The sequence below is a fragment of the Canis lupus genome, chromosome 20 (genome assembly GCF_011100685.1).
Source record: "Canis lupus familiaris isolate Mischka breed German Shepherd chromosome 20, alternate assembly UU_Cfam_GSD_1.0, whole genome shotgun sequence".
Taxonomy (NCBI): Eukaryota; Metazoa; Chordata; class Mammalia; order Carnivora; family Canidae; genus Canis; species Canis lupus.
The window spans coordinates 47,515,234-47,659,412 of NC_049241.1; the positions used below are offsets into that span (position 1 = coordinate 47,515,234).

The following is a 144,179-nucleotide window of genomic DNA, read 5'->3' on the forward strand; positions in this document are numbered from 1 at the left end:
AAAAAGAAGTTAACTCAGTGACTGCATAGGGTTCAGCAGGGGTGTTCATTGTTATTTTGGGGTTCACTCCATCTGTCAAAGCCTCAGTTTCTCTACTGCACCAAATGGAAATATAGTGAGTGTCAGGGCAGAGTGGGTAGGGGTATGGGTTGAGGGATTACTGTGGCTACAGTCCCAAATGTCAGAGTGGTCTGCTAATTCAGATTCGCCTCCAGCCCTCCTCACTTGGCCCTAGGTGTTCCCAACCTTGAGCAGGGCCTCTGATTTTTCCATATCTTTTTCCATCTTCCTCTTCATGCTCTGTAGCTCCTCCCTCTCCCAGGTGAGCATGCTGTCAGCTTTGTCAGGGACCTAGAACAGAAGGAAAGAATCTCTCACACTTTCCAAAGGGGGCTGGAGGGAGATTTCTCCTTTCAGGGTAGTAGAGGTTTGCCAATTTCATAGACTCTAGGCTTGGAGAATGGAGTTGGGGGTGCTGTCACCCTTTGGGAATCTCACTCTGAGAAGGCTTTATTCTTTCAGAGGCTTTCACTTGGTGGGGGAGGCCTTACCCTTTAGAGAGTGGGGCTGGGGGCTTCTCCATTTTATAGGTAGGAGTCCAATGAGATGGGATGAAGTGACTTAACTTGGGGGAAGGCTGTTCTCATACCCTGGGCCTCGGGGGAGTTCACCTTCATTCATGATGGTCTTATCCTCACTCCTTGGCTATATAGGGATGATGAGGGGGTTGCCTTTTTGGGTTCTTACTATCTGGATTTCGGGGCTGGGCGTAAGAATTCCACCTGGTGTATGTATAGTGTGTGTATTGTAGTGTGTGTGTGCGTGTGCCTGTGTGTGTGTGTGTGTGTGTGTGTGATTTCTTCCTAGGGAGGCTAGAATGTTCCTCACTTTTGCAGTTGTGGTCTGCAGTTTCACTTTAGGGGAAGGATCTCACCAGGGCTGAGACTAGGGGTCTTATTCTTTTCTTTGACTGGGGACCTAGCTCTCAAGTGCAGTGGCTTGGAGTCTGAGGGTCTCAACTTGTTGGCAGGACCTGTTTCTTTCTCCTGAGAGGACGTCTGGGGAGGGGTTCACACTGTCTGAGACTATGGGGCAGGATTTGGGTTTAGTAAAACATTTTGAGGAGGGGCGCCTGGATGGCTCAGTTGGTTAAGTCCCACTCTTGATTTCAGCTCAGGTCATGATTTCAGGGTCCTGAGATTGAGCCCCGCATGGGGCTTTTCTGCTCGGTGCAGATTCTGCTTATCCCTCTCAGTTCCCCTGCTTGCTCTCTTTTTCTCAAGTAAATAAAGACTTTAAAAAACAAAACAAAACAAACTCACAAAAATTTTGAGGAGCGTTTCATGTATTGGGACCAGGACATCACCCACTTTCCGGGGAGGGGGGTTGGGTGTGTTTTCACTGGGGCCATTGAGGGTTTCCTGCCCATGGACAGGTCTCACTCTCTGGGCCTGGGGGCTGGGTGGGTGATTTCATACCTGGGCTGGGATCTGTGATTACTCTTTGGGAAGAGTTTCATCTAGTGTGATTCAGAGTCCCACCTTCTCTCCTTGGCTGGGGGACTGGAATAGCTTCTCTGGGGCAAGGGGGCTTGGGGATCCTGTCCCCTGGGCTCAGAAGGAGGGAGCGTCATCTTGTGCCCTCACTCTGTGGGGGCTGGGGCCTGGGGTGGAGGTGGGTGGTCTCTCTACCGTCCCGGAGCTGAGAGGCCTGGGTCTCCGCGAGGGTGGGGGGATGGTCCCACCTTCTCAGACTTGGGCCTGTAGCCCCGAAGCTTGCAGCTCTGCTGGTTAATGAGCAGGCCTTTGCGCACCTCGCTGAGCCTGCGGTCCGTAGCTTCCCGCTGGCGAAGCAGCAGCCGCAGCTGCCCATTGATCCGGTGCTGCGCGCGGCACAGGCGGGCGGCTGCGAGGCGGGCCCCTCGCGCGTGCGCGTGCACCACCTCTGCGGTCTGCAGGGCGCGAGCGTCGCGGTGCATGGGCAGCGGCAGGCGGGCGTGCCAGGCGGGGGGCTTCATCTTGCCTTTCCACAGCGTGACGCCCTCGCCCGGCGGCGGCTTCTCCACGGTGCTGCCGCCCTTGAGCATCTCCACGCGGAAGCGCCAGGGCAGGATGTAGGCAGCGCGGCAGAGGTGGCGCGCCACGTGCGGGTCCCTCACGCTGTCCTTGGGTTGCCACATGGTCACTGCCTCCTGCCCGCAGCGGTCGGTCAGGTGGTGCGCCTTCTGCGTCATGGCTTTGGCCACCTCGCGCCATGCGGGAGCCCCTACGCGCGTGTCCTGGCGGCGCTCCGCTGGGGGTATCAACACGGGCATGGTCCCTGCTGGCTCTCGCGGGGTGGCCCGGGGCCCCCACGAGGAGGGGCAGGGACTCCCGAAGACGCGCCAACTCCTTCCTGGCTTGAGCAGTGAGTGCAAACGGAGTGCCCATCACCATGACGACGGTGGCAACAGCGCAGAGTTCCATGGGTGGGGGAGGGGAAAGGCTACAGAGAGGGTGCACTGTGTTAATGCTTTGGGACTTGGCCACGTTGGCTTGGAATTCTGGCTTCTTAAGAAGGCAACCTCATCTAGCACATCTCTCACTAATGCTCTTTTTTTTTTTTTTTAAGATTTTATTTATTATGAGAGACACAGAGAGAGGCAGAGAGACACAGGCAGAGGGAGGAGCAGGCTCCCTGCGGGGAGCCCGATGCGGGACTCGATCCCAGGACCCCGGGATCACGACCTGAGCGGAAGGCAGATGCTCAACCACTGAGCCACCCAGGCGCCCCTCACTATTGCTTCTTACCCCCAGCAAGACAGTCCTTCTTCCAGCTCTTGGGAGAGGCTAAGCTCTTTCCCGCCTCAGAGGCTCACAGTCACTGTTCCTTCTGGGTAGCATACTCCCTTCCAGTCCTTTCCATGGCTGGTTCTTCTCCAGTCTTCAGAACCCAGCTTAAATACCACTATGTCAAAAGACTCTTAGTACTATATCTAACTCCAACTCTTCTTTCCCATTATTCGGGATTTTTTTGTGCAAGACACAGAGACAGAAAAGATGGCCTCACAGTCAGAATCATACCCCTTGAATATAAAAAATAGTGAAAGGGAATAAAGGGGAAAGGAGAAAAAATGAGTGGGAAATATCAGAAAAGGAGACAGAACATGAAAGACTCCTAACTCTGGGAAACTTACTAGGGGTGGTGGAAAGGGAGGTGGGCGAGGTGTGGGGGTGACTGGGTGATGGGCACTGAGGGGGGCACTTGACGTGATGAGCACTGGGTGTTATTCTGTATGTTGGCAAATTGAACACCAATAATAATAATAAAAAAGAATCATACCCTTTCCCCCAAAAAGGCATGCAGTGGCTCTTGAGAACATCATGGCTACTATTGCAGAACTCCTAGCTGTATTGTCTCTCTTGGAGGCTGCCACTTTAGCCACCCATGGAATGTGTTCTCTGTGGCATCTGCTTCTTTGCCTTTCTGGTTCCTGGGGTCTTAACTGGGCTGCATCTAATTGGTTGCGTCTGTGACACATGACCATGCCTTAGCTTCCAAGGGAAGCTGGGAAAGTGAGTCATTTCTGAACTTCCTGTTTCTTTTTAAAGATTTTATTTATTTGTTAGTGAGAGACACACAGAGAGAGGCAGAGACATAGGCAGAGGGAGAAGCAGGCTCCCTGTGGGGAGCCCAATGCGGGACTTAATCCCAGAACCCCAGAATCACCACTTGAGCCAAAGGCTGACTCTCAACCACTGAGCCACCCAGGTGCCCCAGAACTCCCTGTTTCTTTGGCAGGAATGAGAACTTTATTTTCTACTGAGACTCATCTGATGTGGATTTCCCTCAACATAGGAAGCAGATTAGAGTCTGGGGAAGACAAAAGAGATCTGCCCACCATCCCTCCTCCATGATTCTCCATCACATCACCTTGTTTGTTTCTTTCTAACAGTGGCATTTTTATGTGAGCATTTGGTGGGCACCTCTAACTCAATAGGTCCCAAACCAAACCTTTGATTAATCTCCCTGATCTTTTCCTCCACTAGTATTGCTTGACTTGATAGTTGGCCCACCATCCCCGCCACCCCCCTCCCAGCTGCTTTTATTAAAAACTTAGAAGCTTCTTTAATCTTTCATGTCTGCATCCAACCCATCAACAAGTTCTGCCAGCCTTACTTTTAAAATGTATCCCAGGAGATCCCTGGGTGGCTCAGCAGTTTAGCGCCTGCCTTTGGCCCAGGGCGTGATCCTGGAGTCTCGGGATCGAGTCCCACATCAGGTTCCTTGCACGGAGCCTGCTTCTCCCTCTGCTTCTCTCTCTCATTCTGTGTCTCTCATGAATAAATAAATAAAATCTTAAAAAAAAAGAAAAAATGTATCCCCCAAATATTCATCCTTTTTTCCATTGTTACCACTATTATTTTTTTGGAAAGATTTTACTTATTTATTTAGAGAGAGACAATGTGAGTGTGGGGAGGGGCAGAGGGAGAGGGAGAGACAGATTCTCAAGAGACACCATGCTGAGTGCAGAGCCAGATGCAGGGCTCGATCTCACAACCCTGAGATCATGACCTGAACCGAAATCAAGAGTTCTGCTGAGCCACCCAGGCGCCCCCATGGCCAACATTCATATTCTTGCTCCCATCACCATGTTGCATTCATATGATCTCTCTGCCTATTCCTGCCCCTGCCCCACTTGCCTCCTTCAGTCCATTCTCCACACCACAGCCAGCACTATGTTTTAAACTAGAGCACATCTTTTTTTTTTTTTTTAACTTAAAACACTTCAGTGAATCCCATTGTATTTAGAATAAAATCCAAACTCTTTACTCATAAGGCTCTGCATGATCTGACTTTTCTTACTTCCCTGAACTAACTCATCTTCTACCTCCCACCCCCAGGCCCACTCATTATGCTTCAGCTTCCCTGGCTATCTTTGAATTCCTCTAACACATCATGTTAGTTCCTACCCCAGGGCCCTTGCATTTGCTATTATCTTTTGGTCAGATCTCTTTCCCTGAAGATTTTTGCCTGGGTGGCTGCTTGGTGTCCCTCAAGGAGGCCTTCCTTGACTACTTACTCAAAAGTAGCTCTCTTAGTCTTAAAGTTCCTTCATATAGTGTCTTCACAGCACTAATCACTACCTGGAAGTCTTTTATCTATTTGTTTACTTTTTAATTTTTGATCTCCCCCCGTCTCCTGGAAGAAACCGTGCTCTTATTTTTTTTAATAATAAATTTATTTTTTATTGGTGTTCAATTTGCCAACATACAGAATAATACCCAGTGCTCATCCCATCAAGTGCCCACTTCAGTGCCCGCCACCCAGTCACCCCTACCCCCCGCCCTCCTCCCCTTCCACCACCCCTAGTTCGTTTCCCAGAGTTAGGAGTCTTCCATGTTCTGTCTCCCTTTCTGATATTTCCCACTTATTTTTCCTTCTTTCCCCTTTATTCCCTTTATATTTCCCAAATGAATGAGACCATATAATGCTTGTCCTTCTCCGATTGGCTTATTTCACTCAGCATAATACCCTCCAGTTCCATCCACATTGAGGCAAATGGTGTGTATTTGTCGTTTCTAATGGCTGAGTAATATTCCATTGTACACATAGACCACAGCTCCTTTATCCATTCATCTTTCAATGGACACCGAGGCTCCTTCCACAGTTTGGTTATTGTGGCCATTGCTGCTAGAAACATCGGGGTGCAGGTGTCCCGGCGTTTCATTGCATCTGTATCTTTGGGGTAAATCCCCAACAGTGCAATTGCTGAGTCGTAGGGCAGGTCTATTTTTAACTCTTTGAGGAACCTCCACACAATTTTCCAGAGTGGCTGCACCAGTTCACATTCCCACGAACAGTGTAAGAGGGTTCCCTTTTCTCCACATCCTCTCCAACATTTGTTGTTTCCTGCCTTGTTAATTTTCCCCATTCTCACTAGTGTGAGGTGGTATCTCATTGTGGTTTTGATTTGTATTTGTATTTAAGAGCCTAGCATAGCTCATGGCATACAGTAGGTTCTCAGTACGCATGTGATGAAGGAATGCTGTGATCGTGTTATTTGTTTCCTTTTATTTTTTAAAGATTTATTTATGAGAGAGAGAGGGAGAGGGAGAGAGAGAGAGAGAGAGTGCATGAGTGGGGGGAAGGACAGAAGAAGAAGGAGAGAGATAATCCTCAAGCGGACTCCCAGCTAAGCATAGAGCCTGACATGGGGCTCAATCCCATGACTCCGAGATCATGACCTGAGCCAAAACCAAGGGTCAGATGAGATGCTTAACCAACATCAAGCATCTAGGCACCCCTCCTTTTTTATTTTTTGAGGTGAAATTCTCATAATAGAATTAATATTGTTAAAGCACACAATTCCGAGGCATTTAGTATATTTACGATGTTGTGTAACCATCAGCTCTATATAGGCCCAAAACATTTTCATCATCCTCACATAAAACCCCGTACCCATCAGCAGTCACTCCCCCTACACCCACTCCCTACCCCACTCCTGACAACCACTAGTCTACTTTCTGTCCCCATGGATTTGCTTGTTCTCATATTTCATGTAAATTAATCATACATTGTGACCCTTTGTTCTCTTCCTCTTAGCATAATGATTTCAAGGTTTGTTCATGCTGTATCATGTAGCAGTTTTTCATTCCTTTTTTTTTTATGACCAATTTCTACTATACTTATATACCACAACTTCGTTTATCCATTGATGGACATTTAATTTTTTTTAAAAGATTTTATTTATTTGGATAGCCCCGGTGGCTCAGCCGTTTAGCGCCACCTACAGCTCAGGGCGTGATCCTGGAGACCCAGGATAGAGTCCCACATCAGGCTCCCTGCTGGATCCTGCTTCTCCCTCTGCCTGTGTCTCTGCCTCTCTCTTTCTCTCCTCTCTGTGTATTCTCATGAATAAATAAAGTTAGCATACAATATTAAAAAAAAGATTAAAAAAAGATTTTATTTATTTATTCATGAGAGAGAGAGAGACAGAGACAGAGACATGTATTTATTACATGATATATGAGTATGTGCTTTCTTGTTGAGTGTTTGAATGGTGCAAGGATGAAGAGGGAATGAGTGACCCTGGATTTGGAAACCAAAGGATCATTCAGTAATGGGGAGGGATAAGATGGCCCATGGAAGCTTCCCAGGCCAGCCATGCTGGAAACCTACCAGGGTCACCAGGAAGTGATGGAGGCAAGTAATCTTTGGTGATGGAGACGTATTTCCAGGATTTACAAGAATGTGGATTTAGCATAGTCATGGGGCCCAGTGGTATATGGTGCAACAGACCTTCACTAGAGTCAGGATGGTGCTATGGTCAAGATTCTGGAGCTGGATGAGTTGAGTGCACATTATGACTCTGACATAATGTTTGTGTGATCTTGGGCAAGTCTCTGGCTTCTCTCTCCCTCTGTTTCCTCATCTGTGAACTAGGATAATAGGAGCATGGCATGGATTAAATGTATTAATATGAGGAAAGAGCTTAAAATGATGGCTCACATAGAATAAGCATGATTCAAGTGCTTACTTTTCATTTTTACTACTTGAATGAATGGATGCACTACTCTAACAGCAGGAGAGGCAGAAAGGGTTTCCCAAAGAACCAGGGAGACCGCTCACTTGGGACAACATTCTGTGCTTAGTCCATTTAGTGCTCCTATTTTCCCAACCAGAGGATTATACTGGGTTGCTGCTGCCTGGTGTACAGAGCACTGTGCCTGCCAACCTACCCGAGGGACACCTGAGAAGGCTTTTTTGTGCCAGACCAATATGAAGGATTGCTCTAACAAGCATCTGAAGGATTGCTCTAATAAGCATCTGTGGTGAAATTCATTAGGGTTATGAGTGAAGGTGTGGTCAGTTCTGTTCTGGCTTTTTATTGGCTCAATCCATTAACTTCAAAACACTCTCAATGTCTACCACCATTTTTGAACATTGAAATTGGTGCATACTACTGCCCAGTGCTTAATCCACCAACTTCTAATTTTCATCTTCAGACCCAAATTTGACTGTATCAACTTCTAAAACTCACCTCTGGTTCCTGGCTCTGATGGCCTGTTTTAGATACCTTTCTCTAGCCTGACACATATAAGCGTGTGTTTGGGGGAATGAGTGAACTGTCTTCTGCACTGTTTTCAAAGCCTAATGGTCATAGCCTGGATTGACATCTGCTAGAAACTGAATGTTTGTGTCCTCCCAAACATTTTATATGTTAAATCCTAACGCCCAGTGTGATGGTATTAAGAAGTGGGGCCTTTGAGAGATGGTTAGGTAATGAGGGTGAAACCCTTATAAATGAAATTAGTGCCTTACAAAAGAGACCCCAGAGAGCTCTCTTGGCTCTTTTTCCATGTAAAGTCATAGTGAGTAGATGGCTGCTTATAAACCAAGAAGTCCTCTCGAGATGATGAATCTATTGGCATCTTGATCTCATATGTTCCAGCCTCCAGAACTGTGAGAAATACATTTCTGTTGTTTTTAAGCCACCCTGCCTATGATACTCTGTTATAGCAGCCCTAACACTCTAAGACAGCAGGTGTCTGGAAAAGAACCATAGAAGCGCTGGAATTAGTTTACAGTCTCCAAGAGATTCAACTACGTGTGGCTCGGCAGCAATTATGAGATTCAGAAAATGCCGCAGAAACATTTATATACATGAGCAGAGGGCTAGGAAAATTTTTCATTACTCTTCAAATACAAATATTCTCTTAAGCTAACAAATAAGCCCGTTTTTACGCCACAAAAGTAACAGATAGGCATTGTGTAAAACGTGTAAAATACAGAAAGTCAGAATGAAGAGAATGAGAATCATCTGTAATTTTATCATCCAGAGACACCTATTATGAACATGTTTGATTTTACTCCAGCTATTTCCCTATATTCCTTCCTCCCTATCTATAGTTATGGTTATACACATCTCCCTCCTCCCATCATACCAATGTTCAAATATTTCTAACGCAGCCCAATAGGGAATAATGTTTGTGAAATTAGCTCTCTGGTTTTTGTTATGAAGAAGGCTTTACAGCAACTCCTTTTTGTAGCCATCTCTGCTGGACCACCTGTTCTGCCTAACAAGTACTGCAAAGTGGGGAGCAGAATTTTGCCCTTGGATTTAATAGTGTGAAATTGCAGGATGTATGAAGAAGGAGAGCCTTCTAAAACTTCTAGCTTTTCTTTCTTTTTTTTTCCTTTGGTATTACATGGAGATGCCCTTCACTCTGAAATTTTGGCAGGTAATTATCAGAGACTCCTTTTTAGGTTCCCCAATGTCTTTCCTTCTGGGGCACCAGGTTCTACTTTTAGCAGGTGCCCCCCTTTCTCTTGGAGATAATCACATCAGTTGGTCTCTTGTTCCAGGGGGATATGACCTAGAATCAATTTTGTCTTTGAGAAATGAGGCCACTCTCCTGGGGGAGGTGTCAGGAGACAGTGGGAAGCCCCAGGCTGGGAGAGGAGGTTCTTCCCAGTCACCTCCTGCAAAGGTGGTGACCATGCTTGGTGAGGGATAAGGACTGGTCCCTATAACTCTAGTCCCCACCACTCCCCTGAAATGGTTCAGGCAAAAGGTCATCAATGTTATCTTACAATTGACAAATTCTGTAGTTTCTTTTCTGTCCCATTCAATTTGACCTCTAGGTAGCATTTGAAATTATCAACCACCTGGAACTTGGGTCTCCTCTCCTAAAACTCATTCACACCTTTCTCCTTTTGCCTCTAGTCTTGGTCTTTCATGGGCTCGTTGTCTGCCACCCACCCATCAAGTGCAGTGTTCTTCAGGTTCTTCTTAATTAGGTGGCCTTGAAGTTGGCCCCCAGTGGTCTGTACCTTTTGGTCTTCATACCTTGTGTAATCTCCTCCCTTTGTGGGCTAGAGTTAATGATTCACTTCTAACCACTACAATATGGCAAAAGTGATAAGATGCCACTTCTGAATTAAGTTATAAAGACATCGTGGCTTTTGTCTTGCTCACTCTTTTAGCAATGGGGAAGTCCACATGGCAAAGAATTGAGGAAGCCTCTGGCTATCAGCCAGCAATGACCTGAAGCCCTCAGTCCAATATTCCATGAGGAACTGAATCCTGCCAACAACCATACAAGTGAGCCTAGAATCACATTCTTTCCTAGTCTAGCCTGGAGAAGACATAGCAGCCCCAGCTGACATCATGTCTGCAGATTGGTTAGAGCTTGAGCTAGTAGGCCCAGCTAAGCCATGCCCTGACCCACAAGAACCCATTTAATTAATATGTGTTGTTTTAAGCTGTTGAGTTTTGGGATAATTTGTTATACAGCAAGAGCTAACTAATATATGAGGTTTCCATCCCCCATTCGCTTCTCATTTCTCACCTTCTCCTTAGAAAAGCTCATCCATGCTAGTGGATTCAGGTATTACTGGTTAGGTGAGGACAACTGTGGCTTCAGTCCAATGGGTAGATTCAGTGAGGTGAGCCTTAAGTTTAGAAGAGCACCCAAATTTCTTACCATGATCTCCAAGTTGCTTGTTCCATGCCACTTTGCTTCTGTCTACCTTTCCTTCTCCATTTCCTGCCACTCTGTCCTCTAATCATAAAGGGTCAGCTATGCTAGTGCTCAGACTCCCCTCTTTGGAATGTTCTTCCCTCTCTGAGATGTTCTCCTGCATCTTTTTTTTTTTAAAGATTTATTTATTTATTTATGATATATATATATATATATATATATATATATATATATATATATAGAGAGAGAGAGAGAGAGAGAGAGAGAGGCAGAGATACAGGAGGAGGGAGAAGCAGGCTCCATGCCGGGAGCCTGACGTGGGACTTGATCCTGGGACTCCAGGATCGTGCCCTGGGCCAAAGGCAGGCACCAAACCTCTGAGCCACCCAGGGATCCCTCTCCTGCATCTTTATATGGTTTACTCTCTCTTTCATACCTTATGTCTCTGCTCAAATATTATCTCCTAATGGATACCTGTTTGATTATCTGATCGGAAATCATGCCACTTACCAGTTTGTGATTGTTACCACCCTCTCTAGATGTCAGCTCTTTGAGGAGGATCTCCTCTGTCTTAGTCATCACTGAATCCACAGTACCTAGGCCAGTTCTTGGCACAGAGCAGGCCCTTAATACCTATTTGTTGAATGACTGAATGACAGTGGCCTTGCCACACTTGGACATAATCCATGTGTAGAGCAACAGAAAAGACTTTGAACTGCTTCTGCTATGGACATTCCTGTTCTGGCCACTCATCCATCCTCCAAACACCCTTTTCATTTATGGGAGAGTCCAAATTAGGGGGGAGGCAAGACTGCTGAAGGGTCTTATCTATTGTCGTAGTTTGAATTGTCCCCTGCTCCACAAAAGATATGTTGAAGTCCTGACTTCTGGCACCTGTGAATGTGAACTTGGCAATAGGGTTTTGCGGTTGTAATGAGTTAAGTTACCATGAGGCTATGCTGGAACAAGATGGGTCCTTGATCCAATGACTGACGTCTTTATAAAAAGGCTATGTAAAGACACTAGGCCATGTAAGGAAGGAGGCAGAGACTGGTGTGATGCATCTACAAGCTGAGGAACACCAAGGTTGTTGGTAACTCCTAGAAAGTGGAAGAGGCAAAGAAGGATCCTCTCCTGGGGCCTTTGGGGGAAGCATAGCACTGCCAACACCAACACCTTGTTTTCTGGGCTCTGGGAGAGTAAGAGAATATTGCTGTTGTTTTAAGCCTCCCAGTTTGTGATAATTTGTTAAAGCATTGTAGGAAACTAAGATAATGGTGTCTGCCCCTTTAGTCTGGGGTCCCCTGTATACTCCTGGTCTATCTCTATGTGGTGTTCCCTGTCACTTGGGCATATTGCAGACACCTTTTCAGTGCTCAGAGTGCAGAACCACAGCCATTTCCTCTCCTGGCTACCTGAGCTCACCTTCTAATTGCCAGATTTCCCATCATAATCCTCTCTGGAGCTTTCATCTCTTGCTGGAGCCTTCTTTATTTTGTTTTATTTTTATTTTTATTTTTAATTTTTATTTATTTATGATAGTCACAGAGAGAGAGAGAGAGAGGCAGAGACACAGGCAGAGGGAGAAGCAGGCTCCATGCACCGGGAGCCTGATGTGGGATTCGATCCTGGGTCTCCAGGATCACGCCCTGGGCCAAAGGCAGGCGCCAAACCGCTGCGCCACCCAGGGATCCCTGTTTTATTTTTAAAAAAGATTTTATTTATTTATTCATGGGGCGGGAAGAGAGAGAGAGAGAGGCAGAGACACAGGCAGAGGGAGAAGCAGGCTCCACACAGGGAGCCCCACGCGGGACCCGATCCTGGGACCCCAGGATCATGCCCTGGGCCAAAGGCAGGCGCCAAACTGCTGAGCCACCCAGGGATCCCTGGAGCCTTCTTTAAATGGAGCCTTACAGATTTCCCAAAGCAGGGAGTCTATTGATTGATACGGTCCACAAAGATCTGCCTCCTGCAGTGCAGAGCAGGTTGGAAATAGATAGTGGACTCAGGGGTCCACTAGAAAATCTCTTTCCTAATGGGCTAATTGATTTGACAACTATTTACTGAGCACCTGCTCTGCGTCAGGCACTGGGCTGAGAAGAGAGCGACAAGACAAAGCCCTTTCTCTTATGGAGGTTCTTGTCCAGTGGTGGAGACAGAACATGAAGAACTAAAGTAAACTACCAAGATCATGGCAGATAGAGGTGATTGCTTAAGGCGTGTGACGAATAATAATAATACTGTGATCATCATGATAAACTGCCAAAATGACGTGATTCTAATTCTTTTTATTGTAGCAAAACATACATGGCATAAACTTTATTATTATAACCATTTTTTTAAGTGTATAGTTTAGGGGCATTGGGTACATTCACATTGTTGTGCAACACTCACCGCCATCCTTCTGCAGAACTTTTCCATCTTGCAAGCTGGAACTTTGTCCCTGCTAAACATTAACTCCATTCCTCCCTCCCCTCCACCCCCAGTCTCTGACAACCACCATTCTATTGTCTGTCTCTATGAATTTGATTACTCTAAATACTTCATAGAAGTGGATTCACACAGCACTTGTGCTTTTGTGACTGGTTTATTTCACTTAGCAAAATGTCCTCAAGGTTCACTCATGTCATAGCATTATCAGCAGAATTCTAATTTTGAACTAGGAAAAGTATCCCCGCCTGGAAACGAATCCACCAACATTTTAATGGTAATTAGTAATAGGATTAAGATTCTACATTTTCGGCATTTGAAATTTTTTCTACAAGGGACACGAATTACCTTGATCATAAAAGAAAGTCTTTAAAATGTCTGCTTTCTGGTCTTTCTCTCATGTCAATGGTGCTGCTTTTCAATGTTTCCCCAGCTTTTCCATGTTCCACCAAGGATACTTCTGCTACTACTATTTCCATAGCCTGTTTATTTATGTTTTATTTTCTTGAGTTGAGATGGCTAATTTTATTAATTTGTTTTTTATTGAGATAGAATTGACACACACAGTAGTTCCCCCTTGCCCTTGGTTCTGCTTTTGATGGTTTCAGTTACCCTCAGTCAGCTGAGTTCTGGAAGCAAATGACCCTCCTCCTGACGTATTGTCAGAAATGCCTAATGATATATCACAATGCCCCAGTCATTCCCCTCACTTCATCTCGTCATGTAGGCATTTTATCATCTCACATCATCACAAGAAGAAGGATGAGCACAGAACACTAAGATATTTTTTTTTAATTTATTTTTTATTGGTGTTCAATTTACTAACATACAGAATAACACCCAGTGCCGGTCACCCATTCACTCCCACCCCCCGCCCTCCTCCCCTTCTACCACCCCTAGTTCGTTTCCCAGAGTTAGCAGTCTTTACGTTCTGTCTCCCTTTCTGATATTTCCCACACATTTCTTCTCCATTCCCTTATATTCCCTTTCACTATTATTTATATTCCCCAAATGAATGAGAACATATAATGTTTGTCCTTCTCCGACTGACTTACTTCACTCAGCATAATACCCTCCAGTTCCATCCACGTTGAAGCAAATGGTGGGTATTTGTCATTTCTAATAGCTGAGTAATATTCCATTGTATACATAAACCACATCTTCTTTATCCATTCATCTTTCGTTGGACACCGAGGCTCCTTCCACAGTTTGGCTATCGTGGCCATTGCTGCTAGAAACATCGGGGTGCAGGTGTCCCGGCGTTTCATTGCATTTGTATCTTTGGGGTAAATCCCCAACAGTGCAATTGCTGGGTCGTAGGGCAGGTATATTTTTAACTGTTTGAGGAACCTCCACACAGTTTTCCAGAGTGGCTGCACCAGTTCACATTCCCACCAACAGTGTAAGAGGGTTCCCTTTTCTCAGCATCCTCTCCAACATTTGTTGTTTCCTGCCTTGTTAATTTTCCCCATTCTCACTGGTGTGAGGTGGTATCTCATTGTAGTTTTGATTTGTATTTCCCTGATGGCAAGTGATGCAGAACATTTTCTCATATGCATGTTGGCCATGTCTATGTCTTCCTCTGTGAGATTTCTGTTCATGTCTTTTGCCCATTTCATGATTGGATTGTTTGTTTCTTTGGTGTTGAGTTTAATAAGTTCTTTATAGATCTTGGAAACTAGCCCTTTATCTGATATGTCCTTTGCAAATATCTTCTCCCATTCTGTAGGTTGTCTTTGAGTTTTGTTGACTGTATCCTTTGCTGTGCAAAAGCTTCTTATCTTGATGAAGTCCCAATAGTTCATTTTTGCTTTTGTTTCTTTTGCCTTCGTGGATGTATCTTGCAAGAAGTTACTATGGCCGAGTTCAAAAAGGGTGTTGCCTGTGTTCTTCTCTAGGATTTTGATGGAATCTTGTCTCACATTTAGATCTTTCATCCATTTTGAGTTTATCTTTGTGTATGGTGAAAGAGAGTGGTCTAGTTTCATTCTTCTGCATGTGGCTGTCCAATTTTCCCAGCACCATTTATTGAAGAGACTGTCTTTCTTCCAATGGATAGTCTTTCCTCCTTTATCGAATATTAGTTGCCCATAAAGTTCAGGGTCCACTTCTGGATTCTCTATTCTGTTCCACTGATCTATGTGTCTGTTTTTGTGCCAGTACCACACTGTCTTGATGACCACAGCTTTGTAGTACAACCTGAAATCTGGCATTGTGATGCCCCCAGATATGGTTTTCTTTTTTAAAATTCCCCTGGCTATTCGGGGTCTTTTCTGATTCCACACAAATCTTAAAATAATTTGTTCTAACTCTCTGAAGAAAGTCCATGGTATTTTGATAGGGATTGCATTAAACGTGTATATTGCCCTGGGTAACATTGACATTTTCACAATATTAATTCTGCCAATCCATGAGCATGGAATATTTTTCCATCTCTTTGAGAACACTAAGATATTTTGAAAGGGGGAGGAGAAAGAGTAAGCACGTTCACACAAATATTGCAGTATATTGTTATAGTTGTTCTATTTCAGTATTATTGTTAATCTCCTACTATGCCTAAATTATAAATTAAACTTTATCACAGAGGTGTATGCATAGGAAAAAAAAACATACTATATATAAGGTTGTGTGCTATTTGGGATTCAGTCATACAGTGGGGAGTCTTGGAACTTCCCCCACAGATAAGGGGGGGCTACTACAACATTGTGTAAGTTTAAAATGTACAGTATGTTGGTTTGATACATTTATATATTGCAATATGCTTGCTACCATAGCATTAGCTAACACCTCTCTCTTATCACATACTTATCATTTCTTTTTTGTGGTGGCAACAATTAAGATCTAGGCTCAGCAACTTGGAAGTTTATGGTACAGTATTGTCATCCGTAATCCCTATGCCATGCGTTACATATCCTGGACTTATTTATCTATGCCTATGTATTTTGCTACTGCTTTTTCTAAATGCCTTTCTAGTCGAGAGTCTCAGCAGGAAGCAGATGCACACTCAAACTGGGTAGTGTGGTGACAGTTTGGTGAAGAGGTGGTGGGGAGGGGGTGAGGAAACCATACGGGATGGTGCAGGAGCCTGGAGCTAGTGGTGCCTGGGCAGAACCAGAGAGGGAAGAGGGAGTATTTAGTGCCAGGACTGGGAGAGGGTCGCAGTCTACGGTCTAGGGGCACAGTGAATTTGTGAGGAGGAACCTGAGGGAAAAATACCCTGACCTCAAGTTCCTGCATCCCTCTTACTTCCTGCAAAAGTCTCCCTTTGCCTGAACCCAGGGAGTGAGGGAGCCTGTTGGCATGATCCATGACAATCAGAGTCCTAGGACACAGAAGAAGGGGAGGACAGAGAGTCTCAGGAAGCCATATGAAAGTTATGCAGTGCTGTTTCTCAGTCAGACAGAGCTCTGAGGGCAGGGCCATGCCTCCCCACTCAGTATAATGCTGGGCACAAAACAGATGTCCTTAAATGCTGAATAAGTATTCATGAACTGGAAAGAGACTAATTTTTTTTTAAAAGATTTTATTTATTTATTTGAGAGACAGAGTGAGTGAGAGAGAACACACGGGCAGGGGCAGAGGCAGAAGGAGAAACAGACTCCTTGTTGGGCAAGGAGCCCAGCAGGATGCAGGGATGGGGTGGGGGGTTCAATCCCAGGATCCTGGGATCATGACCTAAGCCGAAGGCAGACACTTAACCAATTGAGCCACCCAGACACCCTGAAGCTAATTTTTAAAATTGTAAACTATACATAATGTAAAATTTTTTTTTAATAATGTAAAATGTTACCATTGCAACCATTTTATCAGCTTGATGGAGATACCATTGATATATAGCATTGTGTAAGTTTAAGGTGCATGATGCACTGATTTGATACATTTATATATTGCAAAAGGATTATCACCACAGCCCTTGCAACCGCTTTGAGGTCACAACTTGATGGTTTTAAGTTCATTCACCATGTTGTACAACCACTACCATCATCTAGCTCCAGAACATTTCCATCACCCCCAAAAGAAAACTTTACACACGTTAGCCGAAGCTCTCCATTCCCCATGCCAGCCAGTACTGCCCGGGCCCCATCGCCCCCACAATTACCTATTCTGAATATCTCATATAAATATAAATGCAGACTGAATTGGGAGGTAGGAAGGAAACTAATCCCCTCATCTCTTTCTTCTTCTTCCCCACCCTGAAATTCTGCTTGTGGTTTCAGGCACTTGCATATCAGGCCACTCTGGTAGTAGGAAGGGTGGGTTTCAGAGAAGGAGGACCTGACCTTCCTCTCCCTTTTCCTAGGCTCCCTATGGGGCCCCAGGAATGATGGGGAAGCTTAGCTGATAATGAGACCCCCTCTCCCTTAATGACTCTGGGGGCTGCGGGGATGCCGCAGGCTAGCTCTGCCCTAATTAATTAATAGGGAGCGCTTCCCACAGAGGAATTAGCCTCAATTCTTACATTTCAGGCTCCTCTTGGCTCATGCCCTGCACAGGCCCCACTCCACAGCAGGGACAGTCTGGGGATGCTCCACCAGCTGGCTTACCTTCCTCATGCTAGAACCAGAGTTGGAACCACTGGTCAGAGGGGTCTACGGAGGGGGCTCAAACCCTGGCCCCACCACTTATTAACCATGTGGACTGCAACTCAACCTCTTTGAGACCCTTTTACATGTATAAAAGGGAACCAACAGCCTTTCCCTTATTAAGAGATTGAGAGAGAGAATCCTGGGGCCAGGAATAGGGTGAGGAGAGTGAGGCATTTGCTGGAGGCATGAAACATAAGGGAGGGCCCAAACACTCTGCAATTAAGAGAAATAATACCAGAATATTCTTATTGGAATATTGTTGGTATGGTAACTTTGAGAGGTGATGAATATGTTTATGGCCTTGATGATGGTGATGGTTTCATGGGTGTATATTTATTCCCAAACTCATCAAGTTGTATACATTAAAGACATTTAGCTTTAGAGGTGCCTGGGTGGCGCAGTCAGTTAGGCATCCAACTCTTGGTTTCCACTTCGATTGTGATCTTGGGGTTGTGGGATGAAGCCCCACATCGGGCTCTGCACTCAGCATGGAGCCTGCTTGGGATTTTCTCCCCATCTTGCTTGTTCTCTCTCTCTTTCTTGGATAATCTTTTAAAAAAATTAAAAAAAAAAGACATTCAGCTTTTTACGTGTCAATTATATTTCAATAAAATGGTTTAAAAAAGGAAATGAAAAAGGCATTGAGATAGTGACTCTAATTACCTACTTTCAAAACAGTGAAATATATCAGGTTTTTTTTCCCTTTATTGGTTATTCTTTGGAGATATATTACATTTTCCCAATTCAGAGATAATAAAGGTATTCTCCTATAAAAAGAATAAATCATATTTTAATGTGAATAATTCAGCCCTTCCCCCTCAAAAAATTAGTGCAAAAATCCATAGTGAGCAAAGTATAAAAAAAAGCATCGGTAAGAGTATTGAGCCAAGCCATATGGGAGCCTGAGCAAGAGAAAAAAATCAGGAATTCTGATCCTGTCTTTATTTGGAAAGTTGATATTTTCTTCATTGTGAATTTTGCATTCACTTTGGTTTTTAAAAAATTTGGGTTGAAATGTTCCTTATCTGAAATACTGAGTTTTGGGCACCACTTTTCTTTTTATTAAGGTGGAATTCATACCACATAAAATTAACCATCTCAAAGAGTACAATTCAGTGGCCCTTAGCACATTCACAATGTGGTGCAATCATCATCTCTATCCTATCTAGTTCGAGAACGTTTTCATCACCCCAAAAGACATCAGTACCCAGCATCAGTCACCCCCCAGTTCCCCCACTCCCTCCAGCATCATTAGCTTATGCTCCACTGGTGCAAAAGCAATGGTGAGTAACAGTTGCTATCACCTCAGCATGAATGAAGTTAGCCGCACCAAACTGTACTGAGTCCTTATATCCTTCACCACCATGCTCACAGCCAAAAAGAAGAAAAGCCAATTTTATTTTAGTATGTCTTTGACGAAGCAATAGCAACTACATTTATTTTATTAAACCTCAACTCTTGAGTGCACGTCTTTATTTTTTCTGATTTTAATGGAGTGTTTTTTAAAACTTTATTATGTATGTATGTATGTATGTATTTATTTATATTTCTTAGAGATTTATTTATTTTAAAAAGAGAGAGACAGTTGGTGGGGGGTGGGTAGGGGCCAAGGGAGAAAGAGTCTGAAGCAGACTCCATGCTCAGCATGGAGCCCAAGGTGGGGGGCTTGATCTCATGATCCCAAGATCATGACCATGAAATCACGCTGAGCAGAAATTCAGTCTGATGCTCAACCGATTGTGCCACCCAGGTGCCCCAAGACTTTTGTTTTAGCTTCATAGTCAAATGGAACAGAAGGTACAGAGGTTTCTCATATGCTCCCTGTCCTGGCACATGCACAGCTTCCCCATCATCAACATCCATCCCCCACCAGAGCAGTGCATTCGCCATAACTGATGAACCCACATGAACACATCATTATCACTCGGAGTCCACAGTTTACATTAGGGGTCACCCTTGGTGTTGTGTGTTTTATGGGTTTGGACAGATGTACAATGACATGTATCCACCATTATAGTCTCAGACAGAGTAGTTTCACTGCTCTCTCCTTCACTTACTCTTTTCTCTCTTTCCCCTAACCAAACACTGATCTTCTCACGGACTCTGCAGTCTTGCTTTTTCCACAATGTCATAGCTGGAATTACACAGTATGCAGCTTTTTCAGATTGGCTTCTCTTATTTAGTAATATGCTTTTAAGTTTTCTCTCTGCCTTTTCATGACTTGAGAGCTCATTTCTTTTAAGTGTTGAATAATATATCATTGTCTAGATGTCCTACAGTTTATCCATCCATTTGCCTACCAAAGGACATTTTGGTTGTTCCTGAGTTTTGGCAATTATGAATAAAGCTGCTATACCTATCTATATGCAAGTTTTTGTGTAGATAGAAGCTTTCAACTGCTTTGGGTAAATATCATGGAGGGTCATTTCTGGATTATACAATGAGGATGTTTAGTTTTGTAAGAAACTGCCAAACTGTTTACTAAATGGCTGTATCAGATGATGTCTTTTTAATATTCTGTAGGATAAAATGGAAAGTGTGCATAAAGCATTTTTGCTGCATGCTGAACTACTATGGTAGCTGTCTCCAGGAAAAAACACCTGCATTGTTGTTTGATTTGCAAGCTGAACCAGCCACTTTTTAAATGGGATACCATTTTTGGATATGCAAACCTCAGTTCTGAAATGGATATTATTTGACAGACATTCTTCACACGAGTGAAAGAGAGGGGCCTCTCACTTCAAGAAAAACAACTGACAGTATTTTTTTTTTTTACCAGTGATAATATTTGAATTTTTAGGTGAAAACTAGAATTTTGAAAAATCTGTATTTACCACAGTGATCTTAACAGCTTCCCAATGTTTAAAGGCTTTTCTCAGAAGATTGGGGGTCATACTAACAACTGTGACTTTTGGGTAATAAATAATGAAATGTGTTCATATTTGGAAGATCTGTGTAATTCAGTGAACTAATATTTTTCAAATGACTAGTGCATGATGTTTCAAAATCATGCACTGCTAAAAGATGCACTCAATGGATTTTAATGTTAGTAGAATACAAAAGATTCACTGGCAGTCTCAGATCCCACACTGCTACTATTCTTTAAGAAATTAAGACGTATCAAGGGGCTCCTGAGTAGCACTGCTGGTTAAGCCTCGGACTCTTGGTTTCTGCTCAGGTCGTGATCTCAGGGTCATGAGATTGAGTCCTGCATTGGGCTCTGCACTCTTTGCAGAGTCTGCTTAAGATTCTCTTTCCCTCTCCCCCTGTCCCTCCCCACCTCCCCCTCTCTCTCAAATACATAAATAAATCGTAAAAAAAAAAACAAAAAACTAAAACATACTGAGTTTTGGTATAATCTCAAAGAATAGCCACAAGTATCTGAAAAGCTGATTAAAATATTCTCCTTTTTCCAATTACCTGTCCATGTGAGGTTGAGTTTTCTTCATACGGGCTTTAACCAAAAACAACACATCATGAGCGATTCAGTGCAGAAGGTACACTTGATTCTTATTATGCAAGGTAGTTTTGTTCTCTCAAGTTGCCTTAAGTACTGAATACTGAGCCACTGCCCTTAGGGAGAAATACAGGGTTAGGTTCCTGCAAGCCTCTGCCCACAACATTTTTTTACAAGCAATCATTCACCAACCAATACTTTACTTTGTTTTATGTGTGTTTCTGTTTAAAGATACCTTATTCAATAAATTATTAAATATATTATTATTTATTATATTTAATATATACTGTTGGCTTGTTAACATTGAATTCACAAACAGCAGCACTGTAATTATTGCCTTAGTGAAGCTCATCTAGCACATGAATTTTCTCAGTGAGGCACATGGCAGCCTTCTTATGCTAACCGACCTTAGCAGTACTCAGCGCTATGCCTGAGGCCATTTTAAACATCAAAAGAGCACAGAGATGTGAAGAGCACACACATGTGAAAAATATGGCACTAAATAGACCGGGAAAATGACATCTTTTATAGCATGGTATCTGAAACAGGAAGGCAGAGCACAGCCTTGTTCAGCGTCAGCTGGGAAAGTGCATGCCAGCTAGTTCAGATTTCATATCACTCAGCATGTCTGCTAATGGCCACAAAGTGCCAAAGGTATTGATTTTGGAGTCATACATAAGTTTAAATTGAGTGGGTGAACTTGTAAATATGGAATCCTCACATAATAAGGATTGACTGTGTAAGAACCCCGATTTCTTTCTATTAAGTGAGACACGAAAGCAATTTGCAAAAGCGTAAAACGTTGCTTTTCTCATAATTTTTTCTTTTGGAAAATATAGTTATTTTTCATAGAACATGCTATTTATATTAACATATAATGAGCTTATTTTTAGGTTACGATGAGTAAATAAATATTTTAAAAGCTTTCTCAGTCTTAACTTCTAACACAGTAAATAAAGATGGATAAGTATAATCCACAGATGAAAACTTTTCAGTGTCCCATGATCTTTTAAATCAACAGACACAACGTCTTTGAACAGTTTTGGATTTACAGAAAAATTGAAAAGATAATACAGAGACTTCCCATATCCACTGCCCCCCCACCCCACCCCGCCATAATTTCCCTTGTCTTCCATCTGTATGATATGTTTGTTTCAGTTAAGGAGCCAATATTGATACATTATTACTAAAGACCACAGTCTATGGATATGTCCTCAGTTTTTTCCCTAATACCCTTTTCTGTTCTGGGATCCCCTGTGGGATCTTACATTACATGAGGCTACTCTTTGCTGTGATAGTTTCTCAGACTTTCCTTGTGTTTGATGGCTTGACAGTTTTGAGGAGTCCAGTATATTGTAGGATACCTCTCTATTGGAATTTGATTTTTTAAAATAATGATTAGGGTACTTGGGTGGCCCAGTGGTTAAGCATTCAGCTCAGCTCGTGATTGAGGGTCCTGGGATGGAGTCGTGCATCAGGTTCCCTGTGGGGAGCCTGTTTCTCCCTCTGCCTCTCTCTCTATGTCTCTCATGAATGAATGAGTGAATGAATGAATGAATAAATAAATAAATAAATAAATAAATAAATAAATAATTATGATTAGGCTGGGGTTTTGGAGGATCTACTCTAATTGTTAAAAGTGTAAAAGAGGGGGGCACCTGAAGACAGTTGGTTAAATGAACAACTCTTCATTTTGGCTCAGGTCATGATCTCAGGGTTGTGAGATGTAGCCCCAAGCTGGGCTCCACACTGAGCATGGAGCCTGCTTAAGATTCTCTCTCCCTCACACACTCTGTCTCTCAAAAAAAAAAAAAAAAAAAAAAGTAAAGGGATTCTGAGACCCAATCAGAACTGCTTCGATTTACTTATTATTTACTAATTTTGTGTAAAAAGAGCAAAGGAGTGTTCTGTCTTCTTTCCTGCTCAATCCCCAGCTTCTAGACAGGCCAGCTCACTGTGAGCACACAATAAATATTTGTGGAGTGAATAACTAAGAGCCAGGAGCTCTAGGCTCAGGCTCAGAGACAGGTGCAGAATCTTCACGTACAGCCAGTGACAGAAAAAAGGGAATGGGGACGTTTCAGGGAGGAGTGTGGCCCAGGAGACCTGACATCTAGGGCAGGGGCTCAACCTTAGCCACACACTGAAATCACTCAGGGAGCATGAAACTTGATGCTGATACTTGAGCCCCACACCCAGGGACACTGACGTGATTGGTTTAGGATGTCACTGGGCATCAGAACTTTTTAAAAGTTCCCCTGGTGGATTGATTCTAAGGTTCAGCTAAGTTTGAGAACCACCTATCTGGGGGCGGGCGCTGTCCAGGAGGAGAGATCAGGCAGTAGGACAAAGATTTGAACTGAGATGGCTGCTGCCTGCCTGTGTGATGTTGGGCAAGTTACTGAACCTCTCCGAGCGCCTGTTCCCTCATCAAATGGGGGTAGTGGTATCTACTTCAAAGGGGCGTGTAGAGCAGCCCCGATGGCCCAGAGGTTTGGCCCTGCCTTCAGCCCGGGGTATGATCCTGGAGACCCAGGATCGAGTCCCACCTCGGGCTCCCTGCATGGAGCCTGCTTCTCCCTCTGCCTGTGTCTCTGCCTCTCTCTCTCTCTCTCTCTGTGTGTCTGTCATGAATAAATAAATAAAATCTTAAAAAACAAAAACAAAGGAGGATGTAGATGAACTCTTAGAGCAAATGAGCCTGCCTAGCCTAGGAAATTGCCATCAACACTTGTTCCATGACAACAATACTAGTAACAAACATACACTGATTTTTATGACCTGAGGGAAATGACAGCTTTCAGGGGAGGCGGGGGAGGTTGGAAGCGACCAGATCCGTGCCGTCAGAGAAGCAGCGCAGGATCAACGTTGACAGGTGTACTCTAAAGACAGCAAAGAATAATATTAATTACAACAGTAGAGGAATCATTCGTCTCCCATCTGTACGAGGCTTCACGCGGGGCGCACAGTATTTCCTTTGCAGCTTTAATTTTCCGTGGGGTCGGCCGAGTCATCTCCGTGGTTTAAATAAGGCCAGGCTCAGAGAGGGAGAGGGACCGGCCCAAGGGCACGCAGCGGCCAAGCGGCCGGGGGCACCGGGACCCTGGCGCTCGCCGGGCCCAGACCTCCGCGGGGATGCGGGCCGGGCCCGGCGGTCCCGGGGCGGGTCCCCGCGCTCTCCCGGGGCTTGGGGCCTGGGGGGGTGGGGGGGCCGGGAGGCGGGGGCTCGGAGGCGCGGCTCCGGGGCGGGGGCGGGGGCGGGGGCGGGGGCGGGCCGCGGGAGAGGCCACCCAGCGCGCGCTGCCCAGGATCCCCTCCCTCCCCACCCACCTCGCGCGGGGGAGGCGGGGGGCATCCCGGAGGGGATCCCGCCCCCTCCCCCGGCCGGCCCGCGCCCCCGCACCCACGTGAGCGCAGGGCCAGCCCGGCTCCCGTCCGCAGCACAGTGCCTCCGCCGGCCGGTCCCGCACCAGCGGCGCCATCCCCGGCGGTCCCCGCAGCTCGCCGGCCGCTTCGCCGGGCTCCGGCACCTGCATCCGGGCGCAGCGCGCAGGCCGAGGCGCGGGCAGGCCGCCCCCGCCGCTCCGGGCGCGGGTGAGTGGGGACTCGGCGGCCCGCTCGGCCGGGGGCTCTGGGTCGGGGCGCGCGGGGTCCGAGGCGGGCTCGGCCCGCCCTGGGGTCAGGCGGGTGGGGGCCCCTGCGTGCGAGTTCCCGGCTCCCGGCGCCTTTGTCTCAACTGCCCCTCCGCAGGGTCGCCGCCGCTCATCCGGTCGCCTTGGTGAGTTTCCTCCCCCTTAGTTGTCACCTAGGTCTCCCTGCCCATCTCCCCTCCTCCCCTTCCCACCCCGGGGTCCGTGCCTCACCTCGTGCACAGGTTTCCATCTCTGTGCCTGATGCCTCCTCCGTTTCCAGGGCTGGGCTCCCTTCCCTACTTTGGGGGTGGGGTGGGGGGTTATCCCCCCAACCCTGGACAGACCTGTGACGGAGACTTTGGCACCGCCGCACGGGGGCTGGGTTGTGGGAAGTTGCGAGTGGGGTGGTGGTGGTGTGGCGTGCGCGTTGCAGGCTGAATTTTTGAGTGGGCTTGCCTTCCTGAAGAGGTGTGTGTGGGCTGGATGTTTAAATGTGGGAAGGAATTTGAATTGTTGAAGTTTTGTGTCTGGAGTCCCAAGTTGCGCGGGTGTGTGTGTTTGTGTGCAGCAACTCTATGGCTTTCATTGTATGGAGTTTCATTTCCGAAGGGGAATTGTGCAGGGTCTTGAAGGTGTGTGTGTGGGGTTGTCTGATGGTGTGCATGAATGTGGCAAGTGTGTGTGTGTGTGCATAGGGATTGTATAACTGACACTGCAGGAGTGGAGTTGCATTTCTGGAGGTGTGCGTGGGCTTGTGTGTCTGAAGAGCTCTCTGGGTGTGTGACTGGGTGTGTGGTTGTATTTGTGTCCATTGCACTCAAAGGCATGTGAGGCTGTGTGTTTGAAGGTGTGTGTGATTCCTCTCCTCTCTTTCCTTCTCTGCTTCCTCCTCTGGCTAGCAGAGTGTTGAGATAAAATGTATGGGAAGCATACATCTGCTCAAGCTTGCTTTGGTTTTAGGATGTAGGCCCTTCCTCTCTTTCCTTTGGCTCCAAGGGAGGGGTGGCCAGTGCATCTCATCACATCTAAGAGTCTGGAGGTTGGGGGAACCAGGTGGGAGACCCATCCTGAACTCCTGCAGAGACTGGGGACACTAGAAGGGCCATTTCCCAAGCAGCAAGCCTAAGAAACAGGGTCAAGAGAATACCGAGGACCAGGAGAGACTGGAAAAGAGAGAATCCAGGGGTCAGAGGTTGTCTCTGTCCTCATTTCTGTGTCTGTTGGCTTTCTGCTTTTTATCAACCACAGTTGAGATCTATGTTGTGCCCACCAGGCGCTGTTCTAAGTGTCATTGGGCCATCTAAGCCACATAGAAAGTGATGTCTATCTCCACCGGCAAGGTGGAGGGAGATTTGAAATAAAGAACTCAGGTATGCTCTTCTACTAAGCTAGGGGCTGGCAAATTTTGTTAGTAAAGAGCCAGAGAGATTGTATTGCAGCCCATATAATCTCTGTCCCAACACCCCAGCTCAGCTGTTGTAATATGAAAGTAGCTGTAGAGGGTGCTTGGGTGGCTCAGTGGTTGAGCATCTGTCTTTGGCTCGGGCCATGGTCCCGGGGGTCCCAGGATCAAGTCCTGAGTTGGGCTCTCTGTGAGGAGCCTGCTTCTCCCTCTGCCTGTTTCTCTGCCTCTCTCTCTCTGTCTCTCATGAATAAATAAAATCTTAAGAAAAGTAGCCGTAGACAACATGTAGGGAATGAGTAGTGGTTCTGTGCCAATAAAGCTATTTATAAAAAGAAGCAGTGGGCTGGGTTTGGCCCTTGGACTATGGTTTGTCCATCCTTGCTTTATGCAGCGTTGCTTCTTGTAGGGAAGAGAAAGGAAGGAGACAAAAAAAAGCTCTGGCTAGTTCGTGGCTAGCTTGTATCTCACTTGAACACTCCCTTGGGACCCACCAGCAATTCTGCGCTACTACTTGGTGACTGGGAACATATATTCTATTTTCTTTCTTTCTTTTTTTTTTTTTTTTGGAACATATATTCTAGAGAGAGGGAGGAATTAAGAGTTTCCTGTGTAGTCTGTGGTCTCATGTCTGGGATTTTTCACAGCGAGATAAGAAACAGCATTATGGTTTCAAAGCGATGGACCCAATTGGAGCAGGACCCAAACTAAGGTTTGGCATTGAGAATAAGGGCTTGGATCTGGAGGAAGCAGGTCCTGGAAAGGTGAGGCAGGTGTCCCAACCTTTGGATATGGGGGGGGGGAGGGAGTGGGGGAATCAGGGTAGGGCAGTTGACCCCAGAAAAGTAGCTGCACAGCCAGTGGCAGAAAAAAAAAAAAAATCCAGGGATCTGGATCTGGTGGAGCCAAGACTTCTCACAGGCTTCCAGACTCCCAGTCCTGACCTGGATGAAGTTCAGCACAGAACAGTATTGACTGTCTACCTTTGGCTTGGAGAGTTTTTTCTAAGAGCCAGATAAATCTGGTGTGTTTGTCCGGAAATAGCACACTCGAAAAGCAGAATTGGAAAGGGTATAAGTTAAGGGCTATTTACAAAGATATGAGCAAAGTTAAGGAAAACCAGTAAGGTTGGGGTAGTAGCACTCAGGGACCAGCAAGAGCAGGAGGGGGGGGGGGGGGAGGAGGGTGGGGAGGGGAGGAAGGCGGGAAGGGAGCAGGACAAGGCCAGAGCCTTGGCTGCAACAAAAAATTGTGTTTCTTTTTTATTTATTTATTTATTTATTTTTATTTATTTATTTATTTATTTATTTATTTATTTTTAATTTATTTTTAATTAATTAATTTATTTTTAAGTTATTTTTTATTGGTGTTCAATTTACCAACATACAGAATAACCCCCAGTGCCCGTCACCCACTCATTCCCACCCCCCGCCCTCCTCCCTTCTACCACCCCTAGTTCGTTTCCCAGAGTTAGCAGTCTTTACGTTATGTCTCCCTTTCTGATATTTCCTACCCATTTCTTCTCCCTTCCCTTATATTCCCATTTCACTATTATTTATATTCCCCACATGAATGAGAACATATAATGTTTGTCCTTCTCCGACTGACTTACTTCACTCAGCATAATACCCTCCAGTTCCATCCACGTTGAAGCAAATGGTGGGCATTTGTCGTTTCTAATGGCTGAGTAATATTCCATTGTATACATAAACCACGTCTTCTTTATCCATTCATCTTTCGATGGACACCGAGGCTCCTTCCACAGTTTGGCTATTGTGGCCATTGCTGCTATAAACATCAGGGTGCAGGTGTCCCGGCGTTTCATTGCATCTGTATCTTTGGCATAAATCCCCAGCAGTGCAATTGCTGGGTCGTAGGGCAGGTCTATTTTTAACTGTTTGAGGAACCTCCACACAGTTTTCCAGAGTGGCTGCACCAGTTCACATTCCCACCAACAGTGTAAGAGGGTTCCCTTTTCTCCGCATCCTCTCCAACATTTGTTGTTTCCTGCCTTGTTAATTCGCCCCATTCTCACTGGTGTGAGGTGGTATCTCATTGTGGTTTTGATTTGTATTTCCCTGATGTGTTTCTTTTTTAGTTGAAATATATTTGATATATAACATTGTATAAGTTTAAGGTGTATACCATGTTGTTTTTATACATTTATATATTGTAATATAATCCTCATTGTAGTAATAGCATCTCTATTAGGTCAAGGGAGCCAGGAACACTCAAGGAAGAAAGGATAGTCTCTTCAACAGGTGTTGGGAAAACTGGATAAATACATCCAGAAAAATGAAATCGGACCCCTATCTTACACTACTCAGAAAAATTAAGTTGAAATGCATCCAAGTCTTAAATGTAAGACCTGATACCATAAAACTCCTAGAAGACAACGTAGAGAAAAAGCTCCTTGTCGTTGGTCTTGGCAGTGTTTTTTTTTGGGTATAATTCAAAAGTATAAACAAAAGCAAAAAAAAAAAAAACATGGGACCACATCACATAAAAAACCTTCTGCACAATAAAATAACAAAATGAAAAGGCAACCTACAGAATGGGAGACATTTTTGGTAAACCAGGTATCAGATAAGAAGTTAATATCCTAAATATATAAAGAACTTACACAACTCAACAACAACAATCTGATTAACACATGGACAGAGGAACTAAATAGACATTTTTTTTCAGAGAAGACATTCAAATGGTCAACAGATATAGAGGATTGTTTGACAGGACTGGTGGCCTGAGGCAAAGGAACACAACCACTGCTAAATAGAGGCTTGGCGGGAAGAATTAATGCTCCTCCCACTGGCCAGACCAAAAGGGGAGTGAGCAGGCGAGGGATCCCAGGCAAAGCCATCCCTGGTGGTCAGCTGTTTGCACCAGAGTGAATCTAGAGGGTCAACAGAATTCCCTGGATGCCTAGAATATGGGCACTGCCTCTTTCTTTCTTCCTTTCTTCCTTCCTTCCTTCCTTCCTTCCTTCCTTCCTTCCTTCCTTCCTTCCTTCCTTCCTTCCTTCCTTTCTTTCTTTCTTTCTTTCTTTCTTTCTTTCTTTCTTTCTTTCTTTCTCTTTCTTTCTTTCTTTCTCTTTCTCTTTTTCCTTTCCTTTTTTTTTTTTTTTTTTGCTGTGAGATCATTGTAGGCCACTCTGCCTATTGTTCAAGAGTAGGAGGTCCAGGGCCCAGGCCCATGATACTTTTAGGGATCCACAGAAATGCTTTCACTTTTTAAAACATTTAATTTAATTTTTTGTTTTCACTTCTTTAAAATCAGAAGAAAAAACTACACTCTTAGATAAAAAAAAAAAAAAGGGTAACATTTTCACCTAACATTACATTAGGTGAAATTCACATAACAGAAACCCTATCATTTTAAAGTGGTGTCAGTGGCATTTAGTACATTCTCAATGTTGTGCAACCATCCCCTCTATCTAGTTCCAAAATACTATATTCATTTTTATAGCATTTCAATTGTAAAAAATAATTATATATATTATATATTTTATATATATATATAATATATATATATACTTTTTTTTTTTGTCTTTACCATGTATATATACTTTTTAATAGAAGAAGGAGTCCACAAAAACAAAATTTCCTCTGGCTCATGAAAGTCACATTTCCAAGCTGCCCCCTACATGTAAGGTGTTTATTTTTTATTTTTCAAAAATTATTTATTTATTTATTCATGAGAGACGCAGAGAGAAGAGGCAGAGACATAGGCAGAAGCAGCCTCCCGGCAGGAAGCCCAATGCGGGACTCGATACCAGGACTCCGGGATCACGACCTGAGATGAAGGCAGATGCTCAACCACTGAGCCACCCAGGCATTCCTACATCTGTTTAGTTGGTAAAGGATAGGCAGGTTTTCATTTTTACATGCATTTCATTTAATGTATATTAAAATACAATTTGCATTTCAAGCAATAATCTCAAGTTTCCCTTTAAGATAGATTTATTTAAATAAATAAGGTTACAGGGATGTGATCAAGTACAGAGGAGACACAAAAGTCTGAAGTTTGGGAAACACCCAGAGAGATTCTGAACATCACATTTCCCTTCAAAGATGGATCCTGAAGAGCCCCTGGGGTCAAGGATTGTCACCATTTCTTTCCCAAGGGACCACACCTCCAGCCCTTTTACTCACCTGAGCACTCATACAGGGACTTGCATTTATTGAGGGCTCACTGTTGCCAGGCACCTGCTGATTTTGTCGTTGTGATAAGGCCACTTGTCAACACCACCAGGCCAAACACCAAATCATATTAATTTGAGGGGCTAACCCCAGTTGCCTTGTCTAGGGCTGTGCATGCAGTTGGTGCTCAACAAAGGCTCGCTAGTTTGTGAGCTGGGAGAGCCCCCAATTCCTTGTGATGGTATAACGTAAGGAGGGCTCTGGAATCAGGGAATGGTGAAAGCATCCATTATTTACATTGTGGTCTCCTTCCCTACTATGTCGAGGATCGGATTCTGGAGATCTGGACCCTTTCCTGCCACGATATAACCCTTGAACCCCAGGCAGTGTCCTCAGGTGTCTTAGCAGGGGCACACCCCAACAGGTGGAACCTCCTCTCCCCTGCTGTCTGGATTCTATCTGAGTTCCTTACCACTTTCCTTCACGCTTTCCCCTGTCCCCACATCCACCCTCTGTTCTGCCCGTCACCAGAAGGCCCTTCTGTCCCCTGCAGATAGACGATGAGCAGCCACGGGAACAGCCTGTTCCTGCGGGAGAGTGGCCAGCGGCTGGGCCGGGTGGGCTGGCTGCAGCGGCTGCAGGAGAGTCTGCAGCAGAGAGCGCTGCGCACTCGCCTGCGCCTGCAGACCATGACTCGGGAGCACGTGCTGCGCTTCCTGCGCCGGAACGCCTTCATCCTGCTGACCGTCAGTGCTGTGGTCATTGGTGAGCCAGCTGGGAGGGGCAGGGACTTCAGAGAAATTCCTCCATGCGCACATCTTTGCTCCTCCCACTCATTCTCACCTGCACGTGGATGTGCCACCACCCCCAGCTTTGCCTCTCATGTAAGGACACATTCACCAAAATGGGGCGGAGTGACCCAGCCACTCCACGGAGTCTTCCTTTTGGTCCTAGGGGTCAGTCTGGCCTTTGCCCTGCGACCGTACCAGCTTACCTACCGCCAGATCAAGTACTTCTCTTTTCCTGGAGAACTTCTCATGAGGATGCTGCAGATGCTGGTGTTGCCACTCATTGTCTCCAGCCTGGTCACAGGTGAGAGAACCTAGACGGTCCTGGCGTCCAGAGCCCCAGTTCAAACCTGGAGCCAAAGCTATCCCAAGCATGGGATCACCTCCTTATCTTAGGACCCCAAACATGAAGCCAGCACCTAGCCCTGAGTTCTTGGCCAAACCCCAGATCTTCATCAAACTCAGGTTCCAGACCCCATGTGACCTATGCCACTTACCTCAGTAATTTTACTGTGCTTTTCCATGGAGGTAAAATATCAGCCTTCCAGGGGTTTACCATCATCCACAGTTGAAAGAAAGGCTGTGATAGAGCAGCCAGGTAACAGAATGGCATCATTGGTCAAGGAGTGGGAGGTGGGTGAAGGTGTTTGAGATAGAGGTGACAGGATAGTGGGTGGGGGCCGGGGTAGAAATAGGGATGAGTTATACAGAGGTATGCAAATTCTTCTGTAAAGGGCCAGATAGTGAACGCTTTCAGCATTGGGGGCCATACAATCTGTCGTAACTGCTCAGTTCTGCGATGGTGGTAGCAGACCCATCTGTAAACAAATGGGTGTGGTTGTGTTCCAATAAAACTTTATTTACAAAAACAATCAGGGGGCTGGATTTGGTTCCTAAGTAGTTGATTGCCAATCTCCAGATTTTGGGATGGGGATGAAGATAAAGTCCTGAAAGAGTGGTGTCTTGGGTTGGCTTTCCCAGAAGCAGAGCCTAAGATGGGGATATTTGCACAAGTGATTTATTGGGGGATAACATTCAAGACAGACCCATGAGGAAGTGAGAGGAGCGAGATGGAGCAGGGAAAGAATCCAAGCAGAGATGCGGGTTGGGAAGAAGGCTAGCCTCTCAGCCTTTTATCCCACAGGTAGCTCTGGAGCAGGAGTGATGCTACAGAATTGTTCTTCCCAACTCTGCCTCCAGCTGAATCAAAGAAGCTGGCCTTTTTAATCCCTGTACCAGGCAGCCTTTGGCTTTAGGTTTTCCATGGGGTATTTCTGGGCAAATCAGCTTTTGTTCTGCTGAGGGCAGTTCTCCAGAGAAGGGGGCCACACAGACTGTTAGCCAACAATGCAGCAGGTGGAGGGTTGGCGTGTCAGCCTGGTAAAGGGCTTTTGGATGGAGCAGCAAAAGAAGTCTCTTTCACAGATAGCGTACAGTGAGGTGAGTTGGAGGGGGTATAATCTTGGGGTTAATAGCAGGATGAAGAGTGGAATGAAGATGATGTCATGGTATAATCCAGGCATAAGTGGAAGATGGGGTGGGAGTTGAAAAGGTTGGCTTGATGTAGAGGGAAGGTTAGTGAAGTGGGGCTTGGGATAAAGGAACGGGTAGAAGGTGTACATAGAAAATAAAATGGGGCTGAAGAATGACGAGAGGAGACGAAGGATGGTGTGGGTGCTAGGGTGGGGCACAGAAGGAGATGCTTGGTAGGATGCTTGTTGAGCTGGTGGTGAGGGAAGTCAAGCCAATGGATGGGAGGGTGGGTGGTGGGGGTGCAGATGGAGTTTCTCAGGGCTGTACCACCCATCCTCTAGGTATGGCATCCCTGGATAACAAGGCAACAGGGCGGATGGGGATGCGGGCAGCTGTGTACTACATGGTGACCACGGTCATTGCTGTCTTCATTGGCATCCTCATGGTCACCATCATCCATCCTGGGAAGGGCTCCAAGGAGGGGCTGCACCGCGAGGGCCGTATTGAGACCATACCCACAGCCGATGCCTTCATGGACCTGGTCAGGTGACGTCCTTTCTAATTTTGATGGGAACTCTGGCCCTAGATACAACAAGCCATACTCAAGGAGAGACAAAGGGGACAGGTGACTCAGCCTGGAAGTGCAACACCCAATCTAGGTTATTGGTACCCATTTTCTGCCCAGAGCCTTGCAAAAACCCTCTGAGAGTAGCTGGCTCCTAGGGTGTGATCTTTGGCCCTTAGACTCAGGAGGCTTCAGCTGTATTCTGAGATGGGCTCAGAACAGGTGGCGTTTGGTGTTCCCAAGCTTCATTGGAGGATGAATGAGTCTCTTAAAGAAGCAAGATTTTGCCAGCTTGTCATAGTTCTTCCCTAGTCACTGACTTGGGGAAAACCCAGATTTGAGGTCCACAAGTTGTCGGTGTTTTTTGAGGCATCACTGGTACATGTGTGTGAATTGAAGTCTGTGAAGTAGCATAGGGTTCTACTGAAGGGCTCAGAGAGGTCTGGATTTGAGGTCCATCTGCACCCCTTATGAGCTGTGGGGCTCTTGGTAACTTCCATAGGTTCTCTGCTCCTTGGTTTCTTTGTACATAAAAAGGGGACCTCAATAGTGCTCACTTCTAGAGTTATTTACTCATGAGCACTTACTCATATGGGTAAGTGCTTGGCCTAGAGTAAGCATTCACTTGTTGGCTGCCATTATTATGGTTGGTACTATTGCTATTATTATGACTATTATCACGTTGGACTCCTTCCCAAGGTCTAACCACCTCCCTTCCTCTGATGTTTTTCTGCAGAAATATGTTTCCGCCCAACCTGGTGGAGGCCTGCTTCAAACAGGTCAGGGGGAAGTACACAGTGTGGTCAAGGAGGCTTGGAGGGTGGGGGGAGCTTGCTGCCCAGTGAGTGGTCCTGGGATGAGGGATGGGAGGAAGGGCTTGCTGGAGCCATGGGCTGGGGCTTTTGGAAGAGTCTGGGAGAAAGAATGTACTTCCCATTGGTGGGGTGATCAAGGGAGGATTACAGAAAAGGATTTAGGCGAAGAGCTGCCTGGGGATGGTACTGGAGCCTCACCATGGATGGTTGAGGAGAGAGGCCCCCAAATCTGTTTGAACAAGGGGCTTTGAAAAATGCAGAATCTGTACTCATTCTGCCATGCGTTCATTCCCTCATTCATGTATTCCTTCACTTGTTCTTCTATCCTTTGGTCAAGTCCTCTGAATAAGACTCTCCAGGGGTGGCAACCAGGAATTGGTGTTCTAAATATATTTCTCCAGGAGATTTGGATGAATTGATTTTGGCCCTGATCTCTCCATATTTCAGTTCAAGACGCAGTATAGCACGAGGTTGGTAACCAGGACCATAGTGAGAACAGAGAACGGATCCGAGCTGGGCACTTCCATGCCTCCTCCATCTTCAATGGACAATGGAACCAGCCTCCTGGAAAATGTCACCTGGGCCTTGGGCACCCTGCAGGAGGTGCTGAGCTTCGAGGAGACTGTGCCTGTTCCTGGCTCAGCCAATGGCATCAATGCCCTGGGCCTTGTTGTCTTCTCTGTGGCCTTTGGGCTGGTCATTGGTGGCATGAAACACAAGGGCCGAGTCCTGCGGGATTTCTTTGACAGCCTCAATGAGGCTATTATGAGGATGGTGGGCATCATTATCTGGTGAGTGCTGGGCTGTGATGTAGCGGGGGTAGGGTTGTAGGGGGGCTGGTGATGGCACATGGGAAGGGTGGAGCTGGGCTTGGGAAGTCAGGCTGTGGGGCAGCTGTTCAAGGGACCATTGGGGTCATTTGGTCAAAGTCATTCATGTATATATTGGTTAATTGACTCATTTACTCATAAACTCATTCACAGACTCATCCATGCATTAATGAAGTCATTGATTGATTGCCTGACTGATTTACTCACTCCACTATGTATTCATTCAAGCTCATTCTTTGGGCCACTCATTCATCTCTGCATTTGTTATTCTCCCATTTACTCACTACATATTCTCTGCATTCCTTCACTTAACATGCTCATTCATTCTCTTGCCTGTTCATTTGTGCCTCATTTGCTCATTTTCTTTTTTTTTATTTGCTCATTTTCTTGTTTATCCACTCACTAGTTATTCTTTAGTTGATACACGCATGCATCCATTCTTTACATTTTTCCATTCCTTCACTGATTTCTTCACTAATTCAACATACATTTCCTGGGATAACTGTCTGGAACACAGAGATACATTGAATTCAGTCCCTGTTCCCAAGAAGCTCAGAGGAGTCTGAAGTCTTGGAGGAGACAGACACACACTAGATAAATGTAATGCAAGGTGGAATGTTCTAGAGCAAAGGGACATTCAAAAAGTGTTGGGAATGGGGAGAAGTGAGCAGCCAGGGGAGGAATCATGCAGTGAACTCTGCCTGGGAATGTGAAGAGGGAGTCTTGGAAAAGGTCGCCTTGTGGTTGGGTCTTGAAAGGCAAGCAGAAACCGAAAAGGACAGGAAGAGGAGAGAGGCCCTCCAAGCAGAGGGAAGAGAACATGCAAAGCCTGCAAGAGCCTGAGTTGGTTGGAGAATGGCGGGGAGTTCAGGGAGGTGGGAGCACAGGGTAAGTTGAGAGTGGTGGTGCAAGATGTTAATAAGACTGCTTAGTGCCAAACTGGCACTAATTAGAAAGTTGTGTATGGGGCTTAGAGTCAAGTGTAAAGCTTGGAAAAGCAGCTGAGGGGAATGTGAGAGGGGAGCTTATCAAGGATAGCCAAGAAGAGTGAAAAGATTGAAGCTCAACTGGATTGGGAACCATTAATTTATAGTGGTGTCATTGGCAGGGCTGGGCAAAATATCCAGATGTGCCATCTGGGTGAGTGTAGAAGGAAGGAAGGCCATGCAATTGACTTGGGTTGAGGAATTTTGTGGGGGATGAGGAGGAAGGATGAAGATGAGGGAGCTGGGGAGGGGGTTCACAGAACAGTCATAGAGGTAGGTCTAGACTGGGAGATAGCTCAGCAACCTCCCATCGGGTCTCACCCTGAGCCCGGCTGAGCCCAGGGGAATACAGATGTGGCCAAAGAAGTGCCCACATCCTTCCCACCACCTCAGGGTGGGTCTCATCATTTCTGACCCAAGCTATTGTACCAATTTCCCAAGAGGTCCCTACCTCCTCCAATGCCTCTACCATGAGAACAACCAAGCGTATACTTCAGTTTCTAAAGAGAGAGGAGTAAGAGCTGAAGCCTGGTGACGGGGGAATGAAGGCACCACTGGCAGGAACTCGCAAGACTAAGATGTGCTGGTTTGTGGGGAGCGCAGGTGAGCCCCTGATGTACTCACTTCTGTCTCCTCTCACTCGCCCCTCTAGCCACACTGGTCTGCTCTCTGCCCCTTCAGCACCTCGAGCTCATGCTCATCTCAGGGTCTTTGCATAGTGTCTGCAATGCATCCCTCTCAGATAGATGTGTCCCTTCTCATTGTTCAGGCCTCTGAGTGAATGTCACATCTCCAGAGAAGCCCTCCCTGACCACGCATGCTGATGCAGCCCCACTCAGGGGCGCTGTTTTGCAGCTCTCACTGCCCGAAGTTTTTAATTAGGCATTTCTGTGTGTACTGCCTCTTATCCCCGTTGAAATGTAGGCACCATAGGGGCAGGGACCATGTGACTGGAGCAGAGGAGACACTCAAGAGAGTGGTTGAATAAATAGATGATTTGATAAGATGCCTGGTTTGGGATGTCTGTGGGGGAAATTCAGGTGACATGGCTCCGGTCTGGTGAGTGAGTGAGGAGATGTGCTTCAGGGCATTGAGGTTACACATTTAGAGCAAACAGAGTTGGAGGCAGTGAAAAGGCCAGTGATAGGGAATGTCTGGGCCACATCTAGGGAGAGAGTCCCAAAGTCAGTTGGCTATTTGGGGAGAGACTTGAATGGCAGAGTAGAGGAAAGAGAGACCTTATAAAATTGTATGCCCTGGACTTGTAGGAGCTTTTCCCTGCTGTTCTGGGCATGAGCTGTGGGTAAGCAGGAGGAAGAAATGGGATGTGTTTGTGGGGGTCCATCCCTGTTTGTCAGTGTGTGGGGAAGGTTGGGGTGGAGTAGGGTGCTGTGTGGTGGGCACTGTCTGGCTCCAGGGACTTATATGGGCAAAACCTTGGGGATGCCAGCTCTGAGCATTGGGGGAAGTCATGAGGGAGCTTTGACAGGCGTCTGGCTTGGCCTAGGTATGCACCTGTGGGCATCCTGTTCCTGATCGCTGGGAAGATCCTAGAGATGGAGGATATGGCTGTCCTGGGGGGTCAGCTGGGCATGTACACCCTGACTGTCATTGTGGGCTTGTTCCTCCATGCCGGTGGTGTCCTGCCCCTCATCTACTTCCTCATCACCCACCGGAATCCTTTCCCCTTCATCGGGGGTGTACTGCAGGCCCTCATCACTGCCATGGGCACGTCTTCCAGGTATGGCCCCATCCCCCACCCCTGGTCCTTTTCTGAAGTTTGCTGCTCATGGTTCACAGGCTCTCTGGGAGTCCTGTCCCTCTGTCCCTGTACTGAACCTCATCTGAGCTGCTCTATTATGTCAGTGGCTCTTGTAGGTCTCCAGATTGATGGATACTAAGGTGGGGAACTCCATCCCGGGCTGGCTCTCCTGTTTTCCATATTTTCTATTTTTCTAATTTATATGGAGAAGAACCAGCTGCCATTTTTGAGATTAGGACCAAGGTTCCAACATGCCCCATATTCTCTGTCATTTTTTAGCTCAGAGTCTCATTTCCCCTCAAGATGGTCTCTAGGAGTTCTCTTGGCTTCCTTCTCCTTTTCTTGTGGTTTTATGGGGTTAATAGAGCTTCCCTTTTCCCCATGATTCAAATTCAAAACAGTTTGAGAAGTATCACGAGAGCCAACTGGGTGGAAGAATAATATCACTGCCATTGCTCATAATGCTCCCTGAAGAATGTGCCTTTTGGTCTGTGGCCAATAGGATTGGTGCCATTGTAGCCCAGAGTGAAACTTACCTGATCACCAGAGGGCTGGATCCCCAGAGGCCTACTCTGTGGGTCCAGGCTTCTCACCGCATGACATCAGGCTAACCAGACAGAGCACATGCTTTGTGGACAGGTCGACTCCAAGAGAGATGCTCACTCCTTCAACTAAACTCACCAATCAGTTAGGTCACTCATCCCCCTCCCCGCCCCAGGGAGTGGTGAGAGAGAGACCAGGAGGGTTGGTGTAGCTGAGGTTGCTCCCTGAGCCATAGGAGTGGGTACTAGGGGTCCCTGTAATATTTCTCTCCTACTCTGAGGGCTTGTGAGGTCAGCAGACCCCCAGTCTTTTCCTTTCTGGGAGTGGACAGTTCACTAGTGACATAGACAAGTGTCTAGTAATTAGCCTTAACCTATTGGCTTTAAGTGGTTCAAGAGACCTTGACCTTTGGAGACCACCATTGCCGTGTGCTTCCTGCATTGTGAGGAGCACCTCTTCCCTGTGCCGTTATCAACCCCTGAAATATTACACACCTACCATTCTCCCCTTGCCCTTGCTCCCACCTGCTCTTCCAGTGTTCTCAGCAGAATCCCTCCTTTGGCCCATTGCTGCTCCAGCCCCACCTGGCTGCCCCCTGTTCTCAGCTGCCAGGACTCTCTTCCCTAGCTCTGCAACACTGCCCATCACCTTCCGCTGCCTGGAGGAGGGCCTGGGTGTGGACCGACGCATCACCAGGTTCGTGCTGCCTGTGGGGGCCACTGTCAATATGGACGGGACTGCCTTGTATGAGGCCCTGGCCGCCATCTTCATTGCCCAAGTCAACAACTATGAACTCAACCTGGGCCAGATCACGACCATCAGGTGAGGCAGTCTTGGGTGGGATCTGCCAATAGGTGAGACCTAAGAAGCCATTAGCTTGGCTAGGGCTAGAGGGAACCTTAGCTTTAGGTCAAGGGAGGCTTTGAATGTTGGGTGGGGGGATGTGGGAAGAGCCCAGCCACCCCTGCCAAATGAAGCTAAAGGTGAGACTTTGCAACCCGAGCCTGTCAGGAGCTGGCCAGATGTTTCAGTCTCATCTTCTCTCACATGATATCATGGGAGGTCCTTCTGCCCAGTATTTTTGAAAGTATGGCTGGTGGAACCTAATAACCAGAGGCTCTTATAATAAGGATGGATCCCTGGGCCTCATCACCCAAAGGTTCCAATGTAGTCATTATAAATATAACAGCACACATTATCACCTCCTTTAGGACTTTGCTGCGTTGTCCCTGCTCAGGGAAGTGGTCCCTGAACATTCTACTTAAAATTGCATGGTCTGGATTTTCATAGGCTGAACTATTTCTCTGTAGCATCATCTGCCTTAGTATATATTTTAATCACTCATCTTGCTTATTGCCTGTCTCCCCCACTAGAATGTAAGCTCTGTTTGGGCAGGGATTTTCTTCTGTGGGAATTTCTAGTAGGTGTATAGTGTGTAGGAGATGCTCAATAAATATGAGTTGAAAGAATACATTTATTGAAGGCTGCTTTTTTTTTTTTTAAGATTTTATCTATTTACTTAAGAGAGAGCACACAGAGGGAGAGGGAGAGGGAGACAGAGGCTCCCCACCAAGCAGGGAGCCCAATGTGGGGCTTGATCCTAGGACCCCAGGATCATGACCTGAGCCAAAGGCAGATACTTAACTGACTGAGTCACCCAGGTGCCCCTGATGGCTACTTTTTATTTTCAGGCACTTACTTTAAGATGTCCCAGGGAACTGCCTTTCCTTCTGTTGTCCCCTTTCTCACTCTCTTCCTTGTCCTCCCCTTCCCACTTCTTGCCCCTCTGTGTTCTCTCTCTGTGTACAGTATCACAGCGACAGCAGCCAGCGTTGGGGCTGCTGGCATCCCCCAGGCAGGTCTGGTCACCATGGTCATTGTGCTCACATCGGTCGGCCTGCCCACTGAAGACATCACACTGATCATAGCTGTGGACTGGTTCCTGTGAGTGTTCTTCAGATCCTTGCACTATGTCACAACTCCCCCTGCTTTCCTTGCGAGACGCCCAACCCGTGGGCCCTCATTCCATCAAAGACACAGAGTTCTAGAATTTTAGAGTAGAGGGGAAGCCTTGGAGAATACTCCTAGCCATAGCCTGTGATCTGAAATTCCATAGAGTGAACCTTGGGAAATAGGGTGGAGAGGAGATGAGTATTGGGGGCTTTATCTATCAGCCTGAAAAGCCTCCCTTGTACTTGCTTTATGGAGAAGTCACAAAAAGGTGATCCATAGGATAGAGCTGGCTTGCAAATTTTTGTTGTTATTAGTTTGTTTTTGTTTTTAATTCTCAACTTTGAAAAACAGGAGGTTTACATTAAAAAACAGTCTGGACTTTCCTCCCCATGTGGGAGTTGTCAGGTAGATCCAAATCCCATTTAGATTAGTTTCTATTCTGACCTCAGTAACTCATGGTGGTTACCTTCTGGATGCTGTTTAGCCCACAACCCCTCATTTTCTCTATCAGATGTTTATATCCTTAAAAAGAAAGAATTGCATAGCTAAGAGCAAATGTGTGCCTATCGGAATTGATCCAACCTGCATTTGCTAGGAGGGGAAACTGAGGACATCGAAGGGGAGGGACCTGCTTGAGGTTATGTGGTCATGGATGGGACATAAACCTCAACTCCCAGGCACAAGGAACCCCCCACCCTGCTGTACTCTCTCCTATGAGCTCTTCAGACCTTGGCTAACAGTGGCTTCTCTCTCCCTATCCCTCCCCAGTGACCGACTTCGTACAATGACCAATGTCCTGGGGGACTCTATTGGAGCAGCCGTCATTGAGCATTTGTCTCAGCGAGAGCTGGAGCTGCAGGAGGCCGAGCTCACCCTCCCCAGCCTGGGGAAACCCTACAAGTCACTCATGGCACAAGAGAAGGGGGCGTCCAGGGGACGGGGAGGCAATGAGAGTGCCATGTGAGGGGCCCCCAGCTCTGCTGCCCAGAGAGGAGGGAACGGGGCTGGGGGGAGGGGGAGGTCCTAGGGAAGACCCACTGCCTGAATGACTGCACTGAACACACATGTTCTGTCTAGCTTGTTTGGTGGAAACTGAGATAAAGGAGCAGGAATGAAAGGATGTCCAAAGCCTCCGTTTCTCTGTGAATGCATGGGGAGAACTTGTGGAGGGCAGTGAGTCAGGTGGGATGGGAAGGAAATGCTTCCCCTGGGACTGGGAGTATGGGCAGCTTTGAGTCCAGCAAGCTGAGGAGTCGGTTCATGTTCTTTATTTTCTCAAAGAGTGGTGGAATTGAAGGAGGTAAAGGAAAACCATCATTTATTATAATAAAACAATGTTCTGTGTCAGATTTCCCCAAGACCTTCAATGATTTCCTAGAAGGACTCATGGAACTCAGAAAACTGTGATGCTCCCAGTTATGGTTTACTGCAGTAAAAGGATACAGATTAAAATCTGCACGGAATAAAGTTGCCTGGGGTAGGGTCCAGAAGACACCAGACATGGGCTTCCAATTGTCCCCTCTTAGGGGAGTCCCTTGGATGCCTTTAATTCTCTCAGCAATGATGTCTGAAAGCATCTATGAATATTTCCAGTCAAGGAAGCTCACCTGACCCTTGGTGTCCAGTATTTTTATTGGGGGTCTGTCTTGTAGGCATGGAGTGCTTGCTGACCTTCACTACTCATTCTTCAGCCCCCACAGAAGTCAAATGAATATAGCATTGCCCAGGGTCCCAGGTGAACAAAAACATGGTAAATTACATTTTCAGCATAGTCGATCTGGCATGACTCAAAGCCCCAGGTATACAAAGACTTTTTTATCAGGGAGGATATTCCAAGGGCTTGGAGGTTATTTCCTAGGAGCCAGTCAAGAGCAAGACTTTTCTCTGGATATGCAGACTTTGAGCACCTCTAGCCCTCTGAGTTAACCCTTTATTTCAAACACTCATGGCTGGGAATAGAGGAAGTAGCTTCCCATGGGGATGAGTAGCTGAGTCTTGTAGTCCCAACTCTTGACTTCTGAAACCCGTTGTCTCAGATATCCCATACTGGCCTCAGGAAGCTCTGTGTTCTCCAGGCAAGCCCACGAACCAGGTGAGACATTAAGCGAGACCTTAATAAAGGCTTGGGGGAAAACACAAATAGTAACATGATTCCAGATGTCATGGGCATAACTCAACTCTATAACCCTTTTGTCTGGGAAACACTTTATCTATCTATCTATCTATCTATCTATCTATCTATCTATCTATCATCTATCATCTATCATCTATCTTTCATTCATGAGAGACACAGAGAAAGAGAGGCAGAGACACAGGCAGAGGAAGAAGCAGGCTCCATCCAGAAAGCCTGGTGTGGAACTTGATCCTGGGACTCTGGGATCATGCCCTGAGCCGAAGGCAAACACTCAACCACGGAGCCATCCAGGCGTCCCTTTTTTTCTGAATCAAATTAAGCTTCACTTGAGCACCTACCTCTCAAAGGGAGATGGGACATTCAAACACAGATATATGTGGGGATGCCTCCTGCCCCATTCTTTAGGATCCCAAGAGAACCACTGGGCATACATAATTGAAATAACTTGGAAAAAGGAATCAGAATCCTTTTACCTAATGCAGTCACCGTGGAAACATTTGTGTGAGAGATTGGAAAAGTCCATGCAAAGGCAAGAACCATATAAAACATCCTACTCCACATTTGATCCTGGGGAGCTTTGCTTGGGATCCCAGTCTCAAACCAGAATTTCTGCCTCTAACCCATGGCCAAAGTTCTGTGTCTGCAGAAAGCTCCTTGTGGGAGTAGGGTATATTAGTTTGCTAGGGTTGCTATGACAAAGTGCCACAGGCTAGGTGGCTTAAACAATCGGAACTTATTTTCTCTTAGTTTTGGAAGCAAATCTTTGGCTTGATTCCATTCACAGAACTTCAGAAAACATCTCTAAATGAGTTTTCAGGGCAACATTTCCCGATTAGGCACATATCCCATCACCTTGAGGATACACATTCAATATGTGAGATTTGGTTTATTTTAAGAAATCCAAACCATTACTGAAGATTACTGAGAAAATAGCAGGTTCTATTCATACCAAGTTAAAATGACTAGTTACAGAATGAGAAAAGGAATCCACAATGGAACATGAAGAAAATAGAGGACAGGGAAGAACCAAGGAAAGTCTTGCTCAAAAACACATAAAATTAGGAAAAATAAAAATATTGCATGAAGGAAACTAAGATTTCTCATCTTCATTATTGTGTCCCCAGCTACTCATGAGAGTCCTGATGCTGACAGGTACTACCCTGCTGAGGAGCCTGCCCAGGGCCCCCTTCATGTCCCTGTTCTTCAAGCTGTAGATGAAGGGGTTCAGCATAGGGGTGACAATGGTGTACATCACCGAGGCCATCAAACTCATCTTAGAGAATGAAGTCACTGCAGAACTGAGGTAGACCCCAAGGCCTGTGCCATAGAACAGGGAGACCACCAAGAGGTGAGACCCACACGTGGAAAAGGCTTTATATTTGCCCCTGGCTGATGAAATTCTCAGGATGGAGGAAAAAATCTCAGAATAAGAAAAGAGGGTTCCAGAGAGAGGAAAAACACCTAGGACAATAGTCACAAAATACACCACTATGTTATTGATGAGGATGTCAGAACAGGCGAGCTTCAGGACTTCAGGAAGATCACAAAAAAAGTGTGGGATTTCCATGTTTGTGCAGAAGGACAGCCTCAAAAGGGTCAAGGTCTCAAGAAGGGAGCCTGTTACACTGATGCACCAGGACCCCAAGACGAGCAGTTCACAGAGCTGGGGGTTCATGATGACTGTGTAATGCAGGGGGTGACAGATAGCCACAAAGCGGTCATAGGCCATTACGGTCAGGAGTAAATTGTCCAGGCATCCAAATACAATGAAAAAAAAAATCTGGCTGAGGCATCCTTCATATGTTATGGTTTTGCTCTGAGTCTGGATGTTCAGCAGCATCTTAGGGACGGTGGTAGAGGTGAAACAGATGTCAGCAGAGGACAGGTTGGCAAGGAAGAAATACATGGGTGTGTGGAGATGGGAGTCTAAGCAGATGGCCAGGATGATGAGCAGATTCCCAGTGAATGTGACCAGATACATGGACAGGAACAACCCAAAGAAGAAAGGCTGTAGGTCCAGTTCCTCTGTGAATCCCAGGAGGAGAAAGTTTCCAACTCCTGTTTGGTTTCCTCTTTCCATGGGGCTACTGGGTGTGTCCAGAAGGAGGAAAAAAGTAACACAAGATTCACTCTAAATAAGCATTCCCCAGAAGGATAGAAATTTCCTTAATCCAAACCCTGAGGATTCATGAAGTCATTCATTTTGGCTAATGATTGGCTTTCTTTGCTGACAAATTGTGGTAACCATTGCTACCTGGAAAAATTGTCTCTAAGATCAGTGGTTCTCAAATCATGGTCCTTGACCAGCACCGTCAGTGTCACCTGGGAACCTGTTAGAAATGCACATTTTCAGACCCGCCTGACCTAATGAATCAGATGCTCTGGGTGTGGAACCAGCACTCTGTGCCTTGACAAGCCCTCCTGGGGACTATGACACACACCCAAGTTTGAGGATATTGCTTTCGTGCTTGTCTGCATCCCTAAGCAATCGTCCCTGATGCCTGCTTTTGCATTTTCTGCTCAGTGCTTGTGGGAATGGGGAATTCCCTAATGCCAGGCAAAGATCTTCTAATCTTTGAGAAGTTCTTTCATTGTGCTGTCTTTCTGTAATTTCTATATCTTAGATCTTCTGGACCTTGGGTACTCCTTCTGCTAAAAAATTAATAACCAATATTATTATTCTTAGTTATCATTTATATTTCATTTGTATTATCAGTGTCCCTATGTAAATTCAGCAAAAATTGAATTTATAAATATACTCTCATAGAGCTTCTTATTTACTTATTTATATATAAATTTTAAAAATTATTTTTCTAAATTCCAGTATAGTTAACCTACAGGGTTAGATTAGTTTCAGGTGTACAAATGGTGATTCAACAGATCTATCCATGTCTCAGGTCTCATCATAAGTATACTCCATAATCCCCTTCACCTATTTCACCTATCCCTCACCCACTAACCACATTTGTTCTCTATCATTGAGTCTTTTTTGTCTCTGTTTTTATTTGTTTTTTAGTGTTAAAATGTAAAATCTAGTTAATTTACATACAGTGTAATTTTTAGAATTTAGTGATTCAACACTTTCATACCCTTGGTGCTCTTCCCAAGTGCCCTCCTTAATCCCCATCTCCCCCTGCCCACCTCCCCTCTGGTAACCATTAGTTTGTTCTCTAGAGTTAAGGGTCTATTTCTTGGTTTGTCTTTTTTCCCCCCTGTGTTCACTTGTATTTTTTCTTAAATTCTGCATCTGAGTGAAATCATGCAACATTTGTCTCTCTCTGACTGATTTCACTCAGTAAGATACCCTCTAGAGCCACCCACATTATTGCAATGATGCAAAATAATGATTATATTCTTTTCTATGGCTAAGCAGTATTCCATTGTATATGCAGTATATACATACATAGAGTATATGTATATACCACATCTTCTTTATCCATTCATCTATTGATTATAGTGTTCAGAATTTGTAAATATTGAGTTTGTCTTCACCTAAGTTCATCTTTTATTTCTAGCCTTTATAGTTAATTACAAAAAATTGCACATATCCAACATATACATGTTGATAAATTTGCACATACGCATTCATCTGTGGTATCATCACTATAATCAAGGTAATAAACATATCTGTCAACTCCCAAAGTTTCCTTGGATTGTTCTGAGTGTTTTTTTTGTGTGTGTGATAAGAATATTCACAATTTATTCTCCTAACATATTATTTTATTTTATTTACTTTATTTTATTTTATTTTATTTTATTTTATTTTATTTTATTTTATTTTATGATTTTATTTATTTATTCATGAAAGACACAGAGAGAGAGTCAGTGACATAGGCAGAGGGAGAAGCAGGGACCCTGATGTGGGACTCGATCCCAGGACCCCAGAATCATGACCTGAGCCAAAGGTAGACACTCAACCACTGAGCCACCCATGTGCCCCTCCTCCTAACATATTTTAAAGTGTACTGTCCTGTATTATTAACTATACTTACTAAGTTATACACCAGATCTCTAGAAATTATTCATCCTGCACAACAGAAACTTTATACCCATTGAGCAACAATTCTCTATTTTACTCTCCTCCCAGCCACTGGCAACCAATATTCTATTCTCTGCTTCTATGAATTTGAGGATTTTAGATGCTTAATGTAAGTGGAGTCATGCAGTATTTGTATGTCTGTGTCTGGCTTATTTGACTTAGGATAATGTCCTTCAGCTTCATTTCAGGGTTCATTCACAGAAGGCAAGATTTCTACACAATATTTTAATGTATTTTAGGTTTTATGTCATTAGTAGTGATTTTCTTCCAAATTATATCTCTGATATTACTATTATATATACATATATATTTTTTAAATATTTTATTTAATATATAATTATTCATGAGGGACACAGAGAGAGAGAGACAGGCGGAGACACAGGCAGAGGGAGAAGCAGGCTCCATGCAGGGAGCCCCACGCGGGACTCGATTCTGGGAATCCAGGATCACGCCCTGGGCTGAAGGCAGGTGCTAAACTGCTGAGCCACCCAGGGATCCTCTGATATTACTATTTATATTAAGAAAACTTTTGAAAACTTTTGATTTTTTGGTATTATGAAGTATGTGCATTTTCTGGATTTTATTAACAATTTTAAGAGTTTCTATAGTATTTACATACTTTCTCTAAATAATACTAATTTATAACACCTATTTATCTTTAGGTCTTTTTGCATTGGTATGAAATTCCACAACACTTCTCAAATTTACAGTAAAAGTTGTTCTTCATTTCATTCAAAAGAATAATACTGGAATTTTGTAATTTAATAAGATGTTCATCATAATTTAGGATATATAAAAATACTTTTGTCAAATTAAGTTGAATTTTTTATTACTACACTTTAGAGGATCTTTTAAAGGCATAAATGTTTTGTGATTGACAATATAGGAAAAATAATGTTAAATCTGATATCCACATTCCCTAATAAACTTTTTTCAAACTTTTGTTAAGTTTTAATTTAAATTCCAGTTACTTAACATACAGTGTAATATTAGTTTTAGATGTAGGATTTAGTGATTCTAATATTTACTTTTTTTTTAAAGATTTATTTATTTATTCATGACAGACGGAGAGAGAGAGGCAGAGACACAGGCAGAGGGAGAGGGAGAGAAGCAGGCTCCATGCAGGGAGCTCAATGTGGGACTCGATCCCAGGTCTCCAGGATCACAGCCCGGGCCAAAGGCGGTGCCAAACCGCTGGGCCACTGGGGCTGCCCTACATTTTTATTTTTTTATTTTTTTTCTTTTTTTTTTTTCATTTTTTTTTTTTTTTAAAGTAAGCTTTACACCCAATATGGAGCTTGAACTCATGACCCCAAGATCAAGAGTCGCATGCTCTATTAACTGAGCCAGCCAGGTACTTACATTCCCTAATAAATTTCAATGTTTAATGTTAAGTGTAGCACAAGAGACCATACAAGCTGTCAGAAGATAATAAAAAACATAGGTAACATAAATTTATATATGAAGATATATAATCTTTGAAAGTAGTTATCTCTTTCACAGAAGAAAATCACTACTAATGACATAAAACCTAAAATACATTAAAATATTGTGTAGAAATCTTGCCTTCTGTGAATAAAAAGTCTAGAAATAAGACAATAGAAGAGAAATAAGAAAGATCAGTTAGTGGGTCATAAATGGAAAAAAATTCTTAATGATAAAATGTGCCATGCAGAAAATTAGATTATAAAAAATAATCAAAAGGAATGAAATTTTGCCATTTACAACTATGTGGATGAGACTAGAGGGTATTATGCTAAGTGAAATAAGCCAGTCAGAAAAAGACAAATACCATATAATTTCACTCCTATGTGGAATTTAAGGAACAAAACAGATGAACACAGGAGAAGGGAAGGAAAAATAAAATAAGAAAAAGACAGGGGCACCTGGGTGGCTCAGTCAGTTAAGTGGCTCCCTTAGGCTCAGGTCATGATCTCAGGGTGCTGGGATCAAGCCCTACATCAGGCTCCCTGCTCAGTGGGGTGTCTACTTCTCCCTCTCCTTCTGAATTCTCCACCCTGCTCATGCTCTCTCTCTCTCTCAAATAAGTAAAGTCTTAAAAAAAGACGAAAAGGAGGGTACTTAAAAATTTTTATTTAGATTCAATTAATTAACATATAATGTGTTATTGGTTTCAGAGTTAGAGTTCAGTGATTCATCAGTCTTATATAATGCCCAGTGCTCATTACATCACATGATCTCCTTAATGCCCATCACCCAGTTACCCCATCCCTCCACCCTCCTCCCTTCCAGCAACCCTCAGTTTGTTTCCTATAATTAAGAGTCTTTTATGGTTTGTCTCCTTCTCTGTTTTTGTCTTGTTTTATTTTTTCCTCTCTTCCCCTATGATGGACACAGATTTAAGGACATGCACAACTTTGCAAGATAATATTAACTATAACTCCATGGTACAAATTGGAAAATCTCTAAGAAATAGATTTATTTCTGGGAAGATGTAACTGTCTGAAGTTGATTCAGGATGGAGGATAGCAGACCAAAATTAAGGAAGGAATGAAATAAACAACAAAGCTTACCTCCAAATTGCCCTGGCGGGATCCTGTGGCAGGAGCAATAAGAAAATTCCTCTTTAAGTAATAAAGATGAACATAGGGGAAGGGAAAGAAAAATAAAATAAGATAAAAACAGAGGGAGGCAAACTATAAGAGATTCTTAACTATACAGAATAAACAGGGATGCTGGAGGGGAGGTGGGGGAGGGATGGGCTAGATGAGTGATGGGCAGGCATTAAGCAGAGCACTTGATGGAATGAGCACTGGGTATAGTATATAAGTGATGAATCACTAAATTCTACACCTGAAATCAATACTACACTATATATTAACTAATTTGAATTTAAATGAAATCTTGGAAGAAAAAAATGACAATTTGAGATACACACACACACACAAAAGAAAAGAAAGAAAGTCTACTATTTCAATTGTTGTTTATCAACACCTGGGAAACGATACCTAATGGAATTCAAGGAGAAAAAGACATAAGGGACATTAAGTATAGAAAGCACAAGTTTTCACTGTTTGAAGATAATGGATTGGCTGCAGGTAATGAATTGGCATCTGAAAACCTCTGAACTGAGTATGATTTTAGTAATGCAGTTGATACAAAATACATATATAAAAACCAGGAGCCATTTTAAAGTGGCATGAAAATACATTTGGCATGTTTAGCAATCATTGCTTCTATCTTGTTCCAAACATTTTCATTACCATGGGAACTCTGAACTATTTTTGAAACTTTTCTGTAAATGTAACATTATTCAAAAATAAAAATTAGCAAAAAGAAAAAAGTGGGCACAAGAGGAAAACATGCCAGCAGTGTTCATATGTGCAGTTATGACTCTAGAAAACAGATCACAGGGGCACCTGTGTGGCTCAGTAGGTTAAGCGTCCAACTCTTGATCTCAGCTCAGGTCTTGATCTCGGGGTCGTGAATTCAAGCCCCTTGTTGGGCTCCACACTGGGCAAGGAGCCTACTTAGAAAAGAAAATAGATCAAAATTTTTTCACACGTTAGCACAAATATAAATCTCCTGAAATAGGGACTGGAAACTTGCAAATACACAGTGAATGAGAATGATGAATTCATTAAATTAGCTAAAATTTTTTGAGGACCTCTATGTGTCAAACACTTGTGCTGTATTTTTTATGTCTTAGCTTATTTTATCATAATTACTATATTTTTATTTCATAAACTAATATGTGTTTGCAGTAATGCAGTGATAATAATAAACAGGCATAGGTGCTCAGTAGGTGATAGAGACAATAAAAAAAACCCTCTTGACGGGATCCCTGGGTGGCGCAGCGGTTTAGTGCCTGCCTTTGGCCCAGGGCGCGATCCTGGAGATCCGGGATCGAGTCCCACGTCAGGCTCCCGGTGCATGGAGCCTGCTTCTCCCTCTGCCTGTGTCTCTGCCTCTCTCTCTCTCACTGTGTGCCTATCATAAAAAAAAAAAAAAAACCCTCTTGAGCATTATCTTCTTTAATTTAATCCTCATGTTAACCTTCTGAAGTGGCTACTATTATTCTCCTAATTTTACAAATGTAGAAACTAAGGCACAGAACATTAAGTAGCTTAACAGATCAGAAGATGTATGAATGGATTTGTAAGTGCTAACTGTGGAATCTCAGGGAACGTTTCTTGCTTGAATGAATAAATGAAGATTTTCCAGATGAAGGAATATAGGAGCATCTTTGATAGAGGAGAACAGAGGTGCTTGTAATGGCTCCCAAAAAGCTGAGAGGAAGAGAAATTGAGGGACACAGGGATGGGGTTGTGTAGAAAGTTTCCATTAAGTGGACTCTTACCAGTGTGTTATCCCCATTTGTACCAGCCAAAATTCATCCTCTGAGAGCTTTCTTCCCCTATACTTGTTTCCCACAGCAGACACTCTGATGACACTGGGGCACCTCTAGTTCTTTATATTCCCTGGGGGATAGATTTTCAACTCAGCTTCAAGGAAGGGCAGGGAGGTGGCATTAGGTACCTATTCTCTGAAATGGTGCAACTGAAGTCCCTCTTTCCAGGACAGTTGAGCTGTAGATGGGGGAGGAGGAGCATATTTACTATTTATAGGTCCTCAGAGTTTGGAATCTGACAGTTCTCATTAAATTAGTTGTGCTGTTATTACTCTGTTCTCTGAGCAACTTGTTTCCCATGGGTGAGGGAGCCAAAATGGAAAATAATTTCTCTTCTGCTAGGTTTGTCCTCTTGGGAGCATCTTGGGTGTCAGATATGTGTATGCCATCCCATGGCCCCTAAGTCATGGCATTCTTTTCTCCATGAGCCTGATCTTCACTGTCTTCTTTCATGAACATTTCCTCAACATTTGACATGGAATTTCTTTGTCTATCAAAGGCAGAAGCAGGTGTATTTTTCAAGACTTTGTGAGTCCCAAGTGCTTTGACTTGGGATTGTGAACAGGGTTCTGGACCACACTCAGCTCCCAACAAGTATTGGGTAGTTACATGGAAAAAGGGTGGAGATGGCTCATTGTGTTTGGTGGAGGGTAATAATAAAGCTCATTATTTGCACACATGGAGTTTTCTTTGCAAAAGTCCCACAGGTCCACTTATTTAGTTTTTTCATCTGGAGTAAACACATTCATATCTATAAGCTCACATGGCAGAATTTTTCTGGCTATATACCAGGTAGGGTATTCAGGGCATTCTTTCCCAGGGGAAAATCTACTTTGGAAATACTAGTAACTGAGAGTGACTTAGAGCAGAGGTTGGCAAACATATTTATAAAGGGCTAGATAATAAATATTTGGGGCGTTGTGGGCCCTGTGTTCTCTGTTGCAACTACCTCATGGCCATCATGGTGCATAAGCACGTATAGACAGTATGTGCACAAGTGGGTGTGGTTGTGGGTATGAATGTCCTGTGGCTGTTCTAACAATTCACCACAACTGAATTACTTAAAACAGTAGGCATATATCACAGTTCTGAGAGGCCAGAATTCTGAAATCCAGGGCTCAGTGTGCTGCCTCCTGAGGCTATACATGGAATTCCATTCCTTGCCTTTCCTGCTTCTAGTGACTCCAAGCATTCCTAGGTTTTGTGGATGCATCCGTCCAATTCCCGTAGTCATGTAGTCTCCTTCTCATCTCTATGTACCTCTTGTCTTTGTGTCTCTTATAAGCTCGTCTGTCACTGGATATAGGATCCACTTGGATAATCCAGAATGATTGCATTTTGACATCCTTAATTGTATCTGTAAAGACCCCTTTTCCAAATAAGGTCATATTCACAGGTACTGGAGGTTGGAATGTGGCATATGGGGACCACCATTCATCCCACTACACTGTGTTCCAGTAAAATGTTTTTATAAAAAAAGGCTGGTGGATTAGGGGCACCTGGGTGGCTCGGCAGTTGAGCATCTGCCTTTGGCTCAGGTTGTGATCATGGGGTCCTGGGATTGAGTCCTTCATCAGGCTCCCTGCAGGGAGCCTGCTTCTCCCTCTGCCTATGTCTCTGTCTCTCTCTATGTGTCTCCCATGAATAAATAAATAAATCTAAAAGAAAAGGCTGTGGGTTAGATTTGATGTATGGGCAGTGGTTTGCTTCCCTTCTTAGTAGATTTAGACATGAGGAGCTGATAATCTTAGAAAACATTGTAAAATTAAAGAAAAATTAAATACGGTTTATCTTATGCTAAAGGGGCTCACCTACTAGAAGGTCATCATGCAGGTTTGCAGTCTCCCCAGACTATGGCTGATTTAACTGTGAGACCCATCCACTATCCTGACCCTCTTTCCAACAGAACTGCATCCTATGCCAATGTACCCCATTAAACTCAACGTAAAGAACTTCAGGGGTGCCTAGGTTAAGCATCAGGGATGTCAGTTAAGCATCTGCCTTTGCCTCAGGTCCTGATCCCAGGGTCTTGGGATTGAGCCCCTCACTGGGCTCCCTGCTCAGTGGGGAGTCTGCTTCTCCCTCTCCCTCCTTCTGCTCTCTCTCTCTCTCCCAAATAAATAAATAAATAAATAAATAAATAAATAAATAAATAAATAAAGTCTTAAAAAAACAACAACAACAACTTCAAATCTTAGCTATAGGAGAGTGCCAAGTGAAGACCCAACCAAGGGCTGTCCTTTGGTTCTTATGCTGATTATTCCAACAGCCTGACAAGCAATTCTCTTACTAAGATACCTGGGAATAGCCCTTCTGAACCACCAAAGCCTAGTGTAAAGAGCACAGACTTCCTGGATTAAATTGTGGCAGCCTTGACCAGGGTGTGGGAGGAGAGAGGAAGGGCTAGGCTGTGTAAGCCTGGTCCCTTCTACCTAACTGGTAAGAGGAGTCATTCTCTGTTCCGGGGTAAGTGGGAGGCCAGAGGGTCAGGAGTAAGAGAGCTGCATGTGGTAATTTCAGCTCTGGCCTTGACTGGAAGATGCCCAGGTGAGCCAGTAACTACTCAATGTGCGGGTCTGAATCGAGTGAATTTTCCCATGCCTGTGTGCTCAGGAACGGGTACCTCTTGGGTCTTCCGGGCAGCCCAGGCGAGCACTATTTTCTTGGGTGCCCTCTGTAATTTGCCAGTGGCTCAGCTAGTCTTTCCCCTCTGGTGCCTTAGGTTTCCAGAAGCTCAGATACAAACCAGTTTCCCCTCCATTTCCCCATGTCTTCCGTTCAGCTCAGGGATGGCCCCATGCAGGGCAGGACCAGGATTAGGAAAGCAGGGTCAGGGATCCCTGGGTGGTTCAGTAGTTTGGCGCCTGCCTTTGGCCCAGGGCTTGATCCTGGAGTCCTGGGATCGAGTTGCACGTCGGGCTCCCTGTGTGGAGCCTGCTTCTCCCTCTGCCTATGTCTCTGACTCTCTCTCTCTCTCTGTGTCTCTCGTGAATAAGTAAATAAAATCTTAAAAAAAAAAAAAAAAGAAAAAAAGGAAAGCAGGGTCCTGGAGGTACAAAATGTAAGTGGTGTATGCTTGCGTCTAGGCAACCGGCATCAATTCTCGGCGGGAAGCCTTTCCCTGGTAGCCAGACTTTTCCTTTTTGACTTTCCCTGCAGCTCAGAGGTGTCCCTGGAGGTGGAGGCGTCCTTGTGTTTCCTCCTGGTTCAGGCGCCCCTTTCCCCAGTTGTTGTTGTTGTTCTTCTTCTTTTTTCTTCTTCTTCTTCTTCTTCTTCTTCTTCTTCTTCTTCTTCTTCTTCTTCTTCTTCTTCTTCTTCTTCTTCTTCTTCTTCTTCTTCTTCTTTTCTTCTTTTCTTCTTCTTCCCCTTCTCCTTCTTCTTCCTTCTACTTCTCCTTCTCCTTCTTCTTTCTCCTTCTCCTTCTCCTTCTCCTTCTTCTTCTTCTTTCTTCTTCTCCTTCTCGTTCTCCTTCTTTTGCTTTATTCTTCTATCAGTTGCCCTCGGGGCCCCAGGGCGCTAGCTGGCTCAGCCACACACTTTCACCTTTGTTTCTTTTCCTGGCCTCCCCTCCACATAGTGCTGAATCATACCCCTGCAGGGGCCTCGTGGCTCAGCACCTGGAGGTTCCCCCCAGCCCTGCAGGTGACCTTTCCTCGTGGCTCTTCAGCGGTGGCGAAGTCTGCGTGTCCTCGCCAAGCCCCGCTTCCCCCCGCGCAGGACATGCACATTTGCACGTTTGCGCTGCATCCCCAAGGTGTTTACCCCCAGAGATTCTGGGCTTGTTTCCCCACAAAGCCCCCCCCCCCCGCCCCCGCCCCAGATCTGCGTTTCCTACTTGGATTCCCTACCACGCAACCAGGCAGTCTTTCCTCTGGTTTCTTGTTTGGGAGTATCTCAAAACCAAAATTCCCCACCTCTGTCTCCGTCCCCCTCCAACACGCCCCCCCACAGGGCTCCAACTTGATCTTAGCTCATGTGGGAAATATCAAGAGCCTTAGTGATCTCCACATTACTATGAATTACTACACTAGCAATCACAGGTTATGTCACCCAAGAATTTGTCTCGGACAAGTTTTTTTTGTTTTTTTTTTAAAGATTTTATTTTTAAGTAATTTCTACACCCACGGTGGGGCCCAAAGTCAACCCCGAGAACAAGAGTTCATGCTCTTCCAAGTGAGCCAGCCACATGCCCCCTGGACAACTTACAGTATACTCTTACTATCTCATATCTGAAATACGGATTTCAGCCTTATGTACTGCAATTTAAGAGCAACTGTTGCAGACTTGAGGTGGCTTAGGCACAAACACGATGTTATCGTAGTGAATGAAATAGAGTGAGGAGCATCTGGAGTGGGAAGGGGAAATTATTCCTTGTGGATAAATCTTTAGACAATATCTGAGGAATGCATTACTACAGTAGTATAAAATATATTCCATGATAAATTTACAGATTTTAAAATCTTCATTTTAGAGACAGAATCCAGGCTCTACTTTAATGCTCTATGGAAGAAGGGAATATTCTCACCAGGAATTGCTATGCTCTGTTGCACATTGGGAACATTGGGAGGGAATTTTCCTATTTGAGAGCTAAGTTCTTTCCATCTTTATGCTATGTTAAGTCGGCATATTTACACTCTTTTTGGGGTGTGTACTCTGTTTTTGTGAAGACCAGTGTGGATGTACCAGACACTGCAAGAGGACTTGGCTGACATGAAGGTATGCACCATTGTGGACACATCAGGGTGAGCCAGAGGGGGTGGGTACAGACAGAGGGAGTGGGCTGCATCCCTCTTCTCAGTCAAAGCATCTGAGCAAACTCCCAAGGAGATACTTCCATCTTGGGTACTGAATATCTCTTATATGTTAATTAAGTAGAGTGAATCCTGAAAATGATGACATGGTAATCATGGAAAAGAAAGACTTGAGATTCCTATGTTGCTATATGAGATATTGGAGATTCCCTTGTATTAGTTTTCTCTTGATGCATAAAAGAGTCCCCAAGGGGCACATTGGTGGCTCAGTTGGTTAAGCAACTGATTTTTTATTTTGGCTTAGGTTGTGATCTCAGGGTGGTGAGATTGAGCCTTGCGTTGGGCTTGGTGCTGAGCATGGATGGAGTCTGCTTAAGATTCTCTCTTTCCTCCTCACCCCCGCTCTCTCTCACACATGTTCTCTCTCATAAAATACACATACACACATATGTTTACATATATAGGTAAAAACAATTCCCAGAGTAAGCAGCTTAAAATACCAATCAACATTTATTATTCAACATTGCTTCTTTTTGTCAGGTTTTTAGGAGCAGTTTCACTGGAAGTTCTGGTCTGAGGTCTGTCATGGCCTTGCAGTTTGAATGTTGGCTGGTACTGCCAACACTGGAAACCCCGGTGTGAGCAGAAGGATCTGCTTCTAGCTGTTGGCAGGAAGCCTCAGCTCCTGACCATTTGCACTTCTCCTAGAGCTGATTGATTGTCCTCACAACATGGCCACTAGCTTCCCTCAGAGACAGAGCAATGCAGGGTAAGGTAAAGGGCAAAGCTTTAATGCCATTTGCAATCTATCCATGGAAGTCACACTGCCATTTCTGTCATATCCTATTTGTTTCACAGGTCAGCCCTATTCAGTGTGGGAGAGGAGTCCATGGTGTGTGTGCATGAATATCAGGTGGTGGGGATCACTGGAGACCATCTTGGAGTTGTCTTGCCTGAGCATGTTGCTGCAAATCTAATTATAGGAATGATGGATGTCAAAATGGAAAGAGACTGAGATCAGAACTGCCTGAACCATAGGAAGGCAGGATTGTCTATAAAAGTCTTTGGGGGAACAATTGGTTAACATGAATAAAAACAATTCATTTTCAAGGTCATTCCAAGTGTTGGGGGAAGAGAACAGAGTTTTCTCTGGTATATGAAAGTCTGATCCTAACCTGTGAATACAGCACATTTAGTTTACCCATTCATCAGCCATGAAAAAGAATGAAGCATTGAATCAAGCTATAACATGGCTGAACCTTGACAACATTATGGTGAATGAAAGAATCCAGACATAAAGGTCGTATATTTTGTGATTTCACTTACATGAAATATGCAGAACAGGCCAAGCACAGAGACAGAAAGCAAATCTGTGGTTTCTAAGGACTGGGGTGAGGGAGGGAAGGAAGTGGGGAGTGGCTGGCTGCTCATGGATGAAAGGTCTCTCTTGGGGTGATGAAAATGCCCTGAAACTAGACAGTGGTGATGGCACAATATTGTGAATATATGTAATGCCCTTGGTGATACACTCTAAACTGATTATACTAGTAAATTTTGTGCTGCATTTATTTTACCACAGTAGAAAAAGTCTGGTCCCTCTGGATGTCATCTCACTGCCACACAATAATTATAATGGTGATAACAACTGGAAAGTGAGAGTCATTGAACTGCCGCAGGCAGTGGCAGTCCACACTGGGCTTCTCATGGTAGCTGTTGCTAACATCAGGACGAATGAACCACTGCTGTGCTCTCTTGGTGTGGGCCACCTCTGTGGTCCTTTCATGATGATTCAGCCTCATTTCAGCCCCTTCCAGCCCTGCACAACCTTTGTCATCATGAGTCCATCTGTTTCTTGACTAGGCTGTCCACAGCAGACATTGTGTGGTATTATCTGGTCTCTCATCACAGGGGCTAGCTTCCAAACTTAGGATGTTCAGCTCAGCCTTCTTTGCCTCCCTTTGTGTCTTTGGAAATCTTGTGACCCTTATATGTGACAAATGGAGCCTCATAAGAGCCAAGGAGGCTGAGATTAAAACCTATTGTCTCAGGTTGATCACTGAGATCACTGCACAGACATTCCACTTCTGCTACAGCAACCCCATTTTATGCAGGGCCAAACTATGTGACCATAATTTCCAAGATTCCTGAACAAGATATGAGAGATATAAGCCAAATTTATTTCTTTTTTAGCCTTTAGGATACTCCCTTGGGATCTTGCACCTGGAATTTTTCCATATGTTGTCTTCCTCTTTGGAAGACAGTCCTCTTGAAAGACCTAAAGTGAGACAGGAAATCTTCTATATCCTAGAGGGGAACACAAGCAGCAATCTCTTTGACCTTAGCTAGAATAACTTCTTACTTGAAACATCTCCAAAGGCAAGGGAAACAAGCAAAAATGAAGTATTGGGACTTCATCAAGATAAAAAGCTTCTGTATAGCAAAGGAAACATTTGACAAAACTAAAAGGCAATCTACAGAATGGGAGAAGATATTTGCAAATGACATATCTGATAAAGGACTAGTATCCAAAATCTATAAGGAACTTACCAAACTCAACACCCCAAACCCAAACAATCCACTTAAGAAATGGACAGAAGACATAAATAGACATTTTTCCAAGGAAGACATCCAGATGGCTAACAGGCACATGAAAAGATCCTCAACATCCCTCATTATCAGGGAAATGCATATCAAAATCATGATAAGATACCACTTCATACTTGTCAAAATGGCTAAAATCATCAACACAAGAAACAACAGGTGTTGTTGAGGCTGCAGAGAAAGGGAACCCTCTTGCCCTGTTTGTCGGAATGCAAGCTGGTATAGCCCTCTGGAAAACAGAATGAAGCTTCCTCAAAAAGTTAAAAATAGGGGCACTTGGGTGGCTCAGTCAGTTAAGTGTCTGCCTTCAGCTCAAGTCATGATCCCAGGGTCCTGGGATTGAGCCCCACATGCTTCTCCCTCTCCTCCCTACTTGTGTTCTCTCTCACTATCTGTTTCTTTGTCAAATAAATAAATAAAATCTTTTTTAAAAAGTTAAAAATAGAATTATCCTATGATCCAGCAATTGCACTACTAGTCATTTACCTAAAGGATACAAAAATATAGATTCAAAAGGGAACACGTACCCCAATGTTTATAGCAGCTTTATCAACAATAGCCAAACTATGAGGAGAGCCCAAATGCCTGTTGGCTGATGAATGGGTGAAGAAGATGTAATATATGTATCCAATGGAATATTACTCGGCCATCAAAAAGAATGAAATCTTGCCTTTTGCAATGATGTGGATGGAGCTGGATGGTATTATGCTAAGCAAATTAAATCAATCAGAGAAAGAGAAATACCATACGATTTCACTCATATGTGGAAGTTAAGAAATGAAACAGATGAACATATGGGAAGGGAAAAAAGAAAAAAGAAAGAGGGAAACAAATCATAAGAGACTCTTAAGGATAGTCTCAGTTGGTTGAGTATCCAAATCTTGGTTTCTGCTTGGGCCCTGATCTCAGGATCATGAGATTTAGCCCTGTCTTGGGCTCCATCCTTGGTGTAGAGTCTGCTTGAAATTCTCTTCTTCTCCCTTTGCCCTTCCTCCTGCTCATACTCTCTCTTTCTAAAATAAGTAAATAAAATATTAAAAGAAAGAGCAAACTGAGGGTTGATGGAAGGATGTGGGTGGAAAATGGGCTAGAAACCCATATTGCACCATATGTTAACTAACTAGAATTTAAATTAAAAATTTGAAAGAAAAAGAGGAAGACACTCGTCTGTGGTTCTCAAGTGGGGGGTGGTTTGATCCCAGTGGAACATTTGGGCATATATGGAGGCATTTTAAATTATTGCTGCTTGGCTGGTAATGCTACTGGCACGCAGTGTTTAGAGGCCTGAGATACTGCTAAACATGCTACAATGCACAGGACAGCTTCCATAGCAAGGAATCATCCAGCCCCAAATATTGATAATGCCAAAGTTGAGAAATTCTGCCTACATCAAAATCTCTTTCTTCCTAGGAGCACTGAGCTTTATGACTTAGTCATAATGGAGGACAGCATATAGGAAGAGAAACTAGCTTAATAGTACAGGAACAAAAAACTGGAACATCATAAAAAATTATCTCTTTTTCTGTAACAATAGCTGAAATTTACTTAGGACTTGCCATTTGCATTCTCTGTGCTGGAGCTTTACCATATTATTCTATTTAATCCTTTTGTCACCTGCCTGAGTCATGCATTGTTTTAGGACCACGGAGAAGTGGAAGTGCATGGAGGTTGAGCATTTTTCTCAAGATCATCCTCTATTGAAGGTGGCACCAGCGTTTGAACCCAGTCAGGGAAATTTCAGAGTCCACATTATTAAGTACCCTGTTCCGTTGTCCTTGATCACACTTGTCCAGGAACAGGGTCATTCTTGTTGTCATTGGGAGGATGACATGCTACAGAGAAGCTTTCTCAGAGCCCTCTTCATGTCTCTGTTCCTCAGGCTGTAGATGAAGGGGTTCATCATGGGAGTGACCACGGTATACAGGACTGAGGCGAACATCCCTGTCTCAGAGGCATGTGTCCAGGTGGAACTGAGGTAGACCCCCAGACAGGTTCCGTAGAATAAGGAGACCACGGAGAGGTGAGACCCACAGGTGGAGAATGCTTTATACTTTCCTCCCACTGTTGAGATATTCAATACAGAAGAGACAATTCGAGAATAAGAGAAAAGGATCCCAGCGAGAGGAAAAAAGCCCATAACGCCTGTCACAATATATAATACGACATTATTGGTGAAGGTATTAGAGCAGGCAAGCTTTAGGACTTCAGGGAGTTCACAGAAATAGTGTGGGATTTCAACGACTGCACAGAAGGAGAGTCGCAACATGGTTAAACTCTCAGGAAGGGCCCCCAGAACACTGATGAGCCAGGTCAGGGTGAGTAACTGGGCGCAGAGCTGAGGATTCATGATGACTGTGTAGTGCAGGGGATGACAGACAGCCACAAAACGGTCATAGGCCATTGCAGTCAGAAGTAAATTGTCCAAAAGTCCAAAAACTGTGAAAAAATACATCTGTGTGATGCAGCCTGCATAGGTAATGACTTTGTTCTGAGTCTGGATGCTCAGCAACATTTTTGGGATGGTGGTTGAGGTGAAACAGATATCTGAAAAGGACAGGTTGGAGAGGAAGAAGTACATAGGGGTGTGGAGGTGGGAGTCTGAGCTGATGGCCAGGATGATGAGCAGGTTCCCAAAGACAGTGACCAGGTACAAAGACAGGAACAGCCCAAAGAGAACAGACTGAATTTCTGGCTTCTCAGAAAATCCCAGGAGGAGAAACACTGGAAGCCCTGAGTGGTTTCTCAATTCCATGTAAAAGAGTGTCTGTCAAGAACACAAGAAGCAAGACTAAGTCAATGACCAACAAACAACTCAGAAGCATAATCATCTTTACCTTGAGCCTGATATTGAGGAGAGAATTATTTGCTTAATGGTTTCTTCTCTCTTGTTTGTCATTTTGGGGTTTCCAGATGCTGTCAAATTCCCCCGTGTTGCCACCACCATCTGGAAAACCTATATGAAAAGCTGATTTTGCACTCAGAGCTGACCTCAATTGTTCAACTGTACTGACACCTGATCACTTAACCTTAGCCTTCTTAGATATCTTTGAATTAATTCATGCTTTACTTTTAAATATAATAAAAGAATATTTTCTTTATAATAAAAAAATAGTTTTTATTATCATTTTAATAATGCAAAATAAAAAGTGTTTGGATTTATATATAATTTCCATAAGCTATGATAATGTCATGATATTTGCTGCTCACTTGACCATTCAAAATGTTTAATGGACTAGGGCGCCTGGGTAGCTCAGTTGTTTAAGTGCCCAACTCTTGATTTCAGCTCAGGTCATGATCTCAGGATTGTGAGATAGAGTGGGGCTCAGCATGGAGCCTGCTTAAGACTCTGCCTCTCCCATTGCCCCTCTCCTCTGCCTCTCTCTATCTGTCTCAAAATAATAAATAAAATAAAATGTATAATGGACCAATTATCAAAGAAATTGAGCCATCAACCAACTTTACCTCCCAGAAAGACATGATGCCAAATTACTGAAACCTTCAAATTACTTGGAAGTCTCACAAAATGTATTTACAATAAATGAAAATTATTTGGAGGCATGTAAAAATAAATGTCCCAGTGGTTTTCTAAAGCCATTTCTTTTTTTTTTCTAAAGCCATTTCAATCATGATACAAAAACCAACAGTCTTCTATGATAGGAGCAATATAACAAAAATCACAGATTAATCTCTTTAGCATATTAGGAAAAAGCCCAAAGACAATAGCAATAAAATATATTCAGCAATTGATCAAGCAAACCAAATACCATTACCAGGTAGCAGTCAACCCTGGAAAGCAACCAGCATTTCATATTGGTAATTTATTCATCATAATAGAGCCAATGAATAGAAAAATATCTTTCAAATATAATAGGATCTTTTTATTTTAAAGAAGATTTTATTTATTTATTTGAGAGACAGAGAGAGAGAATGAGTGAGAGAGGGAGCACGAGTGGGGTGGGGGGAGAAGGAGTAGAGGACCCCCCTTAGTAGGGAGCCCATGGTGGGGCTCCATCCCAGGATTCCAGGATCACTATTTGATCTGAAGGCAGATGCTTAACCATTTGAGTCATCCAGGTGCTCCTAACAGGATCTTTTTAAATGCTAGATATACTACATGAGAACGGGTCTGAGGACACAAAAACAGGTATTTCTTAACTATGATAAAATGGATCCCTTGATGATCAGCTAATATCAATCCTGACATGAAAATATTTGAGGAATCCTCAAGAAGTTCACAGAGAAGACAAGTATGCCTGCCTTTTACTATGCCATTCAAACCAATACAACCAGAGAAAAAGCAATGATAGGTTTATGTCTTAGGCAAAAGTAAATTGATCACATTTCTCAGGTGATGTAATCAGTTACATAAAATCAGCTGGAAAGCTGTTACAACTAAGAAGTCATTCTGATAAGACTAGATTTAAAAACAAACATGTCTCCTTTTCTTCTCTAGTTCCAGCAATAAACAGGTACACAATGGGAAAAATAGCGTATTCAAAATTGTAAGAAAATGTAACATACACAGACCAGGGGCTGGCTCATTGAAGGTGCTCAGAAAATGATATTAAAGATTATATATTTTATATCAAGTACATTTGGAAACTCATTGAAGAGTTTTAAGTAATACAACAGTAACTAATATTTATGAACACTTCCAAGGTGCGGGAACCATGATGACCTTTTCTGAGTGGTCTCTTTTCATCTCTACAGAAACAAGTGGAATGAGAGGGTTGCCATCATTCATGCACATGGCAGAGACAATAGAGTGGCTGTAATGCTTGTTGAGTGTGTGAGTCTGTGAGGAGTATGGTCCCTCTGTTGTACAAGTAACATTAGGGTGAGCAGAGGGAGACTGGGCACTAGGTATGGTGTTAGGGGAAGCCCAAAACCACCAGGAGAGAACTAGGACAATTCCTGTGAGGAGAGGGAAGACTGTGGAAATGTTGAAACGAGCACAGAATGAAGTACACGCTAATAGAGAAGAGGGTGCTGTCAAACCTGAGGCTTCCTGGTTGGTTTGCCAGTTGGACACTTCAATATTATTGAATCATTTCGAATGTATAGACTTTCTCAGTTTCCTTACCCTTGGCTGTGCAGATAGGGAAACTGCTTTTCCTCCCTCTCATTTCATTTCCCAAGAATGTGCTGTGTTGCTCTTCCCACTAAGATGGAGCCATCTACAGGATGTGTTTTGGGAATCCTGCCTTCCCAGGCAGGTGAAGGGTGGAGGCAGCAGTTGTGCCTTCCACATCAGGAAGATGGCATCAGGCATGGATCCCTGGACCAGGGTGATGGTTCTGGGAGGCACGAGAGGGTTTCTGTCTTTCCTCAGACTTATGGACTGAAGTTGAGGGACAAGTTTTAATGAACTCCATGCTGAATTCTCATAGCTTCCTCTTAAATAAAATTTTCTGTTGTTGTAATCTTGGGGCAGGATAACTGCTAGGAATCTGGAGATTGTAATCAAAATGGATAAATTTCAGTCAATTGTGTCCTCCTGGGGCTATCTTTGATGTCAGAAGAATGTATCCCCTCCCACTGGGACCATTAAAACCCTTTTTAATTATGGAATATCCAAACACATACAGAAATAGAGAGAAGATACTAATGAACTCCCATCCATGTACTCATCATTGAGCTTCAATAATTATTAGCCCATGGCCTGTCTTATTTCCTTAGTAACCAGGCCACTCTACTCCTAGTCACCACAGGAGGATTATTTTAAAGCAATTCCCAGATAGGATATAATTTTACTCATAAATATTCAAGAACTTCAACATATCTCTCCTAATGAAGATGATTTAAAAAAAACCAAATAGGAGTGCCTGGCTTGCTTAGTTGGAAGAGCATGCAACTCTTGATCTCAGGGTTGTAAGTTTGAGCCCCATATTGGGTGTAGATATCACTTAAAAATAAAATCTTAAAAACAAATAACCCCTTATTATCCAGATCTACTTAGTTCTTCAATTTTGAATGGTAAGAACAATTTGATTTCAGATAGCAAGATGTCCATATAGTTATTTTGATTATTATTCTTCTAATCTTATCCAGTTGTAATAAAAAATGTGTGGAGACTAGCATAGAAGAAAGATAGTTAAATTTAGAATAACTAACAAGAATTTAAGTAAAAATTTAAAAAATATACTTTTTTTGCTGCTTACAAGAGATTCATTTTATTTATTTTTTATTTTTTGTATTTTTTTATTGGAGTTTGATTTGCCAACATATAGCATGACACTGAGTGCTCATCCCGTCAAGTGCTCCCCTCAGTGCCCGTCACCCAGTCAGCCCAACCCCATGCCCACCTCCACTGCTGGGGATTTACCCCAAAGATACAGATGCAGTGAAATGGCAGGACACCTGCACCCCAATGTTTATAGCAGCAATGTCCACAATAGCCAAACTGTGGAAGGAGCCTTGGTGTCCATTGAAAGATGAATGGATAAAGAAGATGTGGTTTATGTATACAATGGAATATTACAGAACCATTAGAAATGACAAATATTCACCATTTGCTTCAACATGAATAGAACTGGAGGGTATTATGCTGAGTGAAAAAAAATACTTTTAAAAAATGTTCATTTTTAATGTCTTAGATTTCAAATTTTATATGTGAATTTGATAATTCCCAAATCCAAGTAATCTGGAGATACAAATAAAAAAAAAAAACACTCTAGGTATCTGTATTATAGCAATCAAAATTTTCTTTTTTTAAAGATTATTTATTTATTTAGTCATGAGACACACACACACACACACACACACACACACACACACACAGAGGCAGAGGCATAAGCAGAGGGAAAAGCAGGCTTCCTGCAAGAAGCCTGAGGCAGGACTTGATCCTGGATCCCTGGATCATGCCCTGAGCCAAAGGCAGATGCTCAACCACTGAGTCACCCAGGGGTCCCACAATAAAAATTTTCTATCCATTCTTCCAGAGTTACACAGGTAAAGGGATCTGTGTTTGACTTATTCTTCCTTCAATTTAAAATTTTCACAAAATGCTCATAATAAAATTTACCATCTCATTCATTTTGAAGTGTACATTTCTGTGATAGTAAGTACATTCACACTGTTGTGTACCATCAGCCACATTCATCCACAGAACAGCTTTATTTTGCAAAACTGAAACGCTGTCATTGTTAAAAAAAAAAACAAAAAACAACTCCCCATTTTCTGCCCACAGGCCCTGGTAATCACTATTATCCTTTCTGTCTCTATGAATCTGACTGCTCTAGTTACCTCATATAAATAGGATAATACAGTATCTTTTGTTAGGTTCCTTGTCCCCCCTTTAATGGTTTTACTATTATTTTCTTTTTTAATTTAAATTCAATTATCCCACATATAGTACATCATTAGTGTCAGATGTAGTGTTCAATAATTTCATCAGTTGCATCACACACCCAGTTCTTATCACATCACATCACATGCCCTCTTTAATGCCCATCACCCAGTTACCCCATTCCCGCACTGACCTCTCCTCCAGCAACCCTCAGTTTGTTTCCTAGAGAGTCTCTCATGGTTTTTCTCACTCTCTGATGACTTGCCATTTAGTTTTTCCCTCCCTTCCCCTATGATCCTTTGCGTTGTTTCTTATATTCCACATATGAGTGAAACCATATGATAATTGTCTTTCTCTGATTGCCTTATTTCACTTAGTATAATACCCTCCAGTTCTATCCACGTTGATGTAAGTGGTAAATATTCATCCTTTCTAATGGCTGAGTAATATTCCATTATATATACACCACATATACTTTATCCATTCATCAGTTGAAGGACATCTGGGCTCCTTCCACAGTTTAGCTATTGTGGACATTGCTGCTATGGACATAGGGGGTGCAGGTACCCCTCTGGATAACTACACTTTTTCTTTGGGGTAAAGACCCAGAAGTGCAATTTCTAGGTCATAGGATAGCTCTATTTTTAACTTTTTGAGGAACCTCCATACTGTTTTCCAGAGTGGATGTACTAGCTTATATTCCCACTAACAGTGTAAGAAGGTTTCCCTTTCTCTACATCATCATGAACATTTGTTGTTTCCTATCTTGTTAATTTTAGCCATTCTGACTGGTATGAGGTGGTATCTCATTGTGGTTTTGATTTGTATTTCCCTGAGGCCAAGTGCTATGGAGCATTTTTTTTTTCATGTATCAACAGGCCATTTGTATGACTTCTTTGGAGAAATGTCTGTTCATGTCTTCTGCCCATTTTTGACTGGATTCTTTGTTTTTGTGTGTGTGTTGAGTTTGATAAGTTCTTTATAGATCTTGAATACTAGCTCATATTTTATATGATATTTGCAAGTATCTCCTCCCAATCCATAGGTTGCCTTTTAGTTTTGTTGAATGTTTCCTTTGCTATGCAGAAGATTTCTATCTTGACAAAGTCCCAATACTTCATTTTTTCTTTTATTTCCCCTGCTGTTGGAGATGTGTCTAGCATGAATTTGCTGTGGCCAAGGTCAAAGTGGTTGCTGCCTATGTTTACTCTAGGATTTTGGTGGATTCTGGTCTCACATTTAGATCTTTCAATCATTTTGAGTATCTGTATGGTGTAAGAAAATAGTGTATGATGTAAGGAAATAGTACAGTTTCATTCTTCAGCATGTGGCTGTCCAATTTTCCCAATACTGAAAAGACTGTCTTTTATTGAAGACTGTCCTTTTTCCCCATTGGATATTCTTTCCTGCTTTGTGGAAGATTAGTTGACCATAGAGTTGAGGGTCCATTTCTGGGCTCTCTATTCTGTTCCATTGATCTGTTTGTCTGTTTTTGTGCCAGTACCATGCTGTCTTGATGATCACAACTTTGTAATATGGCTTGAAATCTGGCACTGTGATGCCACCAGCATTGGTTTTCTTTTTCAACATTCCTCTGTCAATTTCGGGTCTTTTCTGGTTCCATAAAGATTTTGGGACTATTTGTTCCAGCTCCATTAAAAATGCTGATAGTATTTTGATAAGGATTGCATTGAATGTATAGTTTGCTTTTGGTAGCATAGACATTTTAACAATATTTGCTCTTCCAATCCATGAGCATGGAATGTTTTTCCATTTCTTTGTGTCTTCCTCAATTTCTTTTATGAGTGTTTTCTAGTTTATAGATTATTTACCTCTTTGGTTAGGTTTATTCCTAGGTATCTTATGGTTTTTGATGCAATTGTAAGTGGGATCAATTCTTTAATTGCTCTTTCTTTGGTCTAATTATTAAGGTATAGAAATGCAACTGATTTCTGTGTATTGATTTTATATCATACTAAATTGTTGAATTGCTGTCTGAGTTCTAGCAATTTTGGGGTGGAGCCTTTGAGTTTTCAACATAATTTATCATGTCGTCTGTGAAGAGTGAGAGTTTGACTTCTTTGCCAACTTGAATGCCTTTCATTTCTTTTTGTTGTCTGATTGCTGAGGTTAGCACTTCTAGTCTTTTTTAAAATTTATATTATTTTATTTTATAATTTTTATTTTTATATTAAAATTTTTTAATTGGAGTTCAATTTGCTAACATATAGCATACATCCTGCCAAGTGGCCCCCCCATGCCCATCAGCCAATCACCCCAACCCCTCGTCTACCCCCCTTCCACTACCCTTTGTTCGTTTCCCAGAGTTAGGTGTCTCTCATGTTTTGTCACCCTCACTGATATTTTCACTCATTTTCTCTCCTTCCCCTTTATTCCCTTTCACTAATTTTTATATTCCCCAAATGAATGAGACCATATAATGTTTGTCCTTTTCCTATTGACTTATGTGACTCAGCATAATACCCTCCAGTTCCATCCACGTTGAAGCAAAATGGTGGGTATTTGTTGTTTCTAATGGCTGAGTAATATTCCATTGTATACATATACCACATCTTTATTCATTCATCTTTTTATTTTTATTTTTATTTTTTTTTGGTGTTCAATTTGCCAACATATAGAATAACAGCCAGTGCTCATCCCATCAAGTGCCCACCTCAGTGCCCGTCACCCAGTCACCCTCATGCCCCGCCCACCTCCCCTTCCACCACCCTTAGTTCGTTTCCCAGAGTTGAGTCTTTCATGTTCTGTCTCCCTTTCTGATATTTCCCACTCATTTTTTCTCCTTTCCCCTTTATTCCTTTTCACTATTTTTTATATTCCCCAAATGAATGAGACCATATAATGTTTGTCTTAGGTCTTAAATGAGTCTCTTGTAGACAGCATATGGTAAGTCTTGTTTTTAAAAATCCTGATAGCTTGTATTTTGATTGAGATTTTAGCCCATTTACATTTATTTATTTATTTATTTATTTATTTATTTAGGGGTTCAAGTTTTATTATTTATTATTTATTATTTATTTTATAAATTTATTTTTTATTGATGTTCAATTTGCCAACATATAGAATAACACCCATTTACATTTAGAGTAACTATTGAAAGATAAGAGTTTAATGCTTATGTATTACCTATAATGGTCCTGTTTCTGTAGTTTGTTTCTTTCTGATCTATGTTAATTTTGGGCTCCCTCTTTGCTTACAGGATTCCCTTTAATATTTCTTGCAGGGCTGGTTTAGTGATCACAGTTCTTTTAGTTTCTGTTTGTCCTGGAAACTCTTTATCTCTTCTTCCATTCTGAATGACAGCCTTGTTGGATAAATTATTCTTGGGTTCATGTTTTTCTCATTTACTACCCTGAATATATCATGTCAGCCCTTTTTAGCCTGCCAGGTCTCTGTGGATAGGTCTGCTGCCAGTCTAATGATCTTACCTCTGTAGGTTAAGAACCTCTTGTCTCAAGCTTTCAGGATTTTCTGTTTCTCTCTGGAATTTGAAAGCTTCATTATTATATGTTGGGGTGTTGATGTATTTTTACTGATTTTGGGAGAGGTTCTCTGTGGCTGCTGCACTTGAATGCCTCTTTCCTTCCCCAGATTAGGGAAGTTCTCAGCTGTGATTTGCTCAAATATACCTTCTGGCCTTCTCGCCTTCTCTCTCTCTCTCTCTTATCCTCTGGGACCCCAATAATTCTAATAGTTTAGCTTTATGGTATTGCTGATTTCTTGAAGCCTCTCCTCATGGTCCATTAGTTGTTTTTTTCTCTTTTCCTCAGCTTCCTTCCTTTCCATCCACTTGTCTTCTATGTCACTGGCTTTCTCTTCTGTCTCATCTACTCTCGCTGTTAGAGCATCCATTTTAGACTGCATCTCTTCTAAAGTATTTTTAATTTCTGCCTGATTAGATTTTATATCTGCACTAAGAAATTCCCTAGTGTCTTTTATGCTTTTTTTCAAGCCTAGGTAGTAATTTTATAATTTTTATCCTGAAATCCAGGTCTGATATTTTACTTATATACATATCAATTAGATCTGTGGCAGAGAGTATTACCTCTTGTTCTTTCTTTTGTTGTGAATTCCTCCTTCTAGTCATTTTGCCCAGAGAAGAATGGATGAATGAGAGAACAAAATAAAAAATATCAACCACCATGTTAGTGAAATATACACTAGACAAATGCAGTGAGTTCTGAAACAAAAAAAAGAAAAGTAAAATAAAGAAAAAAAGGGAAAATAGAGTGAATATAATCTTCCAGGTGGACAAAACAAGGTGATCCAATTGGTCCTGGGTGTGTTTTGGTCTGTTTGTTAGAAGACCCTAAATCCCCCATGTGTAAAGAATGGAAAACTGATATATTTACAAAAATAACATTGAATATAGCGAAAGGAAACCACAAATGAAGACTATACCTATAAAATGTAAATGTAAAAATGAAAACTAAAAAAAGGATTAAAGACAAAAAGTTGATTAAATAAGAAACTTGTCGAAAGGGAAAAAAAAGAAAAAAAAGGAAAATTTTAATCTGAGAGATAAAAGACTCATGAGAAAAAAACCTCAAATACTATATTGTTTTCCTCTGGCGCTGGAATTTTTCTTTTTTTTAATAATAAATTTATTTTTTATTGGTGTTCAATTTGCCAACATACAGAATAACACCCAGTGCTCATCCTGTCAAGTGCCCCCTCAGTGCCCGCCACCCAGTCACCCCCACTCCCCGTCCTCCTCCCCTTCCACCACCCCTAGTTTGTTTCTCAGAGTTAGGAGTCTTCCATGTTCTGTCTTCCTTTCTGATATTTCCTACCCATTTTTTCTCCCTTCTGGAATTTTTCAATTCTGTATGGTCTGTAAATTTGGCATTTGCCTGATCTTTAAGCTTGTCTTCTGAGGGAGGGACCTGCTCTGCTAATTCTCAGGTATCTTTGCCAGAGCAGAGTTGCACTGTCTCTTGTGAGGAGGCTCAGTGTAAGCTGCTTCTGGTTGCTCTATGTGGCTTTTGTTCCTTGAGGATTTCCCTCCCTCTTTAGATGATAAAAATGGCTGTACCCTGATCTCCAGCCCTGAAGCTGAAAGATCCTTAGTCCCACTCTTCAGTGCACCCTTAGGGAAAAGCAGTCTTCACTTTTGTGTGCACCAAACTCTGCAGACTCTTTCGGTGCCCACCCAAGCCACCCCTCCCAGGGTGTTTTTGCCATTTGCAAGGTCCCCACTGGGAGACTGGTCATCAGATCCTGCTACATTTCATGGCTGATGGCAAACTGAGCTGAGAGCCCTCTTCTGGGCTCACTGACTGTACTGGTTTCTCTGCTCCAACGCCTGAGAACTCTGTTGGCTCAGGCACTCCCGTCCTTTCTGTGACCCTGGGGTTCCCGAGACAATCTTCTGGAGATACCAGGGCTTTTCCTACCATGAGTCAATATTTGGGTGAGACCCAAGGATCCTAGTGAAGAAAAGCTCTTCACTTTTAGATTTGGAGAAATCTTTAACTCAGGATTGGAAATAAGATGCTAGGAGATCAGCTCTGTGGGAGGCAGGTGAGTTCAGGTGACAGTAAGAACTGGATTCACTTGACTCATAAGCTGGTCTCTTGGGAACAGGAAACTACAGGAAAAAAAGTCCATCTGTGCAGAACAATGTCCCATAGGGAATGATGTGCCCAGGGGTTGGAGAAACAGGAAGGAAATATGCCTAAAGAGCAGATGAGAAGCTGTTAATATCTCTTTTGCTGTTGTCCCTCAGCAGGAACAACCTTGGGCTGAATGAGACACTGGTATTTCTTCTGGAGTCCTAAGTCTAGCTAGGAGACTCCTGCTGTATCGTTGGAAAGCAGAGCATCAGTGTCCATCATCAAACATGGAGGGAAGAATTTGGACTTCCCCACAGAGACCCCCATACAGGTGAGTCCAAAAACCCAGCAGGTAGTGCAGGAAAGGGCCAGAGATAGTGGAAGGGTGAGAACATTTACCTGAAGCCACCTGAGAGCCAGTCCAGCCTAGCCCAGCACCAGGACATCACTGTAGCTGTTGGCTTGTTTGACTAACTAATGAATCATTTATTTATGATCCTAAAAAGAAAAGTAAACATTTAAATCAGCCATTCAGGGGAAACTGTTGAGAGTTGACTAGTGTTAATGGAATAGTGGTGATGGGTGGCAGCAAGTGGTCTCAATAGGAGTAGAACACGAGTCTAAGATATTTGCTATTAAGGGGAATAGAGATATAGGCTATTAGCTACAAGGGGCATGCAGTCAATTGAGGGCTTTCCTTTTGTTCTTTTTAAGCCAGAAAAATTTGAGTATGTTCCCATACTGATGAGAAAGATACAGACCATGGGTCATGAGACATACATTTCACAGTGTCCTTTTTCAAGCTGGGTATTTCAATCAATTTTTTTTTTTAAAACATGTAGGTGAAAAGCGATATACTAAAAAAAGCTTAATGTTGCAATTATTTTCTTACTGGTGAGCATAAGTATATTTTTGGGTTTCTTAGATGTTTGCTTTCTCTGCTGCAAATTGTCTGTGCCAGTTCTGTGCTTTTGTTTGGTGGAGTGTTTATATTACTGTTTTTGATTACATTTTTTCAAATCTAAGAATTGGAATTTTCCCACTAACTTTGCTGTTTGATCTTCAGTTCCTTTATGTATATACAGATGTATTAGAGGGTAGTAGGAAAGTTAATGTATTTTGTGTACTCAAACTTATTATGTGGTCTTTTCCTCCCCCCTCTTGCACATTTAAGTGTAGAAGGTTCTGCATCATTTGAATAAATAGATCACCATTTATACGTATTTCCAAACTGCCTTCACATTTCTATTATTCCTCATTGTACTTTTAGGCTTTTTGTGATTAGATCTATTTCTCCAAGTCACGTCACCTGCAGCCATCATTTGGAAGGTATTCTTCTTTATCGTTTGATTAACATTCACCTTTTATTACTAAACAAATATGAACTAATATATCTTTATATAAGATGAAATCGTAACTTTAGATAATGCTTCCTACCCACTTTTATTTATTTTTTCCCTACCCATTTAAAAAAAGACTTTTTGTTATATTCTTTTATTTCTAAGTTTTAATGTTTTTAAAAAGTAATATCTACCCCAACATTGGGCTTGAACTCACAACCTCAAGATCAAGAGCCACATTCTCTCCCAACTGAGCCAGTCAGCTCCCCTGATTTCAAGTCTTTAGGACTTTAACCTCCCATTAGTGACCCATGTAGATGTCATTACATTAATAGTATTTTATACCTCTCTATCAAATCAGTTTTAGATTGTCATTGTGTTTCAGGCAATTGTTTGACACAGCTCCATGCCTAAGCTAGTCTCATTCTCATTGCTACCCTTTGTTCCATAAGCTCTTAGCTTCTTTTAAAACTAATGTTTCTATATTATGCACACAAAAATATTCATACAGTTTTATACAAATTCATGCACAGAATCTTATGCACATTGTAAATGGTCTTTGTGCTTGCATGCAGTCTATTTTTTATAGCTTGTCTCCCTCAATAGCACCTTACGGACTTGCCTCCATCAACCAATAAATGCTAATTCATTATTTCAGTGATTGCATAGTATTTTTTTTGTCATTTACACCTTTTGAGGATTTTTCATATTCTTTCTCATTAAATTGCTATTATATCAATTATAGAAAAATATTTTGAGATTGAGTTAGAATGCTGGTTCTCCACCAGGGACAATTTTGTCCTGCAGGGGACACTGAGCAGTGTCCAGAGACATTTTAGGCTGTCTGATTGGGGAGGCTTTATTTATTTATTTATTTATTTATTTATTTATTTATTTATTTATATAAATGCCTTCTTTTACTATTTATTATTATTATTTTTATTTTTTTATTGGAATTCAATTTGCCAACATATAGCATAACACCCAGTGCTCATCCCACCAAGTGCCCGCCTCAGTGCCCATCACCCAGTCACCCCAACCCCCCGCCCACCTCCCTTTCCACTACTCCTTGTTCGTTTCCCAGAGTTAGGAGTCTCTCATGTTTTGTTGTACAATGCCCAGGACAAACCCCAGTACAGAGACTGATCTGGGCCAGGATGTCAAAATCATGATTTGGCTGTAGATTTTATTTTATTTTATTTTTTATTTGGGGGATTTTTCTGGTAATTTTAAAGACTTTTTTTTTTGTAGTTTTAAAATTTAATTTTTAGCTTCCATATAATTCAATGCAGTGTTTTTTAGTTTCAGGTATACAATATAGTGATTCAACAGTTGTACACATTACTCAGTGCTCATCACGATGAGGGTACTCTTAATCTGTTTCACCTATTTCACCCATCCCCCCACACACATCCCCTCTTTTAACCAGCAGTTTGTTCTCTACAGTTAAGAGTCTGTTCTGGTTTGCTTCTCTTTTGCTTTGATCATGTTTTGTTTCTTAAGTATCAATTTTAGGTAAAATCATACGGTATTTGTCTTTCTATGACTGACTTATTTCACTTAGCATTATACCCTCTAGATTCATCCATGTTGTTGCAAATGGCAACATCTCATTTGCACCTTTTAATACACTTTAACCACTCCCCCTCCACCTACCCTCTGGCAAGTACCAGTTTTTTTTTAAGATTTTATTTATTTATTCATGAGAGACAGAGAGAGGCAGAGACATAGGCAGAGGGAGAAGCAGGCTCCTCACAGGGAGTCCGATGTGTAATCCCCCCCAGACCCGATATCAGGACCTGAGCCGAAGGCAAACGCTCAACTTCTGGGCTACCCAGGTGTCCCCCAGTTTGCTTTCTGTTTTTGTTTGTCTGTTTGTTTGTTCTATTCTTTAGATTATACAAGTAAGTGAGGTCATATGGTATTTGTTTTTGTCTGAATTATGTCACTTAGTATAACATCCTCTAGATCCATCCATGTTGTTGCAAATGGCAAGATCTCATTCTTTTTTGTGGGTGAGTTATATTCCAGTGCATACACACACACACACACACACACACACACACACACACGTATACAAATGTATATAAAACTTGTATATATTAAAATGTATATAAAATTTCATCTGTATGTATATGTATACATACAAATCTTCTGTATCCATTTATCTGTATGTATATATATGCAAATCTTTATTCATCTGTATGTGTGTGTGTATATATATATATATATATATATATACACAAATCTTATTTGTCCATCAATAGATGCATTGTCCATGCATCTATTAATGGACACTTGGGCTGCTTTCATATCTTGCCTATTGTAAACAATGCTGCAATAAACTTGGGGTGCATATATATTTTTGATTAGTGTTTTTGTCTTCTTTGGGAAGCAGAACCGCTTGATCATGTGGTGTTTCTATTTTTAATTTTTTGAGGAACCTCCACATTGTTTCCACAGTAGCTGTGCTAGTTTGCATTCCTACCAACAGTGCACAAGGGTTCCATCTTCTCCACATTCTCACCCACACTTGTCATTTCTTGTCTTTTTATACTAGCTAGTCTGACTGGTATGAAGTGATTGCCTTATTCTTCTGGATGTCACATAGATGGGATTTTTTTTCCTTTCAGATTGCTCACTACATATATATAATGTATATTATTTTTGAGGGATATATATATATATATATATATATATATATATGATTTTTTGAGAGTTAGCTTTGTGTCCAGTTACTTGACTGAATTAATTTAATAGCTTTATTAGTGTTTTTGTAGCATCTTTAGGATTTTTTACATATAAGATCACATCATCTACATACTTAATTGATTTTTTCCTTTCCAGTTTGGATGTCTCTTTCTTTCTTTCTTTCTTTCTTTCTTTCTTTCTTTCTTTCTTTCTTTCTTTCTTTCTTTCTTTCTTTCTTTCTTCTTTTCTTTCCTTCTTTCCTTTCCCACCAGAGTTCCAGGAGAGCAGCTTTGCACTACCCTCTCACCTACTATTTTTCTTTCTTTAGTTCCTCTGGCTAGAACTTCCAGTGTTATTTTGCATAGAAATCATGAAAGCGGTCATCCTTGCTTTATTCTAGACCATACAGGAAAAATGTTCACTGTGCCCCATTGAGTATCATGCTTGCTGTGGGTTTTTCATAAAAGGATTTTTTCCAAGATTTTATTTATTTATGAGAGAGAGAGAGGCAGAGACACAGGCAGAGGGAGAAGCAGGCTCCATGCGGGGAGCCTGATATGGGAATTAATCCAGGGACTCCAGGATCACACCCTGAGCCAAAGGCAGACACTCAACCACTGCCACTTCATTCATGCCTGCCACCCAGGCATCCCATCATAAAAGGCTTTATGTTGAGATAGTTTCCCTATATTCCTAGTTTTTAGTATTTTTATGGTGTTCTACACAAATATAAACATTAATTTTTTGAGAGAAGAATATAAACAATAATGTACCTGCCAGGTTAGTAATGCATGATTATGATTATGTCATGCTCTTTCTCTCTTATTTTAGTAGTAGCATTGCCTATATGGAACCAAAGAATGATACACGAATTTCAGAATTTCTTCTTCTGGGATTTTCAGAGGAACCAGAATTGCAACCCTTCCTCTTTGGGTTTTTCCTGTGCATGTACCTGGTCACCATACTTGGGAATCTGCTCATCATCCTGGCTGTCAGCTCTGATTCCCACCTCCACACACCCATGTATTTCTTCCTTGCCAACCTTTCCTTTGTAGAAATCTGTTTCATCTCCACCACTGTCCCCAAGATGCTGATGAATATACACGCAAAGAAAAAAGTCATAACATATAAAAGCTGCATCATGCAGATGTACTTTTTCCTACTTTTTGTAGGTTTGGACAACTTCCTTCTGACTGTGATGGCCTATGACAGATTCATGGCCATCTGTAATCCCCTGCACTACATGGTTATCATGAACCCTGGGCTCTGTGGACTGCTGGTTCTGGTGTCCTGGGTCGTGAGTGTCTTGCATTCCCTGTTACAAACCTTAATGGTGTTGCGGCTGTCCTTCTGTACAGAGGTGGAAATCCCCCACTTTTTCTGTGAACTCAATCAGGTGATCCAACTTGCCTGTTCTGACACCTTTCTCAACAACATGGTGATGTATCTTGCAACTGTGCTTCTGGCTGGTGGTCCCCTGGCTGGGGTCCTTTACTCTTACTCTAAGATCGTTTCCTCCATACGTAAAATACAATCAGCTAAGGGCAAGTATAAAGCATTTTCCACCTGTGCATCTCACCTCTCGGTTGTCTCCTTATTTTACTGTACGGGCCTAGGAGTGTACCTTAGCTCTGCTGCTACCCAGAGCTCCCACTCAAGTGCAGAAGCCTCGGTAATGTACACGGTTGTCACGCCCATGCTGAACCCCTTCATCTACAGCCTGCGGAACAGAGACATAAAGAGGGTTCTAAATGTATTTTTCAGAAGGAAGCCATAAAAGAGTCATTTTTCAAGAAGTATCTGTGATTGCCAGATAATGCCTAACAGCCAGAAATCGTGGTTCTTTAATTGGTTCATGAATTAAGAACCTAATCCCTCTATCTGTAACTTGGAGTTTCACTTTTTCTAAAGTTTAACTGCTTTATTAAACTTTTCTTTTTTGTTTTCTTAATTTCCATATTAGTTCCAACTCTGAATCAGAAACAATTTGGAGATTCCCATTTGTGCCATAGAGTGATGGATTGTCCTAGTTTTATGAAATAAACTACATTGCCCACTGAGACCATTCTTATAATTTTATTGTAGAAGAAACTCTAAGAGCACAGTTTTTCACTCTGAGTCTGCCATTCTTTTTATGTTAGTACCTTAAATGCTTTTCCTGATAATATAGTCTTTAACCTAGTAGTTTGTTTTGTAGCTAGTCATGGGGCTTTGTGATCCTCATTAGCATCTTGTTCTCTTATCAGCTCAGCATCCACAGTATCCCTCGTACAGAAGAGTAAGGCTAAAATTGCTTATGAAAAACACAAATCAAAAAAAAAAGAAAAAGGAAAAAGAAAAACACAAACCAAGTATAATCTACAGAAAGAAAAATTTGCATAAACCAAGTGACTTGACATGGGCTCAGTATCAGGGAAGACCTGAAATAGGATGAAGTAAAAATTTTAACCACACCATATTTCACTGTGGAAAATATATTTTTGATGATGTACATCTACTCATTGAAATGTGGCATATTTGGTGTCCATCTTTAAGGGTTTTATTAATTGAAGTGAAGAATGTAGTAGCAGATTTTATATTATTTAATTGGATTATTTTGCTGTTTCTCTTTGAAAACTTCTAGTGCTGCCTACAAATATTACTCCTTCCATTGCCCTAGACTTAATATCTCCCCTTTTAAAAATGTTGTCATGAATGTTATACTGTATGTGAACAATTTCTGTCACCAATTTCTTTACCTTTCTTGTGATCTTTTGCTGCTGATTTTACTTATTTGCATTTTCTCCCCTACCCTTTTTCTTCGTTCTAACAAATCGTTTGTCAATTTTGATCAGCTTTTCAAAAATTCGCTCCTAGCTTTGTTAATCTTTTCTGTGGTTTTTCTGGTCCATATACCATTTATGTTTGCTCTGATATTTGTTATTTTTTCCTCTGCTCCATGGGACTCAGTTTATTCTTCTTTTTGTAGGTCTTTGAATCATAAAGTGAGGTTATTTACTGAAGGTCTCTTGTTTTTCTTAATGTAGGCATTTATTGCTAGAAACTTCCTTCTTTGAGCTGCGTTTGCAACATCCCATAAGTTTTGATAGGCTATGTTTTCTTTTTCATTTGATTGAAGATTTTCAAATTTCTTTTTTGGTTTCTTATTTCATCCACTGGCTGTTCATGATTGGGTGGCTTACTCCCTACATATTTGTGAGTATCTCAGATATCTGTGACCTTACATTCATTGCAGGATTATTTACAATAGCCAAAACATGGATAGAGCTGAGTATCATCTGTCATCATTGACAGATGAATTAATGATGATAGCATATCTATACAGTGTGACTCAGCAATAAGAAAGGAATATCCTTCCTTTGCTAAAATACGTATGGACTCTGAGGGCATTACACTAAGTGAATTAATCAGACAGAGAAAGACAAATAGTGTAGAATCTCACTTATATGTGAAATACAAGAATCTGAACTCATAGAACAGAGAGCAGGTTGATGTTTGCCTGTAGCTGGGGTTTGGGGAAATGAGAAGATGCTGGTGGAAGCCTATAAATCTTCAATTATAAAATGAATGAGTTCTGGGAATGTCATGTACAACATGGTCGTTTTGGTTAACTATATTGTGTTGTATACTGGCATGTTGCTAACAGAGTACAGAGTAAATGTTCTTACAACAAAAAGAAAAGAGAAATATGTGAAGTGATGGATGTATTCACTAATGTATCCTGGTGATCATTTCATTTATATGAAATCACCAAGTTGTATGCTTAAAGTTTTAGAATTTTACATGGCAATTACATGTTAATAAAACTGGAAAAATGAGGGGTGGAGGGATGGGGTAATTGGGTGATGGGCATTAAGGAGGGCATGTAATGTGATGAGCACTGGGTATTATATGCAACTGATGAATTATTGAACTCTGAAACTAATGATGTACTATATCTTGGTTAATTGAATTTAAATAAAAAAAACTGGAAAAATGAAGAAAAAATATTTCCGTCTTCTCTGTCTTCTATTTGCATTCCAATGCCATCTCCTTCCAGTGGAAGCCTCCCCATAAAAGAAAACCAAACAGTACCAGAATGAAAACCGTTATGAATATATCACTGAGAAAGTGATAGGAATTAACCAGTCAATAGGAAAACATAAGGAAGACGTAAGTATCTACATAAGGATTCCATGAAGATAGCATCAGTGATAAACAGTCCTTAGTCCATCAATTGGTGAGTTAGATACAAGGTCTCCAGTCTCTCTGAGACATCTGGAAAGAAAATCTTTTATTTCTTTGAGCTTTTCTTAGACTAAGAATAGTGATCTACAGGCAAGTGGTGGGGAGCAAATATTTACAGGAAAGCCTGAGCCTCTGGAGTAAATTTCCATAAATAACTGCCCAGTGGATACATAATTCAATCTCACTGTATTCTCAGAGATCATTCCACTGTTGAAAGTTGAAGTGGAAATGAAACCTTTCAAATAGAAATTTACAGTAGTAGTAGACTGTTTGCAGAGATGGCTCCACATCCCCTTCTTTCTAGGTAGCCATGTGTTTGGCAATGTGGGCAGCACCTTCCATCAGGTGGTGGAGACTCTTCCACCACCTTTCATCTGGGCTGGATTAGGATTTTTATTTATTGTGGCCAGCAGGATATGATGGGAGTGACAGTAGTTAATAGAGACTTGGTGCATTTCTGCTGTTCTGCCTTGGAACTCTGCCTCCAGTAGCTGAATTAAGCCAGGTGGGCTTCCAGAGAAAGTGAGGACATGTGGAGCAGAGCCCAGTTGTCCAAGACAAGGCCACCCTGGACTAGCCTCAGCTAGCTAGCCAAGCCCTAATTATATAGAATGCCCTGGAGATATCAGCAGTGCTGGTGCCCCTGCAGTGCCCCCTCCCCTGGCTCTACCTTGCCCCAGTTGACAAATAGCTGACTCAAACTCTTGAGAAGATCAACAGAGATTAGAACAACTCATCACCATATAATTTCACTTGATACTAAAGACATTATACCAAGCCATTTGCTTTCAGGATGGCCTGCTTTGCAGCAACATTCATTATCATTCTGTTATTCAAGTTATTTTGGATACCTGCTAAAAGTGACTTTAAGGGCCCCTGGGTGGCTCAGCAGTTGTGCTTCCAACTCTTGGTTTCAGCTTAGGTCATGATCTGAGGCTCCTGGGATGAAGCCCGACTTTGGGCTTTACACTCAGCTAGGAGTCTGATCAAGATTCTCTGTCCCTTTCTTTCTTCCCTGTCCCCCTTTCTTCTCTCTCTTTCTCTCAAATAAACAAATAAATCTTAAAAAGAGTGGCTCTGATAAGGATCCTTTTCAGTTACATAGAAGGACATGTATTTTTTGCAGAGAATGAATAGTGACCCAGAGTCATGTACATGACTAGGCAGGAATTCATGCTCTCTGTGTTCTGCAGAGACATCTTGATTTTAGCTTAATGAGACTTATTTTTGGCTTTTACCTCCAAGGCTGGAAGAGTGCAATTTTTTTTCAAATATTTTATTTTTTGATTCATGAGAGACGAGAGAGAGGCAGAGACATAGGCAGAGGGAAAAGCAGACTTCCTACAGGGAGCCGGATGTGGGACTCGATGCCAGATCCTGAGATTAGGATCTGAGCTGAAAGTAGACGCTCAACCGCTGAGTCACCCAGGAATCCCTGGAAGACTGTAAATTTGTTTCTTTTAAACCCTCAGTGCGGAAATTGATGATAGCAGCAATAGGAAAGTGACAAAGACATTTCTCCAATAAAATTTTATTTGAAGAAACTGAAATTAAGTCTCTTAGTTCATTCACTTAGCTTCCTTGGATAAGGAAGGGCATTTTGTGTTGAAGCCCTACCTTAAGTGGAAGAAAATTCTAAAGTCAGTTTTGAGATACTCAATCCTATTAGTTGGTACAGAGGAGTTATCCTTGCATAATGTCAATGTGGTTGTGTCTTTGAGGCCTCTGGACATTAAGATAGGAAAACTGATACATTGTGAAAATTAAAGCCACCGTTCTCTAAATATTTTTGTTGGAATTTCTATAAACCTAGAATTCCACGTGAAAACAAATGTTCATTCTTTTCATTTCTTTACCCTACAAGTTTCTCTCAAGCTTTCTTTCAACACAATAGATTGGTTATAATGAGCTACAATGAGGGCTTTGGGTCTTGGGCATGTACATATATGCACAAGAGTGTGTTTTCTTGAAATGAAAATGTACATGAATATACATACATTTACATACAACCAACTCATAATCTTGAACATTCTTTGGACCCAACAAAGTATTTCCACACATTTCATCTTTCCTTACAACATTCCTTGAAGTTGTGTTTATGATTCCACATTGCCTTCAGAAGAAAATGAAGGCTGGAGGGATTACACTCTAACATTGTGTAATGAAGCAGTTAGAACTTACTGTGTACCTTCTTGAGTTCTATGGAAATGGAATCATGCAGTGTGTCTCCTGATTTTTCTTTTTTTTTAAAATATTTTATTTATTCATGGAAGACACAGAGAGAGGCAGAGACATAGGAAGAGGAGAAGCAGGCTCCCTGCAAGGAGCCCAATGTGGGACTTGGTCCTGGATCCCAGGCCCTGAGCCAAAGGCAGATGCTCAACCACTGAGCCACCAGGCGTCCTTGTCCCATGACTTTTCAATGACTCTTTCAATTCCATAAGTTGTGCACTTTAAATATGCATAGTTTTTCTCATGTAATAATCATCGAATAAATTAATTAGAATTAAAAAATTCTAGTGGTGCATGACTCAAGGTCAGATCTGGAGCATCGTTTCCTGAGTCACACCTATTGGAATGGGAGAACTCTATTCCAACTGTGGAAAAGCTAAGCTTCACATGTGGATGTTAAAATAGTGGAATTAAGGGATCCCTGGGTGGCGCAGCAGTTTAGAGCCTGCCTTTGGCCCAGGGCGTGATCCTGGAGACCCGGGATCGAATCCCACATCAGGCTCCTGGTGCATGGAGCCTGCTTCTCCCTCTGCCTATGTCTCTGCCTCTCTCTCTCTCTCTCTCTCTCTGTGTGACTATCATAAATAAATAAAAAAATTAAAATAGTGGAATTAAGACATTTCACATTTGATAAACTCATTTGAAAAAAACATTCTATTATTTATTTATTTGAGAGTGAGAGAGCACAGAGGAGAGTGAGAGGGAGAAGCAGACTCCCTGCTGAGTAGGGAGTCTCATATGGGACTCAATCCCAGGACCCCGAGACCATGACCTGAGCCAAAAGCAGACACTTAATCAGTTGAGCAACCCAGGTGCCCCTACACTAAGCCACTTTATTTTACAATGCTTTGTATGCAACAAAAGCTCACTGATATAATAATTAAATTAGGCAGAACTCATGGCATGTGTAGTAATCTGATTCTTTTTTTATTCTAGGCATTGGTTCTGATACTTGAAAGTAGCCTTCATGATTACTCTGTTCTTCAAGTTTGTCTCACTGACTGTATTAAAAAATGAGTCCATCGAGGCCTCTTAGAGGTAATGTGGAGAGGTTGGAAGGACTTGCATGTGTGCACAAAATTGGGACTCTGAATCACATATCTGGACAGGATTCCAATCCTGCCAGTGAGGTGTCCTGTGATTATGAGGATGATATATAATGGATGATACTGATAGTGTTCATTCACTGTCCCTTCAGAAATTATGGGAAAATTTTGAATAGTGGGAGATATTTCACTTAGAGAAATGGAAGGAATGATATTTGTATATAGCACTGGAAAATTTCAACCCAAATCCAGAAAATAATTTAAGAAAACCCCAAACATGCCACCATCTTTCCTCTTACTGAATATACCTTAGAAATGGACCTTGATATTCCATAATTTATTTTATTTTTTAAAAAAAATGGATAAAGAAGATGTGGTTTATGTATACAATGGAGTATTACTCAGCCATTAGAAATTACAAATACCCACCATTTGCTTCAACGTGGATGGAACTGGGGGGTATTATGCTGAGTGAAATAAGTCAATCGGAGAAGGACAAACATTATATGTTCTCATTTATTTGGGGAATATAAATAATAGTGAAAAGCATTAGAAGGGAAGGGAGAAGAAATGTGTGGGAAATATCAGAAAGGGAGACAGAACATAAAGACTCCTAACTCTGGGAAACGAACTAAGGGTGGTGGAAGGGGAGGAGGGTGGGGGGTGGGGGTGAATGGGTGACGGGCACTGAGGGGGGCATTGACGGGTTGAGCACTGGGTGTTATTCTGTAAGTTGGCAAATTGAACACCAATAAAAAATAAATTTTTTATTAAAAAAGACTTTATTCATTTATTCATGAGATAATGAATAAAATTATTCTCTTTCTCTCTCACAGAGAGAAAGAGAGGCAGAGACACAGGCAGAGGGAGAAGCAGGCTCTATGCAGGGAGCCCGACATGGGACTTGATCCCGGGTCTCCAGGATCATGCCCTGGGCTGAAGGTGGTGCTAAACCACTGAGCCACCAGGCTGCCCCGATATTCCATAATTTAATGAGTAGATGAAGTGCCTGAGAAAGAAATACTTTGCATAGCAATAAATCTATGATTTAATATTTTGCTTCATCATCCTTAAAGTCAACTGGACTCCAAGGCCATATTATATCAATCTATTTTTTCCATTAATGTCTTTCGATGTAGATTCCACTTGGAGACATGGATTTTTATTATCATTTCTTTTGCTAGTGACTAGGGTAGGCATGGTGGACACAAGCTGTGTAACAACAGGATCCTAATGTGTAGAAAAATCCTCAGGATCAGCTATAACAACCAGTATGTCAAAGTGTGCATTCTCAGGAAGAGCATTTAAGGTAATTATATACAAAAGAATCATGTTCATAAAAGTGAAGCACAGTGGTCTCAGATTTTTCTCTGTTATAAACTAATATAAATAGCTATGGTGGTCAAGAATAGATTTTCCATAGGAGTAGTATTTGGTCAAACAAAACAAACAAAAAAATACTTACTAGGATATATTTTATTCGAGAAGAAATTATTCTTAGCAGATACATGTAGTCCTTTAAAAAAATGAGGATTTCCAAATATTTCACAACCAAGGTTAGGAATAGCATTGAGAGAGTAGGAAAATGACAAAGGGAAAAATCTCTGGGATATCAGAGATATCACAAAGCTTAATAAAGTGAGTATCGTAAATTATATAGAAAGGCAAAGAAGAAATAGAAAGGAAAAAAATAGAGGCATGTCCCACTTCCACAATCTGATCAAAGTATCTCAAGATTTGGCTCAGGTTTTGGGCCTTGCAATCATGGGCACTTCTTCAGCCCCAGGACGATTGGTCCCTTTAGAGCTGGCATCCCAGAGAATCTCATCAGAGCCTCCTTTATGTCTCTGTTCCGCAGGCTGTAGATGAAGGGATTCAGCATGGGCGTGACCACTGTGTATATCACTGAGGCCACTGCACTTGAGTGGGAGCTCTGGGTAGCAGCAGAGCTAAGGTACACTCCTAGGCCCGTACAGTAAAATAAGGAGACAACCGAGAGGTGAGATGCACAGGTGGAAAATGCTTTATACTTGCCCTGAGCTGATGAGATTCTATGTATGGAGGAAACAATCTGAGAGTAAGAGTAAAGGATCCCAAAGAAGGGACCACCAGCCAGAAGCACAGTTGCAAGATACATCACCATGTTGTTGAGAAAGGTGTCAGAGCAGGCAAGTTGTATCATCTGATTCAGTTCACAGAAAAAGTGGGGGATTTCCACCTCTGTACAGAAGGAGAGCTGCAACACCATGGAGGTTTGTAACAAGGAATACAGGACACTCACGACCCAGGACACCAGAACCAGCAGTGCACAAAGCCAGGGGTTCATGATCACCGTGTAGCGCAGGGGGTGACAGATGGCTACAAACCGGTCATAAGCCATCACAGTTAGAAGAAAGATGTCTAATCCTGTAAACAGTATGAAAAAGTACATCTGTGTGAGGCACCTTGCATAGGTGATGACTTTGCTTTGGGTCTGGATGTTCTGCAGCATCTTGGGAACGGTGGTGGAGGTGAAACAGATGTCTACAAAGGACAGGTTGGTGAGGAAGAAGTACATAGGGGTGTGGAGGTGGGGGTCAGAGCTGACGGCCAGGATGATGAGCAGGTTTCCAAACACAGTGACCAGGTACATGGAGAGGAAAAGCCCAAATACAAGGGGCTGTAGTTCTAGTTCTTCTGAAAATCCCATAAGGTAGAATTCTGAAATTCCTGTATAATTTCCTGGGTCCATATGGTGGAGGCGACTACCAGCACAGGGGAAAATAACATGACTCATTTTCACAGAAATGGATATTGTTCACATTGTGGAAATGCAACAATTTATATTTTCCAGTCAAGAAACTAATTTCAATATTTTTGAATGGATCTGGGGCCTTTGAAGTGATTCCCATTTCCTCTCTGACTTGGAATTTTATTTTTTTCTTTTTAATTTAAGATTTGGAATTTTCATCCCAACATCAGATGTTTCCCAACAGTTCAAGTATTGTATAGTCTTAGTAGGAAATTCTTTCATGCATTTGAGGAATATATAGAGTGTGGACCATGTTTCAAAATTCTAGTCATAAAGTGTAAGGAGGTGAAAAGCAAAAATCCCTAGAATTGTGTGATGATGATGGAAGTAGATATACAGATTAAATAATCATGAAATGGGGACAGAACACATTCTGTGTTCTATGAAGAACACAGAAGCGCTTTGAAGGAGAGAGTGGGTGGGTGTTATGTTGGGTGTTCAGTCAAGATTGGCTAAGGAGGTGGCATTTGAACAGAGACCTCAAGGAAGAGGGTGGAAGACCAGAGGTCTTCCTGGCAGAGGGAAGGGCTAGTGCAAAGGCCCTGAGGTAGTGTTTCCATTAGAAAATCAAGGCTCAGAAGGAAGCCAATGTGTTCAGGGGAATGGACAAGAGGGAAAGTGATGAGAGGTGGTGGCAGGGAATTTTGTAGAACCATTGGCCTCATAGATTTTTAAAGTTCAAGACACAGGAGCTTCCTTGTTCACACTATGTACCTCTTGTACTTTATGATCTGATTGGAATAGTGTCCTGTCTGTCCATTGAACATCCTTCCTTACTCAATCTGTTGATTGAGTTTAGCCCGTGTAGTATAGGGCTCACCTTGAAATAGAGAAGCCTGTGTGTCCTTGCTTGAGGACTGCTCTCACTCATCAACGTGTATGTGTGCACATGCATGGACACACATGCACACATACATTCTCACATACACACAACTCAGCACACCATGCCCTCTTGTTGTGTGTTCTTCTATGTCCTTCTCACCTCCCCCCAACCACTCCAACACACTCTTTAGGATATGAATGCATACAAATAATATCATCTTTTCCATAAGAATGTAAAAACATACCCAGCAGTTGTGTTCAATATTTGGGGTGTTTTCTCATTCTATATAAATTTTAGATTGTTTGTTCCAGCTCTGTGAAAAATGTTGGTGGTATTTTGATCAGGTTTACATTGAATGTGTAGATTGCTTTGAGTAACAGGTATTTTTAACAATATTTGTTCTTCCAATTCAGGAGCATGGAATTTTTTCCATTTCTTTGTGTCTTCCTCAAATTTTTTAATATAAATGTTCTACAATTAATAGTACAGATCTTTTACCTCTTTGGTTAGGTTTATCCCTAGATATCTTATGGTTTTTGGTACAATTGTAAACAGCTAAGAGACACATGAAAAAAATGCTCAACATGACTCATCACCAGGGAAATACAGATCAAAACCACATTGAGATACCACCTCACACCGGTCAGAATGGCTAAAAATAACAAGACAGAAAACAACAGGTGTTGGCCCAGATGTGGAGAAAGGGGAACCCTCTCATACTGTTGGTGGGAATGCAAACTGGTGCAGCCATTCTGGAAGATAGTATGGAGATTGCTCAAAAAATTAAAAATAGAGCTACCCTATGACCTAGCAATTGCACTACTAGGTATTTATCCAATGTACACAAACAGTGATTCAAAGGGGCAGCTGAACCTCAATGTTTATAGCAGCAATGTCCACGATAGCCAAAATATGGAAAACCCCAGATGTCCATCAACAAATGAATGGATAAAGAAGATGTGGTATATATATATATATATATATATATATATATATATATATATACACACACACACAATGAGATATTACTCAGCCTTTAAAGAATGAAATCTTGCCATTTGCAATGACATGGATGGAGTTAGAGTGTATTATGCTAAGCCAAATAGGTCAGTTAGAGAAAGACAAATACCATATGATTTCACTCATAAGTGAAATTTAAGAAACAAAACTGATGAATGTAGGAGAAGGGAAAGAAAAATAAAATAAGGTAAAAAAAGAGAGGGCGGAAACCCTAAAATATTCTTGATTATAGGACAGAAATAGAGGGTTGCTGGTGGGGAGGTGGGTGAGGGAATGGGATAATTGGGTGATGGGTATTAAGGAAGGCATGTGATGTAATGAGCCCTGAATATTATACGCAACTGATGAATCATTAAATTCTACCTCTGAAACTAATAATACATTGTATATTAACTAAATTGAATTTAAATAAGAAATTTAAAAAATAACACCAAGAAAAAATTGTGTTCAATACAGAGAAATAGAGACAGACAGAGGGAGGGAGAAATGGGATGGATATAAAGAGTAAAATGATCTAATACATTCAGCTGACCTGAAAGACTGTTAGAAAGGAAAGCTCCCCTGGTGCTGGTGGCATTCCATTCTGGTTTCATCCTATTAATACCCATCAAAAATAATAAAAGAGGAAAAATAAATTTGTCCAAAAGACAAAGTAATGACATCTTTATGGTGTGAAACACCTTATAGATTGAACATCACAAGAGAAAAATTAGTAAAAAGAAGGAAACAATACTTCACAACATTTGGGCCTTTTTATTACCGGATAGCAGATAGCAGAAGACTTGTTTTTCCTGTGCCTATTACATATTTATTTGACCAGTTGGTTTTTATTTGGCCCAATAGAGGATGTGATGAACCCCTGTATCACTTTTTCTATATGACATCTTTTTGTGTTTATTTGTTATTTTTAGCCTTTGGGTTTTAGTCACTTTCTTGACAAGTCTCAGGAGCACAACTACTCACAGTTCTGTTCCTTGTTCAACATGCAAAGGCCTCCCCAGACTCTGTAAAATCCTAAACAGCCTGTGGCAATCTATCCTCTTACTCTGAATAATTTTCATGTGACTTATCTGAGGGCATTATCTCGTACTCACATTTATCTCACTGTGCTCTTGTCTGTCACTGTGACTTAAGAACCAAAGAGGCAGGGACTTCACCTGAACTGTTCATCTTCTTCTTTATGGGTGTGGATGTATATGCACTTATATAGAAACAAATATAAAACAAGGAAACATTATGAAATACAGAGAATGACAGAGGAGAGAAAACCAGGTTAAAGAGAGTGGTTTTGGTACAACCATATCCAGCAACATTGAAGGGAGTTTTGAGAACTGAAACAGGATCTACAGGAGCAGTAATTCCACAAAATCAACATGGACAAGTAATAAAATTCCCCAAGATCTTGAAATAGGAGGGAATTAAGTATTTTTAAAATTCTTAGACATTTCTGTAACATAGAAGATGCTCTTTTAGTATTTTCTTAAAAGAGATTTTATTTATTTATTCATGAGAGACAGAGAGAGAGGCAGAGACATAGGCAGAGGGAGAAGCAGGCTCCATGCAGGGAGCCCGATGCAGGACTCCATCCTGAGACTCCAGGATCACACCCTGGGCTGAAGCAAGGTACTAAACTGCTGAGCAACCCAGGGATCCCCACTTTTAGTATTTGTGGAAGAATCAGGAATTAGGCCTCATTATATATGAATATTTAATACATGACAAAGCTGCATTTCAATTTAGCTGGAAAAGATTGTATTGTCAAATGGAAGTTTGCACAAATAGCCTTCTACCTGGAAGGAAGTGCAGTGGCTCCTTATCTCACACAACTCACGAAAATCAGAAGGAGTAAACCTCAGTTTAGGAGTAACCATTCCATTCCATTTTAGATGCATATCTAGAAACCTACATATAAAACCATCATAGTTGGTTTCACTCATATGTGGAATATAAGACATAGTGAAAGAGATTGTAAGGGAAAGAAGGAAAACTGAGTGGGGAAAAATTAGAGAGGGAGACTAACCATGAGAGACTCCTAACTCTGGGAAACAAAGGGTTGTGGAAGGGAAGGTAGGTGAGGGGATGGGGTAACTGGGTGATGGGCACTGAGGAGGGCACTTGATGGGATGAACACATGGTGTTACACTATATGTTGGCAAATTGAATTTAATTTAAAAAATTAAAAAAATAAAACCATCATAATTAAGGCAAAATAACCTCAGAGGTAAGAAGATAGATATATTTAACTAAATAAAACTTAAGACCATTTTATGGCCAAAAATATATAACTAAAAGTCAATAGAGAAACTGATTTGTTTGCATATAATTTGAAAATTATATGCAACGCTGATAATTATAGATAAGTAGGCATATGAAAAGTGTACATATAATAACAATAGAAAATATACATGGTGTTCATATAGATAAGCATTTACTTGAGCTCACAGATAGTTTAAAAAACTCAATAAGAAATCTCTTTCAATGGTGCAGCCACTCTGGAAAACTGTGTGGAGGTTCCTCAAACAGTTAAAAATAGTCCTGCTTTACGACCCAGCAATTGCACTGTTGGGGATTTACCTCAAAGATACAGATGCAATGAAACGCCGGGACACCTGCACCCCGATGTTTCTAGCAGCAATGTCCACAATAGCCAAACTGTGGAAGGAGCCTCGGTGTCCATCGAAAGATGAATGGATAAAGAAGATGTGGTTTATGTATACAATGGAATATTACTCAGCCATTAGAAATGACAAATACCCACCATTTGCTTCGACGTGGATGGAACTGGAGGGTATTATGCTGAGTGAAGTAAGTCAATCGGAGGAGGACAAACATTATATGGTTTCATTCATTTGGGGAATACAAATAATAGTGAAAGGGAATAGAATGGAAGGGAGAAGAAATGGGTAGGAAATAATCTGAAAAGGAGACAGAGCATAAAGACTCCTAACTCTGGGAAACGAACTAGGGGTGGTGGAATGGGAGGAGGGCAGGGGGTGGGGGTGAGTGGGTGACGGGCACTGAAGGGAGCACTTGACATGATGAGCACTGGGTGTTATTCTGTATGTTGGCAAATTGGACTCCAATAAAAAATAAACTTATTATTAAAAAAATAAAAGGGCTGTGAGCTTGAAAAAGAAAAAGAAATCTCTTTCACACCCATCACCCCAAGAAAGCACTCAAAAGGCTGTCACATTAATAGGGGTTTGGAATTTTTAAAGAAGTAACAAAAGATTACTTTGTAGTTTTCCTGTCAGAATGCAGAAGTGTTATAACATCTTGGGGAGGCTCTGAAGTCAGTGGCAAATATTAAAAATACAGATGAGGGGATCCCTGGGTGGCTCAGTGGTTTAGTGCCTGCCTTTGGCCCAGGGTGTGATCCTGGAGTCCCGGGATCGAGTCCCACGTTGGGATCCTGGCATGGAGCCTGCTTCTCCCTCCTCCTGTGTCTCTGCCTCTCTCTCTCTCTCTATGTCTATCATGTATAAATAAATAAATAAATCTAAAAAAATAAAAATACAGATGTTCTTTGGGGCATTTGGCTTGCTCAGCCGGTAGAGCACGGGACTCTTGAGCTTGGGATTGTAATTTCAAGCCCCAGGTTAGGTGTAAAGATTACTTAAAAGAAATAAAATATTTTTTTAAAATACAGATATTCTTTAACTTTGGGTTTTGCAGTCTGGACATTCTGCACTATGGACATTCTGGGCCAGTTCCTTCTCTGTGGTGGGCTTTGGTTGTGAAACATAGTTTTAAGTATTTATAAATATTTCATAACATTGATACATTGTACTTTTAAAAAAGATTTTATTTACTCATGGAGATATACAGAGAGAAACGCAGAGACATAGGCAGAGGGAGAAGTGGACTCCCTGCGTGGGGGGAGCCTGATGTGGGACTCCATCCCAGGACCCCAGGATCATGACCTGAGCCAAATGCAGATGCTTAACCACTGAACCACTCAGGTGCCCCTGAATATATTGTAGTTTAATGAGAAAAAAATATAAGAGGCCATCAAAAGTGTAAATGACACAGCCACACCATGCAATGTCATGCAGGCATAGAAATCATGAATAAGAATTCCACTGGTTGACTAGAGGGACATGTATAAGGTACTCCTTATACTCCTTATACCCTCCTGAGTCAGAAGGATGGGGGAGAAAACTAGAAAAAAGAGATTGTGCAGAACATAAAGAGTACTTATGATATACATTAGTATCTTTTATACAGTCCAGTTGATTGTGTGAATGTGTAAGTATGCATAACACAGCATAGTTTTAAAATAAGTGAAACTTTTGAATGAAAGAAGAACAATGAAAGTGCATTTAGGCTAAGCAGAGTGGGTCAAAACAACTGTCTGAAATCAAATTGAAGGAAGTCTTCAAACAAACTTCTGAACAAAGATATTTAAGAGAGTAGGAATTTAATTAAATTGATGATGGTACAAAACTAAATTAGATTGCTAAGGACTCAGGAAAAAGAATATGAAAAGGTCTTTTAATGTGGAGAAAGAGTGGTCTCTAAAGTTTTAGTTTCACCTCACATAAAGATACATGGGACCAGTATGCTTATGGAAGGTAGAGATGATTCCTGGTCAAACATAAAGAAGAATGCCTTTCATGTAATGGCATTCCTATTTTAGAAATAGATCCAATAATAAAAGGGCACAACGAACAATAAGGAATACAGAGATGTGAACACTAGTTGAAAATACGTATAAAGGGTGATTTGTGGGCAGTAAGTATGCAGAAGAAAGCAGGTATTCATAAGTGATGAAGAAATATTAAGGTAACAGATCAATCAGTAAAAGAAATGGAGGGAATATATTATGACTAACTCACAGACTTTATAAAAAGCAGTGGAGGGAATACATTACAACTAACTCACAGACTTTACCACACAAAATTTATATACCCTCACACATTCTGCACAGATACATCTACACATACATAAAAAAGCAAAATAGCAAGTAGCTAAATTGGTGAAATAAACACCAATTTTTTTGCTTGAAAAAACACAATGAAAAACAGGAATAAAGCCACTCGGTCCCCACCATGCAAACACCAAGGACTCCCACAGACAATTTTTGACAGAGAAAGTGAGTGGCTAGCTAACCCAGACCATAGTCAGGTTCACAGGTAATAAGGTAATTGTAAAGAAAGCTCATTAGCATACCCCTTTTCACATAATACATTAAAAAAATTTCATTTGAATACTCAAGGGAGAGGAGTTACTGTGATATGTATGTTTCATGTACTGTTCTTGCATAGATGTACCTGTGAGAATTCTTTTGTCTAGATTGTTCTTATTAGTATGGATATGTAGTCTAATATGTCCCATCTTAAAAATGAAAAGACATATCCTCACTTCACCGTATATCCCTCCACCGCTAATACTTTGACTTTTCTACTCTGGTTAATTGCAAAGATCCTTGGTCTCATGTTCTACCTTTATGCTTCCCATTCCCCCATATGATTGGGTTTCTATGATTATGATTTAGTTGTTAAAGATTTACTTGAACTTTGGATTTCTGAGTTCCATTTCACTTCTATATTTAGCATCATAAATACATAAATGAATCAATCAATAAATTTCTCAATCAAGCCAGCAAACATCCACAGCAAGCTCTCATCTCTGGGCTAGGCTGGACTGGCCCTCAGGTGACCTCAGGTAAATGCTCTTGACTTTCCTTCTCTTCACCTTCTCTTGCAGTCCATACTGGGCGGTAAAACTCATTTAGATGGGGTCTCTGAGAAGAAGGTCTGTACATGGAAATCAAAATACCTATGTGGCTGGTTGATAGAGATGAAGCTGTGTCCCCAGACAGGAGAATAGCAGTGGGTCAAACGTTAGTGCCCTGTCCAGACTTACGACTGCACAGGAAAAGACCAGGTCTTGTCCATCCCGAGGTTGCCTGAGCTATGGGACTGCATCAGAGGAGGTATTTACAGCTGCTTCAGGCTTCTCATCCTGTTCCTCCCACCTCTAGGCTCATGATTTCCCTTTGGGATACTGATGTGGACAGAAAGGAAACTTTTCCTGTTGAATTTCTGTTCCTAGGAGACCAGGTGAAGTAATTTTTTCTTACTCTTTTTCTATTTCTTCTTCTGCCTTTCAGCACCTTATCCCAATCCTGAGTGAATATTTTCTCCTGTTTAAGACTGAGGAATCAATCCTGCCTAGGACCCTTGGGCCCTTCAAAGCATCGACTTGTGGTGGAGACGCAACCCCTGATATCTCTAGAAAGTTACTTTTCCCTTTCTCAACCAAGATGATAAGTTTTTTCCTGTAATATAAAATCCTGGCCACTTCACCCTCGGCTTTATGAGAGTAAAACAATTAGGAATTTTACACTTCTATAACAAGTTCAGAGCTATGGCTTAAAATATCATTATAAAATGTTTGTTAATTGTTAGAGATAGATTTAGATCTTTTTTATGAACTGTAATCTGAGTTTAGCACCTTACAGGAGTTGCCTGATTCAAGTTTTATGGAAGTACATTCTATGAGGAAGCGCTGGTGTGAACTCCCTTCCCCATGGAGACATGGGGCTTGAAGAATTTAGTGATCTTCTCAGTTATCATTGCAGAAAGGGATGGGTGTTAATTGCATTCTGTCAGGATGCTCACAGTTGTCAAACTCTGTACCAGTGGTCCCCACCAGAGGTGATTCCTTCCTCTTGGGCGTATCTGGCAATGTCTGAGGGACGCTGCTCAATACCTCCATTGAGCAGGACAGCTCCCAACACACATCATGACCCTACCTTAAAGGTCAAATTGAAAATGTGAGGAAACGTAGTCTAGACCTGCACTTCTCCAACCTCAAAGTGCAGAGGAATCACCAAGGGTTCTAGCCTAAATGCAGACTCTGCTTGGCCCAGGAGTTCAGCATTTCTAACAAGCTCCTGAGTGATGTTGGTGCAGCAGGTCCTGGTCTGTGGGCCACTCTTTTGAGTAGTAAGGCTGTGGTCCTGTGATAGAGTAAGGTGCAGGTGAGTGTAGGTCTTCTCTTTTTCTTTGGGGTGGGGAGGAAAGAAAAAAAAAACATCCAAAATGTATTCTCCAACAAGACAGACAGCATCAGCAGGTAAAAACTACAGGGGTTTCTCCACAGATCATACATTCACTCGGGCATGATTTGCTTAACAGGAAGAAAGGCTCTGGTGTGTTCTCAGTAACAATATCCACTTCACAGTGTAAACAGGTACTAGCTTGTGTTCTCAACTTACAATTCCAGAAGGAAAGGCATAATATGGCAAATAAATTTTTGGATCCTAAAGTCAGGTGCAATAACACAGACCGACTTTTTTTTTTGTAAATTTATTTTTTATTGTTGTTCAATTTGCCAACATATAGAATAACTCCCAGTGCTCATCCCATCAAGTGCCCCCCTCAGTGACCGTCGCCCAGTCGCCCCCACCCCCCGCCCACCTCCCCTTCCCCCACCCCCGGTTCGTTTCCCAGAGTTAGGAGTCTATCATGTTCTGTCTCCCTTCTGATATTTCCCACTAATTTTTTTCTCCTTTCCCCTTTATTCCCTTTCACTATTTTTTATATTCCCCAAATGAAAGAGACCATATATAATGTTTGTCCTTCTCTGATTGACTTATTTCACTCAGCATTTCCCTCTAGTTCCATCCACATCAAAGCAAATGGTGGGTATTTGTCGTTTCTAATGGCTGAGTAATATTCCATTGTATACGTAAACCATATCTTCTTTATCCATTCATCTTTCGATGGACACCGAGGCTCCTTCCACAGTTTGGCTATTGTGGACATTGCTGCTAGAAACATCGGGGTGCACGTGTCCCGGCGTTTCATTGCATCTGAATCTTTGGGGTAAAATCCCAACAGTGCAATTGCTGGGTTGTAGGGCAGGTCTATTTTTAACTCTATGAGGAACCTCCACACAGTTTTCCAGAGTGGCTGCACCAGTTCACATTCCCACCAACAGTGCAAGAGGGTTCCCTTTTCTCCGCTACCTCTCCAACATTGTGGTTTCCTGCCCTGTTAATTTTCCCTATTCTCACTGGTGTGAGGTGATATCTCACTGTGTTTTTTTTTTTTTTTTTTTTTTTTTTTTTTTTTTTTTTTTCACTGTGGTTTTGATTTGTATTTCCCTGATGCCAAGTGATGCAGAGCATTTTCTCATGTGCATGTTGGCCATGTCTATGTCTTCCTCTGTGAGTTCTTTTCAAGTCATTTTTTTTCTTTTTTTAATAAATTAATTTTTCATTGGTGTTCAATTTACTGAATATACCTTACAAATGGACCCTGATATTCCATAATTTATTTAATTTTTAAAAAGATTTTATTAATGAGAATAATGAAAAAATTATTCTCTTTCTCTCTCACAGAGAGAAAGAGACAGAGACACAGGCAGAGGGAGAAGCAGACACTATGCAGGGAGCCTGACCTGGGGCTTGATCCTGGGTCTCCAGGATCATGCCCTGGGCTGAAGGCGGTGCTAAACCACTGAGCCACTGGGCTGCCCCAATATTCCATAATGTAATGAGTAGATGAAGTGCCTGAGAAAGAAATTTTTCGCATAGCAATAAATCTATGATTTAATATTTTGCTTCATCATCCTTAAAGCCAACTCGACTCCAAGGCCATATTATGTCAATCTATTTTTCTCCATATATGTCTTTCGATGTAGATTCCACTTGGAGACATGGATTTTTATTATCATTTCTTTTGCTAGTGACTAGGGTAGACATGGTGGACACAAGCTGTGTAACAACAGGATCCTAATGTGTAGAAAAATCCTCAGGATCAGCTATAACAACCAGTGTGTCAAAGTGTGCATTCTCAGGAAGAGCATTTAAGGTAATTATATACAAAGGAATCATGTTCATAAAGTGAAGCACAGTGGTCTCAGATTTTTCTCTGTTATAAATTTATATAAACAGCTATGGTGGACAAGTATAGATTTTCCATAGGAGTAGTATTTGGTCAAACAAAACAAACAAAAAAATACTCACTATGATATATTTTATTTGAGAAGAAATTATTCTTAGCAGATACATGTAGTCCTTTAAAAAATGAGGATTTCCAAATATTTCACAACCAAGGTTAGGAATAGCATTGAGAGAGTAGGAAAATGACAAAGGGAAAAATCTCTGGGATATCAGAGATATCACAAAGCTTAATAAAGTGAGTGTCGTAAATTATATAGAAAGGCAAAGAAGAAATAGAAATTCAGGAAAAAAAATAGTAGAGGCATTTCCCACTTCCAGAATCTGATCAGAGGATCTCAAGATTTGGCTCAGGTTTTGGGCCTTGCAATCATGGGCACCTCTTCAGCCCCAGGATGATTGGCTCTTTTAGAGCTGGCATCCCAGAGAATCTCATCAGAGCCTCCTTTATGTCTCTGTTCCGCAGGCTGTAGATGAAGGGATTCAGCATGGGTATGACCACTGTGTACATCACTGAGGCCACTGCACTTGAGTGAGAACTCTGTGTAGCAGCAGAGCTAAGGTATACTCCTAGGCCCGTACAGTAAAATAAGGAGACAACCGAGAGGTGAGATGCACAGGTGGAAAATGCTTTATACTTGCCCTGAGCTGATGAGATTCTATGTATGGAGGAAACAATCCTAGAGTAAGAGTAAAGGATCCCAAGGAAGGTACCACCAGCCAGCAACATAGCTGCAAAATACATTACCATGTTGTTGAGAAAGGTGTCAGAGCAGGCAAGTTGTATCATCTGATTCAGTTCACAGAAAAAGTGGGGGATTTCCACCTCTGTACAGAAGGAGAGCTGCAACACCATGGAGGTTTGTAACAAGGAATGCAGGACACTCAGGACCCAGGACACTAGGACCAGCAGTGCACAAAGCCAGGGGTTCATGATCACCGTGTAGCGCAGGGGGTGACAGATGGCTACAAACCGGTCATAAGCCATCACAGTTAGAAGAAAGATGTCTAATCCTGTAAACAGTATAAAAAAGTACATCTGTGTGAGGCACCTTGCATAGGTGATGACTTTGCTTTGGGTCTGGATGTTCTGCAGCATCTTGGGAACGGTGGTGGAGGTGAAACAGATGTCTACAAAGGACAGGTTGGTGAGGAAGAAGTACATGGGGGTGTGGAGGTGGGGGTCAGAACTGACGGCCAGGATGATGAGCAGGTTTCCAAACACAGTGATCAGGTACATGGAGAGGAAAAGCCCAAATACAAGGGGCTGTAGTTCTAGTTCCTCTGAAAATCCCATAAGGTAGAATTCTGAAATTCCTGTATCATTTCTTGGGTCCATATGGTGGAGGCGACTACTAGGACAGGGGAAAATAACATGACTCATTTTCACAGAAATGGATATTGTTCACATTGTGGAAATGCAACAATTTATATTTTCCAGTCAAGAAACTAATTTCAATATTTTTGAATGGATCTGGGCCCTTTGAGGTGATCTCCATTTCCTCTCTGACTTGGAATTTTATTTTTTTCTTTTTAATTTAAGATTTGGAATTTTCATCCCAACATCAGATGTTTCCCAACAGTTCAAGTATTGTATAGTCTTAGTAGGAAATTCTTTCATGTATTTGAGGAATATATAGAGTGTGGACCATGTTTCAAAATTCTAGTCATAAAGTGTAGGGGGTGAAAAGCAAAAGTCCCTACAATTCTGTGATGGTGATGGAAGTAGAAATAAAGATTAAATAATCATGAAATGGGGACAGATGCTATGAAGAACACAGAAACGGTTTAAAGGAGAGAGTGGGTGGGTGTTATGTTGGGTGTTCAGTCAAGATTGGCTAAGGAGGTGGCATTTGAACAGAGACATCAAGGAAGAGGGTGGAAGACCAGAGGTCTTCCTGGCAGAGGGAAGGGCTAGTGCAAAGGCCCTGAGGTAGTGCTTCTGTTAGAAAATCAAGGCTCAGAAGGAATCCAATGGGTTGAGGGGAATGGACAAGAGGGAAAGTGATTAGAGGTGGTGGCAGGGAATTTTGTAGAACCATTGGCATCATAGATGCTTACAGTTTAAGACACAGGGACTTCCTTGTTCACACTTGTACCTCTTGTGCTTTATGATCTGATTGCAATAGCGTCCTGTCTGTCCATTGAACATCCCTCCTTAGTATTATCTGTTGAGTGAATTTGGCCTGTGTACTATAAGGCTCACCTTGAAATAGAGAATCCTGTGTGTTCTTGCTTGAGGACTGCTCTCACTCATCAACGTGTATGTGTGCACATGCATGGACACACAAGCACACATACATTCTCACATACACACAACACAGCACACCACGCCCTCTTATTGTGTGTTCTATGTCCTTCTCACCTCCCCCCCAACCACTCCAACACACTGTTTAGGATATGAATGCATACAAATAATATCATCTTTTCCATAAGAATGTAAAAACATACCCAGCAGTTGTGTTCAATATTTGGGGTGTTTTCTCATTCTATATAAATTTTAGATTGTTTGTTCCAGCTCTGTGAAAAATGTTGGTGGTATTTTGATCAGGTTTACATTGAATGTATAGATTGCTTTGGGTAACAGGCATTTTTAACAATATTTGTTCTTCCAATTCAGGAGCATGGAATTTTTTCCATTTCTTTGTGTCTTTTTCAAATTTTTTAATATAAATGTTCTACAATTAACAGTATAGATCTTTTACCTCTTTGGTTAGGTTATCCCTAGATATCTTATGGTTTTTGGTACAATTGTTTTTTTTTAATTTTTTTTGGTTTTTGGTACAATTGTAAACAGCTAAGAGACACATGAAAAAAATGCTCAACATGACTCATCACCAGGGAAATACAGATCAAAACCACATTGAGATACCACCTCACACCGGTCAGAATGGCTAAAATTAACAAGACAGAAAACAATAGGTGTTGGCCCAGATGTGGAGAAAGGGGAACCCTCTCATACTGTTGGTGGGAATGCAAACTGGTGCAGCCATTCTGGAAGATAGTATGGAGATTGCTCAAAAAATTAAAAATAGAGCTACCCTATGACCTAGCAATTGCACTACTAGGTATTTATCCAATGTACACAAACAGTGATTCAAAGGGGCAGCTGAACCCCAATGTTTATAGCAGCAATGTCCATGATAGCCAAAATATGGAAAACCCCAGATGTCCATCAACAGATGAACGGATAAAGAAGATGTGGTATATATATATACACAATGGGATATTACTCAGCCATTAAAGAATGAAATCTTGCCATTTGCAATGACATGGATAGAGTTAGAGTGTATTATGCTAAGCCAAATGAGTCAGAGAAAGACAAATACCATATGATTTCACTCATAAGTGAAATTTAAGAAACAAAACTGATGAACATAGGAGAAAGGAAGGAAGAATAAAATAAGATAAAAAAAAGAGAGGGAGGAAACCCTAAAATATTCTTGATTATAGGACAGAAATAGAGGGTTGCTGGCAGGGAGGTGTGTGAGGGAATGGGATACTTGGGTGATAGGTATTAAGGAAGGCATGTGATGTAATGAGCCCTGGATTTTTTTAAATAATAAATTTATTTTTTTTATTGGTGTTCAGTTTGCCAACATACAGAATGACACCCAGTGCTTATCGTCACGTGCCCCCCCCCCAGTGCCCGCCACCCATTCACTCCCACCCCCGCCCTCCCCCTCTCCACCACCCCTAGTTCGTTTCCAGAGTTAGGAGTCTTTATGTTCTGTCTCCCTTTCTGAGATTTCCTACCCATTTCTTCTCCCTTCCCTTCTATTCCCTTTCAGTATTATTTATATTCCCCAAATGAATGAGAACATATAATGTTTGTCCTTCTCTGATTGACTTATTTCACTCAGCCTAAAATATTCTTGATTATAAGACAGAAATAGAGGGTTGCTGGTGGGGAGGTGGGTGAGGGAATGGGATAATTGGGTGATGGGTATTAAGGAAGGCATGTGATGTAATGAGCCCTGAATATTATACGCAACTGATGAATCATTAAATTCTACCTCTGAAACTAATAATACATTGTATATTAACTAAATTGAATTTAAATAAGAAATTTAAAAAATAACACCAAGAAAAAATTGTGTTCAATACAGAGAAATAGAGACAGACAGAGGGAGGGAGAAATGGGATGGATATAAAGAGTAAAATGATCTAATATGTTCAGCTGACCTGAAAGACTGTTAGGAAGCAAAGCTCCCCTGGTGCTGGTGGCATTACATTCTGGATTCATCCGATTAATACCTAGCAAAAATAATAAAAGAGGAAAAACAAATTTGTCCAAAAGACAAAGTAATGACATCTTTATGGTGTGAAACACCTTACAGATTGAACATCACAAGAGAAAAATTAGTAAAAAGAAGGAAACAATACTTCACAACATTTGGGCCTTTTTATTACCAGATAGCAGATAGCAGAAGACTTGTTTTTCCTGTGCCTATTACATATTTATTTGACCAGTTGGTTTTTATTTGGCCCAATAGAGGATGTGATGAACCCCTGTATCACTTTTTCTATATGACATCTTTTTGTGTTTGTTATTTTTAGCCTTTGAGTTTTAGTCACTTTCTTGACAAGTCTCAGGAGCACAACTACTCACAGTTCTGTTCCTTGTTCAACATGCAAAGGCCTCCCCAGACTCTGTAAAATCCTAAACAGCCTGTGGCAATCTATCCTCTTACTCTGAATAATTTTCATGTGACTTATCTGAGGGCATTTCTCGTACTCACATTTATCTCACCGTGCTCTTGTCTGTCACTGTGACCTAAGGACAAAAGGAGCAGGGACTTCACCTGCACTGTTCATCTTCTTCATGGGTGTGGATGTATATGCACTTATATAGAAGCAAATTTAAAACAAGGAAACATTATGAAATACAGAGAATGACAGAGGAGAGAAAACCAGGTTAAAGAGAGTGGTTTTGGTACAACCATATCCAGCAACATTGAAGGGAGTTTTGAGAACTGAAACAGGATCTACAGGAGCAGTAATTCCACAAAATCAAGATGAACAAATAATAAAATTCCCCAAGATCTTGAAATAGGAGGCAATTAAGTATTTATAAAATTCTTAGACATTTCTGTAACATAGAAGATGCTCTTTTAGTATTTTTTAAAAAGAGGTTTTATTTATTTATTCATGAGAGAGACAGAGAGAGAGAGAGAGGCAGAGACACAGGCAGAGGGAGAAGCAGGCTCCATGCAGGGAGCCCGATGCAGGACTCCATCCTGAGACTCCAGGATCACACCCTGGGCTGAAGCCAGGCACTAAACCGCTGAGCAACCCAGGGATCCCCACTTTTAGTATTTGTGGAAGAATCAGGAATTAGGCCTCATTATATATGGATATTTAATACATGACAAAGCTGCATTTCAATTTAGCTGGAAAAGATTGTATTGTCAAATGGAAGTTTGCACACATAGCCTTCTACCTGGAAGGAAGTACAGTGACTCCTTATCTCACACAACTCACGAAAATCAGAAGGAGTAAACCTCAGTTTAGGAGTAACCATTCCATTCCATTTTAGATGCATATCTAGAAACCTACATATAAAACCATCATAGTTGGTTTCACTCATATGTAGAATATAAGACATAATGAAAGAGATTGTAAGGGAAAGGAGGGAAAATGAGTGGGGTAAAATTAGAGAGGGAGACTAACCATGAGAGACTCCTAACTCTGGGAAACAAAGGGTTGTGGAAGGGGAGGTAAGTGGGAGGATGGGGTAACTGGGTGATGGGCACTGAGGAGGGCACTTGATGGGATGAGCACCGGGTGTTATACTATATGTTGGCAAATTGAACTTAAATTAAAAAATAAAAAAAATAAAACTATCATAATCAAGGCAAAAAAACTCAGAGGTAAGAAGACAGATATATTTAACTAAATAAAACTTAAGACCATTTTATGGCCAAAAATATATAACTAAAAGTCAATAGAGAAACTGTGATTTGTGAAAATTATATGCAATGCTGATAATTATAGATAAGTAGGCATATAATACGTGTACATATAATAATAATAGACAAGTATACATGGTAATCATATAGATAAGCCTTTACTTGAGCTCACAGATGGTTTAAAAAAGTCAATAAGAAATCTCTTTCACACCCATCACCCCAAGAAAACGCTCAGAAGGCTGTCACATTAATTGGGGATTGGAATTTTTAAACATTAACAAAAGAGTACTTTGTAATTTTCCTGTCAGAATTTAGAAGTGTTATAACATTTTGCGGAGGTTCTGAAGTCAGTTGTAAATATTAAAAATACAGACATTCTCTGGGGCATTTGGCTTGCTCAATTGGTAGAGCACGGGACTCTTGAGCTGCGGGTTGTAAGTTCAAGCCCATGTTAGGTGTAGAGATTACTTAAAAGAAATAAAATATTTTTTAAAAATACAGATATTCTTTAACTTTGGGTTTTGCAGTCTGGACATTCTGCACTATGGACATTCTGGGCCAGATCCTTCTCTGTGGTGGGTTTTGGTTGTGAAACATAGTTTTAAGTATTTATAAATACTTAACATTTCATAACATTGATATATAGTACTTTTTAAAAAAGATTTTATTTACTCATGAGATATACAGAGAGAGACACAGAGACATAGGCAGAGGGAGAAGTAGACTCCCTGTGGGGAGCCTGATGTGGGACTCCATCCCAGGACCCCAGGATCATGACCTGAGCCAAAAGCAGATGCTTAACCACTGAACCACTCAAGTGCCCCTGAATACATTGTAGTTTAATGAGAAAAAAATATAAGAGGCCATCAAAAGTGTAAATGACACAGCCACACCATGCAATGTCATGCAGGCATAGAAATCATGAATCAGAATTACACTGGTTGAACACCAATAAAAAATAAATTTATATAAAAAAAAAGAAAAAAAGAAGCTACAGAGAATATAAGGAAGACAATAAGTCTGTGATCTTACTAACTAGAGAATATTCTTTGGGTACCTTGCTGGCTTAGTCCATAGAGCATGCAACTCTTGATCTCAAGGTTTTATGTTTGAGCCCCACGATGGGTGTAGAGATTACTTAAACATAAGATCTTTAAAAAAATAAGAGAGAATAGTCATTGAACTATTTATAGCAGTCTTCCAGTCTGCTTTCTTTTTCTTTTTTTTTCTTCTTTTCTTTTCTTTTCTTTTCTTTTCTTTTCTTTTCTTTTCTTTTCTTTTCTTTTCTTTTCTTTTCTTTTCCTTGTCTTTTCTCTTCTTTTTTCTTTTCTTTTCTTTTCTTTATTTTCTTTTGAAAAAGATGTTATTTATTTATTTGAGAGCAAGACAGAGGTAAAAGAGGAGCAGGAGAGGGGCAGAGGGACAAGAAGTGGATGCCCTGCTGAGTGCCAAGCCTGATGTGGAGCTCGAATTCAGGACCCTGGGATCATGACCTGAGCCAAAGTAAGATCTTAACCAAGTGAGCCACCGAGGCACCCCTTCCAAACTGCATTCTACTAGGCACCTCTCCATGTACATATACAATTTTTTTTTGCAAATATGGGATTGAACTGTATATACTATTTATAGCTTTTAAAAATTAGTATATTATGTTCATTTTAAAATTATAATTAATGTAGGAATAAGTCATGTTAATAGCTGTAGTACGTTAGGCATTTAGATGATTGGAATTTTGCTATTATAAATCTACTGAATTTTGTTTCACTCTAATGCCTCCCAGGGGTGGGGGTGCATCTGGGAGGGTGTGGCATGGTGCAGCCTGCTGAGTCTGAGGGGGCCTTCAACACATGACCGTGGTGTCTTAGGGTTCAGAGGCCAAACACAAGCATGGAGTGATAAGGGCGAAGGGCTAAGGGAGGCCTGGCAGGGGACAGCTCTGACTCATCCACCTGGGGTGAGGGCCAGCAAGCACACCTCTGCTTCTAAAGCGATGCCAAGAGTTGATTGGTTCTCCATCAACATGTCCGCCCTTTTGCACCCACTTCCCAGAGGAAATCCTCAGTCTCATTCCACATACGTCACTGACTGTTTCCCAAGCCACCTTCTGTCCACTAAAAGGAGGAAGGAAGATGGACAAACGTAAACCAGCCCAACAGATGGCACCTCCGCATGGTGGGGTGAATGGGGTTCTCACTGGACAAGTGGTGACTCTGAGCCATGATTCCAGGGTTCTTGAAAAAATGAAATGTAAGGAGCACATTTGATGGTGTGCTCCATCAGAAGAGCACTCAACTCTTGATCTCAGTCAGGATCGTGAGATAGAGCCCTACGCTGGGTCTAGAGAAAAAGAAAAATGAATGAATGAAGTTTAAAAAAATTAAGTATGTATGGTTTGTCTGGGTGGCTCGTTCAGTTAAGTATCTGTCTTAGGCTCAGATCATGATCCTAGGGTCATAGGATCGAGCTCTCCACCATTGCATCTGGCACCCTGCTCAATGGGAAGCCTGCTTCTCCCTCTCCCTCTGCCTGCTGCTCCTTCTGCTTGTGTTCACTCTGTCTCTGTCAATTCAATAAATAAAATCTTTTGTTTAAAAAAAAAAAAGAATTACACTGGTTGACTAGAGGGACATGTATAAGGTACTCCTTATACTCCTTATACACTCGTGAGTCAGAAGGATGGGGGAGAAAAACTAGAAAAAAGAGATTGTGCAGAACATAAAGAGTACTTATGATATACATTAGTATCTTTTTTATACAGTCCAGTTGATTGTATGAATGTGTAAGTATGCATAACAGCATAGTTTTAAAATAAGTGAAACTTTTGAATGAAAGAAGAACAATGAAAGTGCATTTAGGTTAAACAGAGTGGGTCAAAACAACTGTCTGAAATCAAATTGAAGGAAGTCTTCAACTTCTGAACAAAGATATTTAAGAGAGTAGGAATTTAATTAAATTGACGATGGTACAAATCTAAATTAGATTGTTAAGGACTCAGGAAAAAAGAATATGAAAAGGTCTTTTAATGTGGAGAAAGAGTGGTCTCTAAAGTTTTAGTTTCACCTCACATAAAGATACATGGGACCAGTATGCTTATGGAAGGTAGAGATGATTCCTGGTCAAACATAAAGAAGAATGCCTTTCATGTAATGGCATTCCTATTTTAGAAATAGATCCAATAATAAAAGGGCACAACGAACAATAAGGAATACAGAGATGTGAACACTAGTTGAAAATACGTATAAAGGGTGATTTGTGAGCAGTAAGTATGCAGAAGAAAGCAGGTATTCACAAGTGATGAATAAATATTAAGGTAATAGATCAATCAGTAAAAGAAGTGGAGGGAATATATTATGACTAACTCACAGACTTTACCACACAAAATTTATATACTCTCACACATTCTGCACAAATATATCTACACATACATAAAAAAGCAAAATGGCAAGTAGCTAAATTGGTGAAATAAACACCAATTTTTTTGCTTGAAAAAACACAATGAAAAACAGGAATAAAGCCACTCTGTCCCACTCTGCAAACACCCAAGGACTCCCACAGACAATTTTTGACAGAGAAAGTGAGTGGCTAGCTAACCCAGACCATAGTCAGGTTCACAAGTAATAAGGTAATTGTAAAGAAAGCTCATTAGCATACCCCTTTTCACATAATACATTAAAAAATTCATTTGAATACTCAAGGGAGAGGAGTTACTGTGATATGTATGTTTCATGTACTGTTCTTGCATAGATATACCTGTGAGAATTCTTTTGTCTAGATTGTTCTTATTAGTATGGATGTGTAGTCTGATATGTCCCATCTTAAAAATGAAAAGACATATCCTCACTTCACCATATATCCCTCCACCGCTAATACTTTGACTTTTCTACTCTGGTTAATTGCAAAGATCCTTGGTCTCATGTTCTACCTTTATGCTTCCCATTCCCCCATATGATTGGGTTTCTATGATTATGATTTAGTTGTTAAAGATTTACTTGAACCTTGGATTTCTGAGTTCCATTTCACTTCTATATTTAGCATCATAAATACATAAATGAATCAATCAATAAATTTCTCAATCAAGCCAGCAAACATCCACAGCAAGCTCTCATCTCTGGGCTAGGCTGGACTGGCCCTCAGGTGACCTCAGGTAAATGCTCTTGACTTTTCTTCTCTTCACCTTCTCTTGCAGTCCCTACTGGGCGGTAAAACTCATTTAGATGGGGTCTCTGAGAAGAAGGTCTGTACATGGAAATCAAAATACCTATGTGGCTGGTTGATAGAGATGAAGCTGTGTCCCCAGACAGGAGAATAGCAGTGGGTCAAACGTCAGTGCCCCGGCCAGACTTACGACTGCACAGGAAAAGACCAGGTCTTGTCCATCCCGAGGTTGCCTGAGCTATGGGACTGCATCAGAGGAGGTATTTACAGCTGCTTCAGGCTTCTCATCCTGTTCCTCCCACCTCTAGGCTCATGATTTCCCTTTGGGATACTGATGTGGACAGAAAGGAAACTTTTCCTGTTGAATTTCTGTTCCTAGGAGACCAGGTGAAGTAATTTTTTCTTACTCTTTTTCTATTTCTTCTGCCTTTCAGCACCTTATCCCAATCCTGAGTGAATATTTTCTCCTGTTTAAGACTGAGGAATCAATCCTGCCTAGGACCCTTGGGCCCTTCAAAGCATCGACTTGTGGTGGAGACACAACCCCTGATATCTCTAGAAAGTTACTTTTCCCTTTCTCAACCAAGATGATAAGTTTTTTCCTGTAATATAAAATCCTGGCCACTTCACCCTCGGCTTTATGAGAGTAAAACAATTAGGAATTTTACACTTCTATAACAAGTTCAGAGCTATGGCTTAAAATATCATTATAAAATGTTTGTTAATTGTTAGAGATAGATTTAGATCTTTTTTATGAACTGTAATCTGAGTTTAGCACCTTACAGGAGTTGCCTGATTCAAGTTTTATGGAAGTACATTCTATGAGGAAGCGCTGGTGTGAACTCCCTTCCCCATGGAGACATGGGGCTTGAAGAATTTAGTGATCTTCTCAGTTATCATTGCAGAAAGGGATGGGTGTTAATTGCATTCTGTCAGGATGCTCACAGTTGTCAAACTCTGTACCAGTGGTCCCCACCAGAGGTGATTCCTTCCTCTTGGGCGTATCTGGCAATGTCTGAGGGACGCTGCTCAATACCTCCATTGAGCAGGACAGCTCCCAACACACATCATGACCCTACCTTAAAGGTCAAATTGAAAATGTGAGGAAACGTAGTCTAGACCTGCACTTCTCCAACCTCAAAGTGCAGAGGAATCACCAAGGGTTCTAGCCTAAATGCAGACTCTGCTTGGCCCAGGAGTTCAGCATTTCTAACAAGCTCCTGAGTGATGTTGGTGCAGCAGGTCCTGGTCTGTGGGCCACTCTTTTGAGTAGTAAGGCTGTGGTCCTGTGATAGAGTAAGGTGCAGGTGAGTGTAGGTCTTCTCTTTTTCTTTGGGGTGGGGAGGAAAGAAAAAAAAAACATCCAAAATGTATTCTCCAACAAGACAGACAGCATCAGCAGGTAAAAACTACAGGGGTTTCTCCACAGATCATACATTCACTCGGGCATGATTTGCTTAACAGGAAGAAAGGCTCTGGTGTGTTCTCTGTAACAATATCCACTTCACAGTGTAAACAGGTACTAGCTTGTGTTCTCAACTTACAATTCCAAAAGGAAAAGCACAATGTGGCAAATAAATTTTTGGATCCTAAAGTCAGGTGCAATAACACAGACCGACTTATTTTTTTGTAAATTTATTTTTTATTGTTGTTCAATTTGCCAACATATAGAATAACTCCCAGTGCTCATCCCATCAAGTGCCCCCCTCAGTGCCCGTCACCCAGTCGCCCCCACCCCCCACCCACCTCCCCTTCCCCCACCCCCGGTTCGTTTCCCAGAGTTAGGAGTCTATCATGTTCTGTCTCCCTTTCTGATATTTCCCACTAATTTTTTTCTCCTTTCCCCTTTATTCCCTTTCACTATTTTTTATATTCCCCAAATGAAAGAGACCATATATTGTTTATCCTTCCCTGATTAACTTATTTCAGTCAGCATAATACCCTCCAGTTCCATCCACATCAAAGCAAATGGTGGGTATTTGTCGTTTCCAATGGCTGAGTAACATTCCGTTGTATACATAGACCACGTCTTCTTTATCCATTCATCTTCCAGTGGACACCGAGGCTCCCTCCACAGTTTGGCTATTGTGGACTTTGCTGCTATAAACATCGGGGTGCAGGTGTCCCGGCGTTTCATTGCATTTGTATCTTTGGGGTAAATCCCCAACAGTGCAATTGCTGGGTCGTAGGGCAGGTCTATTTTTAACTGTTTGAGGAACCTCCACACAGTTTTCCAGAGTGGCTGCACCAGTTCACATTCCCACCAACAGTGTAAGAGGGTTCCCTTTTCTCCACATCCTCTCCAACATTTGTTGTTTCCTGCCTTGTTAATTTTCCCCATTCTCACTGGTGTGAGGTGGTATCTCATTGTGGTTTTGATTTGTATTTCCCTGGTGGCAAGTGATGCGGAGCATTTTCTCATGTGCATGTTGGCCATGTCTATGTCTTCCTCTGTGAGATTTCTGTTCATGTCTTTTGCCCATTTCTTGATTGGATTGTTTGTTTCTTTGCTGTTGAGTTTAATAAGTTCTTTATACATCTTGGATACTAGCCCTTTATCTGATAAGTCATTTGCAAATATCTTCTCCCATTCTGTAGGTTGTCTTTTAGTTTTGTTGACTGTTATCTTTTGCTGTGCAAAAGCTTCTTATCTTGATGAGGTCCCAATAGTTCATTTTCGCCCTTGTTTCTCTTGCCTTCATGGATGTATCTGGCTAGAAGTTGCTGTGGCCGAGTTCAAAAAGGGTGTTGTCTGTGTTCTCCTCTAGGATTTTGATGGAATCTTGTCTCACCAGACCAACTTTTGTTAACAGTCTTGATCTACTTTTCAAGAAAGAAGATTCTCCACTTGGAAATTAAGGTGTTTCTTTCTCCTTCCTTGGTCAACCATCAGAGCATGTTTCATCATTACATATACAAAAAAAGGGGGGGGGCAAGAGTTAAAAAAAAAGAATCATGAAAATATCTTCAACGTCCAGCTGCTCCCACCACACATCACTCAGGTTTAAGACAGGGTGTCAGAACAGAGTGTAGGTCTTCTCAAAAAAAAAATTGCGTTTGCATAAACTTTTTAATGACTAGTGTATCCAGTCACTCTAGGGGCTGTGAGAAATTTTGTGTTTGTTTCTTTTAAATAAGGACCCTTCAGTGGCACCAAAAAAGTTACTTTTGGAAAAGACTTTCTAGGAAGCAGAAAAAGAGCCTTCTAAAGTTGTCTACATTCTAATTCCTGGAAACTTTGAATATGTTATTTTATATAAGAAGAGGGAGATTAAGGTAGCAGATGGACTAAGGCTGCTACTCAACTGAACCGAATTAATGTTCCCAATTGCTAAAATATAAATGTGACTGACTTACTTAGTTAATTTAATTATTTAGATTTATTTATTTATTATGGAGAGAGAGAGAGAGCGAGCATGCACAGTCAAAGGGAGGGGCAGAGGGAGAGGGAAAGAGAATCCTCAGGCAGATTCCGCAATGACCGTGGAGCTGCTGAGGTGCTCATATCCAGAATCCTGCCATCATGCCATGAGCCAAAATCAAGAGTTGAACGGACTAAGCCACCCAAGTTCCCCTTTTATTTATTTTAAAAGTAATGTCCATGCCTAAAGTGGGACTTGAACTCATGGCCCAGAGATCAAGAGTTGCATGCTCTGCCTGCCTGGCTGGCTCAGTTGGTGAACGCATGACTCTTGATCTCAGCATTGTTTTGAGCCCCATGGAGAAAATAAAGATTACTTAAAAACACAATCTTAAAAAAAAGAAAAAAAAGAATTGCTTGCCCCACTGACTGAGCCAGCTAGGTTCCCAGAACTATAGATTTAAATATAAATTCTTTTTTAAAATATAAATTCTGACTTTGAGCCCTTTTTGCATTAGAGTAACAGAAGGAATTCATTAATAAATTTAATTTGCAAATCCTACTTTAAGTCTTTATGACTAAGTATCTATATTTTAAAAATTTCATGCTAATTCAAACATTGACTCTTTTGATTTCTTTTTTTAAAAGATTTTATTTATTTATTTTTTCATGAGAGACACACAGAGAGAGAGGCAGAGGCACAGGCAGAGGGAGAAGCAGGCTCCATGCAGGGAGCCCCACGTGGGACTTGATCCCAGGTCTTCAGGATCAGGGCCTGGGCTGAAGGTGGCGCTAAACCGCTGAGCCACCCTGGCTGCCCCCTCTTTTGATTTCAATCATCTCCAAATATCTTTCAAATTTCCTTTCAACATAAAAGATGAGATTATTGAGTCTGTGTTGTTACATACATGTGTAAGAGTTTATTTGTAGGAAGTAACGTACAAATGCACACATACGTATATGTGCATACACTCTTTACCCATTGAAGACTTTCTGAACTCACCACATACTTCTTTTTTCTTTATTTAAATTCAATTTGCAACATATAGTATAACGCCTGGTGCTCATCACATCCTGTTCAAATATTTCTAAACCCTGTATTTATTCCTAATAACATCCACCTGAATCAGAAACAAGGAAACCGAGGTTTCAGGTTGATTACATTTTTATAATTATATAACAAAGTTTTATTTATTTATTTATTTATTTATTTATTTATTTATTTATTAAGATTTTATTTATTTATTCATGAGAAACAGAGAGAGAGAGAGAGAGAGAGGCAGAGACACAGGTAGAGGGAGAAGCAGGCCCCACACAGGGAGCCCGATGTGGGACTCAATCCCAGGTCTCTAGGATCAGGCCTTGGGCTGAAGGCGGTGCTAAACCGCTGAGCCACCTGGGCTGCCCTATAACAAAGCTTTAAAACTTTTGTGTACTTTCTGGAATTATATGTAAATGGATTAATGCAGTATGTACTCTTAATTCTTATATTATTACTTTAATTCAGAAAAATTTGCATTTTAAGTTGTATTATATGTCATTGTATTTCAATGAATTATTTAAAAGAAATTAATCTGTTATACCTAATCAATTAATTCAACAGGATATAAATTTAATATACAAAAATTTACTACAACTCTATACACTAATAAGAAACTATCAGAAAGAGCAATTCAGAAAGCAATCCCATTTACAATTGCGCCAACAAGAATAAAATATCTAAGAATACATTTAAACAAGAAGGCAAAACACCCATACACTGAAAACTATAAGACATTGGTGAAAAAAATGGAAGGTGACACAAATGGAAAGATATTGGTCTTGGCTACAATTTTTAGGATTTGACTTGAAAAGCATTTTTTTTGTATAGGGAAGTTGAATTCTAAGAAATGGAAATTTCTGGAAGTATATAGGAGCAAATTCTACTTCACAATGATCAAAAATCATGGCTTTGAGCCTTGTAATCAAGTGCACTTCTTCACCACCAGGACAATTATCTCTTTTACAGCTGCCCTCCTGAAAAATCTCATCAAAGCCTCCTTTATGTCTCTGTTCCTCATGCTGTCGATAAAGGGGTTCAGCATGGGTGTGTGCATTACCAAGGCTACTGCAATTGAGTGGGAGCTCTGGGAGCAGTACAGATGAGGTACACTCCCAGGACTATGCAATAAAATAAGAAGACAACTGAGAGGTTAGCCAGAGCAATTTACACATTTAATGCAATCCCTATCAAAATACCATGGACTTTCTTCAGAGAGTTGGAACAAATCATCTTAAGATTTGTGTGGATTCAGAAAAGACCCCAAATAGCCAGGGGAATATTAAAAAAGAAAACCAGAGCCAGGGGAATCACAATGCCAGATTTCAGGTTGTACTACAAAGCTGTGGTCATCAAGACAGTGTGGTACTGGCACAAAAACAGACACATAGATCAATGGAACAGAATAGAGAATCCAGAAGTGGACCTTAAACTGTATGGCCAACTAATGTTTGACAAAGCAGGAAAGACTATCCACTGGAAAAAAGACAGTCTTTTCAATAAATGGTGCTGGGAAATTGGACATCCACATGCAGAAGAATGAAACTAGACCACTCTCTTTCACCACACACAAAGATAAATTCAAAATGGATGAAAGATCTTAATGTGAGACAAGATTCTATCAAAATCCTAGAGGAGAACACGGGCACACCCTTTTGAACTTGGCCACAGTAACTTCTTGCAAGATACATCCATAAAGGCAAGAGAAACAAGGGCAAAAATGAACTATTGGGACTTCATCAAGATAAGAAACTTCTGCACAGCAAAAAAAAAAAAAAAAAGTCAACAAAACTAAAAGACAACCTACAGAATGGGAGAAGATATTTGTAAATGATGTATCAGATAAAGGGCCAGTATCCAAGATGTATAAAGAACTTATTAAACTCAACAGCAAAGAAACAAACAATCCAATCATGAAATGGGCAAAAGACATGAACAGAAATCTCACAGAGGAACACATAGACATGGCCAACAAGTACATGAGAAGATGCTCTGCATCACTGGCCATCAGGGAAATACAAATCAAAACCACAATGAGATACACCTCACACCAGTGAGAATGGGAAAAATTAACAAGACAGGAAACAACAAATGTTGGAGAGGATGTGGAGAAAGGGGAACCCTCTTGCACTGTTGGTGGGAATGTGAACTGGTACAGCCACTCTGGAAAACTGTGTGGAGGTTCCTCAAATAGTTGAAAATAGATCTGCCCTAGACCCAGCAATTGCACTGCTGGGGATTTACGCCAAAGATACAGATGCAGTGAAATGCCAGGACACCTGCACCCCGATGTTTCTAGCAGCAATGTCCACAATAGCCAAACTGTGGAAGGAGCCTCAGTGTCCACCAAAAGATGAATGGATAAAGAAGATGTGGTCCATATATACAATGGAATATTACTCAGCCGTTAGAAACGACAAATACCTACCATTTGCTTTGACGTGGATGTAATTGGAGGGTATCATGCTGAGTGAAATAAGTTAATCAGAGAAGGACAAACATTATATGTTCTCATTCATTTGGGGAATATAAAAAATAGTGAAAGAGAATAAAGGGGAAAGGAGAGAAAATGAATGAAAATATCAGTGAGGGTGACAAAACATGGGAGACACCTAACTCTGGGAAACAAAGAAGGGGTAGTGGAAGGGGAGGTGGGCGGGGGGTTGGGGTGACTGGGTGATGGGCCCTGAGGGGGGAACTTTTCAGGATGAGCACTGGGTGTTATGGTATTTGTTGGCGAGTTGAACTCCAGTAACAAAAGTTTAAAAAAAAGAAGAGGACACCTGAGAGGTGAGATGCAGAGGTGGAAAATGCTTTATACTTGCCCTGAGCTGATAAGATTCTAAGTATGGAGGAGATAATCTTAGAGTTTGAATAAAGGATCCCAGCAAGGGGACCACCAGCCAGCAACATAGTTGAAACATATAGCACTGTGTCATTAAGAAAGGTATCAGAACAAGCAAGTTGGATCATCTGATTGAGTTCACAGGAAAAAGTGGGTGATTTCCAAGGCTGTAGAGAAGGACAACTGCAATGCCATTAAACTTTGTTTTTTTTTTTAAACATTTTTAAAAAATTTATTTATTTACGATAGTCACACTCAGAGAGAGAGAGAGAGAGAGAGGCAGAGACACAGGCAGAGAGAGAAGCAGGCTCCATGCACCGGGAGCCCGACGTGGGATTCGATCCCGAGTCTCCAGGATCGCGCCCTGAGCCAAAGGCAGGCGCCAAACCGCTGCGCCACCCAGGGATCCCGCCATTAAACTTTGTAATAAGGAATTGAAGACACTGATGATCCAGGACACTAGAACCAGCAGTCCACCGAGCTGGGGTTTGTGATGACCATGTAGTGCAGGGGGTGGCAGATGGCCACGTAGTGGTCATAGGCCATTTCGGACAGGAGAAAGTAACCCAGTCCAGCAAAGAGTAGGAAAAAGTATATCTGTGTGATGCAGCCTTCATAGGTTATGACTTTAATCCTAGTCTGAATGTTATGGAACATCTTGGGGATAGTGGTGGAGGTGATACAGATGTCTACAAAGGACAGGTTGGTGAGGGGGTGTGGAGGTGGGGGTCAGAGCTGACAGCCAGGATGATGAGCCAATTTCCAATCACAGTGATCAGGTACATGGAGAGGAAAAGCCCAAATATGAGGGGATGCAGTTCTGGTTTGTTTGATAATCCCAGAAGAAGAAATCCTGAAATTTGGGTATTGCCTGATCCCATGTGGTGGTGTGATGACTAGAAATTAGAAAAAATGATTAATTTCAACACAAATGGGCATTAGTAATTTGGTAGAAATGATAGCATTACAATATCATGTGCAAAAAAGAAGCAGGCATAAAAGAAAATAGATGGGGTGTTATCTTTACTAGGAGTTCAAGGGGCTCAAAAATAAGGTGACACTTGAAGAGAGACCTCAGGGAAGTCTGCATGGAAGACACGAGTTTATTTGTGGATGTGTGGGCCCTGCAGAAGAAAGAGCCAGTGCAAAGGCCCTGTGGAAGGCACCTGTTTCAGATGGATATCTAGGACTCAAAATAGAACTGGAATGGTCAGAAGACAAGCAAGAGGGAGAGTGATGAGAGGTGGTGTCAGGAATGTTGAAGAATGAGATGGCCTCCCCACTGCAGCTGAGACTTCAAGACACAGGGAGGCCTTCATTCACATGGTATTTTTGAACTTCATTAATTTGTTTCCAAGGAATCCTGTCAATAAAAATGGATCCCTTCCTTATTTCCAAGTGTTGGTTAAGACCCTGGAGTCTTGGGGGATCCCTGGGTGACTCAGCGGTTTGGTGCCTGCCTTTGGCCCAGGGCATGATCGTGGAGTCCTGGGATCGAGTCTCTCATCGGGCTTCCTGCATGGAGCCTGCTTCTCCTCTGTCTGTGTCTCTGCCTCTCTCTCTCTCTATCTGTGTCTCTCATGAATAAATAAATAAAATCTTAAAAAAAACCCTGGAGTCTGTATTTTAAAGGTACTATATTGGCACACTACACATTTCTGGGACCATGTGACTACCAGGCTCTTCTCAGCCCCTCCTACAATATTTAGGAAAGAAATGATACTAGTTAAGCTCTCAACATCAAATTATCATTGCCATAAAGAATATAGAAAAGTACTCAAATTCCAGTTGGTAAGACGCCCATGATCATGTAACTTGGTGTTTTAATTTAATAGGACCGTTTTGTCCCGTATTTACAGAAGTATAAAAAATTCAAAAAGAAGAGAAAATGAAGAGGAGGGAGAAACATTTGATAAGCTCATGTGGTCCTTGAGAGATATAGATGATGAGAAAGCTTCACTGGTCCTGGCTGCATTCCAACCCTAGGTATTGCCCCTTGATGCGCAGAATAACAAAGCCACAAAAAAACAATTCTCCAAAGAGAAAAAAGTGATATATTTATGCGGTGTCAGGACACCTTAATGTATGAACATCCTCTAGAAATATGAGTAAAAGGAATTAATCCACAATTGACCAAAGGAAATACTTAACTTACAAAAATATTGGGGATTTATCAAGATGAAATGGTAAAGGACTTTTCAAAAATGATATTAAATGCAACTTTTGGAATCAGTAAGTGAGTTTTGAACCTTGGATCTACCACATGATCCCTATTTGATTTTGAGAAAACAACCAATTCATTCTAAAATAATAATATTCTCACCGGAATAGTGGGGTAGTGATATCCATCCTCCTAAGGCGGTTGACAGATTGGGTCCATATATAAAAAGTTGAGCATGGTTCCTTCCTGTTAGTATATGAATGGTTATTCTCTCTGTTCAGACGTGTTTGTACGTGTGTGTACACACACATGTATTTGTGTGTTTGCACATGCACACAAACTTGATCATAACATAAAAGGCATATTTACTGTGGATGGTTAAAAAAAAGGAATACACTGCAGTAAAGGAAAAAATGGTTTTAATAGAAGGTCAGTGCCTGTTAATGTAGGAAAATAATATAAATGGGGAGGAGGGCAGAAAGATGGGGTGACTGGGTGACGGGCTCTGAGGGGAGCACCTGACGGGATGAGCCCTGAGTGTTATCCTATATGTTAGCAAATCGAACTCCAATAAAAAATATATAAAAAAAGAACTTTTGAAAACCTTTGTTTACAGAGCAAGGAGAATGCAGCCAGTAGATGGAATAAGGCTGCTAATCACTGATCTTGATATAAAGAGATTAGTCTGGGTTATCTAGATGTGATTAGTGTAATCACATCTACAGAGGAGAATGGTCCTTTAAACGTGAAAGAGGGAGGACAAAGAACTAGAATCTGAGAGACATTTTCAGACTCTGTGCTGTGGGCTTTGAAGATGGAAAATGTCAGTGAAACAAAAAAGGCAGGTAGCCATGGGAAAGTGAAATAGGAAAGGGAGTGAATTCCCCTCTGGAGTGTCCAGAAGGATCAAAGCCCGGCAGACTCTTAATTATAGCCCAATGAGACCCATTTTGGGCTTCTGACCTTCTAGAAACATAGGATAAATCTTTGTTTTAAGCCACTGATGTGGTCATTTGTTACAGCAGGAATTGAATACAGACATTTGTTCAGAAAAGTATTCTTTGTAGGAATGGAGTTTGAGCCTTTCAACTCATTCAGTCAACTTCCCTTGGGTAAAGGCATTTGGTATTGAAATCCCACCTAAAATGGAAGGAGAAAATCAGTTTCAGCTTGGAGATAATCTGTCCCTTTAGCTGGACAGTGATTTCCCACTGCAGAAATACAAATGTGGTCGTGATTCTGAGGACTTTGAAGATTTGAGATAAAAAGAACCAATTTCTTTTTTTTTTTTTTTTGGTTAAAATTTTTTTTAAAATTTTTATTTATTTATGGTAGTCACAGAGAGAGAGAGAGAGAGAGAGAGAGAGAGGCAGAGACACAGGCAGAGGGAGAAGCAGGCTCCATGCACCGGGAGCCCGACGTGGGGTTCGATCCCGGGTCTCCAGGATCGCGCCCTGGGCCAAAGGCAGGCGCTAAACCGCTGCGCCACCCAGGGATTCCCAATTTCTTATTAAAATTAAGGTCACCCGTTCTACTTAAATGTTTGTGTCAAAATCCTACGTTCTATGCTGATTCAAATATTTGTTCTTTCAATATATATTCCCTCCAACTTCCAGGTTTTTTCAACACAATAGATGAGATCTAAATAAGTTTCTGTGTGTCTACATAAATGTGTGTGAACACGTTTATTTGAGATAAAGATGTATACAAATGTACACACACATACACATACATTCTTAACCTTGAACGTTTCCTTGGACTTCAACAAAGTGCTTCTATACATTTATTTTAGAAGACTATAATAAAGACAGGCTTGGTTAGGGTTCTTTCAGGCCACCAAGAGAGGCTGGAAGGAGATGCCTCTTTGCACAAAAAAAAAAAAAAATGTGACCTGAATCACATGTCTGGATGGGAATTCAATCTCTCTAATGAGTCATTCTTTGATCCTGAGTATATATATGGATGATAAAGAATTGATGATATTGATATTGTTCAATCATCACCCATTTCATAGTTGTGACAAAATTTAGAAAGGAGGAGATATTTAATTTAGAGCAAAGAGTCCTATTTCTATGTTGCAGAAAGAGAAAGACATTTCAGTAAAACATCATAAACATGCCAAGCAAACCAAACCAAACCAAACCAAAACAAAACCAGCCAAAAACCATGCCAACCAATTCTTCATGCCAACAGAAAAAGCACAGATTTTGTGCATGGACACCAAACTTCATACTTCAATGAATGGATGGACAGCATACAATGAAATATTTTGCTCAGTAATACAAAGTATACTTTCAATTTTTCTTCATTATATTTAAGATCTTCCCTAGCTCAAAGGCAATATGAAGTTAATCTATTTTAATATTTGTTTCTGTGTAGACCCCACTTGGAGACATGTACTTGGTAATCATTTTTCCCATCACTGTGGTAGGCATGGTGGACATAGCTGGATAGGAGAACATGACCCTAATAAGGAGAATGGAACTCAATGACTACCTATAGACAAAATACAAGTTAGCCTACATTTTCAGGATAAGCAGTGAAGGCAATGATGTACAAATTATTGATGTGCACTAAAGAGAAAAACCGGGATCTCATACTTTCATTTATTGTAAAATTATATAAATATCAAACTATTTTTAGTTTGATATTAGTTAACAAACTATTTTTTTCTACATGAAAAATATGACTCAATGTTGGACAGGATGCGGAGAAAAGGGAACCCTCTTACACTGTTGGTGGGAATGTGAACTGGTGCAGCCACTCTGGAAAACTGTGTGGAGGTTCCTCAAAGAGTTAAAAATAGAGCTGCCCTACGACCCAGCAATTGCACTGTTGGGGATTTACCCCAAAGATTCAGATGCAATGAAACGCCGGGACACCTGCACCCCAAAGTTTCTAGCAGCAATGTCCACAATAGCCAAACTGTGGAAGGAACCTCGGTGTCCATCGAAAGATGAATGGATAAAGAAGATGTGGTTTATGTATACAATGGAATATTACTCAGCCATTAGAAATGACAAATACCCACCATTTGCTTCAACATGGATGGAACTGGAGGGTATTATGCTGAGTGAAGTAAGTCAATTGGAGAAGGACAAACATTATATGTTCTCATTCATTTGGGGAATATAAATAATAGTGAAAGGGAATATAAGGGAAGGGAGAAGAAATGTGTGGGAAATATCAGAAAGGGAGACAGAACACGAGAGACTCCTAACTCTGGGAAACGAACTAAGGGTGGTGGAAGGGGAGGAGGGCGGGGGGTGGGGGTGAATGGGTGACGGGCACTGAGGGGGGCACTTGACGGGATGAGCACTGGGTGTTATTGTGTAAGTTGGCAAATTGAACACCAATAAAAAATAAATTTATTATAAAAAAAGAAAAATATGACTCATGACTATCCTTTTAGTAAAATAAGAGAAGATTACTTGGGATGATATATGTTCTTTGAGTAGAAAGTATCCATTTTTAAACTAAAAGATTATTTATTTGACAGAGGAGAGGGAGAGAGCAAGCATAAACAGGGGGACTGATAGAGGGATGGGAGGGAGCAGGGAGCCTCACCAAGCAGGGAGCCCAACATGGGGCTCAATTCCCAGACCCTGGGATCAAGACCTGAGCTGAAGGTAGCCACATAACCAGACTGAGCTGCCCAGGTGCCCCGGTAGAAAGTATTCTTTTTTTTTTTCTACTTTTGTTTATTTATTTTTCTTTCTTTTAAAAAATATTTAAATTCAATTAGCCAACATATAGCACGTCATTAGTTTCAGATGTAGTGTTCAGCTGCATATAACACCCACGGCTCATCACATTATGTGCCCTCTTTATGCTCATCACCCAATTACTCCAACCCCCACCCATCTCTCCTCCAGCAACCCTCAGTTTGTTTCCTATAGTTAAGAGTCTCTTAGATTTTTCTCCTTCTCTGATTTATTCCCATTCAGTTTTCTTCCCTTACTCTATGATCCTCTGTGCTATTTCTTATATTCCACATATGAATGAAACCATATGATAATTCTTTCTCTGATTGACTTATTTTGCTCAGAATAATGCCCTCTAGTACCGTCCACCTCAATGTAAATTGTAAGTATTCATCCTTTCTGACGGCTGAGTAATATTCTATCTATGTATCTATATATCTATCTATATGTCTATCTATCTTTCTATCTATCTATCTATATCACATCTTTATCCATTCATCTACCAGTGGACTTCTTGACTATTTTCACAGTTTGGCTGTCGTGGACATTGCTGTTATGAACACTGGGGTGCAGGTGACCCTTCGTTTCGCTACATCTGTATCTTTGGAGTAAATACCTAGTAGTGCAATTGCTGGGTCATACAGTAGCTCCATTTTTAACTTCTTGAGGAACTTCCATACTGTTTTCCAGAGTGGCTGTACCAGCTTGAATTCCCACCAACAATGCAAGAGGGTTTCCCCAGTAGAAAGTATTCTTAAGAGATCCATGGTACCCCATGATATAAATGAGAATTTCCAAATATTTTTTACCAAGGTTGGAAAAAACTTTGAAAAAGTAGGATATGGACAAAGAGGAAAACTATGTATATCAGACAGAGTAGAAGTCTAATAAAGTGAGTGTATGGAGAAGCTGAATTCAAACAAATGGAAATTCCAGGAAATAAATAGAATGAGCAGATTCTACTTCCACTGTCTGATCAAAGAATGGCAGTTCCTGGCTCTGAGCCTGTGAGTCCTGAAATCATGGGCATTTCTTCAGCCCCATGACGATTGGCCCTTACATCTCTGGAACCCCAATGATTCTTTTCAGAGCCCTCTTTATGTCTTTGTTCCTCAGGCTGTAGATGAAGGGGTTCAGCATGGGTGCAACCAAAGTGTACATTACAGAGACCACTGCACTTGTGTGGGAGCTCTGGGTAGCAGCAGAGCTAAGGTACACACCAAGCATCGTACAATAAAATAAGGAGACAACTGAGAGGTGAGATGCACAGGTAGAAAATGCTTTATACTTGCCCTGAGATGATGAGATTCTGTGTATGGAGGAAACAATCTTAGAGTAAGAGTAAAGGATCCCAGCGAAAGGACCACCAGCCAGCAGGACAGCTGCAAAATACATCACCAAGTTATTAAGAAAGGTGTCAGAACAGGCAAGTTGGATCATCTGGTTGAGTTCACAAAAAAAGTGGGGGATTTGGAAGTGTGTACAGAAGGACAGCCGCAACATCATTAAACTATGTAACAAGGAATTCAGGATAGACATGATCCAGGACACCAGAACTAGCAGTTTACAGAGATGAGGGTTCATGATGACCATGTAGTGTAGGGGGTGGCAGATGGCCACATACCGGTCATAGGCCATCACACTCAGAAGAAAGATGTCTGACACGGCAAAGAGTATGAGAAAATAAATCTGTGAGATGCAGCCTTCATAAGTGATCACTTTGCTCTGAGTCTGGATATTCAGCAGCATCTTGGGGATGGTGGTGGAGGTGAAACAGATGTCTACAAAGGACAGGTTGTCAAGAAAGAAGTACATGGGGGTGTGGAGGTGGGAGTCAGAGCCAATGGCCAGGATGATGAGTAGATTTCCAAACACAGTGATCAGGTACATGGTGAGGAAAAGCCCAAATATGAGGGTTTGCAATTCTGGTTCCTCTGTTAATCCCAGAAGAAGAAACTCTGAAATTCGTGTATCATTTCCTGGTTCCATGTGGTGGAGATGACTTCAAGGACAGAAGCAAATAGCATGACTAATTTTCACACAAACTTATGTTACTCTCAGATTTGAAATGCTTTCTTTTTTATTCTAGAAATTCACTTCAATATGTTATGCCAGTAAATGGTCTCCTTAAGGAGATCCCCCGTACCACTATAGTTGTGGAATTTTTGTTCCAATCACTTTTTTCACAAAAGGCCCTGTATTCTACAGTTTTAATTTAAAAATTATTCTAAGTTTTGGAAACATAGATTGAGCTCTGGTCACATTCTGGCATGTCTAGGCAAGGAGTATGGGGTGCTAAAGTACAAAATGATAGAGAAAGAATACATTAATAAATAAGAAAACTAAATAGCATTTCAGTTGGTGGCGGTGGTATGAAGAAAGGGAAAACAGGGATAAAGCAGAGAAGGATAGGGCATGCTATTTTCATGGATATGAAGGCCATTCTGCAAACAGGAGGGCACTGGAACACAGACCTCAAGTTAGAGAGGGAGGTAGACCAAGGTTTATGGGGGAAGTGTGTGCCCGGCTGAGGGAATGGTCAATGCAAAGGCCCCAAGGAAGGTAGTTGTTTCCAATGTTCAGGTTGAAGAAGTAAAGCCAGTGCTGCAAGAGGAATGAGCAGGAGGGAGATTGAGGAGAGACACCATCAGACACGCTGAGGAGAGGAGTGTTCTCTCTGCTAACTCTGAAACCTCATGACACAGGGACTTCCCTGTCCACAGTGCCTCTCCCACTGTGTTCATCCTGTTGCAAAGGCATCCCAGGAATTGAACCAGATCCCCTTCTTAGTGGCTCTCTTGATTGAGTTCTGGCCCTTGTGTTGTGTCATCTTGGGATTTAGGAGTCCTGGCACCCTGCTGTGAGGACGGCTCACGCTCTACAAGTCACACACCCACAGGATACCATGGCTTCCTGGGTTGTGTTATTTTCCTGTCTTTCTCAGCCCCTGCCATCTTGGTGATGCCATGAATGGATTCAATCCAAATAGGCCAGATCAATGATCTCTCATCTGCAAAATGTAGAAATGGCTCCCAGAAATGCAAATTCTTAAACCTCTCAGCCAAATAATAATATATATGTATTTTAGTGTACACTCCCCGCCTCCGAATGAGCAAACAGATAAATCAACACCTCAGGAAAGGAAGTATATACAAAACAAAAGCTGGGCATTTTAATGTCAGGCATAGAAGACTTCTATTTCCTTTATCTCCTGCATCATTATTTGGCTGATTCATTTCTGTGTGGTCTGATAGAGGATGAGGTTAGTCTCTTTCTCCCTTTACTTATGTGGCATCTTTTCATTGATATTTTTTTGGTTTTTTTTTTTTTTATTGGTGTTCAATTTACTAACATACAGAATAACACCCAGTGCCCGTCACCCATTCACTCCCACCCCCCGCCCTCCTCCCCTTCTACCACCCCTAGTTCGTTTCCCAGAGTTAGCAGTCTTTACGTTCTGTCTCCCTTTGATTTATCTTATGACAAACCCAAAGGGCACACTAATCCTCAAGCTGGATTTCATCCAATGTGTGAAGGGGTCCCCAAGCATGCCCTATAATCCTGCCCACACCATGACAATTATAACATTTTGTACTCAATAATTTGCTTCCTATCATTCTGTCAGTGGATACATATCACACACACAATTATTTCATTGTACTCTTCCCTTACTGTGATGATACATGATTCAAAAGTGCAGAGGCTTCATCTTCTTTTTCACTTTTGTTTTTTCACCAAGTTACATGAATATATGTGCTTAGCAAAAAGCCTAAAGAATAAAAAAAGCCCTCTAATACAAATATAGAATGAAAAGATTGAAGGGATTACAAAATCAGGTTAAAATGCAAAATAAGTAGTTTCATAACAACTGTCCTAGGCAAATTTGTATGAAAACCCCAAACAGACTGAATTGGGATAAAAATAGCAATAATTAATGATATCAATATGGATTAATAATTAAATTGGGAAAGACCTAGAAAGAATATAACATGTAGTGTTCCTAGAATGTTCTGGTCCATGGCAGATGCTCAGGTTTTACTTGTTAAATGAGTCAGGAATTAGGTCTCAGTGTATAGAGATTTTATTTATTTATTCATGAGAGGCACACAGAGAGAGGTAGAGGGAGAAGTAGGCTCCCTTGTGGGCAGCCCAATGAGGGATTCGATCCCAGGATCCTGGGATCACACCCTGAGCCAAAGGTAGACACTCAACCACTGAGCCACCCTAGGTCTTAGTGTATAAAGAGTTTTTCCACATGGCAAGATTGTATTTCAATCATTGGAAAAGGTTGAATTGCTAAGTAAATGCTAGCATAAAGGGATATATGTTTGGAAGGATATGAAATTCATACCATCTCTCAGATCTTACTAAACCTCAGGGTAAGTATAACTATACAATATATTAGAATGTCAAGAGAACTACACATAAAATTTACAGTGTGGCAACATCACTTAAATAAAACAAGAAACTCAGGAGTAAGTAGGTAGACATTTAAATAAAAAACAAAATTTTTTTATAGTAAAATTATGTTTCAAAAGTCAATCAAGAAATAATGCTCTGAGGAAGTCATTTGAAATGCTGATAATATTTTAAAAATAAAAGAGAGAGGGGGAGACAGAATAATGAATGGGTATATAATGATAAAAGCCAATCAGAATGGTATCAAAAATATGAAGTTCACTGAAACTGAGGGATGGTTTAAGAAAACAAGAAATCTCTCTTTCACCCAGCAGCCAGGGGTAAAATTTCTAGAGCTCTACATTCTTTGTACTTGGAACTTTGAAACTGGTAACTAAGGGCTTACTGTGAATTTGCTGGCAGAAAAGTGAGTGTTACAAGGTTGAAGGCAGAACCTGAAGGCTGCTGTGTTCCAAATACTAAATAGTCTTTAACTCAGGGTTCCTCTGTCTCTGCACTAAGGAAATTCTGGCCAGAGCCTGTTCTGGGGTGGGGTGTGTGCTGTGCATGGTAGGGTGTTAAGAGTATCCCTGGTCTCCATCCACCCCTCTCCAGTGTGACAGGCAAAGCTGGCTCCCAACAGTGATCAATGTCACCCAGGGAACAAAATCACAACTGATATAGTACCACACATTCAGTTTAACACTCTCAACATACTTTCTCTAGCATTGCTATAAAAGTAATTTAATGATAAAGAATATGAAAGACTTTCAAAAGTGTGAGTAACTGTTACCCTGTGAAATTGACATTAGCACTAATAATACATTATTTAATCAAGCAAAAAACAACAAACACAGTGATCATTCACTTTGGGCTAAGTTGAATTGGCTCTCAGATGATGATGGATTCAATGTTCTTGGCTTCCATTCTCTCTGACCCTCTCGTCTACAGTCCACTGGGGTGTTGGACTCACCTGGCTGGGTGTCTGACAGGAAGGTCACCTTGTGGAAGTCTGACTTCCTCCCTGGATGTCAGATGATAGGAACTAAAGCTCTGTCATCAAGCAAGGCAGCAGGAAGGAGTAAAGCATTGGCCCCCAGCCAGAATTAGGACTCTGAATGAAGAGACAAGAAGCATGGTCTTCACCGTCCAAGGTTGCAGGGGGTGAGGGACTGGAGATGAGGAGACATTACAGTTCCGTGTCTGCTCATTAGGTGGATTTCCCTCTTGTGACTCCAACCACTGAGCACATGATTCCCAAGTGGAAAAGTCCTCTGGACAGAAAGATTGTTTTCCTAATGAACCTCAATTCCCAAAAGACTAGGTTAGAGGTCAAGTGAATCCAGTTTTGTTTTTTTTTTTTACTCCTTTCCTCTAATATTGCCCCCTTCCCAAGGTGTGAATCTCCTATCACCGTATCTCTGTTCCAATTTATAATTTTCTTCAAATCTAAGACTGAGAACTTACCTGGATTAGGTCTCTCCCTCTCTCTTTTTAAAATTTAAATTCAATTTGCCAACATATAGTATAACACCCAGTGCTCACCACATCATTGTGCCCTCCTTAATGTCCATCACTCAGTTACCCTTCTTCCTACCACTTTCCCTTCATCTATCCTCGGTTTATTTCCTAGAGTTATGGTTTATTTTCCTCTCTAATTTTTCCCTATTCGGTTTTCCCTCTTTCCCTTATGATCCCTTGTACTATTTCTTATATTCCACATATTAATGAAACCATATGATAATTATCTCTCTCTGATTGACTTATTTAACTCAGCATAGTGCCCTCCAGTTCCATCCACATCAATGTAAATGGTAGGTATTCATCCTTTCTGATGGTTGAGTGATATTCCATTGTATATATATGTAACTAATGCCTTTTAGTTTTGTTGATTGTTTTCTTTGCTGTGTAGAAGCTTTTAACCTTGGTGAAGTTCCATAGTTCAATTTTGCTTTTGTGGAAACAAAAAGCTGGGGGCATTACAATGCCTGACTTCAAGATATCCTACAAAGTTGTGATCATTAAGACAGAATGGTACTGGCACAAAACAGACATATAGATCAATGGAACAGAATAGAGAACCCAGAAATGGACCCAAGGCAACCAACAGAGGGACTGGGTGGCTCAATCAGTTAAGTGTCTGCCTTCAACTCAGGTCATGATCCCAGGGTCCTGGGATTGAGCCCTGCATTGGACTACCTGCTCAGTGAGGATCCTGCTTCTCCCTCTGCCCCTTCCCCTGCTCATGCTCTCTCTAGTTCTCTCTCATATTCTCTCTCTCTCTCTTAAATAAATAAATAAATAAATAAATAAATAAATAAATAAATAAATATTTAAAAGGCAACCTAGGGAATGGGTATTTGCAAATAGGTATTTGCAAATGACATATCAACTCTATGGTCAACTAATCTTCCACAAAGCAGGAAAGAATATCCAATGGAAAAAAGATAGTCTCTTCAATAAACAGTGCAGGGAAAATTGGACAAAGACATGTAGAAGAATGTAACTGGACCATTTTCCTATAACACACACAAAGATTAACTCAAAATGAATGTAAGACCTAACTGTGAGAAAGGAATCCATCAAAATCCTAGAGGAGAACACAGGCAGCAACCTCTTTGACCTTGGCCAGGGCAATTTCTTGCTAAACATGACTCCAAAGGCAAGGGAATCAAAGGTAAAAGTGAACTATTTGGACTTCATCAAGATAAAAGCTTCTGAAAAGTAGAAGAAACAGTCAAGAAAACTAAGAGGCAATCTATGAAATGGAATAAGATATTTGCAAATGCCATATCAGATAAAGGGCTTGTTTCCAAGACCTATAAGGAATTTGCCAAACACCCAGAAAACAATCAAGTCAAGAAATGGGCAGAAGATATGAACAGACATTTATCCAAAGAGCACCTACACATGACTAACATATACATGAAAAAATGCTCCACAGTACTTGGAATCAGGGAAATATAAATCAAAACCATAATGAGATACCTCACACCAGTCAGAATGGCTAAAATTAACAAGACAGGAAACAACAAACATTGGCGAGGATGTGGAGAAAGGGGAAGCCTCTTATAGTGTTGATGAGAATGGACAGTGTCATAGCCACTCTGGAAAACGATATGAAGATTCCTCATGAAATTGAAACTAGAGCTACCCTACAACCCAGCAATTGAACTACTAAGTATGTATCCCAAAGATACAGATGTAGTGACCCAAAGGGGCACTTGCACCCCAGTGTTTATAGCAGCAATGTCCACAATATCCAAACTAAGAGCTGAGATTTCCACTGACAGATAAATGGATAAGGAGATGTGATATGTATATACAATGGAATACAACTTAGCCATCAGGAGCAATACTTGCCATTTACAAGGACATGGATAGAACTAGAGTGTATTCTGCTAAGAGAAAGAAGTCAATGAGTGAGAGATAATTATCATATGGTTTACTAATATGCGGAATATAAGAAACAGCATAGAGGATCATATGATAAGGGAGAGAAAACTGAATGGGAAGTCATTAGGGAGGGAGAAAAACCATGAGAGACTCTTAACTATAGGAAACAAATTGAGGGTTGAAGGAGGGAGGTGGGTGGGGGATGGGGTAATTGGGTGGTGGCCATTAAACAAGGCATGTTATTTGATGAGCACTAGGTGTTATATACAACTGATAAATCATTGAAATCTACATGTGAAGCTAAGTAGGTAGTTTATGTTAGCTAATTGAATTTAAATTAAAAAAAAAATTTCCAGGCATTTGTGATCTAAGTTTAGAGAAACCATTAGGGATATATGAAAATGGAAAAGGGTAAAGAGTCTGTATATGAGACAGAGCAGAATCTTAATAAGTGACTTACTTAAAGGTATGGAGAAGTTGAATTCAAACAAATGGAAATTCCAGGAAATAAATAGAAGGAGCAGATTCTACTTCCACAGCCTGATCAAAGAATGGCATTTCTGGCTCTGAGGCTATGAGTCTTTCAATCATGGGCACATCTTCAGCCCCAGGATGACTGGCCACTGCATCACTGGAACCCCGAAGATTCTTTTCAGAGCCCTCTTTATGTCTCTGTTCTTCAGACTATAGATGAAGGGGTTCAGCATGGGTATGACTATGTGTACATCACCGAGGCCACTGCACTTGCGTGGGAGCTCTGGGGAGCAGCAGAGCTAAAGTACACTTCTAGGCTTTAGAGTAAAATAAGGAGACAACCAAGAGATGCACAGGTAGAAAATGCTTTATACTTGCTCTAAGCTGATGAGATTCTATGTATGGGGGAAACAATCTTAGAGTAAGAGTAAAGGAACCCAGTGAAAGGACCACCTGCCAGCAGCACAGTCATAAAATACATCACCATGTCATTAAGAAAAATGTCAGAACAGTATTCCTGATTACTTGATTGAGTTAAAAAATGAGGGATTTCCGTGCCTGTACAGAAGGACACCCACAACACCATTAAGCTCTGTAATAAGGAATTCAGGACACCGATGATCCAGGACACTAGAACCAGCAGTCCACAGAGCCAGGGGTTCATGATAACCATGTAGTGCAGGGGGTGACAGATGGCCATGAAGTGGTCTTAGGCTATTGTGGACAGGATAAAGTCGTCCAACTCTGCACATAGTAGGAAAAAAATACATCTGGCTGATGCAGCCTGCATAGTTAATGATTTTGTTCTGAGTCTGGATGTTCCACAGCATCTTGGGGACGGCGGTGGAGGTGAAACCATGTCTACAAAGGACAGGTTGGCAAGGAAGAAGTACATGGGGGTGTGGAGGTGGGAGTCAGAGCTGCCGGCCACAATGATGAGCAGATTTCCAGACACAGTGATCAGGTACATGGAGAGGAAAAACCCAAATATGAGGGGCTGCAGTTCTGGTTCCTCGGATAATCCCAGAAGAAGAAACTCTGAAATTCGTGTAACATTTCCTGGTTCCATGTGGTGGAGATGACTACTAGGAAGGTAGAAAAATAACATAATAATTTTCAAGGAAATGGCTTTCATTTATTTATTTGTAACTCTTTATTTTTAAACTTCAATTTAAATTCATATTAGCTAACATACAGTGTAATGTGACTTTCAGTTGTACAAATTTTTTAATTTTTATTTATTTATGATAGTCACACATACAGAGAGAGAGAGGCAGAGACATAGGCAGAGGGAGAAGCAGGCTCCATGCACCGGGAGCCCGATGTGGGATTCGATCCCGGGTCTCCAAGATCGCGCCCTGGGCCAAAGGCAGGTGCTAAACCGCTGCGCCACCCAGGGATCCCTGTTGTACAATTTTGTGATTCAACATTTCCACATTACACCTGTTACTCATTTTGGCAAATGCCCTCCTTAATCCCATTACCTACCTCACTCATCCCCTCACCCACTTTCCTTTGTCAATCAGCACTGTGTTCATTGGAGTTAAGGATCTATGTCTTGATTTGCTTCTATGTCTCTTTTTTCCCCCATGATCATTGGTCTTGTTTGTAAATTCCAGATATAAGTGAAATCATACAGTATTCATCTTTCTCTGACTTATTTTGCTTACAATAATATACTCTAGGTCCATCCATATCACTGCAAGTGACAAGATTTCATTCCTTTTTAAAAGTAATATTCCACTGTATTTATATGCTACTACTTCTTTATCCATTCATTAGCTGATGGACACTTGGCCTGTTTCCAAAGTTTAACTATTATAGAAAATGCTGCTAAATCTTATTTTTTGAATTGGTATTAAAAATAGAATTAATAGAATTTAAAAAATTCTTGGGTAAATACCTAGGAGTGCAAATTATGGATTATATGGTAGTTTTATTTTCAACTTTTTGAGGCACCTTCATACTATTTTCCACAGTGGCTGCACCAGTTTGCATTCCCATCAACAGTGTAAGAGGGTTCCCTTTCTCCGCATCCTCACCAATATCTCTTGTTTCCTGTGTGATTAATTTCAGTCATTCTGACTGGTGTGAGGTTAATATCTAATGGTAGAGTTGATTTTTATTTCCATGATGATGGTGATGTTGAGCATCTTTTCATGTGTCTGTCAGCCATCAGGACGTCTTTGGAAACGTGTCTATTCATCTTTGCTGCCCACATATTAACTGGATTAATTTTTTGTTCAGTGTTCAGGTTGATATGTTCCTTATATACTTTGGATACTAATAATTTACCTGATTTGTCATTTACAAATATCCTCTCCCATTCTGTAGATGAAATAATACCTATTCTACTAAATCTCTTTCAAAGGACAGAGAGGAAATACTTACAAACTCGTTTTATGAGGCCAGCATCATTTTAATTCCAAAACCAAAGATCCCACAAAAAAAGAGAATTATAGACCAATATCCCCGATGAACATGGATGGAAAAATTCTCACTAAGGTACTAGCCAATAGGATCCAACAGTATATTAAGAGAATTATTCATCATGACCAAGTGGGAATTATCCCTGGGAGGCAAGGGTGCTTCAACACTTGTAAAACATTCAACGTGATAGATCACATCAATGAGAGAAAAGACAAGAACCATATGAGCCTCTCAATAGATGCAGGGAAAGCATTTGACAAAATACACCATCCATTCCTAAACAAAACTCTTGAGAGTGTAGGGATAGAGGGAACATTCCTCAATTTCTTAAAAGTCATTTATGAAAGGCCACAGCAAACATCATTCTCAATGAGAAAAAACTGAGAGCCTTTCCCCTAAGATCAGGAACATGACAGGGATGTCCACTCTCAACACTGTTATTCAACATAGTACTAGAAGTCCTACCTTCAGAAAACAGACAACAAAAAGAAATAAAAGAAATTCAAATTGGCAAAGAAGAAGTCAAACTCTCACTCTTCGCAGATGACATGATACTGTACATAGAAAACCCAAAAGACTGCACCCCAAGATTGCTAGAACTCATACAGCAATTGGACAATGTGGCAGGATACAAAATCAATGCCCAGAAATCAGTGGCATTTCTTTTTTTTCTTTTAATTTTTTAAATTGAAGTTCAATTGGCCAACACATAGCATAACACCCAGGGCTCATCCTTCCAAGTGCCCCCCTCAGTGCTCAGCACACAATCACCCCAAACCCCGCCCACCCCCCCTTCCACCACTCCTTGTTCATTTACCAGAGTTAGGACTCTCTCATGTTTTGCACCCTCACTGATATTTTCCTTTCCCTCAATTCCCCCTTTTTTTGTTTCATGTCTTTAATCCCTTTAAATCTGGATCAGTTCCTGTCTTGTCTCTCTTTCTTTTTATCATCTTGTAGCTCAGCCCTTTAATTTGTTTTTGTTTTTTTATTATAAATCTATTTTTTATTGGTGTTCAATTTGCCAACTTACACAATAACACCCAGTGCTCATCCCGTCAAGTGCCCCCCTCAGTGCCCGTCACCCAGTCACCCCCACCCCCCGCCCACCTCCCCTTCCACCACCCCTAGTTAGTTTCCTAGAGTTAGGAGACTTTCATGTTCTGTCTCCCTTTTTGATATTTCCAATTCATTTTTTCTCCTTTCACCTTTATTCCCTTTCACTAATTTTTATATACCTCAAATGAATGAGACCATATAATGTTTGTCCTTATCGCATTGACTTATTTTACTCAGCATAACCCCACCAGTTCCATCCACGTCGAAGCAAATGGTGGGTATTTGTCGTTTCTTTAAAAAATTTTTTTTTAAATTTATTTATGATAGTCACAGAGAGAGAGAGAGAGAGAGAGAGAAAGAGAGAGAGGCAGAGACACAGGCAGAGGGAGAAGCAGGCTCCATGCACCGGGAGCCCGATGTGGGATTCGATCCCGGGTCTCCAGGATCGCGCCCTGGGCCAAAGGCAGGCGCCAAACCGCTGCGCCACCCAGGGATCCCCTTTTTTAAAAATAAATTTATTTTTTATTGGAGTTCAATTTGCCAACATATGAATACCACCCAGTGCTCATCCTGTCAAGTGCCCCTCTCAGTGCGCATCACCCAGTCACCCCACCCCCCACCCACCACCCTTCCTACCACCCCTAGTTCATTTCCCAGAGTTAGGAGTCTTCCATGTTCTGTCTCCCTTTCTGATATTTCCCACTCATTTTTTCTCCTTTCCCCTTTATTCCCTTTCACTATTTTTTATAGTCCCCAAATGAATGAGACCATATAATGTTTGTCCTTCTCCGATTGACTTATTTCACTCAGCATAATACCCTCCAGGTCTCTCCACATCGAAGCAAATGGTGGGTCTTTGTCATTTCTAATGGCTGAGTAATATTCCATTGTATATATAAACCAGATTTTCTTTATCCATTCATCTTTCAATGGACACTGAGGCTCCTTCCACAGTTTGGCTATTGTGGACATTGCTGCTAGAAACATCAGGGTACAGGTGTCCTGGCGTTTCACTGCATCTGTATCTTTGGGGTAAATCCTCAGCAGGACAATTGCTGGGTTGTAGGGCAGATCTATTTTTTTTAAAGATTTTATTTATTTATTCGTGATAGAAAGAGAGAGAGAGAGAGAGAGAGAGAGAGAGAGGCAGAGACACAGACAGAGGGAGAAGCAGGCTCCATGCGGGTAGCCTGATGTGGGACTCGATCATGAGACTCCAGCATCACGCCCTGGGCCAAAGGCAGGTGCTAAACCGCTGAGCCACCCAGGGATCATGGGCAGATCTGTTTTTAACTCTTTGAGGAACCTCCACACAGTTTTCCAGAGTGGCTGCACCAGTCACATTCCCACCAACAGTGCAGGAGGGTTCCCCTTTTTCCACATCCTCACCAACATTTGTTGTTTCCTGTCTTGTTAATATTCCCCATTCTCACTAGTGTGAGGGGTTATCTCATTGTGGTTTTGATGGGTATTAACCTGATGGCACCTGATGCGGAGCATTTTCTCAGGTGCTTGTTGGCCGAGTCTATGTTTTCCTCTATCAGATTTCTGTTCATGTCTTTTGCCCATTTCATGATTGGATTGTTTGTTTCTTTGCTGTTGAGTTTAATTAGTTCATTATAGATCTTGGAAACTAGCCCTTCATCGGATACGTCATTTGCAAATATCTTCTCCCATTCTGTAGGTTGTCTTTTAGTTTTGTTGACTGTTTCTTTGGCTGTGCATAAGCTTCTTATCTTGATGAAGTCCCAATAGTTCATTTTTGCTTTTGTTTCTCTTGCCTTCATGAACGTGTCTTGGAAGAAGTTACTGTTGGCGAGTTCAAAAAGGGTGTTGCCTGTGTTCTTCTCTAGGATTTTGCTGGAATCTTGTTTCACATTTAGATCTTTCATCCATTTTGAGTTTATCTTTGTGTATGGTGAAAGAGAGTGGTCTAATTTCATTATTCTGCATGTGGATGGTCAATTTTCCCAGCACCATTTATTGAAGAGGCTGTCTTTTTTCCAGTGGATAGTCTTTCCTGCTTTGTCGAATAGTTGGCCATAAAGTTCAGGGTCCACTTCTGGGTTCTCTATTCTGTTCCACTGATCTATGTGTCTGTTTTTGTGCCAGTGCCACACTGTCTTGATGACCACATCTTTGTAGTACAACCTGAAATCTGGCATTGTGATGCCCCGAGCTCTGGTTTTCTTTTTTAATATTCCCTGGCTATTCAGGGTCTTTTCTGATTCCACAAAAATCTTAAGATAATTTGTTCCAACTCTCTGAAGAAAGTCCATGGTATTTTGATAGGGATTTCATTAAATGTATAAATTGCCCTGGGTAGCATTGACATTTTCACAATATTAATTCTGCCAATCCATGAGCATGGAATGTTTTTCCATCTCTTTGTGTTTTCCTAAATTTCTTTTGCAAATGCTCTGTAGTTTTTAGGATGTAGTTCCTTTACCTCTTTGGTTATGTTTATTCCAAGGTATCTTATGCTTTTGGGTGTAATTGTAAATGGGATTGACTGCTTACTTTATCTTTCTTCAGTCTCATTGTTAGTGTACAGAAATGCCACTGATTTCTGGGCATTGATTTTGTATCCTGCCACACAGCTGAATTGCTGTATGAGTTCTAGGAATCTTGGGGTGGAGTCTTTTGGGGTTTCTATGTAGAGTATAATGTCTTCTGCGAAGAAGGAGAGTTTGACTTTTTCTTTGCCAATTTGAATGCCTTTTATTTCTTTTTGTTGCCTAATTGCTGAGGCTAGGACTTTTAGTAGTATGTTGAATAGCAGTGGTGAGAGTGGACATCCTGTCTTGTTCCTGATCTTAGGGGAAAGGCTCTCAGTGTTTCCCCATTGAGAATGATTTTTGCTGTGGGATTTCTGTAGATGGCTTTTAGATGCTGAGGAATGTTCCCTCTAATCCTACACTCTCAAGAGTTTTGATTAGGAAAGGATGCTGTATTTTGTCTCAGCATCTATTGAGAGGATCATATGGTTCTTGTTTTTTCTCTTGATGATATTATCACATTGATTGCTTTATGAGTGTTGAACCAACCTTGTGTCCTGGGGATAAATCCCACTTGGTTATGGTGAATAATTTTCTTAATGTACTGTTGGATCCTATTGCCTAGTATATTGTTGAGAATTTTTGCACCTGTGTTCATCAGCAATATTGGTCTATACTTCTCCTTTTTGGTGGGGTCTGGCTTTGGAATTAAGGTGATGCTGGCCTCATAGAACGAATTAGGAAGTACTCCATCTCTTTCCATCTTTCCAAACAGCTTTAGGAGAATAGGTATGGTTTCTTCTTTAAAAGTTTGATAGAATTCCCCTGGGAAGCCATCTGGCCCTGGACTTTTGTGTCTTTGGAGGTTTTTGATGACTGCTTCAATTTCCTCCCTGGTAATCGGCCCGTTCAGGTTTTCTATTTCTTCCTGTTCCAGTTTTGGCAGTTTGTGGCTTTCCAGAAATGCGTCCATTTCTTCTAGATTGCCTAATTTATTGGCATTATAGCTGCTCATAATACATTTTAAAAATCGTTTGTATTTCCTTGGTGTTGGTGGTGATCTCTCCTTTCTCATTCATGATTTTATGAATTTGAGTCTTCTCTCTCTTCTTTTTAATAAGGCTGGCTAATGGTTTATCTATCTTATTAATTCTTTCAAAGAACCAACTTCTGGTTTTTTGATCTGTTCCACAGTTCTTCTGGTCTCTATTCATTGAGTTCTGCTCAAATCTTTATTAACAGTCTTCTTCTGGGTAAAGGTTTCATTTGCTGTTCTTTCTCCAGCTCCTGTAGGTGCAAGGTTAGCTTTTGTATTTGAGTTCTTTCCAGTTTTTGGATGGCTGCTTGTATTGCGATGTATTTCCCCCTCAGGACTGCTTTTGCTGTATCCCAAAGAATTTGAATGGTTGTATCTTCATTCTCATTAGTTTCCATGAATCTTTTTAATTCTTCCTTAATTTCCTGGTTGACCCTTTCATCTTTTAGCGGGATGGTCCTTAGTCTCCACGTGTTTGAAATCCTTTCAAATTTCTTGTGGTTTAGTTCTAATTTCAGAGCATTATGATCTGAAAATATGCAGGATACTATCCCAATCTTTTGGTATCAGTTAAGACCTGATTTGTGACCCAGTATGTGGTCTACTCTGGAGAAAATTTCATGTGCACTTGAGAAGAATGTGTATTCAGTTCCATTTGGATGTAAAGTTCTGTAAATATCTGTGAAATCCATCTGGACCAGTGTATCATTTTAACCTCTTGTTTCTTTGGAGATTTTGTTTTAGAATATCTATCTATTGTAGGTAGCACCATATTCAAGTCTTCAAGTATAAGTGTACTATTATCTAAGTATGTCTTAATTAATTATTAATTAATTAATTGATTGATTGATATACTTGGCAGCTCCCACATTTGGGGCATAAATATTGATGATTATTAGGTTCTCTTGTTGGATAGATCCTTTAAGTATGATATAATGTCCCTCTTCATCTCTTACTACAGTCTTTCGGATAAACTTTAATTTATCTGATATGAGAATGGCTACCCCTGCTTTCTTTGGAGGACCATTTGAATCATAAATGGTTCTCCAACCTTTTATTTTCAGTCTGTTGCTGTACTTAGGTCTAAAATGAGTCTCTTGTAGACAGCAAATAGATGAGTCTTGCTTTTTTTAAAAAATTTATTTATGATAGTCACAGAGAGAGAGAGAGAGAGAGAGAGAGGCAGAGACATAGGCCGAGAGAAGCAGGCTTCATGCACCGGGAGCCCAATGTGGGATTCGACCCCAGGTCTCCAGGATCGTGCCCTGGGCCAAAGGCAGGCGCTAAACCGCTGCGCCACCCAGGGATCCCCGAGTCTTGCTTTTTTATCCAGTCTGAAATGCTGCGCCTTTTGATGGGGTCATTAACCTCATTCATGTTCGGAGTTACTATTGTAAGGTATGAATTTAGTGTCATCATGATACCTATTCAGTCCCTGTTTTTGTGGACTGTTTCCTTGGACTTCCTCTTTCTTTTACAGAGTCCCCCTTAATATTTCTTGCAGAGCCGGTTTGGTGGTCACATATCCTTTCAGGTTCTGCCTAGCTTGGAAGATCTTTATCTCTCCTTCTATTCTGAATGAGAGCCTTGCTGGATAAAGTATTCTTGGCTGTAGGTTCTTCTCCCTTTATGCCCTGAATATATCCTGCCAGCTCTTTCTGGCCTGCCAGGTCTCTGTGGAGAGGTCTGCTGTTAACCTAATACTTCTCCCCATAAAAGTTAGAGATTTCTTGTCTCTTGCTGCTTTAAGGATCTTCTCTTTATCTTTGGAATTTGCAAGTTTCACTATTAAATGTCGCAGTGTTGGGGATCCCTGGGTGGCGCAGCGGTTTAGCGCCTGCCTTTGGCCCAGGGCGCGATCCTGGAAACCCGGGATCGAATCCCACGTCGGGCTCCCGGTGCATGGAGCCTGCTTCTCCCTCTGCCTATGTCTCTGCCTCTCTCTCTCTCTGTGTGTGTGACTATCATAAATAAATAAAAATTAAAAAAAAATAAATGTCGCAGTGTTGAGTGTTTTTTTTTTAATTGATTTTAGGGGGGGGGGTCTCTCTGTCTCCTGGATATGGATGCCTATTTCCCTTCCCAAGTTAGGGACGTTCTCAGCTATGATGTGTTCAAATACACGTTCTGGTCCTCTTGTGGACCAGGAAATTTAACAAAATCTCCTACCCCTGGACAAGCAGAGCAGGACTGACTCTATTTTGTGCTAGGGTACTGCCCCACCCTAGTCAAAGACCAGGGCACACCCTAACCGGAAATCCGGCTCAGTGATAGGCCAGTTCAAATGGATACTTTAAGGTAAAATGTAATTCAATCGGCCACCTGCGAGTGGACCAGCATGACTGTGCAACTTTCTTTCTGCATATCCCATTGGCCACTGGCTCCTATAAAGTTGCCAAGCCTCTTAGTCTCGGGGTCCAAGTCCTTGCTCTGCTGTGTCGGGTATACTTGGACCCAGGCTCGAGCTTGTAAATAGACCCTCGTGTGTTTGCATCGGTGTCGGCTCCTTGGTGGTTTCTCCGATTCGCGATCTTGGGCACAACACTCTGTCCCTTTCCGCATCCTCTGGAACCCCAATTAAACTTAGATTTTTCCTTCAGAGGCTGTCATTTATTTCCCTTAACCTATCCTCGTGATCTTTTAATTGTTTTTCTCTTTTTTCCTCAGCTTCATTCTTTGCCATCAACTTGTCTTCTATGTCACTCACTTGTTCTTCTACCTTGTTAACCCTCATCGTTAGGACCTGCAGTTTGGATTGCTTCTCATTTAATGGATTTTTAATTTTGGCCTGATTGGATCTAAATTCTGCAGTCATGAAATCTCTTGAGTCCTTTATACTTTCTTCTAGAGCCACCAGTAGCTTTATAATAGTGCTTCTGAATTGGCTTTCTGACATTGAATTATAACCCAAATTTTGTAACTCTGTGGGAGACAGGACTGTTTCTGATTCTTTCTTTATATATTTTTAAAATTTTTTTCTTCTTTTTTTTGTTTTTAATAATAAATTTATTTTTTTTGGTGTTCAATTTGCCAACATACAGAATAACACCCAGTGCTCATCCCATCAAGTGCTCCCCTCAGTGCCCATCACCCAGTCACCCCCACCCCCCGCCCACCTCCCTTTCTACCACCCCTAGTTCATTTCCCAGAGTTAAGAGTCTTTCATGTTCTTTCTCCCTTTCTGATATTTCCCACTCATTTTTTCCTTTCCCCTTTATTACCTTTCACTATTTTTTATATTCCTCAAATGAATGAGATTATATAATGTTTGACCTTCTCTGATTGACTTATTACACTCAGCATAATACCCTCCAGTTCCATCCACGTCAAAGCAAATGGTGGGTATTTGTCGGATAAAATCACTTTTTTTTTATTACCTAGAAGATTACCTTACATATATAAAAGGAGAGAAACAATATAAAGTTGTTCAAGACAGAAGAGCACTGCAGCCACACACCTCATAGATGAGCCTTAGAAACACAGTATAGAGATTTGTACCTGCCGAAGGACTCATGGAACCCTGCAGAGATCTGAAGGACTGCCTACCCTACAATATTCCTGATAATAAATACATTATGTTAAGCTATTTTATTTTAGGATGTTTTGCATGCAGCGACAAGTGATATAATAAATCAGGAAGAACTTAGGGCTTTTGTAATAATCTGGGTATTTTATTCTAGGTGTTTATTCTGATACTTGAAGGTATCTTTCATAATTATTCTGTTCTTCAAGTGTATCTGACATAACTGTATTAAAAATGACACCACTTAGACCCCTTTGAGGTAACATGGAAAGATTGGAAGGACAGGCATTGGTGCACAACTTTTGTCTCTGAGTCGAATTCTGGACAGGAATCCAAGCTTACTGGTGAGTCATTCTGTGGTAATGAGGATCATATATAATGGATGATACTGTTCATTTGCTATCCTTTTAGAGGTTATAACACAATTTCAAATAGTGGAAGATATCTCATTTATGAGAAATGGAAGGAATCATATTTGTATGTAGCACTGAAAAATTTCAACCAGAAACCAGAAAACAATTTAATAAAACCAGCAATATGCCACCAGTCTTTCCTCTTAATGAATACATCTTACAAATGTACCTGATATTCCATATTTCAATAAGTAGATGAAGTGCCTGAGAAAGAAATACTTTTCATCAAAGTCTGCATTCTTAAGAAGAGCAGTTAATGTAGTGGTAAACAAAGGAATCATGTTCATAGAAGCGAAGCACAGTGGTCTCAGATTTTTCTCTGTCATAAACTTATATAAAAGCTGTGGTGGCTAGGAGTAGATTTTCCAGAGGAGTAGTACTCAGTTAAACAAAAGAATACTCACTATGATACATTTTATTTGAGAAGAAATTATTCTTAACAGATCCATGTGGTCCTTTGAAATAACTGAGGATTTCCAAATATTTCACATCCAAAGTTAGAAATAACATTGAGAAAGTAGGGAATGACAAATGGAAAATCTCTGGGATATCAGAGATATCACAAAGCTTTATAAAGTGTATACTATATATATATCTATATATATACTATATATATATACACATTATGCTATATAGTATACATACATTATGCAGAGAGGTCAAAAATCATAAAATAGAAATTCCAGGAAATAAATAAAGGAGGCAAGTTCTACTTTCACAAGCTGCATAAGAAAATCACAACTTCTGATGTAAGTTATTGGGCTCTGCAATCATGGGCACTTCTTCAGCCCAGAACAGTTGGCCATTTTAGAGCTGACATTCTAGAAAATCTCATAAGAGTCCTCTTAATGTCTCTGTTCCTCAGGCTGTAGATGAAGGGGTTCAGCATGGGTGTGACCACCGTGCACATCACTGAGGCCACCGCACTTGAGTTGGAGCTCTGGGGAGCAGCAGAGCTAAGGTACACTCCCAGGATTGTACAATAAAATAAGGAGACAACTGAGAGGTGAGATGCACAGGTGGAAAATGCTTTATACTTTCCCTGAGCTGATGAGATCCCACGTATAGAGGAAACTATCTTGGAATAAGAGTAAAGGATTCCAGCAAAAGGAACACCACCCAGAAGCACAGCTGCAAAATACATCACCATGTTACTGAGAAAGGTGTCAGAACATGCAAGTTGTATCATCTGATTGAGTTCACAGAAAAAGTGGGGGATTTCCAAGACTGTACAGAAGGACAAGCGCAACACCATTATGCTTTCTAACAAGGAATTCAAGATGCTCATGATCCAGGGCACCAGAACCAACAGTCCACATACCCGAGGGTTCATGATGACCAAGTAGTGCAGGGGGTGGCAGATGGCTACAAAGCGGTCATAAGCCATCACAGTCAGGAGAAAGATGTCTAATCCTGCAAAGAGTATGAAAAAATACATCTGGCTGAGGCATCCTTCATAAGTGATCACTTTGCTCTGAGTCTGGATGTTTATCAGCATCTTGGGGACAGTGGTGGAGGTGAAACAGATGTCTACAAAGGACAGGTTGGCGAGGAAAAAGTACATGGGTGTATGGAGGTGGGAGTCAGAGCTGACAGCCAGGATGAGGAGCAGGTTTCCAAACACAGTGATCAGGTACATGGAGAGGAAAAGCCCAAATATGAAGGGCTGCAGTTCTGGTCCTTCTGAAAACCCCAGAAGAAGAAACTCTGAAACTCCTGTAAGGTTTCCTGGCTCCATGGGTTGGAGGTAACTACCAGGATATAGAAAAATAAATGACTGATTTCACACAAGCAAGCGTTAGTAACCTAGCATAAGTTTTACCACTTGACCATATTTTAGAGTCAAGAAATTAATTTCAATATATGTTTGTGGTCTTGTCCCCATTAGAGCATCCCTAGCACCATTTCTCATCAGGAATTCTGTTTCCACCTCAATCCTTTACTTAAGTATATATATATATATATATATATATATATATATATATATATATTCCTGTTTTATTGAGAATATTTTTCATTCCTTTAAGGAGAATGTATTGAGTATTGACCATGTATAGACAATGTATACAGGGTGCTGATAAACAATGTCCTTATAATCCTATGGTTTTTAAAAAAGATTTTATTTATTTATTCATGAAAGACACAGAGAGAAGGCAGAGACGTAAGTAGAGGGAGAAGCAGGCTTCTTGCAGGGAGCCTGATGTGGAACTCGATCCCAGAACTGAACTCTGGGTTCACACCCTGAGCTGAAGGCAGATGCTCAACCCCTGAGCCACACAGGCATCCCCTTATAATCCTATGTTTAAGAGAGAATATAAGCAAATACAAAAAGACAAATAACATGTCAGATGGTGAGAGGAGCTGTGAATACACGGAAATCAGGTATAAAAGAGAGAGTTGATGGGGTGTTATTATTATTATTATTTTCCTGGATGTTCACACAAGACCTGCAAAGAAGGTGACAGGTGAACAAGACCTTGAGGGAAGTAGGAAAGTAGGTGGAGTTAATCTCAGAAAGTGTGTGCCCAGCAGGGGCAATAGCCAGGGCCAATGCCCTGAGGAAGCTGATTGATTCAGAAAACCAAGGCTCGAAAGGAGCCAGGGTGTCAAGGGGAAGAAGCAAGAAGGAGTGTGATGAGAGATGGTGGCAGTGTGTGTTGAGTGAGGAATGAAGCAGCCACCCACTATGGCTGAAAGTTCAAGACACATGGAATCCCTCATCTTATTAGTTTTGCAAGACTTTCTTAATTTTGCTATAGAGATGTCCTGTGAATTGAAATGGACACCCCTGTTAGTAACTACTATTGATCGAGTTCTGGCTTCTGTTAATAAGAGTCAGTCTAGATGTGAGCCCCCTGCTCTGAGGATTGCCATCAGTGCGTGCGCACACACACACGCATGCACTGTCCTGCTATGGCCTCCTATTCTACTGACTGCCATGATTTTTTCATCCCCACCCACACTATGTAGAGCAGTAGTGGATACACATCAACCTGGTTAGTCTCTATCTTCACCTGAAGAGTGAAGAAATGGTACCCAGAAATTCCTATGGGCAAATAATCTTGGGGATGCCTATCAGTATACTCATTTTCTGCCTAATACCAATTTAAAGAAACATGGGCAATCTGCTCAATAAATACAGAGAGAAGAGAGGAATGACATCGACATGAGAGGGAAGACAGATCCAACAGTACAGGTGGCCCCTGAGAGACTGGTCAAGAGAAGAAAAAATGTCTTTGGTTCTGATGACATTCCTGACCTCCTTAGATCCCCCTGATGTCCAGCAAAAATAATAAAGGAGTGAAAAGCCAAAGAAGTGATATTTTCATGGTGTGAAACATGTTATAGATGGAATGCTGTGAGAGAAAAACGAGCAAAAGCTATAAACCAACACTTTACAACAGGAAATATACAAAGAACAGCAGCTGGACTGTTTTAATATCATGGAGGGGAAGGCTTGCTTTGCCTGTGGCCAGTGTGTATTTATTTGACCAAGCACTGGTTATTCGGCCCAGTGAGAGGTGAAGCAAGTCCTTCCTCACTTGTTTTATGTGACATATTTTCTTTGTTATTATGGTTTTTTGGGTTAGATCTTTTTGACAAGTCCAATGGACACTCTCTGGTCCTGGTTCATGTCTTCACTCCAGGTCCTGCTTGCTACATCTTGCACTCACCATGACAGTCTATCTTCTTACTCAAGACAGCTTCTCCATGTGATTTTTCCATGGGGACATTATGTGACATACACATTTATTTTATTGCGCTCTGCCTTTGGCACTGTGTGCAGTACAGTGAGCAGGCACTTCATCTACATTGTTCATTTTGTTTTTCCCAAACTATGGGAGTAGATGTGTCTTTATAAAAGCACATTTAAGAAAATGAGAATTACAGAATAAGAAGAATGAGAAAGGAGATGAAACCCATTACCTAGGGTGATTTTACACAACTGTATTAAAGAAAACTAAAAGGAATGTGAAAAACAAACTAAATATGAAATACCACACACTAACTGAATAGTATCAATATTAATTAGCAGTTAATTTAGTGAAGACCTTGACAGAAGAGAATATATCATAAAATGTATCTAGAACTTTCTGGAACATAATGATTGTTCTGTAATGATTTGCAGAATAAGTTAGGAATTAGGTCCCAGTAGACATGGACATTTAACATATAGGACAGTTGTACTTCAATCAGAGAAGATTGGACTGTTGAATAAAAGCTGCCACAAGTGGCTATCTGTCCAGAAGTAAATGAATTGGTTCTTTATTTTACCCACCTTTATTTATTTTTTAAATTTCTTTTTATTGGAGTTCAATTTGCCAACATACAGCATAAGACCCAGTGCTCATCCCATCAAGTGCCCCCCTCAGTGCCCATCACCCAGTCGCCCCAACGCCCCACCCACCTCCCTTTCCACCACCCCTTGCTCATTTCCCAGAGTTAGGTGTCTCTCATGTTCTGTCACCCTCTCTGATATTTCCCACCCATTTTCTCTCCTTTCTCCTGTAATCCCTTTCACTATTTTTTATATTCCTCATATGAATTAAATCATATAATGTTTGTCCTTCTCCGATTGACTTATTTCACTCAGCATAATACCCTCCAGGTCCCTCCACGTTGAAGCAAATGGTGGGTATTTGTCCTTTCTAATGGCTGAGTAATATTCCATTCTTATTTTACCCACCTTTAAAAAAAATCAGAGGGATTAAAGATACCAGTATGAAAGTAAACAATCCTTTGCAGATGAACATAGAAAGAAGTGCATTTAAAATCTACGAGTGGGCAAAATCATATGATTAAGTGAGAAAATCAGAAGAAAAAGGAAGACATATATAACTCCATAAAATTAAAACAATTTTTATGGTAAAAAAAAAATCAAAAATTGGTTGAATAGGGAGGGGCAAGATGGTGGAAGAGGAGGGTCCCCAAATCACCTGTCCCCACCAAATTACCTAGATAACCTTCAAATCATCCTGAAAATCTACAAATTCGGCCTGAGATTTAAAGAGAGACCAGCTGGAACACTACAGTGAGAAGAGTTCGTGCTTCTATCAAGGTAGGAAGATGGGGAAAAAGAAATAAAGAAACAAAAGGCCTCCAAGGGGGAAGGGCCCCGCAAGGAGCCGAGCTGAGGCCAGAGCGAGTGTCCCCAGGACAGGAGAGCCCCGTCCCGGAGAAGCAGGAGCTGCACCAACCTTCCCGGGCGGAAAGGGGCTCCCAGGGAGTTAGAGCAGGACCCCAGGAGGGCGGGGATGCCCTCAGGTTCCCTGGGACATTAACAGGTACCTGCACGCCCAGGAGAGTGCGCCGAGCTCCCTAAGGGCTGCAGCGCGCACGGCTGAACCCGGAGCAGCTCGGAGGGGCTCGGGCGGAGGGGGCTGCGGCCCCGGGAGCAGCTGGTGGGGGCGCTCGTGTGGGGGCTCCGCGGAGGGGGCTGCGCGGCCTGGAGCGCGAATCCAACAGCGCAGGCTCCGGAGCACAGGGCGCCAAGACACAGCCCAGGATCCGGCCTCCCCCCCGGGACAGGCAGAGGCCGGGAGCGCCCAGGACAGCAAGGACGCTCCTGCCCCGAGCTGAGCAGATCAGCGGCCCCGCCCCGGAGCATCCAGGCTCTGTAGACGGAGAGCTCTGGAGTTACTGCGGGGGCTGAATCCAGGGCTCCAGAGCTGGCCCCACCACTGGGGTTGTTCCTCCTGGGGCCTCACGGGGTAAATAACCCCCACTGAGCCCTGCACCAGGCAGGGGGCAGAGCAGCTCCCCCAAGTGCTAACACCTGAAAATCAGCACAACAGGCCCCTCCCCCAGAAGACCAGCTAGACAGACAAGTTCCAGGGGAAGCCAAGGGACTTAAAGTATACAGAAACAGAAGATACTCCCCGTGTTATTTTTTTTTTCTGATTTCTGATGCTTCCCCCACCTTTTTTTCACCTTTTTCTTTCTCTTTTTCCTTTTTTTCTTCCTTTTTTCTTTTTACTTTTTCTCTTTTCTTTCCTTCTCTCTTTCTCTTTTTCTCCTTTTCCCAATACAACTTGTTTTTAGCCACTCTGCACTGAGCAAAATGACTAGAAGGAAAACCTCACCTCAAAAGAAAGAATCAGAA

The 144,179-nt window shown here is 41.6% G+C and overlaps 9 protein-coding genes, 2 long non-coding RNA genes and 2 pseudogenes across 11 annotated transcripts in view; 2 read left to right on the plus strand and 11 right to left on the minus strand.

Annotated features, from left to right (window-relative positions):
* The window catches only part of CCDC105 (coiled-coil domain containing 105), a 7,315-nt gene extending 4,897 nt beyond the window's left edge, over positions 1 to 2,418 (minus strand). Inside the window, exons 1-2 of the mRNA XM_038565310.1 lie at positions 1,745 to 2,418; positions 247 to 351 (exon numbers count right to left, since the gene is read on the minus strand). Of these exons, the coding sequence (XP_038421238.1) occupies positions 247 to 351; positions 1,745 to 2,314 (675 nt within the window). The 5' untranslated portion in view covers positions 2,315 to 2,418. The remainder of the gene's footprint in view (positions 1 to 246; positions 352 to 1,744) is intronic.
* An 18,492-nt stretch (positions 2,419 to 20,910) lies between these two features.
* Positions 20,911 to 24,980, minus strand: LOC119864726. Its single transcript, XR_005375055.1, has 3 exons — positions 24,803 to 24,980; positions 23,706 to 23,821; positions 20,911 to 21,055 (listed from the first exon to the last, which is right to left on the minus strand). It is a non-coding gene; the product is annotated as an uncharacterized LOC119864726 (long non-coding RNA).
* Positions 24,450 to 41,165, plus strand: SLC1A6 (solute carrier family 1 member 6). The gene is made up of 10 exons (XM_038567027.1): positions 24,450 to 24,533; positions 30,666 to 30,877; positions 31,067 to 31,204; positions 32,715 to 32,919; positions 33,675 to 33,717; positions 34,201 to 34,544; positions 37,077 to 37,310; positions 38,502 to 38,696; positions 39,684 to 39,818; positions 40,596 to 41,165. Exons 2-10 carry the CDS (start codon positions 30,673 to 30,675, stop codon positions 40,789 to 40,791), a joined length of 1,695 nt encoding a protein of 564 aa, XP_038422955.1. The 5' UTR covers positions 24,450 to 24,533; positions 30,666 to 30,672; the 3' UTR covers positions 40,792 to 41,165.
* Positions 41,166 to 41,441: 276 nt separating this feature from the next.
* LOC119863886 lies at positions 41,442 to 42,439 on the minus strand. The gene is made up of 2 exons (XR_005375054.1): positions 42,300 to 42,439; positions 41,442 to 41,949 (listed from the first exon to the last, which is right to left on the minus strand). It is a non-coding gene; the product is annotated as an uncharacterized LOC119863886 (long non-coding RNA).
* Positions 42,440 to 43,051: 612 nt separating this feature from the next.
* On the minus strand, positions 43,052 to 44,041 carry OR7C2 (olfactory receptor family 7 subfamily C member 2). Its single transcript, NM_001388656.1, has one exon. The coding sequence runs from the start codon at positions 44,039 to 44,041 to the stop codon at positions 43,052 to 43,054; it is 990 nt and encodes a 329-aa protein (NP_001375585.1).
* Positions 44,042 to 59,537: 15,496 nt separating this feature from the next.
* On the minus strand, positions 59,538 to 60,476 carry OR7C19 (olfactory receptor family 7 subfamily C member 19). The gene has a single exon (NM_001388657.1). The coding sequence runs from the start codon at positions 60,474 to 60,476 to the stop codon at positions 59,538 to 59,540; it is 939 nt and encodes a 312-aa protein (NP_001375586.1).
* Positions 60,477 to 75,406: 14,930 nt separating this feature from the next.
* Positions 75,407 to 76,396, plus strand: OR7A26 (olfactory receptor family 7 subfamily A member 26). The gene has a single exon (NM_001388658.1). The coding sequence runs from the start codon at positions 75,407 to 75,409 to the stop codon at positions 76,394 to 76,396; it is 990 nt and encodes a 329-aa protein (NP_001375587.1).
* Positions 76,397 to 83,886: 7,490 nt separating this feature from the next.
* Positions 83,887 to 84,855, minus strand: OR7A61 (olfactory receptor family 7 subfamily A member 61). The gene has a single exon (XM_038565364.1). It carries the CDS (start codon positions 84,853 to 84,855, stop codon positions 83,887 to 83,889), a length of 969 nt encoding a protein of 322 aa, XP_038421292.1.
* Positions 84,856 to 96,042: 11,187 nt separating this feature from the next.
* OR7A68 (olfactory receptor family 7 subfamily A member 68) lies at positions 96,043 to 97,011 on the minus strand. The gene has a single exon (XM_038565365.1). The coding sequence runs from the start codon at positions 97,009 to 97,011 to the stop codon at positions 96,043 to 96,045; it is 969 nt and encodes a 322-aa protein (XP_038421293.1).
* A 14,053-nt stretch (positions 97,012 to 111,064) lies between these two features.
* LOC119877307 lies at positions 111,065 to 113,865 on the minus strand (annotated as a pseudogene).
* Positions 113,866 to 119,905: 6,040 nt separating this feature from the next.
* On the minus strand, positions 119,906 to 120,838 carry OR7A56 (olfactory receptor family 7 subfamily A member 56). Its single transcript, NM_001388888.1, is given in 1 exon segment — positions 119,906 to 120,838. A coding segment is annotated over 1 exon segment (933 nt).
* OR7C42P (olfactory receptor family 7 subfamily C member 42, pseudogene) lies at positions 127,258 to 128,183 on the minus strand (annotated as a pseudogene).
* On the minus strand, positions 138,861 to 139,814 carry OR7A71 (olfactory receptor family 7 subfamily A member 71). Its single transcript, NM_001388890.1, is given in 1 exon segment — positions 138,861 to 139,814. A coding segment is annotated over 1 exon segment (954 nt).
* Between the last annotated feature and the right edge of the window lie 4,365 nt (positions 139,815 to 144,179).

Coding starts and splice junctions, on each gene's coding strand:
- SLC1A6 (XM_038567027.1), top strand. CDS start 30,673: ATGAGCAGCCACGGGAACAGCCTGTTCCTGCGGGAGAGTGGCCAGCGG. Junction 30,878..31,066: donor CGTCAGTGCTGTGGTCATTG/GTGAGCCAGCTG, acceptor TTTTGGTCCTAG/GGGTCAGTCTGGCCTTTGCC. Junction 34,545..37,076: donor ATGGTGGGCATCATTATCTG/GTGAGTGCTGGG, acceptor GGCTTGGCCTAG/GTATGCACCTGTGGGCATCC.
- OR7C2 (NM_001388656.1), bottom strand. CDS start 44,041: ATGGAAAGAGGAAACCAAACAGGAGTTGGAAACTTTCTCCTCCTGGGA.
- OR7C19 (NM_001388657.1), bottom strand. CDS start 60,476: ATGGAATTGAGAAACCACTCAGGGCTTCCAGTGTTTCTCCTCCTGGGA.
- OR7A26 (NM_001388658.1), top strand. CDS start 75,407: ATGCATGATTATGATTATGTCATGCTCTTTCTCTCTTATTTTAGTAGT.
- OR7A61 (XM_038565364.1), bottom strand. CDS start 84,855: ATGGACCCAGGAAATTATACAGGAATTTCAGAATTCTACCTTATGGGA.
- OR7A68 (XM_038565365.1), bottom strand. CDS start 97,011: ATGGACCCAAGAAATGATACAGGAATTTCAGAATTCTACCTTATGGGA.